At 32.6% G+C, this 144179-nt stretch overlaps 4 protein-coding genes, 1 long non-coding RNA gene and 1 pseudogene across 5 annotated transcripts in view; 3 read left to right on the forward strand and 3 right to left on the reverse strand.

The window, feature by feature from the left end:
- The window catches only part of LOC127708341 (1,25-dihydroxyvitamin D(3) 24-hydroxylase, mitochondrial-like), a 15832-nt gene extending 8326 nt beyond the window's left edge, over positions 1 to 7506 (reverse strand). Inside the window, exons 1-4 of the mRNA XM_052213196.1 lie at positions 7256 to 7506; positions 5783 to 6008; positions 2340 to 2518; positions 247 to 442 (exon numbers count right to left, since the gene is read on the reverse strand). Of these exons, the coding sequence (XP_052069156.1) occupies positions 247 to 442; positions 2340 to 2518; positions 5783 to 6008; positions 7256 to 7472 (818 nt within the window). The 5' untranslated portion in view covers positions 7473 to 7506. The remainder of the gene's footprint in view (positions 1 to 246; positions 443 to 2339; positions 2519 to 5782; positions 6009 to 7255) is intronic.
- Positions 7507 to 42716: 35210 nt separating this feature from the next.
- LOC127708224 (uncharacterized) lies at positions 42717 to 43496 on the reverse strand (annotated as a pseudogene).
- Positions 43497 to 51501: 8005 nt separating this feature from the next.
- On the forward strand, positions 51502 to 72171 carry LOC127708225 (uncharacterized). The gene is made up of 3 exons (XM_052213068.1): positions 51502 to 51519; positions 67727 to 70535; positions 72158 to 72171. The coding sequence occupies exons 1-3, from the start codon at positions 51502 to 51504 to the stop codon at positions 72169 to 72171; spliced, it is 2841 nt and encodes a 946-aa protein (XP_052069028.1).
- An 11834-nt stretch (positions 72172 to 84005) lies between these two features.
- On the forward strand, positions 84006 to 106730 carry LOC127708345 (uncharacterized). Its single transcript, XM_052213204.1, has 3 exons — positions 84006 to 84026; positions 103711 to 104035; positions 106159 to 106730. Exons 2-3 carry the CDS (start codon positions 103711 to 103713, stop codon positions 106653 to 106655), a joined length of 822 nt encoding a protein of 273 aa, XP_052069164.1. The 5' UTR covers positions 84006 to 84026; the 3' UTR covers positions 106656 to 106730.
- Positions 85002 to 90143, forward strand: LOC127708350 (uncharacterized). Its single transcript, XR_007985246.1, has 3 exons — positions 85002 to 85334; positions 88447 to 88532; positions 89680 to 90143. It is a non-coding gene; the product is annotated as an uncharacterized LOC127708350 (long non-coding RNA).
- Positions 106731 to 124208: 17478 nt separating the features above from the next.
- LOC127708346 (uncharacterized) lies at positions 124209 to 139614 on the reverse strand. Its single transcript, XM_052213205.1, has 3 exons — positions 139586 to 139614; positions 126900 to 127224; positions 124209 to 124776 (listed from the first exon to the last, which is right to left on the reverse strand). The coding sequence occupies exons 2-3, from the start codon at positions 127222 to 127224 to the stop codon at positions 124280 to 124282; spliced, it is 822 nt and encodes a 273-aa protein (XP_052069165.1). The 5' UTR covers positions 139586 to 139614; the 3' UTR covers positions 124209 to 124279.
- Between the last annotated feature and the right edge of the window lie 4565 nt (positions 139615 to 144179).

A 144179-nucleotide genomic window follows, 5' to 3' on the forward strand; every position in this document is an offset into this window, starting at 1 on the left:
CTTTCTGGCTTCTTGACCGCTTCAGAATGTAATAAAATATTATAAAAAGAAGATTTCTAGGTGCAAAGTCTGAATTCTGCTTCATAACAGAATACAAAATAGTCGACCAGTAGTTGTGCACTATAAGAACGCATTTGCATACTGCCTTTCTGCAAACTGCTCAATACCATCCCATCAACCTCAACAAATACGTTGTCGATAGCAGAAAAAAATATATCAACAAAGAATGTGCCTTATAAAACTTACTCCATAAATTTTCTGCCTTCCTGTTCAAATCGTTTATAAAATGGTGTTTTGAAGTACAAGTACATTTTTACCGGCATGAAAAAGGACTTTTGCAACATGTCAAATATATTTCTCATTGCCACTGCTACTTCTGCTGGACTATCTGTGCCTTCATCTAAACATCCAAGTCGTTTGTTGAAACACAACATACCAACACCTGAAAAATGATTAGACAAACTTCAATGAAGTCATCCGATATATTTTTGTTTGGTTTGAAAACCTATAAATTATACTGTTGATTCATTAGTATTCGTTGAATACCAATAGACCACTTTCGAGTTATGTCCTTCACCGGAAAAATCGTCAATTATGCGCGCCTTTATGATGTCATTTAACAGAAAAAGGGGATCGCCTGTATCTCTGCACTATTAACGTTCATCAAGCGTCTTATTGGTCTTCATTGTGCAGGATAAACTAGAAATAATGTTTGTTCCGTAGGTACTTAATCACATTTCCCTAATGACAGCAGTGCTGATTGTCAATTATAAGAATTTAATTTGCAGAATAATTTGTGCAATATAGCGTCATATTTTTCTAACCACTGGCTCAACATGGGAACGGAAGTGACGATGCCCCTAAATACACGAATGATGTTCTCTGAAACCAAAGTTTTTGACGGAAATGAATCGAACTCGAAAGTTGTCGATTTTCATGGGATTTGTGGGTATGGGTGAACCACAAACATCAAGTGTACAACGAATTACAAATGTTCTTAAGGCTTTTATACAGACATTGGCAAAACCATGAAATCAAACAACCACGAACGTGGAAGTTTTCCTAATTCCACGAAAATTGGTATCCACGAAAATAAATGAATCCACAGTACACGATATAGAATTAATCCTTTCAAATATTCAAACGAGTACAAAGTTCAGTGAAATGCATTTGTGTGTAGATATTTCAACATTTGTGCGCATCTCTTTTTTAGATTTCTTAGTGGAGGTCATTTGACTGGCAAACGCATCTTAATTCTATAAGTAAAACTAAGACTTAGTATAATTAAGTGTAATTATATCAAAATATTTTCATGTTTTATAGTACACAATAGCGCCTTAAACCATTATTAGATATTTACGTATCCAATAGGTTATCAATAACCATGTCGATTTTAAGAGCTCTTGTATGATCTGGACAAAGGGACATGTTTGTGCACTGATTAAATTATTATAAACGTCAATGTGCGAAAATAAACCAAAAACACATGTAGGTCTTAACGAAATATCATTGATCATGACGTTGAATAATTAAATATTGAATATTTTTGTTTGTTTTTAAAGTGACAAATTGCTGGACAATGAGACATCATCATCAAATTTTGCTGATAAATAAATATTTTAATCATTTAAGTAGGTGATTCGCTGACCCCGATCATTTGTCTAATTGGAGAGTTTTTATTGGGGTAGTGTTGTTCAATCTTAATCTTGTATGTAATGATTTGTTGATTTATTTTGCTTTATGACTTCGAGTTTGGAACTATTCATTGGTATCTACTGGTACTTTTTGTAATAAATGCTATTAAACATTACTGTACAGCCTACTGCTTTGTATAGAATTTGCACATCGTGTCGAGCGATAGAGTGTTATTATAATTTAAATATTGGTAATTATTCATTCCCTGAGACAGTTTTAAACATTTGTAAAAATAAGCTGATGTGTTACGCGGCGGTTTTATTGCTATAAATGTGTACTGTAAATTTGTACTTTTTCTGCTTTTCTTTTAATTTTTTATTGGAACAACACTGATGAGAATTGTGAAGGTGAAACGAGCGTCTTATGTATAAAGTTATAAGTCTGGTATCTTTGATTATTTTTTTTTTTTAGTGGAAGCCTTTGCTTTTTTCATCATGAAATTCTCAGTTTATTAATAATCAAGATAGTTTTCTTATTGCTTGCAGAGTTGACATTTACTGCTGTTGATAACCAAAAGACTGATGAAATATCCGTTTCATATCTTATTTTACAGTGGAGTTAGTCGCTAGTTTTTCATCAGATTTTTTTCAAATTTATATATAGTCATTGGTTTTTTTTCTTTTTAGTTTATTTAAATTGCTTACTTTCAGTTGTGTAATTATTCAATTCCCATAACAGGTCATCTACTTGTTTTTTCTTCTTTAAGTTGTCAACAAAGTCATTTGTAACTTTTTCAATCAAAGGGACATAACTTGCTACAACAGCTGGTCGTAACATTTTCTCCTGTGTCGGTTTTCTCAGATCCGCCCATTCTTTTCCATTTCTGTGTATCATATTCGAATTGTGTGATTGCTGATTAAACGCGTTAATGCAATAGGCTACACATAATACATTTTAGAATTAATTTGTTTTGCTCTGCATGAAAAAAAAATCTATTTTATAGACGTTGGTACAATAAAAATATCATAAACAAAATTTTAAGCAATATAATCAAAATATATAAGAATCAATTTCATAACAGTGTGGACGAGACCATTCGTTGGCGCGCTCAATTCTCTAATTGACTGGATAAGATTAGGTAACCGTTTGTCTGTTACGCCTACTTAAAACGTTGTTTTTACAAGGGACATTTAAACGTACGGGGTCACCAAAGGTTTCTCAACGCCCGAAAACAAGAAAATCGAAAATTCTACAGGGGTATTGATTAGCATTGAATATTTTGACATTCTTCATCGACGATCGATAGTCAAATTATTTATCATACCGCACGTTCTTCAAGCATTAAACAAAAATTTCACTAGTTTCAAAAGTAGAAATGAATGTGTAAGCAATAACCTTTTTCGGACTTAAAAGCGATTTAACAATTGTCGCTTTCTAAAATTTGTACTGGTTCTTCGTATCTTTTAACTTTTATCTTGTCTAAATGTTTTCATTTTTAAACCAACAATGCATGATAACTTTAAATCGTGGTGTAACAAAAAAAAAAATGAAAAAAACTCTATTTTCGTACGGTCTTTTTCGTACTTGCAAAAATATAGGACTGTTAAAAGCTATATGTATTTGGACCTAGCTTAAAACAATTTTCATTTACTTTATGAAATAGTTATCTTTAAAATTAGTTCGTTTCTTATGAACATACAGGAACAATATTTTTTAATCTCAGTGTCGTATTTCTTTTTATCCCTAATTCTTAATTGATTTGAATTAGTTTTTTTTCGTCTTTTTTCCTGAATGATTAAGGACCTCTTAAAAAGTATGCATCTCTCCGAAACATAAATGCATTTACCCAGGACGGGTACAAGTATCATTCATTGGCATGCTAACGTTCCCGCTAATATAATTGTTGGCTTGCATTATAAGAAATATTTATTGACTGAGAGAATTGACCAATCCATTGAATGGGTTGCAATGCATGATGGACTACTACGTATTTTACCGAGAACACGCGTGTTTTTCACTGACCTACAACTCACTTTTTCTTCTTTTGTATCTACGTTCAATAAAGCAGAAGTTGTATGCTCAGATTAGAGTAACAAACTGGGCAATTGACCGACCAGTCCACTGAATGAGTTGCAATGCATGACGGACTACTGTGTGTTTACAATTTTTTATAACTGCATGACATACAACATATATTTTAACACACTGCCGAAAAAAGAATTCATCTTTATACCTGTTCTTCATTTGTGTTCACATAGATATAAGAAGATGTGGTATGAGTGCCAATGAGACAACTCTCCATCCAAGTCAAAATTTATAAAAGTAAACCATTATAGGTCACAGTACGGTCTTCAACACGGAGCCTTGGCTCACACCGAACAGTAAGCTATAAAGGGCACCAAAAAATTACTAGTGTAAAACCATTCAAACGGGAAAACCAACGGTCTAATCTATATAACACTTATGAACCACATCAACAAACGACAACTACTGAACATCAGATTCCTGACTTAGGACAGGTGCAAACAAATGCAGCGGGTTTAAACGTTTTAATGGTACCAAACCTCCACCCTTTTTCTGAAACAATAGTGTAACATCACAACATAGAAAGAAACACTATAAAATATCAACTGAAATAGCTTAACTCAATCAAAGGACATATTAACACCATTGAACATACACTGAACAAATAAATTTGACCTATGACACAATGTAAATACAAAATAAATAAACTCAGGGAAGAATAATAAAAGTAACATGTTATATCGGTAAGAAATGTTAAACAATTAAAGAAAAACAATATGCTCGAACAAAAATATCAGCCATTTGCAATAACTTTAAACACAGGTAAATGAAAATAATTTTGTTGTTAGGTATACGTGTACAGTACCAATAGAGAAAGGAAATATTTTTACAAAATAAATAATTTTGATGTTCATAGTACGAAGTGAAATTTTTTTAGTTATACCAAACACGTATCAAAGCTGGTATATAGACCAGATATAACCCTGAATAACATTAAATAACAAAAAAGCAATACAATTAGTATCAACAGGTCAAATAAACAAGAAAGTACGATTTGAGAGTACTCGCAGTTACTGACAGCTAGTTAAAAGCCAGAACAATTAATAATAAAAAATCATGCATCAGAGACTAAAATCAACTAAAACACATCCCAGGGATTTAGTATTTTAACGTCATGGACAGTCAAAGAAGACATGACTAGTGCAATGCCAAAAATAAATGTATCGACAGACAGTAGGATAGTTAGGAGTTTAACCTCTTTATAGATCTAAACGAACGTGGGTGTGTCTTTATACATCCCGCTTGAAAAAAATACAAATTTAGTTATGTTTTAATTTGCTGATGACAAAATCGATATTAGTGCCAATGTAAACTATATTCAAAGATCTAATTACAACATTGGTAAGATAACCTTTACTAATAAGTTTGTTTAAAGGTTCGATGAGTTTACACGGATCACATAATAATTTCCGCGCTTTAAGTACAATATTACCGTAAAATTTAGGATGGCTCAAAATAAAAATGTGTTACATTTGATATATTTTTCTATAATTTAATGATATTTATAGCTCTGCACATTTATTGTTATTTCAAGTGAAACTGTTGGGTGTGACGATAAAAAAAAATTCCTTTTAAATTTTGCAGAAAGAATGTTTAATTTTATGTATCGAAATGTGAAACAAGCGATGACTTAAATCCCCACTGGAAGGCCTCTGACGGACCGAGTGGGCGTAAAATCATTGTTATCGATAGCCGATGACAAACAAGTTAAAGGTAAATGATTCGGTATTAATCATTACGGTTGTCCCACACTGTTATGGGACTACCTCTATATGTGTTTTGTATGTAACAGTACACTGTATTTTGTATCGTTGGTTAGTCTTGTTAGTTTGCTTTTTGTTTGTCCATATCTTCTTTCTTCGTGTTCTTATTGTGTAGAGAAACCATTTTGTTAAATTTTCAAAATAACTAATTAAAAATGCCTGTACCAAGTCAGGAATATAACTGTTGGTATCCATTCGTTTGGTGTGTTTGAGTTTTTGATTTTGCCATTTGATTAGGGACTTTCCGATTTGAATTTTCCTCGGAGTTCGGTATTTTTGTCATTTTACTTTTTACTCACAATAAAATTAGTCCTTTGTTGACTTTTTCTCTTTCAGCCAAGGTTTCACTCAGATCAAATGATATTCTCTTGTGTAATTCATAGTGTGCTTGTAATATTGTTTTTGCATCATCCGGGTGGTTTATGTAGACCATATAATCTTTTCCAAACTTCATTTTGAATATGTCTCCATATTTTTTCCTCAAATCAGTTAAAAGGTCGTTGATTTCATTTGCTGAATACTTTGCTGAACATATGAAATACAAACAGTATAAAACTAAATACAGCAGCAACAGTAATGAAATCAAATCTAACAAAAATCAGATACACTTGCCTTCCACTGAATAAAATTCTGACAAAGGTAAAGCAACCCATTGCAAATAAAACTAGATATTAGCAATATGAGCCTCGAGCAACACTAAGTTACTAAAATATATTATAATATGAGCCTCGAGCAACACCAAGTTACTAAAATATTAGCAATATGAGCCTCGAGCAACACCGAGTTACTAAACTATTAGCAATATGAGCCTCAAGCAACACCGAGTTACTAATATATTAGCAATATGAGCCTCGAGCAACACCGAGTTTCTAAAATATTAGCAATATTAGCCTCGAGCAACACCGAGTTACTAAACTATTAGCAATATGAGCCTCGAGCAACACCGAGTTACTAAACTATTAGCAATATGAGCCTCGAGCAACACCGAGTTACTAAAATATTAGCAATATGAGCCTCGAGCAACACTGAGTTACTAAAATATTAGCAATATGAGCCTCGAGCAACACTGAGTTACTAAAATATTAGCAATATGAGCCTCGAGCAACACTGAGTTACTAATATATTAGCAATATGGAGCCTCGAGCAACACTGAGTTACTTAAATATTAGCAATATGAGCCTCGAGCAACACTTAAGAGGGCATTTGTTATCGATATGTGCATCTGGTGTAGAAAAATTGGTACCGTGAATTAATAACTTTTAGTCTACATGGTTGCTGTTTTGTATAAGTAAAGATTTGACTATAGTCGTTTGAAATGATAAAATTGCTTTAAATTGTTGAACAATCATAATTCAAATTAAATGAACTTTTAAGTAAACTTCAATTTTATACCTTTCTTTTTTTTTAGTGTTCTTTTGGGTGCATTTTGTCATCCACTGATCGAGACTTATTCAAGAAAATGGTTGTGAGAAAACTAACAACTATTTTTCCCTCCATATAGTCGTGTGTTTAGGACCTCACCAATGCCTTGCTTGTGCCATCTTGAAAAGGTTTGCTATTTTCAAGGTTTGTTTTTGAGTTTTGTTTTTCCAATATTTTTTTTTATTATTATTCTTAACTGATTTAGATTTTATACGATTTAGAGTTTGGCATATTCAAAATATTGACGAAAAACTTATTTTTTACTATACATGCTTGAATATATTTTCAAAACATTTCATTATACCCTCTTATTACCTTCCAAATATACATGTACAAAGATATTAACTTACTGAAAGGTTTAAAATGTAGAGCAGCTCCAATGTATGGAACACTATACAGTCCTTTTGGTCCAGGTACTGCGCTGAACGGTTTGATCTCGCTTGGTAATGACGGGTCATTTCTAACAACAGTTGATGTTGAAGCTGTGTGACTTGACCAGGTATTAATAACCTTTACTTCTTTGTTTATCAAACCCGGATATGGTCTGCACAACCGAACCAAATGCATTGCTGTAAAATAATTTCACGTATATATTAGGGTAGATAAGAAAGTATATAACAAAATACCCAACTCAAATGATTTTGTCATTTTTTTTATGGACTTCCCCTTTTTGAATTTACCTTGGAGATCGGTCTTTTTGTTATACTAAGGAATTATTTCATTCAAGCCATAGATTTTTTGGAAATTTTTACATTGCCATAATTAAGTATGCCGTTTAATTCGAATTTTATCTCCTGCGTTATTGATGGATGAAGTTAACAAAAGTAACGGTCCAGGCCTTGTGAAAATGATCACATATCTTTGGCTTGAATGAGTTATTTCGATTCTAATAGGACAAATACGGTATTTTGAAAAATTGAAGCAAAGGTAAGATTGCCGTTTGTATGGCTGTTCGATTTTACCTCCTGTAAGATAAAAGCTACAAATTTCAAATAAATATAAGGCTCGCATGAATTATTTCGTAAGTAACCGCTAGAAAAAAAGGTGTTTAATCAATAAAATTCTTAACCCAAATATTATTTTTCGTTAGCTTCTACATGTATTTACTGGCAAATCCACAGTTGACATGTCGTAACTATGTAGTGAGCCGCAATAGGTTCACTTGCTGAAATCCATGAATGTGTGAATGATTCAATAAAATAGAAAATAAACACCTCCCTCAATACTGAATTTTAATGCGATATTATTCGTATTTTAGAGCGTACACGTACCGGAATAATCTTCAACTTGAGAGTTATCATTCGAATGACGTCATGTTTTGACATGACGTTCATGCGCCAAGATCATTCTTTTTTTTTTATTTTATTTTATTTTTATTTTATACATTTTTTAAGATCTTATGCATTAATTCTTTTTGTTATGCATTAGAATAGGAATAATGGTTCTGTAGTTTCTTTTTCAATTTCAATTTGAGCACAATGAAATTTACATAGTGTTTGTGTTATGAAAGGATTTATGACGCTATTAGAAATAATTAGAAATTGAAATAAAATAGATCTTAGTAAAACAAAATAAATATATTTCTAGTTTATTAAGATAAGTAAAAGTAAAAAGAGAATATAAATGCCAGATAATTCGTTGATACAGGAAAATACAATAAATTGAAAAAATACATGGTTTGTAAGACTAACAAGCATTCTCTGGGGGTACAGGATAACCATAAAATAGTAATAAATTCAAGAACCTTATTAAACAAGTTATTTAGCACACGTACAGAGGGTTATTAGGTTGCCTGCTGGACAGTTGATTTTGAGAATTGCTATAAAATCCAAGGTTAAAACCATATTCACAGAATTGTAGATAAGCTTCAGCATCATGAATATTCAGTAATACATTAAGGCACACAATAATGTTATTAATAACCAATCAAAAAGCTGAGATAAGAAGATTGATGTATACAAGATAATAATTAAAATTTAACAAAATCTTAATTATCCTTTATTATAAAGATCAGAAATTGAAATTATTTCCGAATATTATTCTATTTAATTTTAGAAACAATAATCCTGATGCTTTTCAAAAACAAATAAATGCATTTTGCATATTTTGAAGCAACAAATATTTTGGCAACAAATTACATTATTTGCAGAAAGGCTCAGTTTGACCGGGAGGAAAATGATGTCAGGTATTCAACGGGACCTATAAAAGAAAAATAATTAGGTTCCCGTTAACATAATTTTCCTACCAGCAGAATTGAGTTCTCTCCTTTTATTCTATTAAAAAGGTCGGAAGGCGCGTCCCACTCTCGCTGCCAAGCCAGTCCATAACAAAGACATGTAGTCCCCAGAAAGCCAGACATTTCTCTATCTACAAGAACCGTAGGAGAACTTGGCAAGCGAGTGAAGGAAAATTACCATCATGTTTATCAATATAGAAGTCCTCAAGTACAATCATAGTCCCATCTTAACAAGTGATCCCCATGAGAAGTAACCACCAACAACGAAGATAAAATCCTTCACAACAACTGGTAGAGGACTCGAACCTTCTTTATAACAACAAAGGAAGAAACGATGCAAACGACCTTGAAGAAATTTTCAATACCACAGGTGGAGACAGAAATTTATCAACCTTGAGGAGTATAATGAATGCTGCTACAAGTTTAAACTATCACAAAAATATTTCAATAGATATAAAAAGATGTGGTATGAGTGCCAATGAGACAACTCTCCATGCAAGTCAAAATTTATAAAAGTAAACCATTATAGGTCTCAGTACGGTCTGTAATACACGGATAATACACAAATAGAAGACAAACAGTACCCTAAACCAATTCATAAGACTTTACCTATGTGATGTTAGGAACAATATCATACCAGCCAATCGCCACTAGAAAGATAGGAACTACAGAATCTCAATTCAGTGAGCCCGAATCTCAAAACGAAACTATTTTTACCATGACGATTCGTCCAATTCTTATGGCGACAGATACCATCAGTTACAAATACACAACTGTGTGACAACCCGAAGGAAAAAACCAGAAGAGACTATTAAACCACACATGAACAATATTAAATTTTTCTAGCAATAGTTGCAATATTATCTATGGACAGTAATTGTATTGCCAACTTGTATAATTTTGTATTCACATGTACGGTAAGACTGTTGTTTTTACTATATTTTTCTCTACTAAAACACTAGTTTAAAAAAAAATAAATAAAAAAAAATTAATAAATAAATTATTTGTATAAAAAAAAAGAATCAAATTTGAATATTTCTGAACGAAATTTAAAAAATGAGACATGTCATGCAAGTCAAAAACACTGTATTATACAACTTTACTGTTATATACATGTATCCTTTGTGATTATTGCTTTTTCATCATTGCAAATTGCAATAGTATAAGATGAAAGTTTAACTGAATCTTTATTTTTCTATTTGAAATCATCACGTTGACACCAATAACCGAATTCAACATTCAAGCGAAAAACTATATTTATCCAAAATTTCTTTATAGGTTATAAGTTGATGATCAGTTTTTGGCCATTTTTGTCAATAAATTTGCATTACTGCATAACACACATAAGTATAATTTGTCGTGTAATATTAATTAAATTCGAGTAACTGACCACCTGATTGCTCTTGTGATTTATATCTGATATAAAAATTATATTGAATAGTTTCTGACAAAAAGGGCTGAACGTAATTATTCTGTTACAGAATTAGAACTTCAAGCACTGGTCAAAGGTATTTCATACTTTTATGTCTATTTGGCAAACAGTAAATTTATTGTATATACTGATCATAAAGCATTATGTTGGTTGAAAACTATCAAAAATAATTCCCGAAGGAAAATGAGATGGGCTTTACAAGTACAAGAATACAATTTTGAAGTATATCACAAAAGTGGAAGCAAAAATATCCATGCTGATGCATTATCTAGGAGAAAATATGAATCGAACAATCAGGAAGATTGTACAAATGAAATAACCATGAAATCTAAAATAGAGAGTATTGATCTTTCAAACGATGCACCCATTCCTCCAGGACAAATTTTTAAGATAACTCTAATTCATTCAGAAAATGATTTCCAAGTCTCTGAATTACCAACTATTAATAACATCGCATACATAGATACCGTTGCAAAAATATATAGGGATAAAAAAGAGACAATGCCCATATTTCAAATACATCTATGAGTATCTAGTGGAAGGTATATTACCAGATAATATAGATAAAAAGAAAAATATTCCTTATGAAAGCATGCAGTATGAAATGCTTAATGAAGTTTTATATCACGTTTTTCAACCCCGCGCTAAACAAAAAACAAACAGGGGAGAAGTTTTATTGCAAATTTCAGTACCAGAAGAATTACGAAATAGCATATTAATTGCATTTCACGATAGTTCTTGCCACCGAGGTGTTATTAAGAGTTATGAAGCTATAAAAGCTAAATATTATTGGCCTGGCATGTATCAACAAGTTTACAATTACGTGACATCGTGTAAAACATGTCAGGAAGTAAAATCAAGTCCACAAATGCGAGCGCCCTGACATCCTATGCCAGTGGTAAACGTTTTCGAACGTATTCATGTCGATATCCTTGAAGGATTATGCAAATCCCGTTCTGGGAATTCAGTTATCCTCTTGGTCACAGACAGTCTGAGTCACTGGTCGGAGTGCTTCCCCCTGAAAAATCAGGAGGCAAAACATATAGCAGACGTGCTATATAAAGAGATCTTCACACGATATGGTTGCCCGTCATACTTAACGAGTGACCGTTGAGCAAGTTTCTTATCGCGTATAGTGAGTTCACTTTGTGAAGTATTCAAGGTAGCTAGAAGTTATACTAGCTCCTATCACCCACAAACCAACTCATTATGCGAAAGAGTAAATGCTACTATAGCCCAGTCCTTGAGAGCGTTATGCTCCAATAAACAGGACATGTGGGATGAAGTGTTGCCTAGTGTAATGATGGCATTCCGAATGACGCCAGTCACCCAATCTATAGGATATTCGCCTTATTATGTCCTATTTGGGAAAGAAATGACTTTACCTATCGAAACTCAATTGATCCCCACACAAAAAATGGAAAAAGCACCCAAACAGTTCATTGATGAACTGATTAAAAAGGTCAAAATTATCCATGATACGGCTAAAGAGAATATGGAAGAGGCGCAATTAAAGAGTAAAATATATTATGATAAAAAGTCAAAGATTCCAAAATTTGTAGTTCGACATCATGTTTATTTAAAAATAATAAAGATTCGGTCCGGTAAGAAAAAGAAACTGGAACCGAAATGAATGGGCCCTTATTACATAGTACGGTGCGGATCAAATGATACGTACAAATTATGTGAACTGCAGTCACACAAATTAATGAAACCATTAGTTCATGCTAATAGGTTAAAACCGTAAAAACATCCACGAGATTACAGCCTCAGGCTGATAATCATTCGGATCTGCGTATTGATGATAAAATTGACGACAAAAATGAATAAGACACATATGAATCTATTCAAAAGTTACGTCAGATCAATCAGTACAGCAATCACAGACACGTGATACTAGTATATATAAACAAAGAGATAACAGTAATTCTGATAAGAAATCAGACAATACACCTGATGGTACTAAAAATAGTAACAACGATAAATCAACAAAGAACACGTGGTTTGAAGTGACTAAATTATTAAAATCCAAATTAATATCAAGTAAAAGATATTACTTGGTACAATGGGCAGACGGATCTACCCCCACTTGGGAACCAAATGGTAATGTTTCAGACGCACTTAAACAATTGTATAATTCGTCCGTAATTCAAAATCGTTTTAAGAAAAAAACGACGATATTAAACATTTTATTCTATTTAATCTCATTCATTGGTAGAACTATCTAAGAGGAAGACTTTCAGCGTAGTGACAAAATTACTTTCTGCCGAAAACGTTATGTTGCCTATAATTTTGAAATTACGGTACCTAACTTCGATCCTTTTATATTGTAGGCATGGCGAGGGTAATATTTAATAGCTTATAGTCGACGAAGATATTGTAAAAAAAAAGTAATAGATAAATACATAATAAAAATTAGAGGGTGAAGTGCAAAATATATAAATGTATAACAGATATTATAATAGTAAATAATATGTCAGACATTTAAACATGCGTTGGTACTTTGTTGATAGGTACATGTAGGTAATGTAAGATGTCAGAGATATAAACATATGTTTTCATAAATAGTCATGAGTGCAATACATTTTTTTTTGGCACGCGAGAGAAATCAAGACATTCTATTCTAAACAGTTTGCCTTCAGAAACGGGTTGAGATTTCTGAACAAACAGTTTGTCTTCAGAAACAGGTTGAGATTTCTGAACAAACAGTTTGCCTTCAGAAACAGGTTGAGATTTCTGAACACATAATTAGATTAACTTGAATAACAGATCAAATAATAATAACCTATATATACTTTACACAGATTTTATTGCAATTCTAACAAAAACAAAAAGGAGAGTAAAAATATAAATAAATTAAAGGTTACAAAAAAAAAAGAATAAAATAAAAAGAAAGACAAAATATAGGTAAAAAATTATATTAAACTGGTGGAATTCAAACAATCAAGTCCGATCTTCATAAATATAATAAACAAAATTAGTAAAAACATGATTGATATAAACTTTATAACATACATGTTAAATTTCATTCACTATGGTTTAAATCACTGTAAGAGAGAGAGAGTGAAAATGTTCAGTTGCTTGCATATGGGGTACATAAGACACAGATCTCCATATGACATATTGTCGCGTGTTGGAGTACATCCAGAGACAGATCTCCAATATTTCGCAGGTGGACTTCACAGAAGAGGATCGGCACCGATGAATTGTTAAAATTTATTATTATTGTGCATGCATTATATATTTTTTTTTATGTGTATGTGTTTATATTTTTGTTTCATTTATTGCTAGTAAATTCAAAAAAAAAGTGAAATCAGGAGATTTCAAACTTAACAAGGGGGTAATGTTATGAAAGGATTTAGGACGCTATTACAAATAATTAGAAATTGAAATAAAATAGATCTTAAGTTAGTAAAACAAAATAAATATATTTCTAGTTTATTAAGATAAGTAAAAGTAAAAAGAGAATATAAATGCCAGATAATTCGTTGTTACAGGAAAATACAATAAATTGAAATAGTACATGGTTTGTAAGAATAACAAGCATTCGCTTGGGTAGAGGATAATCATAAAACAGTAATGAAGTCAAGAACCTCATTAAACAAGTTATTTAGCACACGTACAGAGGGTTATTAGGTTGCCGGACAGTTGATTTTGAGAATTGCTATTACATCCAAGGTTATAACCATATTCACAGTATTGTAGATAAGCTTCAGCATCATGAATATTCAGTAATACATTAAGGCACACAAGAAGGTTATTAATAACCAATCAAAAAGCTGAGATATGACGATTGATGTATACAAGATAATAATTAAAATTTAACAAAATCTTAATTATCCTTTATTAAAAAGTTCAGTTATTGAAATTATTTCAAAATATTCTTCTATTTAATTCTAGAAACAATAATCCTTATGCTTTTTAAAAAAAATAAATGCATTTTGCATATTTTGAAGCAACAAATATTTTGGCAACAAATTACATTATTTGCAGAGAGGCTCAGTTTGACCGGGAGGAAAATGATGTCAGATATTCAACTGGACCTATAAAAGAAAAATAATTAGGTTCCCGTTAACATCATTTTCCTACCAGCAGAACTGAGTTCTCTCCTTTTATTCTATTAAAAAGGTCGGAAGGCGCTAGTCCCACTCTCGCTGCCAAGCCAGTCCATAACAACGACATGTAGTCCCCAGATAGCCAGACATCTCTCTATCTTCAAGAACCGTAGGAGAACTTGGCAAACGAGTGAAGGAAAATTACCATCATGTTTATCAATATAGAAGTCCTCGAGTACAATCATAGTCCCACCTTAACAAGTGATCCCAACAAAGAAGACAAAATCCTTCACAACATTTGCACAGAAGTTACGATACATGTGGATTTACGTGGGAGGGAAAAAGTAGCTGTCGTTATACATCTCTGAATCTGCGCTAACCCAGCAAACACAAAAACATCTTTAAAATGTTTTTAAAATGTTGTGTCTAATGTCATGAAAATATCACAAAAAAACGTGAGAAAAACATTAAATGTATGGTAGAATATATATCGCTAAAACGTTTTCTAATATATTTTCTAAAATATTTGCATAATATAATTAAAATGTTGTAAAGAAATATCATGATAATGTGAAAAACAATGGCGTATAAAACATTTTGATAATCTTTTAAAAAATATGTTCTAGAAATATTTTCTGAACGTTTGAAAAACATCATGAACATCAAATAATGTTATAAAAATGTTTTTTGGATGTTTTCTTGCAAGTGAGACTGTGCCTAAAAAATGTTTTCAAAATGTTTTAAGAAGATGTTTTTGGTTGATATCTAGATCATATCAATATAAAAATTTCTGTACTTTTGATTGAGTTTCCTGCTTTTTTAAATAACAAATCATTAGTTAAATTAATTTATACACAGTGATTAATTCTATATACAAACAAGAATAAATCAGTTGTTTTGCTAAGCATATGAAATTCACAATTCAAAGTCTCTAAAAACAAGAAGTATCTACAAATTTTGACACATCCAAAATGGCAGACACAACTCATCATGGTCAAGCCACTTACCAAATATGAAGTCATTCTGTTCATCAGCATTACTAATTAAAGTAATGAAAAATTTGAGAACATTCAACATTTTGAAATACAATGTATAAGTAAACTGGAAACAGGTGCCAGATACAAAAATTTTCACACATCACAGTTGATCACTATCAAGCAGCTCATTAAATATGAACTCATCTTTATCAGCAGTTTTGGGAAAAACAGTGATGAAAATATTTGTTGGACAAAATCCGACAAATATAGGTGGACAGACGACAAACAGTGCAAGAAAGCCCACATTCCAACAACAATGGTATAATGTTTAGTTTTTCACTCTAAACTTTTATTACCTATCTTATACACATCATGCATATGTCAACCTGAACATGCATGACATATATGCCATTGGACATTATGCAAACATTATACACATTTTTAAGTTCAAGTTACATTGACTAAAACTTGTGTCCCAAATTCAGATTTTTCAATACAACTTCTCTTTCTAAACTAAAACGCTACACTTCTAATAGGGTTACATCTTAAGTCAATTATCATTGATAATTGGCTGACGAGATGAGAACAAAACACCATTTTACATCAACTATTTGATTTATTTAAGAATACATTGAAAAAGTCAATCAATTGTCTTATTCAGAATCACTTGGAATGTCTTGTAGTGTCTTATATCTTTTTCTTGCTGTGCCATGCTTCTGAAAAAAAAATTAATCTTACATTCATATATAAACTTCTTGCACATTCCTTTATTATAGAACGATTCACGTTGCCTGAAGGATATACATCCCCTCCCCTTTAAAGTTTTGAAACAAATTACGATGATAGTCTGTCGGAAGGGGACGATAAATGGCTGACCGTGTTAAGAGAGAGCAATATGCCACGCTGAACTTCATTTAGTTATTAAAAAAAAAAAACACATAAAAAACTTTAGACTAGATATGTGTCCAGTAAAGAGTCTTATTTTATTATACTCGTTGATTGTTGTCTATCATATTTTTTTTCTTTAATTGTTTTGTATAAATCAGGCTGTTGTTATTCTTGTTTTTTTTTAGTTTTCAATAAATGCATTGTATCATGTAGGGGCCTTTAAAAGCCCTGCTACATAATGTCATTAAACATCTTATTGTCCTTTTTAAGTGTTAAACTCTGTAGAGTGACATAGATTATAACTTGTCATTTGTATCTAAGGGCATATGATACAGTCCTAGAAGTATACTATAGGCACATAATAACTTATCGAAGTGTTATGCATTGTTTTCGCAATGATGATAATAATATAACTTAACTTCCGAGAAACACACAGATGTCATTAAATGAGTTGTTTATATGTATTTGAAATACTTCAAAGGAAAGCAAATATGTTGTTTATGAAAGCACACTGTTGGACTAAAAGATTGATTTAAATAAACAACTTGTTTCTATTTTGTCACAAAAAAAAATAATTTATTCAAATATCCAGATATCTTTTCTGTATTGTATGCCCTAAATCTTAAATGTAATGCATTGTTTATGCTAAATATTTGAATTAAATATGGAATAACAGTAATTCTGTATGAAAATCTTACTTTAAAAAAAAATTCTCCTGAAAGGTTGCAGACATTCCAAAGAACCTGCGCCACTTCCAAATTGTAAACCTGCATATTGAACTTGACCTTTGTGGCTTTTCTTTTAGCTCCTGTTAAAAAATAAAAGATGCATTGTATGTTCATTGTGTGTATGAAGCAATAAATATAATTTTAAGCAACAGTTTATATTATCTTGCTTGTACTGAAGTCTTACATAGTCTTTGTAATGTTCATTAAGCTGTTAAGGGAAATTTAATTTACTGTTTTGCAAATACATACATACACTGATTTTACTAGAAAAAAAAATATCTCCATATTCAAATGGTGCTTATATTAGTGTTATTGTAACTTGTTTGTGTGCCTCGGAAACAAGGTATTGAGTCATGCTTATTGCAATAGTTGTTGTTGGTTTAAGTCTGTCAAATTTTTTTTTCATAATGTGTATTTAATGTAGGCAGTTAGTTGTTTTGTTTCAATTGTGTCGAGAAAAATTTAACATTTGTTTGTCAAGGCTTCAAAGTGGACTATATGGCATTGGTTTTCTCAGTTTTGAAAGCCGTACAGTGACCTATAATTTCTTTTATCCAAGTCATTTAAATTCTGGTGGATAGCTGTCTCATACACCTTATCTCTATTTCAGTATTTGGAAATCTGTCCTGCTTGAACTTTTTACGTCAGCATACGTCATACAATAATACACCTTATCGCTATTCCCGCTTGATCCGAGAATCTATCCTGCTAGAAATTTTGACGTCAAACAACAATCAATTTTCCATTGTGGCATCAGATATTTTTTATGATGATGTCAAAATTTTAAGGGAACTTGTGACAGTTGTGTGATGTCCAGTAATGGCGGACAAATAGCGATAAGGTGTATTACTTCAATTGTGGTGTCAAATATTTTCTAAAATGACGTCAATATTTTATGGGAACTTTTGTGATGTCCATGGCCAGTAAGGGCGGACAAATAGCGATAAGGTGTATTGGCAATCAAACACACAAGCCACATATCCTTATAATTTTTTTATATCAATGAACAAATTCATAATTGGTGTACGTAGATGCTTGAACAGTGGCGGATTTAGGGCCCCGACCCCCTTATGGAGCTACTTATAAGATAAATGTATAAGACTATTTACAAGTATCACTCCAAACGTTTGCTAGCCTTGGGCAGGGGCCCCCTTTTTTCAAAACCTTGATCCGCACCTCCAGAAACAGATGTAATTTGGTTCCGATTATGATTGAACACACACAACGAATGCACAAGTTTCATCTTAACAGATTACTCATTCTTACCAAGTGAGTATATATCGCGTAGCAAACAATTTTCTTGGCTCTCTTTGTTGATATCCTGTCTTCGTTTCGAAATTCAAATTTCAAAATCATTTCCGGTGATAAAACAAAAGTCGATTCCGGAAATGGTCGGTTTTCCGTAAGGTATATAAACGATACGAAAATTGAACTTAGTACAGTTACAGTTTTCATTTCTTAATTTCTAAAATATACACGAACGAAATGAATAAACATTAAAGAAAGGTGATTGTTTATTAATACATTATTGCTTAATTTAATGTTGACTCTTTTGAATTTTAATATAAGAAGGAATAAAATCTGACTTCAAGGATCTTCAAGATATCAATTAAGGATTTCAACAATAGTATCTTGCTTGTCATGATATTGATGAAATGTAGTACTATATCTTATCCTAAAAAAAACGAGCTAATTCCACAAAACTTTGTTTGTGGGGTTTTGAATAAAGTTTAAATAAAATGTTATTTTTATATCCGTAAAATGTTGAATAAAATATCAGTAAGACTATTAAGTAATGTGTATGTCAGAATATTTTATAGAAAACATTTAGCTGATATTTTTCAGATGTTTTATGTAAAACATTCTAATTTTACGTTATAAAATATTTTATGCAAATAGCAAAACTACATTTTCTGTAAAACATTTTTTTGCAGAATGTTTTTTGGATATTTGGAAAATATTTACTTTAAATGTTGTTAAAATATAAAATACCAATTGAAGAAAATATTATTTTTTTATATTATAAAATATCTACGGGATATTTTAGAACAATGTTTGAGAACATGAATAAAAGATATTAGAAAATAATATTTAGTTAATGTTGTAAAACATTTTACTTAAATGTTAGAAATAAAACATTTCAAAAACAATAAAATAAACATTTTTTTTATGTTTAAATGATATCTTATTGAAATATTTTGTGAGAGACGTCCATATGACATTTAAAAAATGTTTTTAAAATGTTGTGTGTTTGCTGGGAAGTATAGATATATCGAGAATTTTATCACGCTGTTGTTTACAAAGCGAAAGAAGCACGTCATATTAGAATCTTTTATATACTATCCCTCAGAAATCCTCTATTGACCGAATACATACATAGTCATCTTGTGTTGGTTAAGAAGGAAGTGAAATATGAGTGCACAATATTCACTAAATTGCGAATGTATAATTTGTTTTTTTTTATACTTTTTATTTGTTTGAATAATTTTCTATTGCAAACCTGTATGCAAACCAATCTAGATAAATAGTAGTCATAACAGTTTTTCGATATTTGTTTCATTGAAATAAATTTCATGTATGACATTCCATGATCTTCCATGATATCTCAAAGTCGATTTATTATATGGCTAAATATAATTATATATAAAAATGTCAATTGTATGTATTTGTAAAAGGTATGCTTTTAAAATAAACACTCACCACACAGATTATGTCTTTAATATCCAGGTTTTATTCACTTGGATCTATTTATATTTATAAACACAGTTGTTATGTGCTGTTATCATTCTATTTATATCGATGTATTGCATTATTGAAATGATGAAATAAATTTGTAAATTGACATCACTAAATTGTAATCATATTCTTTTTTTACTGTAAACAAGGTCACAAAGTCACAAGGTCATACACCTGTATATGTGTACATACTCGAGTGAAGATATCGACTTATTTACAGGATATTAATGTAAAAACTGTAAAATATCAGTGCTTTTGTTCACCTTTGAATAAACATTATGAAAATTAATGTTCTCTTCATATTCGTCTTTATTTATAATCAAAAGCAGAGTTTATACTTGTAAGTTTTGTATATGTTATCAATGATTGCACAACATTCACCAGATGTAACTGTGAAATAGATTTTAAAATCTTCATTTTTATCACATGATCTTTCCTATCTGGTATATAATTATGAACTTCTACATCTTCATATAATTAAGTTTCAGGTTGTCGTTCATATATTATTCCCAATGCATATGTAATTGATTGATTGATTGATAGATTGATTTTGTTTGTTTTACGCTGCATCAACGGAAAAGGGATGCATCGCTGCGGGAGAAATTGGAAAATTTTAACAAAAGGCAGTTTAAAAAAAAACATAAGGTCTTTCAATATATTAAATCTTCAGGTTTAAGAAAAAAATTACTTATATATAAATGAAATTGACTAATAACGTGATATATATACAAACTTAGATATCTTATACAACATCTTTATATCTTGAAATGTATTCAAATTTATTTATAATTGAAGTGATTGTTAGAACTAGGATTTACCATTCATATTATTTGCATTAAAATGTACGTTTTTTATCCAAATATCGAATTTCGGGGAAAAAAACCAAATATACTCATACTTTTGAAGTGTCAAAAATTTTGTTGGAAGAACTTGATAAATTGAATGCTTATATTGGTGATTTCGAATCTGTTCAATGTTTTATTTTTTCTACCCTTTATACCATTTTGCCTTACAATCTCATTAAGAAAAAAATGCACATCAAATTAAATAGACATCTAAAAAGACGGAATGCGAATATATATGTGTTCAAATTCTTTAAGGTCATTGTTTAGTAACAATAAACAAATAACTATGTCAATTTGACCTGCTTTGATACGAGCACTGCACTTAAATTTTTACTAGATAACATTTGTGTTCGCTAAGGAGATTCCGTATATCGTCAAGTTATCGGAATTCCAATTTGAACTAACTGTGCACCACTTATTCCGGACCTGTGTCTGTATTGTTACGAATTTAAAATTTATGAATGAATTCAGCAAAGACCCATCGAAACAAAATCTGATACAAAAAAGGAGAGATGATTTTTCATTTCTTATAATAATTGTTAATTATCCATTTTAGATGGTGACGTTCCCTTGGCACAATCTTATGGTGTTTATATATCTCAACTTGTTCGATTTGCTCGTGTATGTAACTAAATTTTTGCGAAAGAATTCGCTATATTACTGAAAAATTATTACACCAGGGTTTTCGATATCACAAACTTCTCAAATCATTTACTAAATTTTATCATCTGTACAAGGACATCATTCGTAAATATAAATCAACGCGCAGAAATCTTATACGTTCAGGCATTTCACATCCAATCTCTTATGGTAATATTCTATACATAGCACAAAAATGTGAAAAGCTTATCAAACCTTTAAACAGACTTGTTCAGAAGGATTATAGAAACAATACTGCTGTCAGGTAATTTAGAGATTATGTCATTTTTTAGATAAAATATTTATTCACTTATAGGGTCTTTGCAACGGAAATAAACCCGTCCACGTCCGTCTGTGTTTTTGTTAGATGTATTTTCTATTTGTATCCATCTGATGAGTTTCTTCTTATGTTGTACTGTTACACCACTGTCATAGGGGAGGGTTGGCGCCTTCAAACTAAGTTATCCTGGATGATCAGAAAGACAAAACGATTTAAGGGTTATTGGCAGTAATTGGCCACAGTTTAATAGATTAATTACATCACAACTATATTAAAACTTCAAACAATATATTTTTTCTGAAAAAATTGTCAACTTTAATGTCCATTATAATTATATATTCTAGCATTTTGAGACATAATATATGCTGGTCGCCGACTGTTCTTAAATAACAGACCATATCTACTCAATTGAATAGGACGAAAATCCATTAACCCTGGAAATCAGAGGCTAATGATTTGAACTGACTAAATTGAAATCAACCCTGGAAATCAGAGGCTAATATTTGAATTGATTTTGTGAATAATATATAACAATGCTATCCGAACGCAGCGAAATGTGCCAAAATGACCAGACTGTCTAAAAACCCTTTTTTGGACAGAATGGCCATCCGCCACAAGGTGGGGGTAAGCTGCGCCTAACTGTGACAATAACTGCAGTATTGACCAATAAACGTATGACGATAATCTGATGACACTACTGATATACTTCTAAAATTCAAATAATATATGATATTCCTATACTTCTATAATATTCAAATAATATATAATATTCCTATACTTCTATAATATTCAAATAGTATATAATATTCCTTAAGTCCATGAGAAAAACAAAATCCCTAAGGAAACGTTTTCCCAGCATGTCCGCTTGTCAAAAAGGTTTCAAGTGCACCCTGAATAATATTCAAGAACACCTCATTTCCAAGAGATGTAAGGTGAACTCCATCTTCTACTAAAAATTTCTCGTTATTTTTTATGTCTGGATAATGTATATAACACCCACCATTTTTCAGAACAAAAGTAGCAATGGTGCTATTTAATCGGAGCCTAATCCTCTCCATAGCAGCATTATTTTCAGAATAACGCCATGTTTTCCTCGGTAAAATTTGTGACCAAACCACCATGGATTTAGGGAACTTTTCCCAAATCCAAAGCAGAAACTGCTTTAACTGATATTGCAAATAACCTAACCGAATCTTTCCTATGTCATTACCCCCAATGTGAATTATTATAACATCTGGCTGTTCTTCATATCCAATCATTGTGTTAATTTGACCTTTCATTTTAGACAATATTAACCCGCTCCTTCCTTGCCACCACACCGTTGCTCCCAATCGGCTCAAACCTAAATTCACCCCTCCAGGTCTATTCCTTGCAGTGCAAAAAGCATGTTTGACTATGGAAGATCCAACGATCCATATCCTTGTTGACAGACCTGCAAATCTTAAACAGCAGTTAGTACTTGCTGTCATGTGTTCACAGGTTAGCCTATACATAATAACATTTAACAAGTAATATTACAGAAAAATAACCTTGTGTGGAAATTCATGACAAAGTAACCCCTCCCACTTTTTGCAGCCTACACTGGAATCCTTATATATTTTAAATAGGATGAATCAGATTTCCAACGACCAAGTACCTTTATATAATCATCTGTATACCCTTCGATCGAAAGAGTAGTGGCCATACCTTCTCTAAAGGAATGTGCCTTGTAATTAGACCCTTTATATCGTAAAACAGCCATTGATTTTTTAAAGACGGCGGAAAACTGATATCTTGTCAACGGTTTAGTATCATAGTGACAAAACAACGGTCTTTGAACAGACGGACGAACCATGAAATAAGAACTCAATGCTATCACTGGACAGATTTGAACATTGTATTGGCTTGAAATGGTGGTCAGTTTTTGAAGTTGCCAAATAAACCTGAATCAATTTATCACACACCTTAACATTATTAAACAAGACTGTATGAACAGCGATACCTTTACTGCCTACCGTTAACTCTCCTACCCTGAATAACCCATGAAATGCTAATGAAAATGCAGCAGTGAACAATTTTGTTTCAAACTGTGACGAGCACACACTTAGAAGTACACCTTAAATCTTTTCCAAAAGTTCTCTTGTAAGTGGTAATCTCGAGTCCAATTGAGATTTCGCGCGCCTTACACCTTCAACCATTTTTTCGAACAACAAAACACTGTGTATTGTCCAACAAATTATTCAATTTATGAAAGAAACTGATGCCTGATAAATAACAATTTACCGTAGAATGTGATAGTCCAGTTTTGAACGAGTGTGTTATAAAAAATATAACATTCTGAAGAGGTGCAGGCCATTTTTGATTCAATCCAAAGTTACCTCTAAAATTACAAAATGATTCTAATCCACCTAGATAGGTTTTGAATGTGCTGGGGGCAACCGAATTTTGCAACAAATAATTTATGTCAGTCTCGAAATGATTTCCAAGAATTTCATAAGTATCTTGGTAGGATTCTTTTCTGCATCTGGTGCCACTACTCTGAATCGGCACATCTGAAACCGAGATAAAGAATCGGCGATCACATTGAATGACCCTTCTATATGTTTTGTTTTAAACTGAGTATTGTTACATAATGTGAACAAAACCAAGGGACGAATTAATCTCATAACTGATTTCGACTTCGATGTCCTTTTGTTGATCACAGATACTAGGGCCTGATTATCTATCATAAACAAGATCTTTTTATTTCTGAATTGTAAACCCCATGAAATTCGCCTATTTGCGGACACTTTTTCAAATCCAGAAGTTTGGATACCGTAGAGGCCAATTGCGGACATACTGGTGGTTGCACTTGACAGGAGAAGATAGAAGGGTATCAAATGAACTATTTCCCGCGTTTTCAGGTCTCCTCTCTTGATTGGTAGATTGGAAACACTTAAAACCCGCGGAAATGTCCAGTCGTGTAAGTTCGGACAGAGGGAGTTCAAATACGGACACTTTATCGTCAAATTGCGGACACTTATTTTCAATCTGTTCTTGCTATTCAAAACATAGTTAGGGCCTACTATGTATATATATACATGTATAGTATTACCTTTCATTAATACCATTTCAGTGCATCTTAGAGCATGTCTGGGAATCGTTTTTGCACATGAACCGGTAATACACGTGGAAAGGTGAGAAAAATGAGATAAAAAAAGTTCAATAAATATCTCATATCACGCTAATTATTAAATGATATAAGAACCAGAAACTTTTTTGTACTGACAAATTCCATTGTGATATTGTTTTTCAAGATGCATGCACGCAAATATATACGTGATATATTTGTGATAATTGTCAATTTCAAATCGCTTGGCATTCGTTGCAATTCCCAATCACTTAAAAATCAGGTGGTCCTATAGCATAAAACGCCTTTGTGTTAGATTTTTATATTTGAAATTTTAGGGAATTATGAAAAAAAAGACAGTATTATGAACACTGACCCGTGTCACTCCTCAATGAAGGGCCCGGCTGGCTTAAGTCCAATATATTCAAAATGAAAATTAAAATACAATGAAAGGGAGCATCCCCTTATGGTACTAAATGTTGTGTTAAAATTCTTTTACAATTTACCAAAGCAAACTTGAGTTTAGTCGTACGGCATAGAAAGTATAGAAAGTATAGACGGACGGATTGATAGACAGACAAAGTGATAACTATAGGGCACCCGCCTAAAGACGGCGGGTCATAATAAAGACGTAGTGCTGGAAATTATGGTCACTTATGATGATACGTTATTGGTGTTCGTTCTCTGACCAAAAATGGCATCGGATTTTAATCGACTGGCGACAGGATACCAACGTATGCAGAACATGCATACCAAGTTCGGTGCCTTAAATAAAATGTCTAAAACACAACAGGTTAACGATAGGTGCATAGTATGATTAACTAGACATCATTGAGATGGGAGCCATCTCTGTGGGCTCCGCTGTGAATAAGTGTGGTAAAAAAATTGTATCTTTACCAAGGACATGGGGTTGTAATCTGAAACCAAGGTTTTTGACCTTGACCTTTGACCAAGGAAGTTGTACATACATTATCACACACCATCTGATGTTGGTCAATATACATGTCAAGTATAAAGTTTGAAATCATAACGGTTCTATAGATATAGAGCGGACACGATCTTTACCATATGACATGGGGTTGTCAACTGAAACCAAGTTTTTAACCTTGACCTTTGACCTAGGAAGTTGTACAAACATTATGACACACCCTCTGGTGTTGGTTAATATACATGTCAAGTATAAAGTATGAAATCATAGCGGTTCTCCAGATATAGAGCGGACACAATCTGTTACGGACGGACAGACTGGTCACTATATAGGGCGGCCCGCTATTCGGCGGGGCCTTAATTACCAATATTCATCTGTCCAAGCAGGGAAGAAAACGTGAGGTATATGTCGATTACATGAGAAAATTACAGAACCAAATATGGAAGAATGTACTCAAGTGCTGCAGAAGGGAGGGATATATCGTTCATAAAGACATGTACTGCGAGTACAATGGATTGTGGATTGAAAGTTGTAGAGCTATTCCTCATTGCTCATTATTTCAAATATGTGGGGTTTTTTTTCAGATTACTGTGATTGTTGTATCTTTATTTCTAATTTTTTTGGTTTTTGTTTTTTATTTTCACTTTCTTTGATTTTTTTCACTTGCCGTTTTTAGATAAAAAATATTCAAATGGTGTATTAAGAACATGTGTCGTAACTCAGGCTGTTCCTCATACTATGATGTCTTTTCTCTTTCATGTTTTACGTAGAATTAGACACGGACTTCGGATAAATTATGGGACGATGACTTTAAGATTGTTGTGCAATGGTTTGCCAATATATGTATATAATTCGTCGTAGAGTTGTCACTGGTTCAGACGTACTTTTATATATATATATATAAAGATCGATGCATTATTTATCTTTGAAAATGTCTGTACCAAGTCAGAGACAATGATATATTATACAGTGCTGTCTTTTATTGTCCATAGAGAAACCCAAAATTGATATGACCAAAAAAGTATCAAACAGTCAACACAAGGAGAATTTATTTTGTCCATACAACAATAATCTGATTGATTTCGCTTTTATGTCCACAAAAATAATTTAAAATAGTATTAATAGACCTCACTTAATTTTCTGTTTTCACTTTTTTGTCCTTTCTACTTTAACATCTGTACTTCGGTGTTCCAACTCTCAGACAATTCCATCGTACCATCATCATCATCCGCGGTACCGACTAAATGTATCTTGTTATCCAAGATTAGTTGAAGCAATCTAATTAAAATATAGAACTCGGATTTTGTTATACTACATACGAGATCTAACGAAGTCCCGTAAAAGGTTTCACTTCTGTGACCTTTTGTGATGTAACATTTGACCCCAGAAAGAATTTATATCGACCAATCAGAATCGTCCTTATGAACGCGCCCTCGGTATATTTTGAAGATGGCGACTCAGAAATGGAAATACGACTTAGAAAATGAGTTAACTAAAATTTGAGCAGAGACAAATTTTGGAACAAAAGGATTGCATGGTCTCGCTTATGCAGCTACCTGTTGCAAGAAAAAATTATGAAGAACTCGGAACAGACACTGCTCACTAGGACAGATGGTAAAATCGTAGTTTGCCGTCCATTAGTATCTTTTTTTGAAGACCAAGTTTCCAAACTTCAGTTTGTACCTATAACATGTATAATCAAGTCAGCATGCAAAGGTTAATTAACTAACATAGAGTACGATTGACAATTTTACAATTTTGGGCAACTTTTCCAGTGTTTATTAATTTTAAAAAATTTTTGTGGAGGATTCCATTGTGTACCTGAACATTGAGACAATATCTCAGAAAATACATCACAATTTCCACTCATAAAAAACATACAAAAAATCTAATTTGCAACAGTAATGAATGTTTATTGCCTTTAGTTTAGACATGGGATCAGATAATTATAAATTCACCAGTTTTTCTAATAAGTAATATACCATATTCTACTGTGTACAAATGTACAAATGTACATATGTACTTGTAAAGATATATGCCTATACAGGTGCACATACAGAAGAAGTTTTAAAATAAGCACACTTTTACTTCTGTTTCATACTGAAACATGTACACAGATACCATGTGGTGCTCCAGATAAGATGTGGTATGAGTGCCAATGAGACAATTCTCCCTCTAAGTCACAATGTGTAAAAAGTAAACCATTAAAGGTCAAAGTACAGCCTTGGCTCACACTAAACAGCAAGCTATAAAGGACCCCCAAAAAATTACTAGTATAAAACAATTCAAACTGGAAAACCAATGGTCTAATCTATAAAAAAAAAAAAACAAGAAACACTTAAGAACCACATCAACAAACGACAACCACTGAACAACAGGTTCCTGACATGGGACAGTTGCAAAAAAATGCAGCTAGTTTAAACATTTTATCATGTACCAACCTTAAACCTAACCTGAAACAGTAGTATAAAAATAATGCTTTGTGTGAAAAATAACTTCATGTACATGTATGTTAACCAGATGTCTGATCTGAAATTACAGAAAAGAGTCTGTCATGCTCAAATGTATAACTTTAATAACATGAGTAACTTTGTTTTCATTCATAACATTACTAGTATAAATAATTTTGTTGAAGACTTGTTTTTAAAAGTACAAAATATGTGTAATGTAATAGGGAGCAACCATTTAACTTCCCTTGAAGTTAAATGGTCGTTCCCTTATCATGCTTATATAGTAGTAGTATGTGTGATAACTATATTAGTCCATATTCACAGACCATCAGATCTAGATTCTAGAGTAATCTATATAGGCATACCTAAAACTATACTTTGAAATACATATGTATGTATTTAAAAAAATATACATGTATATATTGATTTAAATGGTGAATTATCTGGTAATTTAAATCAAAGGAGTAGGTTCAGTAAGACCCCTTTTTGGCCCCAAAATAAAGCAGTCTTACAAAATTGTTAAAATGTAAACTTTTAGCTATTTATTAAAAAGTAGAATACTTCTGTTACATAAATATGGGCTGTTTTTGACAATACAATGCACATGTATCGGGTACTAGCATCATTAAGTCATGCGAAATTACTGAAATCTTCACAATTTTAGCATTTGAGTTAATTTTTAGACGGTTTTCGTCTTAAATGGATGTGGCCGCAATTGTGTTCATTCTTAATATTTAAATGTAAGTTGTATTTGATGATAATACATAACATATATAAAGGTTGAGGATGAACACGGATGCGGCCACTTTCATTTTTGACAAAGAACATCTAAAAAGTGACATATTTTGGCATATTTGATGGATTTTTAATATTTAAGCTTAAATATGAGCGTTTTTAATGACTAAATCAGTTCAAATCTTTCACATAAATTAATTGAATCTACTAAAGTAGACCCTTAAGTGTTTAAAAAGTGTCCAAAATCTTTCATCAGATGAACCTGAAATTTGGGGCCAAAATCGGCCCTTACCGGACCTACTCCTTTCCAGTTTAGAAACATTAGCTGTATACACACTAAGAAAAATCCAATTCCAGGTTGACATGGTCATGATGGTTGATACAAACTTATTTTTATGGAACAAATCAATTATGTGAATAATAGCTTTGTAAACACATATATGAAATAAAGAAATCTATTTATAGACAGAAGCGAATTATGGAGGATATCCCCATTGCAGCTAAATATACATGTATTCTATGGTCAATGCATAGACTTTTTAGTAGATTTTTTTACACTGATTGATTGATTGGTGTTTAACTCCACTTTAAGCACAATTGTGCTATTTCCTTGCAATCATTTATTCTTGGTTGAGGAAGTTAGTACTACTTAAGAAGTGATGTATTAAAAGAATAAGAAGATGTGGTATGATTGCCAATGAGACAACTCTTCACAAGAGACCAAATGACACAGAAATTAACAACTATACATTGTAGGTCACCGTATGGCCTTCAACCTTGAGTAAAAGCCATACTGCATAGTCAGCTATAGAAGGCCCCTTAATGACAAATGTTAAACAATTCTAACGAGAAAACTATTACTGCCTGATTTATGTACAAAATAATGAACGAAAAACAAATATGATATACAGCAACAAACGACAACCACTGAATTACAGGCTCCTGACTTGGGACAGGCACATACAGAATATGGTGTGGTTAAACTAATTTGAAGGCTCGCCAATCCTCCCCTTACATGGGACAGTGGTGTAACAGTACAACATACTCTGTACTCAGAGTTAAATTTGTGGTGTAATATTAATCATGAACATAGTTGATTCCTTCTGATGAACCTTCAGGAAAATATGCTGGGAAAATGAGGATTTTTTAACAAAATTTCTTTAGAGTCATAGATCTTAGACAATACTCTGTGAGTTGTACAATTGCCTCACAGTAAAGTAAATCTATAGCATTTCAACATGTTCAAGACTTCATAATTATTTGGACTATGGTAATTTACTATAAAAGTATAATATGTTAATGAATAATTATAAAAAAATAATAAAATGACTTTGGATCCTTCTGAAATGGAAGTCACATAATCCAAAATAGGCTTTTGAATGGAGTTAACATTGTTTTGAACATTGTTTGAGTACATTGTATATTTAGATTGATATTTCAGGAGCTGATCCAGTAGACATTCTTCTCTTGTCTATATACAGCTTGGAAAGGAATCAGACACAGAATGTTGGGAAAATGAAAATTGAGTGTCACTGTGAGTAATTCAAAGAAATGGCCAGACACAGGCTCAGCTTTAGAATCTGTATCAACTGAAAGCAACAGCAATTTCATGGGAAAATTTAAAGAAGAAGGATGTGAAATATGCATTTTGAAATGTTTGCCAGGATATGTTAATTGTTTGCTGACAAAGTTTATGATGTCTGTATAAAAGCAAAGATATAAAAGCCTTTTTCATTTATGTACTGTTACAGTCCTATACAGATTTAAAACCAACAGACATTCTGAATATCTTTGGTTCCAGTGGAGCATAGCTATATATAGTCCAAGGCATTCCATATGTTTAGCTCTTTATGAAGACGTATTTGACAAATCTTGTTTCCAATTGAAGTTTAAAAATAGGTTCTATATATATATACATGACATATTGATCACCAGCAATGAAGGTGATATGACTTAAACTTTCAAAGTAATGTTGAGGAGTATAAAGTGAAATTTTAAGTCAGGCTCCCACCATAATAGCATTCTGCACATTTTGGATCAAATATGGGCCAAGCTGTTGTACTTATGAACAAAAAGATTGTTACTCGTCAGGTACAATGTACATGTTGACAGTGCTATATGTTCATTTAATAAAATGCAGTTCAGAATACAAATGTAGTTAGTAATAGATAGATTTCCTCTGTCTTTTTTGAACAGATAAACCAGATATATATATATACCAATATATTAATGTATATATATAAAGATATTTTTTTTTCTGACAACTTTTCAGAAACCACTGATTTCTGAAAGATAAGGTGCATAAATATAAATCAATAAAGTGTAATTTTTTTTTGTCAAATTACTATTAGCATGATTAGTATTTTACATGTATGTTCTGGAACTGAAACTACTACTCTGACTACATGCACTTTTATCTTTCCTGTTTATTTTTCTCAGGTTAAATGTACCTTTTATTTACTGACTATCACTATGAAGCTCATAAGGAAGCTTAATTCTTCCAATGTGTCCAGTTTTCTCTTCTCAGAATACAAGACCTGAATGCTAATCAGATACAACATTTACAATTTATATTAAGTTTTATATTCCAGAGGGTAGAAGTCCTGGATGTTTCATACTTAAAATGTAAAAAGAAACCCGATGTTAAGCCTGGACGTTTCATACTTTAAATGTATAAAGAAACCTGATGTTTCATACTTTAAATGTATAAAGAAACCTGATGTTTAGAAGTTTCTGTCTAGTCTTGTGGATATTGTCCTTATCCTCATTTTCATGGTTCAGCGGCTCCTAAACAAACTACTTGTGTAGTGATATTATCAAGTGAATTTCTGGCATATTATGATTAATAGGATAACTTTATTTGGTATACACATGTACATGTATATATGGGATCCAAGGTTTACATATGTCGTCAGACAGGGTTCAACTTGTTTCTGATTTTTTTAAACATATAAGTCCGATCTATATACATGTATCTAAATGTGACATTTAGGTATATATACTAGGTTGAAAAAAAAAATCTAAACAAGTGCTGGTGTTCATGTGAACCCAACCTCATTTCACCTATAAGCACATAAGTGAATAAGGTCATTTTTTGTGGTCAATTGTATCAACTGCATTTCTCAGATTCTACAAAATGTATATATAGTAGTAGGTAATTAAAGTTTATATATGAAAAATAAGAGATATTTTACATATATATGTGTCAATGATTTTTTTTAAACCTATAAGTCCGATCTATATACATGTATCTAAATGTGACATTTAGGTATATATACTAGGTTGAAAAAAAAATCCAAACAAGTGATGGTGTTCATGTGAACCCAACCTCATTTCACCTATAAGCAGATAAGTGAATAAGGTTATTGTTTTGTGGTCAATTGTCTCAATTCCATTTCTCAGATTCTACAAAATGTATTTATAGTAGTAGGTAATTAAAGTTTATATATGAAAAATAAGAGATATTTTACATATATTTGTGTCAATGGTGGTGGTGATGATGATGATGATGATGATGATGATGATGATTAATGTGATATGAATATTAACCCTGCTTTTTAGTATACCAACAGCATGAACAGCAACTGAATTAGCAAACATTAATTGTCTATGCAATTTGTCAAGCTCTTAAATGTCCTGTGTCTACAAAAGTAGTAAATGAAGTTAGCAGAAATATCGTGTTCATTGCGTCTGTGACAATCATACATGTACATGTACCACATCTATTTTTATATGCCCATTTACGGGACGTATTATGGTATACAGTTGTCCGTCTGTCCGGCCGTCGTCCACATGTCGAACAATAACTCAAAAACTCTTTAACCAATTTGCATGAAACCTTAGTGAATTGTTTATATCTATTGACGTGAGCTCCCTTTTGTTTTTTATAAATTTTTGATTCATTAAAAAAGGGGGATTTTCCTGTTTTCGGACAATAACTCATAAGTGCTTTGAGCAGTTTTCATGAAGCTTTGTGACTGCTTTATTTCTATTGCCGTGAGCTCCCTTAAGTTATAAATTTCTGATATGACATTTAGGAGTTATGGAATGTTATTCTTTGAAAAAGCGACGGGCGTATCATGCGCTCAGGCGCAGCTGTTTATTATATAGATCTGTCATATGCATTTAATACACAATTCTAAAAATTTCCAAAAACAAAATGTTATGATATACAACATATACATTGTACTACAACAGGGTTCGTGGCTTGGGACAGGGACAGGCACATGCAATGTAATTGGATTAAAAATTTTTTTGTCGCCTGAGACGTTCGTTGCAAAATGCGACACATAGGGATTACAATCAGCATAATAGGGCAGCAGCATAAACTATTTGAATAAAGTTTGATATTTCAGAAGGTAGATGACCTGGATGTTTTATACCTTGTAAAAGATACATTGTATCTTATGTTTAGTTACTGAGTTTCTGTCCGTCAATTCAAATGTCCATTGTCCTTGACCTAATTTTTATGGTTCATTGACTACTTAAAGAAAAATTATGCGTTTTTTATCATGTGAAATACTTACTTATATTATTATGGTCCAGTCTGTATCTCAGGTTCTATAAGTAATATATAGGTCAACTATATTTGGTGTATGGAATGATTGTTAGATGTAAATGTGCATGTCTGACTGGCAGTTTTCATCTGACCTTGACCTCTTTTTCATGGTTCAATGGACAATGTTTAGTTTTTGTGGTTTTGTCTTTTTCTCAGATTCTATAGCAATAAGGCCTTTACATTTGGTGTATGGAATGATTTTAAGGTGAAACTGTCCGACACTGGCAGTTTTTATCTGACTCTTACCTTTTGTTCATCAATGTTCATGGTTCAATATATATCGACAACATTTATTTAATGGTTTTGGTCTATTTTTCAGATACTTGAAGCAATAGGGCCACTATATGTTGCATATGGAATGTTAATAAGGTGTTCATGTCTGTCTGGCAAGTTTCATTTGGCCTAGCCCTCATTTTCATGCCAGGTTCATTTGTCAATGCTAATTTTTTTTCATTTTTGTTTTTTTGTTTATCGGATTAAGAAATAGAAATGATTGGTACATGTATGTATTGTACATGTTTGTTTGGCATATTTAATATGACCTCATTTTTATGGTTCATTTGTCAATGGTTAGTTTTGATTTGGTTCGTTTTCCAGTAATAAGAATAATAGGACCACAGTATATTTGATGTATGGAATACATGTAAGTCTGATTGAGTATTTTGTCTGGCATGCACTACAAATTGCTCATAGTCTGAAAAGACCATTTTTTTACTCAACCAGTATCAAGCACAGATTTTACTTGACATGACTCGACAGTACTTAACTGTACTTAACCTTTGTCTAGACTTTACTTAATAATTAAAATGAGAATGGAAATGGTGAATGTGTCAAAACGTCAACAACCCGAACCAAAGAGCAGAAAACAGCCGAAGGCCACCAATGGGTCTTCAACACAGCGTGAAAATCCTGCACCCGGAGTCTAGTATAGTCTGAATATGGTCTTGACAAATGCTCGACCAGTCTCTACTCAGTCTTGTCCTTTAAATTTAGTCTGGACTAAGTCTGAATCAGCCCATCTATGTCAATTATATATTAATCATATAGAATGCCAGGTTATTTGATATTTTAGTTTATTGCTTTCAAATTCAATGATTTGATAAAAAGGTAAAAAAAGCTAGAATTTTCAGTTCGGACTAAATTCAGATAGTCACTTTTAAAAATTTCTTTAACTTTTTCAAATTAAGTTGGATTTTAATAAAACTCTACAGCTATCTTAATCATATATCAATCTTACAAAATGTCAGGTTAATTAATAAATTGATAATTAAACTACATAGTGGGGGGTCATTCGGGGTACTCCCACTCATCAGGAGCACTCAAAGGGTATCCTGTCCATAAATGCCTGTGGACTGACTAGAGACTGGTCAACTATTTGTAAAGACCACATTCAGACTATATCAAGTACTCAATTAGACTGATTAAGTAAAGTCTAGACCAAAGTTTAGTACAAAATGTACAATTGAATACTGTCATGATAATGCTGAATTATGTCAAGTAGAATCTATGCTTCACCTTACTGGTTGTGCACAAAATATGGTCTTTTCAGACTTAGCAGTTTATATGGATGGTTCATTTGACCTTGACCTCATAATCATGAATAATGTTAGGTTTATATGATGCTTGTAGTTAAACCGTCATATAAAAGACTTTCAATATACATTCAATCATATATGTAAAGCAGGCGAGACATTTTAGCTTGTATACTCTTGTTAAAATATAGATCTTAACCTCCCCACATTTTTTATCTAGATTGTAGGATTAATAAAAGATGCATATAAGAAAAAATAAAAATTTAGTTCTATACATGAATTTTTGCTTGGATGTCTTTTTTTTTTAAGAAAGGTGTCTTGCAAACGAGCAGTAAAAAACATCAATTATTATGACTATGGTAGACTAAGATTGTTTTTTTGGTACATATGTATCCCCTACAGCAGGGATACGGCATGGGAATAGGTAAGGCAATATACGTGAACTATATCGCAGCCTACACCTAGATTTTTTTATTAGATACAAATTAAAAGAGTTCCCCCTTGACAGTTCACAAAAATTGGAAAGTAAGGCACCCCTCTACCAACTGAGCTACAGAAGTACTTCACCAGACAGAGCAGCTAATATAGGACACTTATTTATCTTATAGGTAAGCCTAGGTTGATTAAAAGGGGGTGCTTGTAAAGCTACATACATGTATGGTTAATTTTTCATTTTTTTACATATCCCATTCCAAACGATGCCTAGTTTGCACCCCCTTTTTTCAAAATCCTTGATCCACGTCTGGCAGCCAAGGGGAAGCATCGTAACAGTGTGTACAGTATAAATGTGTTTACTGTACTCTTAATTTTCACAATTACGATCCGACCTCAAGTCATAAAAGCGTACGGGGCCAATCTGAAAACAATGATAAACGTCACATATTTCAAATATTCATGGTTAAAGTTTACTATTTACTATCCTAATGTATGGTATTGTATGATGTAATTACGACGAAGACATTTAAAAACTATTTCCAACCAATGTAATAATCGAAGCAATAAACTTGTTAGTCCAATTGTTTTTATTTTTGGAAACCCTCGGGACCTTTGAATGAACCTCATTCAAGTATATGATCCGCGTGTGCTGTTCAGATTCGATAACTAGAATTCTGATTGGTTGAAAAAGTCACATGCAAAGTCCTTCAGAAGTGAAAATATATACGGGACATTGTTAGATATCGTATGTAGTATAACGAAATCCGAGTTATATATTTTAATTAGATTGTAGTTGAAGTTAAGCTTCGGGGTCATCAATTTCTGGTTGTACGAAATCACCCGCTTCTGACATGGTTGACGCTTGCCCTTCATTTTCAATTGATACCATTTCATCGCCAGATGCCGTTGGAATTGCTGTTGCGCTATACACTTGTGCTGTAGTACTACAGTGGGCGTTGGATTTGTCAGATGATTGGTCAGATGTAGGGGCTTTATCTTTGTTTTCCGATGCTTCACTAGGGAGATAGGCCTCCAATGGTATGGCACGAGTTTTAAAGAGATATATACCACATGCTCTGAATCCACTTTTGATGTTTGTTTTGCTTAGAGCCTCATTCCATGCAGTTTTAAACAAACTTGGGAATGTCCATTTGTCAATTTCGTGGAGCATATTCTCCTGCAAGACCTCCGAGCAGGCTCTATTATATTGTTTATTGAATGGGCCAAATACTGATCGATCCAGTGGTTGTAAATAATGAGTGGTATGTGGTGGCAAAGACAAAATTACTATGTCTTCCTTGATTTCCTCTTCAATCAAAGCCAGTGATTCATGTGACGAGTGTCCGTCGAGGATCAACAGCTGGGGTCGATCCCCTCCACATTGTTTCAGGAAAATGTCCTTAAACAATTTCTCACCGATTCTGTCGTTCATCCAACCACTGTCTTGATAATCCCACATAGTGCCACTCGGGGCCTCTGTGGTATTAAATCCAAATACAGACCTCTCTGTTTTGCCCTGTACAATTAACAGTGAACTCATTTTCTGCCCCTCCGCGTTCACACAAGCTACGATTGTTACGTGCGTGCTCATAGCACTAGTGCGACCTGGGACATTTCTAGCACCCTTCTCTGCCAATACTTTGACTGGATCATGCTCAAATGATTTACCCGTCTCGTCCATGTTCCAAATAATTTTAGGTTTATTTGTAATATTTTTTTCAATCAGAATTTTCTCCAATTCCTGAAAATACTCTTCTACTTTCTGCCTGTTCATCATCCTGCATCTAAGGGATGCCTTTTTTTTCAGGCCTTCTAATAACTAGGTCATTGTGGCGTTCTTTCAAATTCTGCCACCAATCTTTTCCTGGTATAGAGTTTTTGAAAGGCGTTTTGATCTTTAGCCTTTTAACTAATGTCCCAGTTCTCACAAGAAGTTGCCGGCGTGATATGCCAACTCCTAACTGTGATGCCCGTTTTACAGATTTAACTATTGAATTTTCCAATTCTAGGGGCAGGGCTGGTTTGCGGCTCCTGCCAACTTCTATATTTCTTTTCCCGGTAACTCTATCCCCAACGGTTGACTTAGGCACGTTGAAATGCTCCGCTGCCTTTCTCACGGACATTTGGCCAGTCTTAACGGTCTCAACAGCATTCTCGAGCGATTTCAGGTTATATTTCAATATATGTGATTTATTTTTTGCTCTTAACATTCTGAAAAAAATATCAGAAGATTTATTAATATTTTGCTCAATGTTTTAGGAACCGACTATTTACTATACGGTATGGGTTTTTCTCATTGTTGAAGACTGTACGGTTGCCTATAATTATTTACATTCACTTTATTTTAACTTTGGTGGACAGTTGTCTCATTGGCAATCATACCTCATCTCCTTATTTTTATATAGAAGATAGGTATAAACAGATATAGATAGCAATTTACATTGTTTGAAATGGCAATTTACATTGTTTAAAATGGCAGCAAGTACGATAGATTTCTTTTCGTCTGTCGTACTGATAGTCGGTAACAGATTTAATTTCAAGACAAGAGACAAAAATCTTAGATTCATTCACCAATTTATCTTAAATGTGCCTAGATGGATACACATGACATTTAATACCAATGGAGGAAGCTCCATTCCGATTTTCATGTGGAGCATTTCCGATTTTTCGTTTTTTTAAAATGACCGGTGGTGCTTTTCATGACGTTGTCAGTTTTCTAGTTTACGTTTGTTTTCCGATTTGTCGTATTTTTTTATTTCATTAGACAGACGGACAGACTGACAGACGACTGGATGTACAAGGTCAATACTGTTGGACGCTCGCAAAAATGCGGCGGGGTTAAACATGTTTATGTGATCTCAACCCTCCCCCTATACCTCTAGCCAATGTAGAAAAGTAAACGCATAACAATACGCACATTAAAATTCAGTTCAAGAGAAGTTCGAGTCTGATGTCAGAAGATGTAACCAAAGAAAATAAACAAAATGACAATTAAAAACCAATTGTTCAGAGAACAATTGAAGGTCTTTCCACATCAATGTTCTAAATTATTGATGAGAAGCTACATCCATTTTACTCAAAATTACTATTGGCGTCCAAGCTTTGGTTTCTTCATACTGATTCAATTAATATATGGTTTCTATATACTTTTGCCTGAAATAAGGGAGATAATTGCCAACTTCCGGTTTAGAAAATGTCAATTCCGGTCTCATATGATAGCTTTATTTATACTGATTCCAATGATATATGGTTTATATATACTTTTGCATGTAAAAAGGGAGATAATTAGCTACTTCCGGTTTAGAAAATGTCACTTCCGGTCTCATATGATAGCTTTATACACACTGATTCCAAAAATATATAGTTTTTATATACTTATACCTGTAATAAGGAAGATAATATGCTACTTCCGGTTTATAAAATGTTACTTCCGGTCTCAAAAATAGGTTAACCTATGGTCATTCAAAAAATATATGGTTTCTAGGTACTTTTCCATGAAATAAGTGCAAAAAATACTACTTCCGGTTCACTCAAGGTCACTTCCGGTTGACATTTTTCAAGGTCATAGGTCAACCAACAGTTTGCAAAAGACCCTATGGCTTTATCATGTAACAAGTTGGAGTAATAATCAATTAACCTTAAATTGAATCATTTCAGGGACAATAACTCCTATAAGATGTCATTGGATTGTTTCAGACCAAATGTATCATATCTTAATCACAATTAGGCAAACATTTTGCACTTGTTCTTTAATTTGTATCTTTAAAAGTGACAGAGGAGATCAAATAACAAGGAAAAGTCAAAATTTAGAATATGACCTTGACCTTTGACCTTGGCCTCAATTTCATTTAAATGAACCAAGGAACTCAAATCAATATACCTTAAAGTAAGGTCTCTATAACTTACCATTCATGCTATACATTTATATATCCCTTATGTCAAATACAGAAGGGGAAATAACTCTCATATGGAGTTTACGTACTGCCTCAGTCAAAATTGGACAAAACATCCTGAGGATATAACGAGCAATTTGGTAAAATAAATTTGTCGCTTTCTTTTACGGTTACGGAGGAGATGCAATAACAAGGAAAACAGTGTTCGGGGAGATAACTCCTACAAAGAAAATTGTTCGACTTAGAATGGGTGAAAATAAAAAGCGCATAAACTGTATGATATTATATAAGAAATATCTAAGCGACATCTTGCGAAACAAAAATTTTACGTGAGAACAAAATTAGGCGGAAGAAAAAAAAAATAATAATAACAATAATAATAATAATCAGAACAAATACAATAGGTCTTCCACAGAAAAGTGGAAAGACCTAATAATACATAAATAACAACAGACTGCTAGCAGTTAACTGACATGCCAGCTCCAGACTTCAATTAAACTGATTGAAAGATTATGTCTTCATCATATGAATATCAGGCACAATCCTTCCCGTTAAAGGTTTAGTATCATACCATCATAACATATATGAGAAGAACATTGACCCGTGTCATGCCAACAACTGGTTTTTAAATAAATGTGTTTAGTGCCGATGCAAAGACCCTATAAGTGAATCAATATTAACGCCAAAATATGCAATCTTTAATGACCTGGCAACAGTATCGTAACTATATCCCTTCTTAATAAGTCTATTTAAAGGTTTTGTTAGCTTCAGAGGTGAATACTGACATTTTTTTGCTTTATAAAGAATATTTCCATAAAAAATTGGATGTGAAATACCTGAACGTATAAGAAGTCTGCATGCTGAGCTATATTTACGAATGATGTCCTTATACCGATGATAAAATTTAGTAAATGTTTTGACTAGTTTGTGATATCGAAAACCCTGGTGTAATAATTTTTCAGTAATACATAAATTTCTCTCGTTAAAATCTAAAACATTGTTACATACACGAGCGAATCGTACAAGTTGAGATATATAAACACCGTAAGATGGTGACAAGGGAACGTCACCATCTAAAAATGGATAATTAACGATAGGAAATGAAAAATCATCTCTTTTATCATATATTTTAGTATTAAGCTTTCCATTAATGATATAGATATCAAGATCGAGGAAAGGGCAGTGGTCATTGTTAGTATAATCTTTATTTAAAGTAAGTTCAACAGGATAAATTTCTTTAGTATACATACTGAAGTCGTCATTATTGAGAGCCAAAATATCATCCAAATATCTAAAAGTATTATTAAATTTGTGTATTAGATGTTGTTTCGATGGGTCTTTGCTGATTTTTGTCATAAATTGTAACTCATAGCAATACAAAAAAAGGTCCGCAATAAGTGGTGCACAGTTAGTCCCCATTGGAATTCCGATAACCTGACGATATACGGAATCTCCAAAGCGAACAAAAATGTTATCTAGTAAAAATTCAAGGGCATATATAGTATCAAAGCATGTCCAATTGACAGTTTTTTTGTTTATTGCTACTAAAAAATGATGTACATGTTTTGATAAACATAATAATTTCATAAGTAAACAGTAAACAGCATCATTGTCAAATAGCCACTCGTCTACGAGACATTGTTGCAATTTCATTTTGGCGACGGTTTTATGTACATTTGATTTCATTCCATTTGCTCTTGCAAAAAGTCCTAAACATGTAGACATTCTGTAAAGAGAGAGAAATAGATTGACTTCAAAACCCGGCTTTGAGAAAGATGTTTTTCAGTTTTTGACCTAGTGGAGATGGGTGCAACTGGAGTGAAAATCAGACTGGTAAACGCATTATATTCGTAATATGCAAAATGAAAGGAAAACAAATAAACCCAAATCAACACTTTATTGATATAAATGTATAGGATTCGCATTAATACTAGGAGATTCTAAGAGAATTTTACTTATTTTCAACATCATGGTATTGACATTGCACCACTACACGTGTTCAAAATATTTTGTGTCCGCATTTCGGCTATCATATTATTTTCGGTAGTGTAAATGCGGACACTTGCTTTTTCCTATTTTGTAATCAAAATTTAGACAAATCAGTAAAAATAATTAAAAGAAATGTTTCCTTGCATATAATACACAATGCCTATTGCTTTTCAACACATAAATTACCATACTTACATGAACAACTGTGTATAGACTGACACGATGACTTTAGATCTTTTTCAAAATTTCCCAGGTTTCAAACTTGTTGACATAAGCTATTTATAGCATGCACTTTCAATCACATGACATAAAAGTAAATCGAAAGTAATAAACGTGATATCCTTATTGCAACAAAATAGAGTGTCAATAGAAAACAAAACACCTTATTTCTTAATATCTATTTTATTTAAATTTTTCATAATTTTATTGAAAAGTGAGATATTCGTTTTCCGTCCGCATATCGGCGCTGTCCGCAATTAAAAAGCGACAAAAATTCTAACCACACCATTACATCGTGTTTGACCTCAATAGTGACTCGAATTAAATAAAATGGTTTCTTTTCCTTAAAAGACGCAATTAAATCATAAATTCTTCTTAAAAATGCTCTTGCGGATGGGATAGCCCTTGGACGACTCTAACACATTTACTCGAACCTTTTTCATAGTAAGTTAGTTCTCTAAGTGAGATTTTAATATTTTAATTTTTGCTGTCAGGAATCCTGACCAACATTTGATCAGTATCTATTTCTAAACCCCCCTTAGTACTAGTACTAGTACAGTAGTTGGTCCAACTGTTTTATTCTTAGCAATTGGGACACCAATTTTTGCAGTAAGAGCCGATCTACCTAATTTGAAATCATTTCTAATACAGAGTCAAAAGATGTATATTTAACTTTACATCTATAAAGTCATTGACACTATACAGATTTGGGTAAGAAAGGTGGGTAATTAAACGCCATCCAATATCTGGCTTTTGAACCAAACCAATAGGTAAAATTCTCAAGGTAGAAATAGGTTTTTTCTGTAAATGGTCCCAACATTCTGCCCAATTCAACTTCTTTTGCCAGCTTTATTTTAGTTTCATTTTTATGCATTTCAGCTGAAATGAGTTTTTTTTACCACACGGACAGCCTAGGTCCAACATAATATAAACGAACGCCATTCCTAAATCCAGTAAACAATTATTCTGCATCATGACGATTGTAATAATTAGTCAAATACATGAACTTTAACTGGCGTATGACCTTTGACCCATAACTGGTCCTTGATATCTTGGTCTTGAATACAACTGTGGGGTCCTGAAAGAATAATTATCCTGAGGTCTCAACTGTAAACGAGGCCGTGCAATAAAAGTTGGACGAGTTCCACACAACATTCTACCTTGATATTTATTTACCATCCCCCGAGGACAAGATACCAAAGGAAGCAGCCAAACATCTAATGCATGAATGACTATACGTACAATTAAATCTAGTGCAAGAACCATTATAATTGAAAGCATAGCACTTGTATATGCTTCGAACTGATGACTCTGTGGCATTATTGTTTTGATTGATATACATTAACCACAACTCCAAATCTATGTCTGTCCATGAAGGCATGATGCAGTTGGGTTCTGAGATACTTTCAATCTGAACTGTTCATCATATTGTTTCCACCCTATACTATATGAACCACATCGTTTAGCAGCTATTCTGTTGTTGTTAGTGTATTTCAACAACTCTTGAAACTTTTCAGGATGAGCTAGACAGTATACACTTATAAAAACTAGAAATGCATCAGTCCACTGATCAATATTTGTAATTTTTTGCTGCTGTTGTTTTTGTTGCAACACCAATTCACCTTGCACAAAGCATATGGTTTGTTTAATGGAATTGTTTGGAATATTTGTACATTGTATTTTGCAATAAACATGCCAATTCAATAAATTCCCCATTAGCTATTTTCTCTTTATTGGCAATTGATATATGCATGCCCAATTCATCACTTGCTTTGGTAGATTGTAAAATAAAGTTTTGATGGGTCGTCAACTGAGTATTACCTGTAGTGTCAGGAGTAGGAGTACTGAATACTGGAGGAGCCGTTGTTGTGGGCACCGACACCGCTGTATGGGTCCATGTCATATGTGTTGTGTCAACTCCAGGCATTGAAAAACCACTGACAGGCATGTTTATCAAGCATGAACTATTCCTATCGTCACCATTAACAATGGATTCTGACAAATGCTGAAGGCTACCAACAGATGATCTAGGCGCTGTCACCTTTTTTGCTGCTGACGCTGCTTTGTTGTATCTCGGAGGTGGGGCAGCTCTCTTTCTATTACAGTTATCTTCGAAACATCTTGTAAACTGTAATAAAACCTGTACGTTAGTAAATTAAATTTAATCGAGTAATTGTTATACCGCATGTAAAATTTGTAAACTATACTTGTGATAAATTGCATTAACAAATATATCAAAATTATAAAACCAAATACTTGATGTTGGTGTGTGCAAAGTTTAAACAAAAACATTGTACTATACAAATAATTGACATAAATTGTACGTAAAGGATGGTAATCATGCAATAATCAATTATTTATCCTATGCTTAGAATAAATTTATGAATTAAGTAATCACATATGAATCAAGTAATCACATATGAATCAAGCAATCACCTATGAATCACGTTATCACTTATGAATCACATAATTACTTATGAATTACGTAATCACTTATGAATCGCGTAATCACTTGTGAATCAAATAATCTTTTATATTCAAGTAATCACCTATGAATAACGTAATCGCATATGAATCAAGTAATCACTTATGGATCAAGTAATCACTTACGAATCACTTATGAATCACATAATCACTTATGAATAATCTCTTATCATTCAAGTAATCACTGATGAAACATGTAATTAAAACCTGACAACAGTGACAAACGATTACCATATTCATAAACAAACGTGTAATCACAACAATCAGACTTGCATACAAACGGGCAAACATCTAAAATTTAACGTTTCTACAATGCACACAAGCTTAAAATATCAGACTTGATGTTTCTGGCAATTCAAAATAACTTAAGACTATGAACATATTTCATCGATTTGAAGTTCATGCATACGCCAAATACTATACAATATCGGGAAACAAAATATCACATGTGCGCAATAAAATTGCGAACTACAAAGTTTTCTCTATATAAATAAATCAATTATAAAAAAATCTTTCTTGCAAAACAAGACAATTCTACGGAACTGTGGCCGTTGTGCGAAATAATATTACGCACGTCTCATGGCTATGATATGATTCTAATTTTGCGCTTAAATAGTACAAATAACGATGCCTTAAAGTTAATTCGAAAAATTAAAGCTCTTTTCTTGTTTATTTCACTATGTTAAGTTATTTCTTTAACAAATTAAACATCGATGGACACAATCAGTTTAATTGAGGTCTGGAGCTGGCATGTCAGTAACTGCTAGTAGTCTGTTGTTATTTATGTACTATTGTCATTTTGTTTATTTTCTTTTGTTTCCTATTCTGACATCGGACTCGGACTTCTCTTAAACTGAGTTTTACTGTGCGTACTGTTGTACGTTTGTTTTTTTCTACATTGGCTAGAGGTATAGAGGGAGGGTTGAGATCCCAAAAAACATGTTCAACCCCGCCGCATTTTTGCGCCTGTCCCAAGTCAGGAGCCTCTGGCCTTTGTTAGTCTTGTATCATTTTTAATTTTAGTTTCTTGTGTATAATTTGGAGTTTAGTATGACGTTCATTATCACTGAACTAGTATACATATTTGTTTAGGGGCCAGCTGAAGGACGCCTCCGGGTGCGGGAGTTTCTCGCTGCATTGAAGACCCATTGGTGGCCTTCGGCTGTTGTCTGCTCTATGGTCGGGTTGTTGTCTCTTTGACACATTCCCCATTTCCATTCTCAATTTAACAGATTAAATTAAATTAATTCTTAGCCTTTCAACCACGTCTTTTCTCTTCCAATGTTGTTGAAAAAAGGAAGTACGTCACTGTGAGTTTGATGATGTATGCTGCAGCTAAATACCGCAAATATTTTAAGATAACACAAAGACAACTATTAACCAGACTACTGCGGATAAGAGATTTAAAATCTAGTTTTAAATCCTATTAAACCCGCCACACTCTGTATGCGCCTGTCCAAAGTCAGTTTGTTGCTGTGTTACATATTTGTTTTTCGTTCATTATTTTGTACATAAATTAGGCCGTTATAGTTTGTATTGTTATACATTTGTCATTTCGGGGCCTTTTATAGCTGAATATGCGGTATGGGCTCTGCTCATTAATGAAGGCCGTACGGTGACCTATAGTTGTTGTGTCATTTGGTCTGTTGTGGGAATATGTCTCATTGGCAATCATGCCACATCTTCTTTTCAAAATTTATTCTAAAACTAATTGTTTGCATGATACGGGTTAAGTTTTCTCGTAGAATTTATGATGCATGATAATAAAACCCTTAACGGGAGGGATTGTGCTTGGTTTTCATATGATGAAGACATAATCTTTCAATGGTTTGATTGAAGTTTGGAGCTGGCATGTCAGCAAATGCTCGTAGTCCTTTGTTAATTTATGTTACCATTGTCATTTTGATTTGTTTCTTCTGTTACCTATTCTAACATCGGGCTCGGAATTCTTTTAAACTGAGTTTTACTGTGTGTTTTGCTGTGAGGTATAGGAGGATTGTTGAGATCTCACAAAACATGTTTGACCCCGACGCATTTTTTGCGCCTGTCCCAAGTCATCAACATCTGGCCATAGTAAGTTTTGTATGTATGTTTGTTTGTTGTTTTTTTTTATAATTTTGGTTCATTTATGTTTTTCGAAGTTTAGTGTGACGTCCAATTTCTATGAACTAGTATACATTTTTGTTTAAAGCCAGCTAAAGTCCGACTCCAGGTGTTGGATTTCTCGCTGTGTTGAAGACCCATTGGTGGCCTTGAGATGTTTCTGCTCTATATGGCCGGGTTGTTGTCTCTTTGAGACATTCCTCGTTTCCAATCTCAATTTTAATCGCAAGATGTAAATTTTTTTTTGAAAGATGCATTTACCAACATGCTATTCTAGTATTACTGATATAATAGTATGTAATATAGTCAGACTTGGTGAGTCTTTTGTAAATGAGGCGCCGTCTGGCGTACAGGATATTAAGTCTAGTATCTATGACGAGTTTTGCAAAATATTGTCAATACCACATACAAAAAATACACAGAAACCACAAAAAAATATATAACAGTAGTACATTTACCACTAGCAACCGACTCCCCGAACATGATCCAGATAGATTGACTAGCTACAGCCATAAATGTGGTTTTAGTTTAAGCATTTTTTACATGCACAGAAACATCCTATATCGTAAACTGTCCATATATGGTGCCATTTACTCCATTCAAATGGTCGTACTTATTGTTAAACATTTCACTATATGGACTGCAAAAATTTATCATTCTGTGATAAACGATAAAAAAAAAAGTTAAAAACTCAAGTTATATGGAAAAATAATTATTTAAAGTTTAAAATTGAAAATAAGTTTTTCTTTATTGAATAAACAATAATAGTAAAACTTTGAACATTCCATAAAGCTTCCGTTTAAGTTAGGTTTATCAATTTCGATGTTTCGGGGAATATTAAGACGGACGTTAAGGATGTACTGAGGTCAGGTTTTTGATTTTTTTGTCAGATGTTCGGACTCCTTGTGTCTTTTCTTAAAATACAGGGTAAAATATTTTGCCCCATATCACCCACTTTTCTTTTCATAGAAGACTTCAATAGCTCATAAACAGTCCATTATCAAAATTTAAACAGATTCTAGATTTTTTTTTCTTATGACTTTAGATCCAAATAATGAAATAATGCAAATTCTAAGTATAAGGTAAAAATCCGAGTCAGCCTTTTCCCGCAATTTTATTAAAATCAAATATCTCTAAAATGAGTTCCATAACCTATCAATATTTTAGCTTATTTCGTTCTTTAACTAATGCTCTTCTGACTCGTAGTATCAATTTTAAATTCTAGATTTTTTTAATTTCAGCTAAGTACATCAATATTTACGGAATTAAAGTTCAAGCAATTCAAATATGTATATAATTGTATATTTGTATCTATGTAAATAACAATCAATACATTTCCTAATTTTAGTCTGCAACCAATTATTATAGATAAATTCGTGAAATAGAGTAAAGCAATCTATATAAATCTAATATGTGTATACTCTTGATAAAACATTAAAATTCTTGTTTAAAAAGAATGAGAACAACACGTTAAATAATGTCTGGATTTATCTTCATCAGGAACGCTCAAAGCTGAGGATGTATAAGAACCGAAACAGTTGAATAGCTATATATATGACCGAAAGATGTATTACTTTTACAAATTACTTTTACTGAGTGTGTAATAGGCATACAGCCACGAGTTCATGATAAGATACAGGAAAAGTATGCATAATCACGAATCATTAATTAATGAGGAACTGGCTTTAACATTTTATCATGAATCGTAAATTATGAAGAAAATGGTATTGTCAGACGAAAGAGAGAGAAAGTCATGATGAATAATTTAATTAATACTGTTGAAAAATGTATTTGCTTTTAAGCGGGAGACTGTCATGAAACCAGAGAAATACAAACATTACACCAAATACATTGGATGTGCACTGATTGATATTTTAGTCTTAGAAACATGATTTTTTTTTCATTAGTTGTTATTGGCTTTGAACTAGCTGTCAGTAACTGTGAGTACTCTGAGATCTGTACTTAGTGTCTTTTTGATTTTGGGATGTATAAGTACCCGTCCACGTCCACTCTGTGTTTTTGTTATTTGCATCCATCTGATGAGTTAAGCCTTTTTTTATAGTTTGTAATTATGTTGTATTGTTACACCGCTGTCCCAGGTTAGGGGAGGGTTGAGCGCTCACAAACATGTTTAACGCCGCCACATTCTGTATGTGCCTGTAGTTAAGTGGTTGTCTTTGGTTCGTTTCTGTCATATTTGTTTTTCGTAAATAGTTTTGTTATAAATTAGGCCGTTAGTTTTCTCAATTGAATAGTTTCATATTTTTCATGTCCGGGCCTTTTATAGCCGACCATACGGTATGAGGTTTTCTCAATATTGAAGGCCGTACGGTTACCTATAATTGCTTACATCAACTTCATTTGAACTTTGGTGGATAGTTGTCTCATTGGAACCATACCACATCTCCTTATTTTCATATTTATAAAGTTAGTATGATAAAGTACTTACACACGTTACTTTCATACACCGTAACGGTTCATTTGTTTCTTGATTCCGGATATGCAGTTGCAAATTAGTACAGTAACATGTGTTTATATCTAGATTAGTGATTTTTTTGTCCATCTTATAATTGAGCCAGTGAGCGTGGTTATACCTAAACGTATTAAAGAAATGTCCCACTTTAATGTGGTCGGTATATATATGGAATAAAATATCCTTTAAGTCTTTGCACACAATAATATGTTTGACGGTATATGTGTCAGATAATGCATGTGTTACGGTTTTTCTTGTCGTATAACACACCTTGCGTTTACAGGATTTCCCTCACAGTTGGCTTGATCTGGACGCAATATGGACTCCATCGGCAAGAAACGGTAATGAAAAATTTCTCCAGATCATTTCCGTTCCACTGAACACCGTCCACACAACACAGGACAATGCAACGATTTTGATCCGATATAACAGAATATATTACGACATAGTTTTTAAATCCAACTAGCAAAAACTGCGTTCAGACAATGATTTCAGAACATTGAGGATAGTAATCCAACCTTTCATTTTTCGTGTTGTAGCACTGTCTGAAACTCAAACGGGAGTCGTAATCGGCACTACGTGAAAGTCGCGTTATACAATAAAGGTTGTAAATGAAGAGCAATTCGAGTTTACATCCAATTGTTATGAAAGGTAGAGCAGTTGTTAGTTTCTCATATCCCTTTCACAAAAGTAAGTATCACTCCGGACAGTCACATCAAAACTGATAATTTTTTTTATTCAAAAATTAGATGTCATGTGACAAATATTTATCGAAGACCGGAGGACAAAGATAACATTGTGCTTTTTAAGTTTTGTGGAACAATTGACTGCTTGTATATATATTACACATTCATACTGTACATAATCAGTTTAACTCATAACATAATAGTGTCACATGTTGAGCAAAATCTACCACCCCTTCCGGAGCACCCGAGATCAGCCCCAGTTTTAGAGGATTTCGGGTTGATCAGTCTTAAAAATTTCTATTTTGTGTTTATAAAACTGTTGTTTGTCTATTAATCGTTTTTAGTTTTTTGCCATGTCATTGTCAGTTTGTGTTCGACTAATGGGTTTGAAATCCCTTTAGTATCTTTCGCCTCTCTTTTTTCCATTATTTGTCTGGTATATGTGTAAGTATTTGAATTCAATACTGTTCTGATGATTATTTGTCTTTGATTAAATGAGAAAAAAAACTTGTATTGGTAGCATTCTAACATCAAATAGAAACGTTCTTCAGTTCAAACTCCTTCTTGGTGAATTGAGATACTTTAAAACTTGGTGATTTTTTTTTGTTTAACATCATTTACAGATTATCTGAGAGTACGAGTGAACCTATTGTCGATTAAGCATGTACCTGGGAAGGTGACTTGCCTTAGTGTAAACAATATTTTATTGTCAAAATATTTACATAAACATTACAATATGAGAGTTTTATTAGGATTGGAAAACAAGTGAATTTTCACTTTTACAAAATCCTCTCCTTGATTTTCCTTCTTGTAGAATAATACCTTGTGATGTATAAGGTTGAAAGTCCAACTCTAGCATAAAGCAGTATATTATCGTATTTGACATTGATTTGACATATAATCGTATTAATATACGTATAAAAAAGGTCATCAAAAAAGATACCATTCTTTAAAGTTTGTACACCAGACGCGCGTATGTCGTTGGGATTTGAGCAACCATTTGCAATACAAAAACATTAAGCGTTTTGATTAATTATTAAAATACAGCATGCCTTTTGTATACAAATCAGTTTCCTAACTGTTTATACATGTTTTATAATTTAATCAACAATCCAATAGTTACTGTCTAATCATGAAATACAGTCAAGGAAAAGAAGTCCGCAACAAAACATGCGGTATATGAACTTTAATCATTTAGAGTGATTTGTTTAATTGGTAAAAACAACTTATATTTCAATATTTGTTAAGGACTTGTGATTTTGTACATTTATTCCAGAAAAACAATCATCCACAGAGCAATCAAATTAACAAATATTTCTTCAAATATCAACGGAGCTTTATTTGGTTGTAAAATAAAGAGTATGCCTTTAAATTCCAATATTTTCACTTAGTCAAGAACTGCCGTGTATAAACAAATGTATAAAAAGAACCAGTTGTATAGTATCTAATTTGTTGTCTATACAAATGTACCAAACAATAGATCAATTATTCAAAACTTTTATCTCATAATCAGTAGATAGAAGCACCTATTTTACAGATATTGTCAATGAGTAATCATATTTGGTTAAAACATTGTTATAATATATATTCGGACGTAAAGATGAGAGGATCTAGTTGTTGAACATTTATTTCGTCTTGTTTACAGAATGCAGCAGGAAAATATAATCATTTTCATCATATTGTTTGGAATTTTTAAAAGTGAGTATGTCAATAGATGTAAGAAGATGTGGTATGAGTGCCAATGAGACAACTCTCCATCCACTTTGTTTAATATTTTTATGAATATAGGTTGATATTATGTAAACGTCATGAGACAGCAACCCAACAACATAATTAAAAAACCAAAATGACACTCAGAAGTCAGTAATAGACCTGCCATGTTATGTACATACAAGAGATGCGGGATATATTAAAGGAATAGTCAAGCTCATAAGTCGAAAACGAACTGACTATGCCATGGCAAAAACGAAAAACGAGCAAAAGACAATCATTTTTCTACAAAACACAACATAGAAAACTAAAGACTGAGCAACATGAACTCACACACAGAACTTTGGGTGATCTCATGTGCCCTAGAAGGTTAGCAGATCCTGCTCCATATGGCATCTATCTCTCTATGTAACCTCTGATCCGTTTCATACAAAAACAAAATAAAGGGAACTTATCTAACTTTAAATTCTAAAAACCATTCCAGATTTTTTTCGGAGATGGAAGAAGGGAAAGTTGTAAGTCTACAAAAAGGTTAATTACCTATTGTATTTTTTAGAGAGCTTATCCGTATGCTTGAAAAAAGAAATATTGCAATGTTGAATAAAGTATACAATTTCGAATTCAGTTTCACTAAAAGTATTCTAACATTAACAGATTTTGATAATCTATTTTAACGAAATGCATGATTTAAAAAAAAAGATCCGAACAGAGAGTAGATAAGGTAGTGCCCTATGGCATGGTATTGGTTGCAAAATTTGATATTTTTCATTTAAATGCAAGATTTCTTATTTAATTGGTATATTTCTTCATTTAAATGCAATATTTTTTTATTTGAATGGTATATTTTTTCATTTAAATGCAATATTTTTTATTCAAATGGTATTATTATTCATTCAAATGGTATAATTTTCGTTCAAATGCAATAGTTTTCATTCAATTGGTATAAAATATCATTTGAATGCAATATTTTTTATTCAATTGGTATAGTAGTTTTTTTATTTATATGCAATAATTGCATTATGGGAAATCCTTTGACGTCATAAGGTCAAATTTGCAACAACGTTTGTGATTGGTCGGAAATTGTTTGGATTTCTCCCCTTTCTTTCTAAACATGGGTGACCAAGAATTAAAAAAACGTCAGAATATCGCCCCTCTAACTAAATCTAACGTTCGTGCGAGTCCTGCACTGGCTGTTAAAATCTTGTGGTCATAACTAGTATTTCTGTTGCAAAATTTCGATGATCAAAACGTTCGGTCCACTTTTCAAAAACCGTTTCATTGTATATGGATTTATATGCAAGTATATCGTTTTTTTTTAAATAGATTAGACACCGTTGGTTTTCCCCGTTTGAATGGTTTTACACTACTATTTTTTTGGGGCCCTTTATAGCTTGCTGTTCGGTTTGAGCCAAGGCTCCGTGTTGAAGACCGTACGTTGACCTTTAATGGTTTACATTTACAAATTATGACTTGGATGGAGAGTTGTCCCATCGGCACTCATACCACATCTTCTTATATCTATATACAACGTAAACCAGACGTTTCTCAGACTGTTTTCTTTTTTTAATAAATCCTTTGCCGCGCGTTGTGTACTGATTGATAACTCAGTCTGGGAGAACAAGATTTATTTCAGTACCAGTTGTAATTAGGTTTGAGCAAACTTCCAGTAATTGCAAATACTCTTATGTCGATGCTTTGTGTCTATTGTCTTAATGTTAGTTTTTTTGTGTGTCTCGTACCGATCTTTTGAGTTAATTTGCTGATTTGTGCAGGTTGTTATTTTATTGTACTGTTACACCACTGTCCCAGCTTCGGGATGGTTTGCTCACAGACATGTTATTGTACTGTTACACCGCTGTCCCAGATTAGGGGGAGGATTGGGATCCCGCTAACATGTTTAACCCCGCCACATTCTGTCTGTATGTATTTGTCCCAAGTCAGGAGCCTGTAATTCAGTGGTTGCCGTTTGTTGCTTTGTTATACATATTTGTGTTTCGTTCTTTTTTTTTGTACATTAATTCGGCCGTTAGTTTTCTCGATTGAATTGTTTACATTTTTGATTTCGGGGCCTTTAAAAGCTGACTATGCGATGTAGGCTTTGCTTATTGTCGAAGGCCGTACGGTGACTTATAGCTGTTGATTTCTGTGTCATTTGAGCTCTTATGGAGAGTTGTCTCATTTGCAATCATACCACATCTTCGTTTTTATATCCACCCTGCCATATTCTTTATTTGCATGTCCCAGGGATGGAGCCTGTAGTTTAGTGGTTGTCGTTGGTTCCTGTCTCGACTCATATTTGATATTTTGTAAATTGTTTTGTTATGTATAATTAGGCTGTTAGTTTTTTCGTTTGAATTGTTCACACTTTTCATGTCGGGCCTTTTATAGACGACTTTACAGTATCAAGTTTTTGTCATTGTTGAAGGCCTTACGATTGTCTACAAAAAGCATTTGTCTACATGACGGCAAAAAGCTCTACAGAGCCGTTTATGTTTGTAGTATTTCGTGTAACCCGACTTAAAATAAATTTTTCTTATCTTATCTATAATTGCTTACATCCACTTCATATTTGAACTCCGGTGGATAGTTGCCTTATTAGCAATCATATTCCATCTCTTCATTTTTAGCTCACCGGGGCCCGAAGGGCCCCATGTGAGCTTATTCCATCACTTGGCGTCCGTCGTCGTCCGTCGTCGTAAGCTATTTCAAAAATCTTCTCCTCTGAAACTACTGGACCAAATACCTTTAAACTTTAACTAAATGTTCCTTAGGGTATCTTGTTTATAATAAATTGTATCCGAAGTTTGTATCCATCGACAAACATGGCCGCCATGGCTAAAAATAGAACATAAGGGTCAAATGCAGTTTTTGGCTTATATCTCAAAAACTAAATCTTTTAGAGCAAATGTGACATGGGTAAAATTGTTTAATTGGTCAAGATCTATCGGCCCTGAAATTGTCAGACGAATCGAACAACCCATTGTTGGGTTGCTGCCACCGAATTGGTAGTTTTAACAAAACTTTGCAGTTTTTTGTTATTATTTTGAATATTATTATAGATATATATAAATTGTAAGCAGCAATAATGTTCAGCAAAGTAAGATCTACAAAAAAGTTAATATGACCAAAATTGTCAATTGACCCCTTTAGGAGTTATTGCCCTTTAAAGACAATTTTACACAATTTGTTCATCAAGTTTGCTAACATTTAAAAATCTTCTCCTCTGAAATGCAGGTGAGCGATTCAGGCTCTTGAGAGCCTCTTATTATATTATATACGTGACTTCTAAACTCGTGTTTTCCTGAACAAGCATGAACTAATTTTCACTGGGCGTTAAAATTAGCAACAATCAATCAATCAATTTAAACTTGTGTTAAATAAGAGGAAAACCATTTGATATTTATTCATTTGTTGGGGTGGGGGACAGAAGGATTTCATATATGAATATGGTTGCCTGGTAAGAGCTTAAAAATAGGCATGATTAGCGACAGATTGAAATGAATAATAATGCCCTCTCTTCCCTTCCCCATCCTTCATCTATAAATTTAAACTGACCACAACGGAATAGCCCAATAGTGTTGAAAGTAGCGTTAAACACCAATCAATCAAAATCCCTTCCCTAGAATATCAAATAATCGTCCCTTTACTGTTATTGTCCGTGTAGTTCTTATATTTATCCAGCTTATCGTCCTACAGGGATGTCCTTCTAAGGCTGTCATACCATAAAAACGTTTATAAAACAGCTCACATTCTAATATATCTGCATTCATAAATTTATTAATTTCATTTAGACTAAACGACGCCATGTTTGTTATGTGCCTCTGCCGTCAACCTATCAAAAAAGAAGAGGTGGAAGAGAGCCAGAAGATCTTCCCAATGCAAAAAAAACCCCACAGAAATGGACTTCTTCTGGCTCACTTCCGAAGAACAAAAAAAAAAAAACGCGCCCCATTGATATGTTTTAAAAACGCCTTGCCCCTACCCTTTTTCCCAAAAAATGGCATTATTAAATATATAAACATATATATAATCATCAATATTAAAATGCTATTGTATTTTCATAAGACCTTCTTTATTACATGACCTGGGACTAATGACATCTATCTGTAAGTCCTAGCATACATTAATTATTATAATATGAATATGTTTCTTGTTTTAATAACCACATATGATGCTATGCATGAGTCACCATTTATCAGGACATGAATTGGGTTTACATAGAGAGGATAAGGGACGACATCAGAAAATCAATGAAGGATAAAAAACTTAATTCAAATAGTTTGGGGGGGGGGGCGGGGGGGGGGGGGGGGGGGTAGGGGACCAGTGAAAAAAACTATAAGAATTAAGTATTAATCCTACATTGAACTTTTGATGTCGTCCCTAATGTGCAAAAAAAGTAGATAAGGGGCGGGACCAAACCTATAGATAACATAATAAAGAAATGATGAACTATACAGAATACGTTGATTGACTTTTGGTTGCCTTATGTCCAGTGGCAAATATGTCACGCATGTTTAGGACAAATATAATAGAGATCAAAGGATAAAGAATAGAGTGAAATGGTAAAAACTAAAAGATATAGAATTATAGAAACGATCTTTGATCTTAAACCCCCTCACACACACACCATAACCATTACTGCCAATACTCGCATATATACATCTCTATACAAATATCTAAATTTGAACCTACTCCCCCACTCCCCCCCCCCCCCCCCCCCCCCCCCCCCCCCCCCCCCCCCCCTTCTAGACACCGAGGTTTTGGATCCGCCCCTGTAAATGTGTCTAATTATATACATTTTGTACGGGTCTAGATAATAGCTAAACGTACAATCATATAATTTGTTGGATACCTAATTATATTATATAATGTGTCACAAAATAAACTTGTATACCCCCCTGCCCAATGCAGTATTGAAAAGTAAATCATTTAAAAGTCCTGAAGATAAAATATGTTTTGAAATATGCCCTGCATACTTATTTATGCAAAGACATATAGTAATTATTGAACTACTGTGGGGCTTGAAAAAAAATCTATGTAAGGGATTCGGAGACGAGAACAGTAAGAAAAAAGCAAAACGAATCCTAGATGTAAAATGATTTGCAGCATAAGACATGAGAGCTCATATTATAGATAGTATTAAATATGAAGTTCACGCCTCATATAGTGAAGTCCTATGTCATAGGACTATTGTTGTAACATGGGTTAGTAACTGGTTCCAATTTATCCTGAATTGTCTTTATTAAAGAATTAGTTCCGGAGTATAACAGCTTCTGTCTCTACTTGTGGGTTTCTGGTTCTGCTGTCGTAGTTAAGTGATTTTTTTTTCTACATGTATTAAAAAAGAGGGGGCTTAGTCCAAATAATTGTAACGTCCTGGATACTTTTTATTCTTTTTTCATGTGTGCCTTCCTGCAACGTCTCTGCGGATCAAGAAAAGTAAAAAATGATATAGCACTAAAGAACGTCATGATTACATGTATCAGGACTTAGAAGGGGGAGGGGGCTAGCTATGTATTTTTTTTTATTTCAATGTGTAAACTGTAGGAGAGTTTCTTAGAAAAGGTTTTCATTGGAGGTATTCTGTTTCTATCCATGAACAAGTTGTGTGTCAAATTAATTATTATTACTTGTCACTCGCATTTTTTGCTCGTCCTGGCCATTATTGGCATTAACAGCCAGTGCACGAACTCGCACGAACGCCAAATTTAGTTAGAGGGCGATATTCTGACGCGTTTTTTAATTCTTGGTCACTCAAGTTTAGAAAGAAAGGGGAAATCCAAACAATTACCGACCAATCACAAACGTTGTTGCAAATTTGACCTTATGACGTCAAAGAATTTCCCATAATACAATTATTGCATATAAATAAAAAAACTACTATACCAATTGAATAAAAAATATTGCATTCAAATGACATTTTATATACCAATTGAATAAAAAATATTGCATTTGAACGAAAATTATACCATTTAAATGAAAAATTATACCATTTGAATGAAAAATTATACCACTTGAATGAAAAATTATACCATTTGAATGAAAAATTATACCATCTAAATAAAAAATATTGCATTTAAATGAACAAATATACAATTCAAATAAAAAAATATTGCATTTAAATGAAGAAATATACCAATTAAATACGAAATATTGCATTTAAATGAAAAAAATCAAATTTTTGCAACCAATACCATGCCATAGTGCCCGTGATTTTCTTTTCTTTTTTTCTTTCCACTATTTTTTTTCATATATATTCAATAATATAATATTTGTTTAATTATTTTACATTTACACATAAATACTTATAAGAAAAATGAAACATCAATATTGTACTGTTTTCCATTGCAGATAGAACGATTGGCCAAAATTTTACTGTGTGCACTTGGCCCGATAATGGTTATAAAATAATAAATACTATACCAATAACACAAACCAACTATACGTCCTTCACTTTTTCTGTCAGATCATGTGACGAAGTCAGACTAATTTTCTCAGCCAATACTACTACATTCCGACCAAGTTATCATATTGTCATCGGACGCTTATTGTGGGATGGTTCCATAGTGTCTCGTATAACAAGATGCTACACTCTAGCCTGGCCAGAATGTGACAAAATCGAAATCATTTCTACTGATATCGTAAGTTGTAACGAAGATAGAAGTTTTTGGATTTCATGGAATAATATTGTAACGGTCGGAACAGGAGAGATAGTAGGGAATGGGGTTTTGATGACAGCAGAGTTAAAAAGCGACATACCTATAGATTTGATAGGATTAGAATCCGAGTCTGTGAACAACATAACGTGGAGTATAAAATTAGGTAAGTATAAAGCTCTGATCATTTCTAATCGTCTGATCTGTAATTTCCCTATTATGTTCTATTGAGGATTTTATCCTTTTCACAATTGTATCCTTTTCACGATTATATCCTTTTCACGATTGTATCCTATTCACGATTGCATCCTTTTCACGATTGTATCCTATTCACGATTATATCCTTTTCACGATTGGATCCTTTTCACGATTGTATTCTATTCCCGATTGTATCCTATTCACGATTGTATCCTTTTCACGATTTTATCTTATTCACGATTGTATCCTTTTCACGATTGTATCCTATTCACGATTGTATCGTTTTCACGATTATATCCTTTTAACGATCATATCCTTTTCACGATTGTATCCTAAAACGATTGCATCCTTTTCACACCTTTTGGGGTTCATGCGATTTCTTCAGTTTTTCTTTGTTACCTTAAGCTTGGTTTGCCTATTCTAAATCGATTTACAAGATTTCAACATCGCTAAACTACTGGCTCCTAAGTTTCCAACCTCTTTTCAGAACTATCAGAAAGATATGTCTCATCTGTTCTCGACCAGTTCGCAGCTTGAACTGTCCGGTTAAATTCTAGGGTAAGATTGCCCTAATCAGTTATAGGGTAAAACTGTTCACAGTATTTCTAGGTATCTGTAGAACTGTCAAAATCTGTTAAAGTAAAGACCTGTTAGAGATTGTTCCATAACGAAACAGTTCTATATGACGTAAATTAGAACAGCCATTTGTGAGACACTCCTCTGAACATAAAGGGGAGAACTGTTCTAAAGAGAGTTTCTGGCAGAGTGTATGAGAGGTTCTAACTGGTCCGAATTGTGCATGTACATGTATAATATGAGAAACGAAAGATTATGCTTTAGAGAAGTTTAAAGAAGTTTAACTGTAAAACGAAACCAAAGTATACAAGCAATAACATATGCTGAAATATCTATCCTTTAAAGAATTTAGAATAAAATATATCCTTTATTGGCTTTAACCTCACGTTCCGCTATATCGATGGTGTTCTCTGACTAAATAATTTAAATTGGATAAATATGTTTCATATAGAAATTAACACTGCGGATCGGTTAAGAAATAAAATATACGACAAAAAAAAAGCTTACATCAGTTTTCCTATTGCGAACTTTCTATTTCTTAGTAGCAACAGTATTTGCATTCAAAGTGTATATCTCCCTGTTGTTACGATACTCATTATCATGATTTCTCTGAGAGGGTTGCTGCTTACAAAAATGATATTGAACTAAATTTCAAGTGGTCTCTTCGAAATTATTTTCGAATCTCATCCTGATTTGGTTCATCGTTATTGAATATTTGTGTCGCAGATGACCACGGATATATTCCAATCTTGTTCTACATGTGGCACCCGTCCTGCTGATCATGCTAATTTTAGTACAAATTCGATGATAAGTCTTATTCAGTAATGTCAACATTAAAGGAAAGAGGTTGACATGTATTGTTGACATGAAGAATGACCTTTAGTTACTGTACATGTACTCTAGACTTTTTAAAGTTATATTGTGTCGTTTTATTTGGATCCTTGTTCGTCAATGCATTTAATTGGGTAGCTTCAGTTTCATAATATCCATGTTGAAATAACACAATGAAAACAAAGAACAACACAATGTCTTGAATAAATTTCACGATGTAATCTGTAATAAAGTGTACATCAGTTTAATATAATAATCCTAAACAAATGTTGTTAAATGAAAATATTCCTATTATATCTCTCGATCCAAGTTTCTCAACTCTCTATCTAAAACTAGGTTCACACTGCCGACCAAATCAACTCGATGGTCCTGATTGTCAATATTTCCACGACCACGCGTAACAAATTCTAGATCGGGCCTGTTTACGGAGCGGAGGGGGCATTAAGTGATACCCTTGTCTGTCCGTACGTACGTACGTCCCAACAATTAGTTTCCGTTCCCTTATTTTATTTTGCCTCAACCAAATGTTATGAAACGTATACACAATGCTTATTACCATAAAACACAGATCAAGTGCGAATTTGGGTGGCGTCACTTATACCGTTCTTGAGAAATGACCCTTTATAACGTTATATGCAAACGGGAGCATTATCTGTGTCCCATGGACACATTTTCCATTTATTTGGTTATATTCAGTAGTTCACAGAAGGTCTGAGTAAAATCATACATTTAAAATATATACATGAAAATAAAGCAGTTGGATTTGTGGCAGGGTGGTAAGAGCTCCGGAGAGACAGGTTAATAGCTGTGACGGATCTTGAAGAGAGCGTAGAAGACGAACAAGAAGGCGTAGACAGCAACGGGCGCCAAGAAATCTAGGTGAGGCAGTAGCTGACACGGCGACCACTGTATGGGTAGTATGAGAGACTTGCAGGAGCTCAACAAAGAGGACCCCAGAGGACGCTGATATGTTATGGGAGTTTAACTGCTATTTTCTTGAAAATGACACCACCAAATGAGATTTGTCACTAGAATAGTACGTATGTTAGATAGCAATACACATAAATTTTATCATCCCCCTTTCCTTGCTTTCTTACAAATTAAGCTTACTGTTTGTGTCATATATGTGCATATGTATGTAATCAGTATTTTCCATATATTTGATATCCAGTAGTTGAATGGTTAAAGATAATTTCTGTTTGGTGTATGCATGGCAACAACCTGCATGTATTTGCTAAAAAAGTATTGCTAAAAGGGGGGTAAAGATGTCACATATTTCCCCAAAATTTGGCCAAAAGTAGAATTTCAATCCCTTGGAGTGATACCTTTTCTGAAACTGTTTACATATATCTATCAAGAGATCAAATAAAAATCATTTGTCTTTCGTCTCATTGTTTTTGTAAAATTGCGTCAAAAAGTTCTTGTGAAAAAAAGTGTTTGTACAATGTAAACATTTGGCCGTACGGTGACCTATAGTTGTTACGTAATTTCTGTGTCATTTGGTGTCTTGTGGAGAGTTGTCTCATTGGCAACTATACCACATCTTCTTATTTTTATACTACAAAAATTTCTGGACATACGGGCACAGGTAAAAAATAATCTTGATGTTCTTATAAACCCACTTTGAAGGCTAAATTAGTCATCAGCTGTCTAAAAATTAATTTCATTGCACAATTACCTTCATATTTGAAAAATCCTCCGGGGCTAAAATGCAGGATCTACTTCCCTTACGGAACACCTGAGATCATTTTGAGAGGTTTTGTTGGGTTTTGTGTTGCTAAGTTTTTAGTTTTCTATGTGGTGTTATGTGGACTGCTGTTTGTCAGTTTTCGTTTTTCGCCATGGCTGTGTCGGTTTGTTTTCGACCTTTGAGTTTGATTGTTCCTTTGTTATCTTTTGACTCTCTTTTAAAACTTTAACCCTCCTTGCAAAAGTACAGACAAGTACTGTACATTGAGAATTTTTGCGGAGTTAATCTTTTGTACAGTTAAAAAAATACAGTGGCAATATATTTTTGCGGAAGCAAAGTTCTGAGAGTTAATCAAATCTTTACACCCTTTTAGATAATCGTGTAGCAGTCATGTGTACTCGTGTATGACCTATTAGAGATCGAAGAGTGGTCGAATGTGGTCGCGTAGAAATCGGGTATTGGTCGAATTGGTTTTGGTTAAAAAATTACAGAAGTCGCAGTGATCTGGAAGCGATCGGGCATTAGTCAAGTTAATCTGGACCACAGATCAAATAGATTGGCGTTGATCGGGAAATGACCAGATATTAGTCGAGAAAAGGTCGAGATGATCGAGTACTGATCGGTAAAATATTTGTATTCCGACCAAACTCGATCTCTACACGATCCTTTTCCGATCGAATCGACCGCTACTCGACGAATTCCGGATGTCTTTGCGAGTGACTCGCTTCTCGATCCTTACTCGAATTTTTTTGACATGTCAAAAATTCTCGGGTAAAAAGTCAGATCGATGACGAGCAAGGTAGACAACCCCGAACATTTTGTCGATTGAGTCAGACCAGTCTCTCGATCACTTAATCTGTCTTGATCGGGCTTAATCGAGTTGATCTGATCGGCAGTGTGATCCTAGCTTAACTGATAAATATCTCACTTACTCTCTAACTACCTAACTCGACTTCCCTAGATCTCTCTCGCATCCCTTGTTATACCAAATTACAAGCAATACCAGACCGTGACGGTTCCAAAAATCGGGTACCTGGCGATTCCAAAGAGATATCGAACGGTGGAATAATGTAACCAAGACACCGTTCGGTTGTAAAAGATACCGGTCGGTACACTATTGAATTGTAATTTAAACTGAAAATACAATTAGAATACAAATACATGTTACACAATGTAAAAATTAAACTACTAAAACTAAAATCGTTACAATATTTAAATTGTCCTGATATAAAGAATAACCAATTAGAGAAGCAGACTGAATAATCTGTAATTTCCTCATGGCAATACTTTACTGTTTCAGTGTATCGTCACTCATTACCTCAGGGCAATACTTTACTGTTTCGGTGTATCGTCACTCATTACCTCATGGCAATACTTTACTGTGTCAGTGTATCGTCACTCATTACCTCAGGGCAATACTTCACTGTGTCAGTGTATCGTCACTCATTACCTCAGGGCAATACTTTACTGTTTCAGTGTATCGTGACTCTTTACCTCAAGGCAATACTTCACTGTGTCAGTGTATCGTCACTCATTACCTCAGGGCAATACTTTACTGTTTCAGTGTATCGTCACTCATTACCTCAGGGCAATACTTTACTGTTTCAGTGTATCGTCATTCATTACCTCAGGGCAATACTTTACTGTTTCAGTGTATCGTCATTCATTACCTAAGGGCAATACTTTACTGTTTCAGTGTATCGTCATTCATTACCTCGGGGCAATACTTTACTGTTTCAGTGTATCGTCATTCATTACCTCAGGGCAATACTTTACTGTTTCAGTGTATCGTCATTCATTACCTCAGGGCAATACTTTACTGTTTCAGTGTATCGTCACTCATTACCTCAGGGCAATACTTTACTGTTTCAGTGTATCGTCACTCGTTACCTCAGGGCAATACTTTACTGTTTCAGTGTATCGTCACTCATTACCTCAGGGCAATGCTTTACTGTTTCAGTGTATCGTCACTCATTACCTCAGGGCAATACTTTACTGTTTCAGTGTATCGTCACTCATTACCTCATGGCAATACTTTACTGTTTCAGTGTATCGTCACTCATTACCTCAGGGCAATACTTTACTGTGTCAGTGTATCGTCACTCATTACCTCAGGGCAATACTTCACTGTGTCAGTGTATCGTCACTCATTACCTCAGGGCAATACTTTACTGTGTCAGTGTATCGTCACTCATTACCTCAGGGCAATACTTCACTGTGTCAGTGTATCGTCACTCATTACCTAATGACATTGCATTACTGTGGCAATGTATCGTTACTCATAACCTCATGGCAATACTTCACTGTGTCAGTGTATCGTCGTTCATTCCCTCATGACAATGCTTTACTTTTTCATTGCATCTTCATCTATTACCTCATGGCATTACTTCACTGTGTCAGTGTATCGTCACTCATTACCTCATGGCATTACTTCACTGTGTCAGTGTATCGTCACTCATTACCTCATGGCATTACTTTACTGTGTCAGTGTATCCTCACTCATTACCTCGTTGCATTATTTCACTGTGTCAATGTATCGTTACTTATTACCTAATGGCAATAAATCGCTACTCATGACATTACATTACCATTACTGTGACAGTGTATCGTCACTCATTACCTCGTGGCATTACTTTACTGTGTCAGTGTATCGTTTCTCACCTGATTTATTTCTATGTATGATGTATTATACATTTTTACTGTCGCAGTCAGTAATAATTCCGCTTTGTGACCTATTTTTAAAGGACGCTTAACTATGGTAACGGCATGCATGATGTCATAAATCTTTACTCTGATTGGACGAATATACGGATATATACAGCAATACAAGGAAAAAGATTACATTTTTTACAATATTTGTGGTATTTTTATTGTCTTTTTTTTATCATATTGCTCATTATGTATTTAAAAAAGCAAATTTTTTTTACTAGAGCGCTATAAGTTAAAAAAAAAAGAGAGCTTTAAACTCTTCTTAACAGTTTTTGAACAAACAAATCGGTATATGTTAGTTAACTTATCCTGGAAATGTAAGGTGATCCTAATTGACGTTTATAACGTGTTGTTTTAATTCTTTACAGCACTTGGTCGATACCTCTGCTGGTGAACTACAGTCCTCGAGGGTAACATTAGCTCAGTAGTCAGTTCCGAATTTATAACAATCCTTTGTAAAATTGTTCGTTGATAAATTTTGAAATTATAAAGAATTTAAGGTTTCAAATCCTCCTGCAAAGTTGACCTTAAATGGATTCGGCTATTTTTTGTAATTTTTGGTTATATAGCTCTTCAACTGTTTCAGTTCTTATACATCCTTGGCAATCAAATATTTGGCTTTCAGCGTTCCTGATGAACATGACGAAGGTAAATCCAGACAAGCGCTTTGGACGCATGAAACTTATAACGTGCTGTTTTTATTTTTTATAGAACGATCAAATCGGTATCTGTTAGTTAACTTATACTGGAAATGAAAGGTGACGCTACTTGACCCAAACGGCGTCAGGAGTTCAAGTCAACGGGTTACTGAACTGTGCAGTATACACATGTAACTTACATTTAAGCGCCACTGATGAGTTCCATGCATTACTAGACAAAAGGCGATTTTGGCAAACCAAATATAAGCCTTGCGTGCTTGGTTGGTCAATGATTGAATAACTGTTTCACATATGACGTCAATGATATATCTATATATATATTTGTTCAGTCTACGTGGCCGAGTGGTCTAGAGCGCTGGACACAGTGCAGGCGGTGTTGTCTCGATATACCAATAGCATGAGTTCGAATCCCGGCGAGGGCAGAACAAAAATTTCCTTCCGCAAATTTGCAGATTTAACATTGCTGTGCTGTTATTTAGAGTAATTATTAATATAAAATGTGTTTTCAGTCGTGTATCACCTTCACTGGTGATCTAATAAATGGATCTATCGTAGAGTTGTCACTTGTTTAGACGTACTCATTATATATATATATATATATATAGGGTTTAAGAACATCAGTTGTTCGACCTGTAAGTCAAATGCGATTTGTTAAAATATACTTTTCGTTTTTTTCGGTCTTTTGAAAAATGTTGCTTGTGCTGTATTTAGACCCCTCTACCAAGAAATTTGTTTTACATGCACACGTATAAAAATTGCGGTTTTTATCCAACGCAATCATAGGTTTGAACGTTGTTTTCAATTTAGACTTGTTTATATGTTTTCGTTTCAGCTTGTATTATATTTTCCTTGGGGTTTATATGATCCGTTCATCCTATTTTGACTCTTTAAAATTCAAGAGTCTATCCTAAATTGAGGTAAATTATATGGCCTTCCATATACCGTTTCGATCCATAACATCACTGAAGAGACATTAATTGTCGAAATCCAGATATTGTGTACAAATTTTTGCACCTGATGTTTGCGGTATACCATCTTTTTCGCAAGTTTATTGTTTTCTGTTTGGTATTTAATTAATAATTAAGATCCATGTTACATCTCGTGATCAATTTATGTGGCAATCGTCAATGGCAGTCATCAGGGTTTAAGAACATCAGTTGTTCGACCTGTAAGCCAAATGCGATTTGTTAGAATATACCTTTCACTTTTTTGGTCTTTTGGAAAATGTTGTTTGTGCTGTATTTAGACCCCTCTACCAAGAAATTTGTTTTACATGCACACGTATAAAAATTGCGGTTTTTAGCCAACGCAATCATAGGTTTGAACGTTGTTTTCAATTTAGACTTGAATATACATATATATATAGAGAGAGTTGTCACTTGTTTAGACGTACTTATTATAATATATATATAGAGTTGTCACTTATTTAGACGTTCTTATTATATATATATATATATATACAATGTATATACATGGGGATGTATCACATCTTGAAAGTCTACGAATTGAGTTATTGCTTTCTTTATTTACGTACATTCTATACAGTTATACAAGTACATATATGTCTATTTCATAATGATTAATTGTGTTCTGTTGATTTTATCTTTGAAAGTTGATATGCTACATATACCATATACGATATTCAGATGCAGTTAAGCCAGTTCTAAAAATTTTATACAAATCCGAAATAACGAACTACCTATATTTCGCCTTTCTCATAATAATGACCATAGGTTTCTACCTGTACTTACTATTGATTTACCTCCTGTGATTTTTTAGACCCCCCCCCCCCCCCCACTCTCTCTCTCTCTCTCTCTCTCTCTCTCTCTCTCTCTCTCTCTCTCTCTCTCTGACAATGATGCATGTCGTCAACATATTTATCATGTTCTGCTGTCTCTCGTCAATATATGATGCCTTTCGTCACTATTTCTTCCACATATATCTATGGTAAAACATTGGTCTCAAAAAAGATCTTGATTACTTTCATTTAATGAACATAATTATAGTAACTATTAATAAATGAGGAGGGAATTATCGTTATAGAGAGATTGCTCTTGGACGGACAGAAGTCTGATTGACAACATTAATAATTCCATCGCCTGTGCCTATGTGAATATGATTTTAATTGAAGAATTCATCATACATTAAGTTTGCTATTCAAACATCTGCACTCAGTCTGTGAAAAGTTATTAAAGAAAACAAAACATTCAAAATTCAAGTAAGCCGAAACTGTACCATTCCCAAGCGAAGGTTGTCGTCCGTTAACTTTTGACCCTACACTACTCAATTAAACTTAGTAGATATTTCTCCTAGAAAGTTTGCCTAAATATTTGATGGGATAAACGATATGTCACTAGAACCATTCTCTCCCATATGGTAAACTAAAACTTCGTTCAAACAAATAGTACATAACTGATCCTTGTTTCACACTAAGGATAGTTTTCTTTTATCAAGGACAGCCTCTGTGAAAAATATACAAGATCATGCAATACATTAAAAAACCTTCAATAAATGGATCTATGTATATTATAAATCATACTGAAAGTTTTGAAGGAGATTTCTTATACTTGAAAAAAAAACGTAAATATAAAAACTATTACCGATATTTAAATCATTTTGATGTAATTTATATTTTCTAGATCAATGTCAAGTCGGTGTGTCGGAAGAGGTGTTGTGTCATCCTAGAGATAATTATGCATCAACTTGTAGTCAAACAACAATTGACTCCTCAACAACAAAGCAAGGCACAACTGAAGCCTCCACAACTGACACAAGCTTCAATACTCAATCATCTCCAATTCAAACAACAACAAAACGAGGCACAACTGAAGCCTCCACAACGGACACAAGCTTGAATACTCAATCAACTCCTATTCAAACAACAACAAAACAAAGCACAACTGAACTCTCCACAACGGACACCAGCTTGAATACTCAATCAACTCCTAATCAAACAACAATAAAACAAAGCACAACTGAAGCCTCCACAACGGACACAGGCTTGAATACTCAATCAACTCCTATTCAAACAACAACAAAACAAAGCAAAACTGAACTCTCCACAACGGACACAAGCTTGCATACTCAATCAACTCCTATTCAAACAACAACAAAACAAGGCACAACTGAAATCTCCACAACGGACACAAGCTTGAATACTCAATCAACTCCTATTCAAACAACAACAAAACAAAGCAAAACTAAACTCTCCACAACGGACACCAGCTTAAAAACTCAATCAACTCCTATTCAAACAACAATAAAACAAAGTACAACTGAAGCCTCCACAACGGACACCAGCTTCAATTCTCGATCAACTCCTATTCAAACAACAACAAAAGAAACCACGACTGAAGCCTCCACACCGGACACCAGCTTGAATACTCAATCAACTCCTATTCAGACAATCACAAAACAAGGCACAACTGAAGCCTCAACAACAGACACCAGCTTCAATTCTCGATCAACTATTCAAACAACAACAAAAGAAACCACGACTGAAGCCTCCACACCGGACACAAGTTTGAATACTCAATCAAGTCCTATTCAGACAATAACAAAACAAGGCACAACTGAACCCTCCACAACGGACACCAGCTTCAATACTCAATCAAATCCTGTTCAGACAACAACAAAACAAGGCACAACTGAACTCTCCACAACGGACACCAGCTTCAATACTCAATCAAGTCCTATTCAGACAACAACAAAACAAGGCACAACTGAACTCTCCACAACGGACACCAGCTTCAATACTCAATCAAGTCCTATTCAAACAACTACTATTGATTCTAAAACAACAAAACAAAGCACAACTGAACCCTCCACAACGGACACCAGCTTCAATACTCAATCAAGTCCTATTCAAACAACTACTATTGATTCTGAAACAACAAAACAAAGCACAACTGAACCCTCCACAACGGACACCAGCTTCAATACTCAAGCAAGTCTTATTCAAACAACTACAATTGATTCTAAAACAACAAATCAAGGAACAACTGAACTCTCCACAACGGACACCAGCTTCAATACTCAATCAAGTCCTATTCAGACAACAACAAACCAAGGCACATCTGAACTCTCCACGACGGTCACCAGCTTCAATACTCAATCATATCCTATTCAAACAACAACAAAACAAAGCACAACTGAACCCTCCACAACGGACACCAGCTTCAATACTCAATCAAGTCCTATTCAAACAACAACAATTGATTCTAAAACAACAAAACAAGGCACAACTGAACACTCCACAACGGACACCAGCTTCAATACTCAATCAAGTCCTATTCAAACAACTACTATTTATTCTAAAACAACAATTCAAGGCACAACTGAACTCTCCACAACGGACACCAGCTTCAATACTCAATCAAATCCTGTTCAGACAACAACAAAACAAGGCACAACTGAACTCTCCACAACGGACACCAGCTTCAATACTCAATCAAGTCCTATTCAGACAACAACAAACCAAGGCACATCTGAACTCTCCACGACGGTCACCAGCTTCAATACTCAATCATCTCCTATTCAAATAACAACAAAACAAAGCACAACTGAACCCTCCACAACGGACACCAGCTTCAATACTCAATCAAGTCCTATTCAAACAACAACAATTGATTCTAAAACAACAAAACAAGGCACAACTGAACACTCCACAACGGACACCAGCTTCAATACTCAATCAAGTCCTATTCAAACAACTACTATTTATTCTAAAACAACAAATCAAGGCACAACTGAACTCTCCACAACGGACACCAGCTTCAATACTCAATCAAATCCTGTTCAGACAACAACAAAACAAGGCACAACTGAACTCTCCACAACGGACACCAGCTTCAATACTCAATCAAGTCCTATTCAGACAACAACAAACCAAGGCACATCTGAACTCTCCACGACGGTTACCAGCTTCAATACTCAATCATCTCCTATTCAAACAACAACAAAACAAAGCACAACTGAACCCTCCACAACGGACACCAGCTTCAATACTCAATCAAGTCCTATTCAAACAACAACAATTGATTCTAAAACAACAAAACAAGGCACAACTGAACACTCCACAACGGACACCAGCTTCAATACTCAATCAAGTCCTATTCAAACAACTACTATTTATTCTAAAACAACAAATCAAGGCACAACTGAACTCTCCACAACGGACACCAGCTTCAATACTCAATCAAGTCCTATTCAAACAACAACAAAACAAGGCACAACTGAAATCTCCACAACGGACACCAGCTTCAATACTCAATCAAGTCATATTCAAACAACTACAATTGATTCTAAAACAACAAAACAAAGCACAACTAAACCATCCCGAACGTACACCAGCTTCAATACCCAATCAAGTCCTATTCAGACAACAACAAAACAAGGCACAACTGAACTCTCCACAACGGACACCAGCTTCAATACTCAATCAAGTCCTATTGAAACAACTACAATTGATTATAAAACAACTAAACAAGGCACAACTGAAGCCTCTACAACGGACACCAGTTTCAATTCTCAAACAACTATTCAGACAACAACAAAACAAGGCACAACTGAACTCTCCACAACGGACACCAGCTTTAATACTCAATCAAGTCCTATTGAAACAACTACAATTGATTATAAAACAACTAAACAAGGCTCAACTGAAGCCTCTACAACGGACACCAGTTTCAATTCTCAAACAACTATTCAGACAACAACAAAACAAGGCACAACTGAACTCTCCACAACGGACACCAGCTTCAATACTCAATCAAGTCCTATTCAGACAACAACAAAACAAGGCACAACTGAACTCTCTACAACGGACACCAGCTTCAATACTCAATCATCTCCTATTCAAACAACAACAAAACAAAGCACAACTGAACCAAAAGAAACCACGACTGAAGCCTCCACAACGGACACCAGCTTGAAAACACAATCATCACATATGCAAACAACAACAATTGATTCCTCATCAACAAACGAAGGCACAACTGGAGCGTCAACAACATACACAAGCTTTATTAGTCAATCTACGTCAGATGTGATATCAACTATTCATTATAACGAAGGTAGTAGTAATATAACGACAGGATCTAGCTGTTTGTGTCCTTGTATTCCATATAACACAACACAGGCAAATCTCGATTCTATGCAAGAATATTTGAACATTTTGAAGAACTCAATTGCTATCGATCCAAAAGAGACCAGTATGTTTAAGGCCGGGAAAGTATCAGCAAAGGATGATAGACAATCTTCAAAGTACATTGGTTTTGTTGGAGTTTTAGTTATGTGTTTAGTTCTTGGATGTCTTTTACTTTCGGATATCTCAGGCCATCTTATTCGAACAAAGGCATCACATTAAATATGTTGAAATTGGCTTTTTTTTATATATATAAACATCGAATTTATTTTTAAACTAGATGGTTGATATTGAGACTTCGAATAAAAGAAAATGTTATTAAAAGTTTAAATTTCAACAAAATGCAGTTGGCAATGCAATGTTGTATTTTGAAAGTTCGAATATTCCAAGCAAACATAAGACAGTATATATAATTCTGTGCATGTCCAAATTCACCTCCAGAAGGCACTTGTGGATTGGTTGTTACTGGACATTTCCCTTTATACCGTTGAGTCTTTTTAGACGAAACACACGTCTAACGTGCAAAATGTTGATCCTGGTATCTATGATGGGGTAAATTATTAGTTTTCTAAATCTATTTGTAATTATCTTAGTCATCGATGACTTGTTGATTTTACATACTATTTCAAACAATTTAGTATATGTATTCCAAAATGAAAAAAAGGAACAATTACTTTGTTCAGAATTGTTAACAAGCATTGAAGGTTGTAAATGCTGTATTAAAGTAAAAGGTAGAATAACCGCAAAAAACAAACGAACTTCGAGGAAAATTCAAAACAGAAAGTCCCTAATCTAATGGCAAAATTGTACACGAACCTACATAAATCATGTTTTGAATTAAATGCCTCCAATGTCTTTCGTTATATATTCATAAGGAGATGTAGTATGACTGCAAATGAGACAACTACCCAACAGATTCCAATGGCTTTGATGTAAGCAATTATAGGTATAATTAAGTACATGTATATCCTCCTGTCTTGGCTTTGACAATTGTGATGGGCTTAAGTAAAGGCAGTAGTAGTAAAACGCTGTTCAAACGTGTTTAAACCTCCCCTAGCCCGGGACAGTGGTTAAACTGCACAACATAAGAAAGAAATGTACATAACTGTTAGAAGTGACTTTACACATCAGATTTGCACAAAAGACTTAACAACTTACATAAAGACTAATCAGTATGCATATAGGCTCTCCTGGAGAACGCGTGTATTTTATACTATTTAATTTATTCTGTATACTCTTATTTATGATATATGCCTCTGTCTTGCTTTCGTATAGTTTTTGTATGTCTGTGCATATGCATGATGTATTATTTATTGTGTATATCTCTATACCTAATAGATGTAATTTCGTTTGTTGAGAAATAAAAATGTATGTATATCATACATGTATATATAGTTTGGTTATAAAACATACTGATATTGTAAATGGATTTGTGTAACAAGGGCGGCAGTAAAAAGGTAAATTACCTTTACGAGAATACTAGTCTTCGAGAGGCAAAGGATACCGAAGGGACATTAGTCGAAAATAAACTGACAACGCTATGGCTATAAAGACAAAGACAAACAGGCAAACGGAAAAACAACAATACACAAAACAGAACATAGAAAAGGTTCCATATAACATTACATTCTAATACATAGAATCTAGAGAATTAAATAAATATGTACATATTGAACTATAATATTTCAGTTTTGATAAATTGATCTAGGTTGATCAGTTTCATTTGAATATAACCTTCAGTGCCTTGTGTGCCTCGCTGGTCAAACAAAGTAAAGGAGCGACCATTTGATATTCTGGTAGGGCAAGGAGGATTTTTTTCCAGATTCATAACTATTTTCATTTGTTGCTTTGCATGCTAAGTTTTCTTGTCGAAGATAGCGGACACTCGTATATAAACACTGGCCGATATGATAAAACCAAAGTCCTTGAAAATTGGGGTTAATACCAACAGATGTCATGAATAGAATGTGAACAACAGCAATCAACGTAAGGAGTTTGATAATGAGCAAAAATAATACTGTTATTTGTGAAAGGCCCCATGCTATAAAATTACGAAACTAGTATTTACGTTATTGATTCTATGTAAGATGCTGAACCTATGCATGTCCATATTGGAGATGTTCAGTGATACTCAACTTATCAGGTAGAAAAGTGGTATAATAGAACAGATAGAACAGATATATTGGACCTTACTAACATGTTGGATACAACAGACCAAATGAGGAACTAGTGCCCAGATGAGTAGCAATCCCTCATTCGAGTAATCATTTGATAGCGCTTAAAACGAATTTAACTTATGGATAATTATGTTTACTTAAAAATTGCCCATTTGGCGGGTTGTACCAAACTTTAGGCGGAATCAAAATTATTCGAAAATCAATAAGGATCGTTCATCTAGTAAAAGATTTTAAACTGTCATGAAGGCATGATGAAATGTATTGCAAACCTTATAATTCGTCTAATTTAGAATGAATATTCTATGATGCGACTTCGATATTGGTATACACTAGTTTTCATGTAACTCAGGATGTCAGTACATTTGTACGATGCATTTTCGCCTTCAGCCTTATTTACCTTGGTAGTGTTATGTTATTAATTACTAGATTTTCTTTATTGAATTAATAATTACCATGCAAACTTACGGGTGTCATAAGTGAATCAGGGTCTCCTTTCATTTCCTGGTCACATGATATCACCCAGTTTTATTGAAATTTGTGTTGCTCAGCCTTGTGGTTGGGTATTGTTTCAAATGTGCTATGTCTTGAGACTTTAAATTTGGTAAATAAGTTGCAGTTTCAATTAAAAAAACCTGATATTTAGGAGTAGTGTAAAAGCAATAATGTGTCAAAATGGGATTGCATATCTTCTTGTAGACTTTTTTTGGGTTGATATAGGAACCCTACAACGAAGACCATCTTTTATTTCGTTTTTGAATGTTCAAAAATCAATCAAAATCTTATACATATACACGTATACATGTACGTGTTCTTACACCAGGGCGATTTTTATCCGACGCAGCTCATTTTTATACAATCTTCATTTCTACAAATATTGAATGAATCAGAAATAGCAGAAATAGCAGTTACAGAGTCAACTTTTAAAATCCAATATTATTGTTCTAATTTGTATGTTTATACATAACTGGTTATAGAGTAACTATAATGCGTTATTGATATACAATGTCAATTATACTGATTGCCAGTTCAGTTGCATAATCAGGGGCGTTTCTATGATATTTGAAAGAGGGGGCGTATAATCAAATCTGTCATTTTTTTGGACCTTTTTTTTTGCTAAAAAACATAGTAATTGTGAAATGCACTAATGTAACGGTTCCTGACTTGGAGCATGTATATTTTATAGTTAAAGTGTCAGGGTTTGACATTTTTTATGCCGAATTCTCTCCATTAATTGTCTATGGTATATTAAATTGATTGGATGGATCTTAACAGCAGTAAACCAATAACGAGAAATTCCAAATTCTAGGGTATAAGGCGTTACTTAACATTTCAACAGTCCTAGGCCAGGATTTTATAAACGGGAGGCGAAATTACGGTTGCCCTGGTAGAGTGTCCATGGGGAAGCTCAGAAGCTCCTGGATTTCAACAATTTAGCATCAAATTGTGAAGTAGCCAGACTGATAAATATCTCTCTTTTTTAGATTAAGTTCTGGTTTCGTTGAACGACACACATGATACAAGACAAACAAACACTGACGTATAAAGTTCTTTCGTTCTAAATATTGTAGGCTTTGATGTGGAATACATGATTGAATATAAAAAAATGACGTCATTGTACTACAGTACTAAATTAAAGCAATCATGTCACTGTCTAGTTCCGATAGGTGGTATATGGTACATAAATAAATATGGTGCTTGAACTTCATGGCAAAATGTAGGTCAAAATTACTTATAGTTACTCACTTATGGATAGTGAAACAATATGATACTACCAAAGGCTATCCAGATGGGAATTAAAAAGGCAATACCAAATATACATGTTATAAGTATAAATGTAGCTTAACGCAAAACCTAAAATGAACACAGAAATACTGACGGACTCTCATTTTCAATGAATGGTAAGACTAGAGCGGATTCATTAGAACCATTTTCAGAGTATGTGTTTTATTAATGAATATGATAAATTGCCATATTCAACACAATATAAGCAGATTACGATAGTTGTGTTTGTTTTTTTTTTTAAAGGGGGGGGGGGGGGGGGGTACGCCCATTACGCCCTCACCTGGACCCGCCCCTGATAATGTACATTTGTAACTAATGGACAGAAGAGATTATTAAATGCATATTTTTCATTGGTCAATCAATTTAGTTTAAGTCATGATTATATAAACAGTCATACTAATGTACCCAAAGAAACAGGGTAGAAGTGATCAGTAGTTGTTACTTTTTTTCAAAAGCAATACTTATTGCTATCTTAAAATTCCTTAGAAACGTTCATGGTGAGGTTTGACGAGTGTCAACTTCCACATGTTTCAGATGGATGTATGAGTGTTAGAAGAAATGGTGGGATTGCCTACATGACATGTTTCCACCAGAGAACTTTGACATGGCTCTTGGTGTCGTTACTTCTGGTTATCGTTTTATTCTCCGCATCGTCATCTGTTGATACAAATATAAGAAGGTGTGGTATGATGCAAACGAGAAAACTCTCCACCAGAGACCAAATGACACAGAAATTAACAACTATGGGTCACCTTATGGGTTTCAACAATGAGCAAAGCTCATACCGAATATTCAGCTTTAATGGTTTTACACTAGTATTTTTTGGGGGTCCTTTATAGCTTGCTGTTCGGTGTGAGCCAAGGCTCCGTGTTGAAGACCGTACCTTGACCTATAATGGTTCACTTTATAAGTTTTGACTTGGATGGAGAGTTATCTCATTGGCACTCATACCACATCTTCCTATATCTATATATATGTAGGACTCTAAAGACCGATGGTACTCTAAAGTGCGATGGTCTACGCTAAAGTACGATGGTGTTCACGCTAAAGTGCGATGGTTGTTTGTTTGCTAAAGTACGATGGTATATCACGCTAAAGTGCAATGGACCAATAGGGTAAGGTTCGAGGGATTAAAACGTTAAAGTACATGGATGTTAAAAAATAGTCTTTTAGCAAAAGCTAGTATGCTAAGGTATAACACATAATTTACATGTAGGTTTAAGTGATTGTTTCTAAATTTAGAAGACCGACCACGTAATAATTGCTAAAAAGATAATTTAGGTGTCACAAAATACTTTATTTTCTGTAAAATGAATTTTTAAAAGATCGGGCGTATTAGATATTTGGATAATTGGTGTAGCTTGCCGTTCACACAGTCTATCACTAATGTGAACACCTCCCTTACAGTCGTCATTGTAAATTACAAATACAAAATTCGTTCATTGTCGGAATATGTAACATCTATTTGTGTAAGCTTAAATTTTAATGCGAGAGAAAGGCGATGTTCCCCGAGCTTTCTCCTTTTTCGTAACGAGTACAAATACATGTTATAATTTCCCACACTGTACAAACTATATTTTAGCCGACAATTTATAATTTACGCTTAAAACATGTACCTTTATTTTACCGACGTTACTTTTCAATAAAATCGACAATATTTTAAAGGGGACCGCAAAGTAACTGCAACGTAAACAATGATTTAAAATTAATGTATCCGTTCGCTTCCAATAGGATACCTATGCGTATACTATTTTGTATCTATATAGTAAAAAGGTCAGTTTAAAATTTGTCAATCAAATATTCTCAATTTTTCTTCCGGCATGTTCATTTTTGGTTTGTATAAACGACTGTTAACGTCATAATCCAACTACGTTTCTTTCGTCTATACTTTCGCGGACCATCGTACTTTAGCGTATGGAGGCATCGCACTTTTAAATTAGCGCATACCATCGCACTTTAGCGTGACCATCGTACTTTAGCGTCTCCATCGCACTTAAGAGTCCTACATATATATAGATGGCCCCGAAATGACAAGTAAAACAATTCAAACGAGAAAACTAACGGCCTTATTTATGTACAAAATAATGAACAAAAAAATTTAAATAGTACACAGCAACAAACTACAACCACTGAATTACAGGCGCCTGCCTTGGTACAGGAACACACGAATGTTGCAGGATTAAACTCGTTTGAAGGTGCCTACACCGCCCCCCCCCTCTAAACCAGAGACAGTGGTGTAACAGTAAAACATAAGAACTCACCAGATGGTTACAAATAGAAATACATCTAACAAAAACACAGGGTGGACGTGGCCGTGTACTGGTGCATCCCAACAACAAAAATATTGTATATTAAAAATGAGCAATCAGGTGTATACCCCTGAACTACAATCATGTTGTTCGTCCAACCGTAATATTCGCAAAAACTTTTTAATAGAAGAATTTCATATTTAATCATCAGGTTGACTTTCATGGGTTGTAGCGAGTGACCATTTTTCGGCTCAGTCATATACCTTATCCTTATTTTCCGATGCCGGATTAATCTTCAAAATCTTTCATCTCATATTTTATCTCTATTCTAGCTTCTACTAAACAGAATTAAACCATTGTGGTGACGTCAGCCTATTCATTTACCGTGGATTCTTTTTCTAGAATCAACGCTTCCTAAATCTGCCGCTGAAATTGACTCACCAAATTATATTCAATTGTTTCCTTTGTGTGCCTAATTTCATTAAGTTTAAATTGGCTAATTTACTGATTTCTGTTTACTAATGGAATTAATTTAAAAACTTACCTTATTTTTTGTAATTTTTATATGCCTTCACTGGGAATCGAACCCTTCCTTGGAATCTGTTATGTGTGACTGACATCAACACATCGACGAAACCTCTCGGCTACCAATGGGTTACACCATAGATGTCTATTTTATGTATTTAAATGAACATCTGATATACATCGGTTCATCGGACACACATGGCTTGTACCTTTATATAGACAAAATAGGCTGTCGTATAGTATGAGTTGGTAGCCGCGAGGTTAGCATGGTTAAAATCAATGAGTTAAAGATAGGGATTAGTCGGTTTAGGTTCGAATCCCTGTATTCTCTCTGTTGTTCCAATTCTTAAGTTATCCTGGTTTTTTTTGTAATAATAGCGAGTTTTACCGGTTTTGTTTTTTATTATTATTGGCTATTTCACATGTTTGAAACAAAAATGATTACATTCTATTTGTCAATTTTTGTTTTATTAATATAGTATGATTTCATCTGTTTTACTTCATAATTTTACAAAGGTTTGTTCGCAAACTCCTATGCGAGAAAATCGTGATGTGCCTAGTGTGCTCGAAAAATTTAGATAACATACTTATTATATATACTTTATATATGCTTTTTGTTCGGGTTGTTGTCTCTTTGACACGTTCCCCATTTCCATTTTCAATTTTATTAGAAATAATTTCGAATATGTCTTATTTTGTATAAACAGATAATATTCATATGCCTGGTAATATAAAGATCTTTAAAGGTAGAGGTGTTATATTTGTATTTTGTTAACCAATTATTTGTGATCTGAGATTGATCAATGCATCGTTGGACACGATAACATGGTTATTTAAACTCACTTACAATACCTTCTAATTAAGAAAAGGCTTTAATTTTGAAAAGAAATTAACACAATAGTTTAGTTTAAGTTATAGATACAATGGATAAGCGTAGATTCATGAAAAATCCACGCTTATCCATTGTATCTATATAACGTACTTCATTTTTATTCACCAACTAAACAGTAATTAGTTGTAACGAATGTGCGATTTTCAGATCTGTCAAACGACTACTTCTCATGCTTTGATGTAAACGTGAGGTTATGCTTAAACGACAACGCGCGCAGAAGGCTATCTACGAAATCCTCAGTGAGTTGTACCAGTTACAAAGGTCCCTTCACTGATGAGAGGGTGATAATCGTCTTACACGGAGTATCAAATTGTCGTAACCTATTCCGAAAGGGCAAGGATATTACGATTTTATACATCCGTATGTGTATACGTGACAGTGCACCGTTTTGTTTGGATTTTTTACAAAATTTACTACAACTATAACTATAAATCGACCTTATAATATAGGTATTTGCACCTTCTTTTGTATTTACAAAAAATTAAAGACATTTTGAGAATGTCTTAAATGAGAGAGTCAGGCAGGTAGCCGGATTTTCCTTTTAAGACATTTTTGTATATAAAAAGATTGCATAATTATAGGTCTTGGATGTTTTAAGTTCTTGTTCTGTGTTTAGATCAAGTGAGATTTTCTCATCACTTGGCGTCCGTCGTCAATCGTCTGTTAACTTTTACCAACATCTTCTCCTCTATACACTCAACTGTGTGTGTACTACTGCAAGTGCAGAAAAAAATAAGGTAACATGTTTTTTCTTACCCGCCCGTTTATGGGACGAGTTATGTCATACCGTAGTCCGACCGTCCGTCCGTCCGTGCGTCGTCACTAACATGTCGGACAAAACTCGAAAACGATTTCGCAAATGTTCATGAAACTTTTGTGAATGTTTATATCTATTGACATAAGCTCCCTTTTGATTTTCTATAAATTTCAGATTATGCAAGTACGCAAGTGTATCTTCAAAATATATATTTATCATCAAAACAAATACGCATTATAAAAGAAAGGAGATGTGGTATGGTTGCCAAGTAGATATTTTTTTCACGAGAATTCAAAGGACGGGTGGAAATGGTTAAGGCAATTTTTGTCACCATATAGACTTCAACAAAGAGCAAATCCTCACAGTATTATAGTAAGAAAAATAAATAGCCCAACAATTGATAAATATGAAATTCCTCAAACGAGTAAAAATCATCTTTTGTATAACAGAATATTTGAAAAAAAAACATTAATTTCAAAGTAAAATTAAAAATCGTTCATATTCTCCTCTAAAACTACTGATCCAAATTAAACCAAACTTGACCATAATCATAAATAGGGCATCATATTTAATATATCCGATAATCCCGCCTGCAAACCAAGATGGCCGACATAGCTATAAATAGAACATAGGAGTAAAACGCAAGTTTTGTCTTTTATTTTGAAAACAGTTTTACTGTTTGAAATGGATAAAACGGGAAAAAGCTGACAAAAAATCTTTGGACTCTTTTTTTAAATCAGTAATGAACATAGTTGATATACGTATTCAACATTTTAAAGAACATTTTACTCTTAACAATAACCACAATAAACCTATTTCTCGTATCAAACATAAACTAAAAGAACTAGCCAAGGAATTTGTTTTTGTCCCGGCCGATAAAGCTGCTAATAATATTATTATTGTTTGACGTAAATTTTACATTGAGGTTCTGAAAAAAGAAATCACCAATTCACCAACATTCCAACTGACTCCATTTTCAGAAAACGACATCTGTAACAAACATAAACTTTTAGCTACCGCTTTACAAGCAGAACCAAATACAATGAAAGTCCCAACTATGTATTGGCTTCCGAAGCTACACAAAACACCTTACAAATATAGATTCATTTCGTCTTCAAGCCATTGTTCCACTACTAAATTGTCTATTCTTCTTACCAGTACACTTGGTACAATCAAAAACCTGATAATAAATTGTTCAAATAAGGCCTTCGAAAATAGTGGAATTAATTACTTTTGGAGTGTCAAGAACTCGTTGGAAGTACTTGATAAATTGCATGCATATATTGGTGATTTTGAATCTGTTCAAAGTTTTGATTTTTCTACCCTATATACCACATTGCCTCACATTCTCATTAAGAAAAAATTCACACACCTAATTAAATGGGCATTTAAAAAGTCAGAATGTGAATATATATGTTCAAACTCTTTTAGGTCATTTTTTAGTAGCAATAAACAAAAAAACTATGTCAATTGGACATGCTTTGATACTATATATGCCCTTGAATTTTTACTAGATAACATTTTTGTTCGCTTTGGAGATTCCGTATATCGTCAGGTTATCAGAATGGGGACTAACTATGCACCACTTATTGCGGACCTTTTTTTGTATTGCTATGAGTTACAATTTATGACAAAAATCAGCAAAGACCCATCGAAACAACATCTGATACACAAATTTAATAATACTTTTAGATATTTGGATGATATTTTGGCTCTCAATAATGACGACTTCAGTATGTATACTAAAGAAATTTATCCTGTTGAACTTACTTTAAATAAAGCTACTAACAATGACCACTGCCCTTTCCTCGATCTTGATATCTATATCATTAACGGAAAGCTTAATACTAAAATATATGATAAAAGAGATGATTTTTCATTTCCTATCGTTAATTATCCATTTTTAGATAGTGACGTTCCCTTGTCACCATCTTACGGTGTTTATATATCTCAACTTGTACGATTCGCTCGTGTATGTAACAATGTTTTAGATTTTAACGAGAGAAATTTATGTATTACTGAAAAATTATTACCCCAGGGTTTTCGATATCACAAACTAGTCAAAACATTTACTAAATTTTATCATCGGTATAAGGACATCATTCGTAAATATAGCTCAACATGCAGACTTCTTATACGTTCAGGTATTTCACATCCAATTTTTTATGGAAATATTCTTTATAAAGCACAAAAATGTCAGTATTCACCTCTGAAGCTAACAAAACCTTTAAATAGACTTATTAAGAAGGGATATAGTTACGATACTGTTGTCAGGTCATTAAAGATTGCATATTTTGGCGTTGATATTGATTCACTTATAAGGTCTTTGCATCGGCACTAAACACATTTATTTAAAAACCATTTGTTGGCATGACACGGGTTATGTTCTTCTCGTATATGTTATGATGGTATGATACTAAACCCCTAACGGGAAGGATTGTGCCTGATATTCATATGATGAAGACATAATCTTTCAATCAGTTTAATTGAAGTCTGGAGCTGGCATGTCAGTTAACTGCTAGTAGTCTGTTGTTATTTATGTATTATTGTCATTTTGTTTATTTTCTTTGGTTACATCTTCTGACATCAGACTCGGACTTCTCTTGAACTGAATTTTAATGTGCTTATTGTTATGCGTTTACTTTTCTACATTGGCTAGAGCTATAGGTTGAGATCTCATAAACATGTTTAACCCCGCCGCATTTTTGCGCCTGTCCCAAGTCAGGAGCCTCTAGCCTTTGTCAGTCTTGTATTATTTTTAATTTTAGTTTCTTGTGTACAATTTGGAGTTTAGTATGGCGTTCATTATCACTGAACTAGTATATATATTTGTTTAGGGGCCAGCTGAAGGACGCCTCCGGGTGCGGGAATTTCTCGCTGCATTGAAGACCTGTTGGTGACCTTCTGCTGTTGTCTGTTCTATGGTCGGGTTGTTGTCTCTTTGACACATTCCCCATTTCCGTTCTCGATTTTATTAAATTGAGAAATTCTGGCATAAGCAGAAATGTTCAGAATATTGAGTTCTACAAGTTGTCCATATACGTCAAAACTGTCAGACGACTTCTTCAATAAGTTATTGCCCTTAAATTACCCTTTTCCCCCTTTTTTCTCACTATCTTGAATTGAAAACTATAATTGATAGAGAAAAAATTTATGGTGCAAAAACGATCAGCAAGACAAGTTCTACAAATAAGGACAATTTGTCGAAATCGTCAGATGACTCCCTTTTAAAGTTATTGCACTTTGATGACCATTTTAACATTTTTTTTGGCGTTTTGTCTTATATGATAAAATTTATAATAGATGAATAGACACTTTAAATCACAAAAATTACCAGCAAGCCAAACAGTCGATGAAATAGAATTTCAAAATGTCCGTAGTTGCTATAAAAACAATGTTCTCTTTTGAAAGACAATTACTAGTAAACAATTTGAGGAGCATTTTAGATTTGGATTTCATGTTATTTATCAGGATTATTTACAGAGATCTATATTACACACAGTGACAATATTATTTTCTCGGGGAGTATACACTCGTTCGTTATATTAATGATACATGTACATATATTTTGTGGAACACCATTATGTAAATTTTGGAAAACTCTATTAAGAATTAAAGTTCGTAAAGTTAATAAACGATGCAAAAAAAAAAAAAGAAAAAAAAAACACATTTTGAAACATACTTTATTATCATGAACAATAAAAAATACTGATTTATTTTATTAGAAACGACTAAAAAAAAGAAAGAAAATGACACATTAAAGTTTTTAAAGTAATCAATCAATCAATCAATCAATCAATTAATCAATCAATTATCAATCAATTAATCAATCAATCAACTTATTGTCCAACAAAAAATTATTTCTCGTGACATGTTGTAACCTCTAATTCGGCAAAAATGAACCTTGATTCCATGGTAGGGCAGCAAGATATATCGACTTCTCGGAAACAGACATCAAAATTACTACCGATTTCCACGTGCGTATGGAATGGAAGAAACTTTATCGGGTATTGCTCTAGACATGTAAAAGAGTAAAATATAGGAAGGTAAAAAATAAGTAAGTTGGAGAGCAGAAAACAAAGCAATCTTCAACGAAACATTTAAAAACATTTAACGTCAGCTATTACCGAAGAAATATTCTTGAATTTTATATATTTATCAAATTAACCAAATCGAATTCAGAGAAAAAACATATTCATAGCCAGAAATTAATAGTATTTTTGCTAATTAATATTCATGATATGTAAATGAGAATTGTACCACGTGATAATAGTTTGAACTGGACTGGCTTGATATCATTAAAATCTTTAAAACACGGATATTATAAGTTGCCCGTCACAGAGTCCTTGTTTATAATCACTCTGATATTTCCGTAAAGTTGTCAGGCGGTCAAAATCAAAACAATGAACGCGAATTTAGTGAATTTTTCGTGTTTTCGTGAGTTTATTCTTCTTGAAATAGAGGCATTTTAACTTTACGTGGGAACCTAGAGTCCAACGACTACACATACAAGGTTTGGACTTGCTTATTCTTTGGACATTCAAGTTTCAAGTTTCACCCCGGCAACCTGTATTTCTAATGACCTTGTTAGCCAATTTTCAACACGAAGTTTGCAAATTTGACGTTTAAGCCATTTTAACCTGTATTTTATACTGCAATGTTTAAAGCCTCTCGCTTCGATTTTTAAAATAGCTCAGGAACCTTGATTTTTGCAACGCCAGTCATTATATTTCGTTTAAATTGTGTATATTGTTGTGTATATTTATTTTCTGCCCCGGCAACCTGTCTATCACTTAAATCAAAGTTAAAACAGACATTTTTTCTAAATTCCCTATCATTTCAATATAATTTCCGTAACCCGTATCCGATTTCTTTAGTATAATATTAAAATAAGCAAAGTGGCGTTGATTTCTGGATATGATATCATATGCCCTAGCTTGCACGAATTTGCTCTGCTATTTGGAGAACAGCGAACAACCATATTTTTCTAATTAATGCTGTTCAATTGAATTTAGTTTGTCCTTTGATTTGTATTTTGTTGCTTGTCAAATTGACATCATTTTTCAGTAATCTCATCACAATAGAAATGATCGGCACGCTTTTTTGAAAAGCCTTTGTTTGCTTGTTTACGGAAACATTTCAAATTTTACTTCCCGGTACAACAAAATTGACACAGGTGATTTTGTCCTTGAATTTTATAATTTTTATAGCATGTTTAGCTGTAGTAGTCACAGAGGAAAATCATTCTGAAAAGTGTAGTAAAAACATTTTTGTTACGGTCATATTTCATGATACAGAGGTCAACAATGCCGGAATTTCTATGGCTGTAATGAAGTAATTACTGTTGTTCACGTGGAATCTTTGGCTAAAATGGCTGCATTTTCACAGTGAAAGTACTCTTGAGTAAAGACAAACCTGAGTATCTAGAAAAATGTTAAGGCATAGCATGCTCTATATAGATAAATTTCGTATACATTTTATATTTTAGAAAATTGAAAATTTAACTGGATTTTGCAGTGAAAATTTTTTCATACCTCCAGAAGGCATAAACAAAGTTGGGAAAGAGGTTTGAGAAGTTCAGCTCAGAACTTCCCCACGGGTAATGATTGAAATGCCATGGAAAATATAGGGACAATAGATATACCTGACGATAGTTTGTGATTTAAACTGTGTACCTGAATAGGGAAAACGGTACTATTTATTCTGCCATAGGCGACAATACTAACATTTTTTAAATTTACCACTTTTTATAATAAAAACCTGGATAAAACAGTTATGTGTGGTGTTAGAACTTTATTATTCTATTTTAAAAATTGAAGCCAAATAGTATCATGAGCAATTTCCAACGGAGCTTGTTTATTTTATCCATGCCCACCGTCATTTTACACCAAATTTATGAAATTTTGGAAGCCTTTTCGAATAATTCTCTAGAAAATATTTCAATAGGTTTTAAAATTTATATTGTAAATATACACACTGCAGTTATTCATAGATAAATAAAAAAATATATTGTACCCTTACATCCAATCACAGCGCTCCTAATTTGACTTCCTTCACCTGCCTTGGGTACACAAAAGGCCAACCTAATGCTGGGAAAATGTAATAGTACCGTTTTCCCTATACTGTGACATTAAGATATAAAGAATTCTTTTTTTTTTTTTTTTTTATCTAAAATCTGATTTATTGCACTATTGCTGTTATAATGAATACCATGTCTACAGCATTTGACAGGGCACCCCTGTAGGATTAGTTTTACTGAACAAACAGGGAGATTGCTCAGTACATTAATAATAATAAATTGTTAGATTTACATTCTATGTATCAATACAACAGATTACTTCAGAAATTAATTTCCGGAAAAATTACAATCGTGGACCGCTTTGACTCTGTATATGTTAGTTGACCTGGTTATGACCTGTTGATCAACGATCATACGATGGAGGCAAGCTAACTGGCGAAGCTGCTTGTACTTATTATTAATTATGTAGGTATACATACTTGGTTGCGAATTGATGTGTTTATATCAGTTTAGTTATTTGTGAATATGTGATTTAAAAAAAAAAAAAAGTAAGGATGCTTTTAGGATAATTGGGGTTTAATGTTTTATCACTGATCATGATCATGACGAAGTCCACAACACGTGGTCTAAAGATTAAATAATGATGAGACACATGTATTGCTGAATAAATATAGCATATAACATATATGCATAAAATAATAATTATATGTACAAGCTTATTTCTTTCAAAATGTTACCATGTTTAACTCCTGTTAGTGTCGAAATATTTAAATAGTTCAAAAAATCTTTTTTGAACAGGGCATATACATCAAGATTTGTAGTTTTATAATTTGAAATGTGAGTACACTTGTGGATGGAAAATGTAATGAGTGTTACCAAAAGATTTATGTCATAATAATTGATGTCACAGATTTTATATCCTACTATGAGATTTCTGTAGTTTAGGATATGATGACCAATTTTAACTTTATTTAATAGTATTTTGATCTTTTCCCAAAAAGCTTCAAAGTATTGACATTCCAGAAAAAAATGTTTATAATCTTCTGTTTCATTACATAAGTCACATTTACTGTCTTCTTTTATCTTCCATTGAAAGAGCAGTTGTTTACAAGGAAGGATATGATGCAACAATTTCCATTTAAATAGTTTTAATCTGTTATCTTTTAAATAAGTAAATACGAAATTTAGCATTGATTTAATTGGGATTAAAGAATCTAAATTTAGTACACGTTTCCATTTTAAGAAACCTGAAGGTATGTCTTCATTTCTACTATTAATGTGTGTGTATATCTGTTTTGTTTCCATTGCTTGTAAATTTGTTATTTTTTTTTTTTCTTTTGTCTTAATACAAAGGTTAAGTTTATTTTTTACTTTTGATTTTATTGATTGATCTGATTTAAGTGTCTTGAGCCATTCATTTGGTATAGCGTATTTAATTTTTGAAATTTCAAACATTAAATTGGATTTTGAGGGTATTTTATTAGATATTATATCTTGAGAGATGTTACTATTCTGGTCAATAATATCATTAACATACATAATACCTTTTTTTATCCATTTTATAAAAATTAAACATTTTCCTTGAAACTTTATCATTTTATTTCCCCATAAGATTTGTTGTCTAATGTTTTTAAAATTCATCGTGAGTTTGGTGTTATTTAAATTTTGTACTTTGAACCAGGATTTTACAATTTCTAAGTAGAATTTTGGTAAAGTTTTATGTAGGTTTTGTATGGAGTAAATGTTATCTGGATTCATGTAAAGTAACATGAAATTAGCACCAAATTTATTTAAGTAAAATGTCGGAATCACTTTCCAGTTAGCAAAATTATCTGCAGTTAGTCTTTTAATCCATGCTATTTGTAGTGCAGTTATATAATTGTCTATATCTGTCATCTTAAGACCTCCATCAGTAGTATCTTTGCTTAATATGGTTCGTTTTACTTTTTCTTTTTTACCATCCCATATAAAATTATAAATAAGGGTTTTAAACTGTTGAATAAATTCATGTGGTAGGTTTGTGACTGAAGCCAAATATGTAAGGTTTGGTATAAGAAGAGATTTTACAATTGTTATTTTACCTATCATTGTAAGATTTCTTTTTTTCCAATTACTTATTAATTTGTCACATTTTTGTATTATTTTTTCAGTATTAAGCTTATCACATTCAGCTCGATTTGTTCCAAAATAAACTCCTAGACTTTTTATTGGTCCTTTATTCCATTTTATGTTTTCAAACTTATCTTTACAGTGTTTTAATTTTCCTAACCAAATGCCCTCTGTTTTTGATCTGTTAAGTTTTAAACCTGATAGTGTTCCAAAGATTTCAATAATATTAAGAGTGTGACATACTTCATTTTTTGATTTTAGAAAAAGTGTTGTGTCGTCAGCTAATTGTGAGATCTTTAAACTATGTGTTTTAGTATCTAGCTTAATTTGAAAACCTTTGATGTTGGTGTCTTGTCTTATTCTGCAGGACAAAATTTCTACGGCAATAACAAAAATCAGGGAACTTAACGGGCAGCCTTGCCTAATACCGCGCTTAATGTTGTATGACGATGAGACCCACCCATTGTTTAACATACAACCTTTTATATCTTTATACAGAGTTTTAACCCATTTTATAAAAAGATCTGGAAGTCCAAATTTCTTTAGTGCTTCATACATAAATGGCCATTCCAATGAGTCAAAAGCTTTGGAAAAATCTATGAAGAGCAATGCTCCTTCAATATTATAGTATTCTGCATGGTCTATTATGTCTTGAATCTGACGAATGTTGAAACCTATATACCTATTTTTTATGTAACCATTTTGGTCACTATGGATAATTTTAGTTAGTATTGGCTTAAGACGTAATGCTAAAGAATATGCCATAAGTTTTGTGTTAACATTGAGTAAAGTAATTGGTCTATAGTTGTCCAGAAGAAGAGGGTTTCCTTTTTTATATAATAAAGAAACTACCCCTATTTTTTGTAGTGTGCTCATTTCTTCTTTTTGATAGCATATGTTAAATACTTTTACAACAATTTCTTTTAAATTTGTCCAGAAGGTTCGATAAAATTCTACACTGAGCCCGTCAATACCTGGTGATTTATTTAATTTCATGGATTTAATAGCTTCTGTACATTCATTTATAGTAAGCTCCCCTTCTAGATTTTGAGTTTCCTCCTGAGAAAGAGTTTTATCTACTTTTGTTTCTTTTATATATTTTTTTATTTCATTTTCATTAGGATCTGTACTTTTATATAAGTTTTCATAAAAGTTTTTTTCTAACTTTAGAATTTCAGATGAATCTGTTATAGTTTCTCCTTTTTCATTCGAAAGGGCAGAAATATTTTTACGAGTTTGTCTGGATTTTTCAAGGCCTATAAAAAATTTTGTGTTTTTTTCTCCTTCTTCTGTCCATTTTACACGCGATCTAACCTGAGCTCCCTTTGCTTCATTTATGTAAAGGTTTTCTAGTTTTTTCTCAACATTGTTTATTTTATTTTGAACATTATTATCCTGGAAGTTTTCTACATTTTCATTCAATTTTTTAATGACAGTTCTAATTTAATTATTTCATTTTTATTTTCAGCTTGTTTTTGCCTGCAGTATTTTATGGTTATGTCCCTTACTTCAGCTTTAAAAACATCCCACTTAACTTGAGGATCTAAAGCCTTTGTAAGTATTTTTTGTTTGTAAGTTTGAATCAAATTATTAATGAGATTTTGATATTGTATGTCGTTCAGTATACTATTATTAATTTTAAAGAAACCTCTGCCTCTGCTTTGTGCTTTGTGTCGTAACTTTAACGAAATTGCTTGATGATCAGTGTAAGAAATAGCAGCTGGTCTAATATCTGCTGCTGTAATATGTGGTCTTATGTCAGAGCTGATAAGAAAATAATCTATCCTGCTTGCTATGCTAAAGTTATTTTTCCTTCTCCAGGTAAACTGTGTTTTGTTTGGGTTAACTTCTCTCCATATATCAATTAACTTATGTTTCTTTATTAACTGTTTTAAACTATTTACAGGTTTATTAAATTTTTGTGTACTCGTACTTTTTCAGTCAGACTTTCGTTTATATCCCCTCCAAGTATTAAAATACCTAATCTGTTATTCTCAATTAAGTTGCTTATTTTTTTAAAGAAAGAATTTCTATTTCTTTGTATATTTGGTGCATATACATTTACTAAAGTGAAGATGTTATTATCAAGTTCAACATTAATTAAAATAAACCTACCCTCTTCATCTTTAGTTTCATTTATTATTTTGTGATTTATATTATCTTTAATTAAAATTGAAACACCTCTAGATTGGGAATTGCCAAAGCTGTGGTATATCTTACTTTTAGTTTCACTGTTTATTGTATTTATGTTTTTATCAATGAAATGGGACTCTTGAATAAACAGGATGTCACATTTTTGATTTTCACACCAGATATGTAGTCTAACTCTTTTTTCTTTTTGTCCTAACCCTTGGCAGTTCAAGGAGCAAATATTTAAATTATTACTCATCTAAATTAGAAACTATTCATGTATTAGCAAAGATTTCTACATAGATATACATCATATCTTAACTAACTGTTCTAAGTTGTTGTATACAATACAACTAAAAGTATAATAGTAGGCATACATAAGTGTATATAATATATGTGTGTCATAAAAATATTGGTTTTTACAATAATACAGTTCTACAGTTCTCTTTGACCTTACTTTGTGCTGTAAACTTGATAGATTTAAGTATGTTTTTACTTTTTTCAAAGGTGTAGAATGTACATGTATGTGTATAGGAGATTGATTTTCAGAAATTACTTTTTCTATTTTCAGATATTTGGATTGTTCAGTAAGGATTGTTCGAGCACTCAACGACATTATAACTATGAATATTCACTTAAAGCTGTGTGTGTCATGTGTTTTAAAACAATACTGATCTGTACCTGTAGTGAATATACTACGTCAAAAGGATTAACATAGCTAGTTAAGGAGTGTTTGTGTCTGGATAATATGGTGCAAAGATATATAAATGTATTTAGTTTCGTACTTCCCGTGTGTGATGCGGTATATGGTGGTGTACTAGTTGTGTACCATATGTGCAATTTCGTAGGAATATTTAGTGGTTGATATACTTTCCATGTATCCTTGTTTAAATTGCAGAAAAAAGAAGATTCGTTTATACAATCAATGCATAAATACGCTTTGATGATGAGCTGAATGAAACTTACGCAGCATATTGAAGTGAACAGTAGAACTAATGATCGTTTGTTTACTAGTAATTAAAAAATTTCTCTTTTCATAGGTTTATTGCTTGTTTTATAATTAGCTGGTTCTTTCAGACAAATATTTTTGTTGATGTTTTGAGAATAAAATCTCTCATACCTATAAGTTAAATTAAACATTACACTATTTTCTATTTCTATATCGTCAATTGAGAACATATGATCCAAGGTTGTATCATATTCCTTTCTTTGATTGGTTAGTATACTATTCTTATCAACACAGATACAAAATATGGAAGATAAGCCATTTTCATTTTCAATATCATCATTCGAACACATATAATCTAATATTATATCATATTCTTTTTTTTGTTTTTTTACATAATGAGTAAAAGCAATGAAAAAACATAAAATGAAAACACTATTTATGTTTACCATAACATCAATCGAACACATACAATCTTTTATTGCAAAATGCTCTTTTTTTTCTTTTTTTTTTACACTGTAAATAAAAACACAGAAAAAAAGTAAATATATACAAATGTTCATGAAATTAGCTAGATAATTATACTATTTAATGTATATAAAGTGTATGTACATTTAGTTGTGATTGCTGATAGTTAGGGTCCCTTAGGTTTCTGAATATTTGATGTGCGTTCATGAATTTGGTCAGTTGGTGTTGTTGCTGGGCGTTTGTCTTTACGACCATCCGGTGTTCCAACATTGTCGTTCCCTTGGAAGTGAAAGAATAATGTTGGTTGAGTAGGATTCTCCTCGTTGTCTTTATTCAGTTGTTGTTGACCGTCTTTTTTGCCGGACTTTTTTTTAGCTTTAGCTTTTGCTTTTGCTTTTTTAATTTCATTGTTATGTTTAGCTGCTGAATTGCCTTGGTGTTCAGGCTCATTCATATCATGAGCTGCATCACTTTTATTTGAAGCATTATAGCTGAAACTTGCGCTTGTGAGATTGAAATCTTTTAAAAAAGACGGAGACTGATTAGTGGTTCCAATATTTGTAGTGTTTGTTTGTTTATGTTTAGTTATATTCTCGTCTTCACTTGTCAAATCTTCTGATTCTGGTTCATGTATGCCATTATTGTTGACATTGACTGGCTGGTCTTGGGCGTTGTCACTTGTGGTCCCGAAATTGGGACACTCAGCTTTTTTATGTCCGGGATTATTACATGATGTACATACCCATTGATTTGGACAGTCTCTGAGCCTGTGCCCAGTTTGCAGACATTTGTTACATGTGAGCTGAGAAGAATCAGTTTTCTGCTCTTTGTGTAACAAAACAGCCATATATTTACCAATTCTTTTTCCATAGGTTCACAGTATAGTATCCTGTCACCTGTTTGGCAATTGGTGAGTAAACCGTCAACTCTGAGTCGCTCTCTGTCTAATGTGTGGACTATTCCTCCTAGATTTTCTACCGCCCTCGTAATCTGTCCATCCTCAGCAGAGCAGGGGATGTTCTTAACTCTAACACGCCAGTGATAAGGTTTGTCGTGATCATATACCTTTGAATTAGGATTGTGTGTATAAATTTTCAAAAGTTTTTTCCTTACTACCAGTCCCTCTGTTATTAAAGTGTCTCTGTCAGGTTCAGAGTCGGGATAAATGCGCCACATCCCTTTTACCCTTTGCAAACCTTTTAGGTGACTAGAATTAACAACATGATTGATAGCTTTATAAAGTTCAACATGGTTTAGAAACTGATTTTTGTTTGGTTTAACATCACCAAACAGATCTTTCTCTAGCAGGAAAACGGGTTTAACAGCACCTAGAATATCATCTGGATTCATAGGGTTTTCAACCAGATTATCGGCCATCAGACCATTTTTCACTGCGTTTTTGTATGACTCGGGTAAGATTTTAATATGGCTGACATCAGCACTGTTGATATCCGAACTTGCCATCATCAATATGGGTTTTTGTCCGTATATTTGCAAAAATATTAAAACTAGCTAGCTTTAATTCAACTATCTACCTAGTAGGCAACTATTTAGTATACTTATACTCTGGATAACGTCTTTTATACTACTATTTGACATGGATTTGTAGGAGCAAAAAAATTTCCGTGGAATACCTTCGGCCCCTTACGTAATATATATAAAGAATTCTTATGACACCATTAATGTAATACTGGGTTATTGTGAAAACCTTGGCTATAATAAATACTTGTATGTCCCCATTACTTAAAGAAACATGGATCATTTTATGTCCCCACCCCTACATGCTGGTTTACTTCTTTAATAAAACAACCTGTATTCAATCATATCTTATCTTTTAAAAAAAAATATAAACAGTTCCATTTAAACAGATAAAAATGACAATTCCATTCAATTTGTATTCATTTTATCCAAAATTTACAACATAAGTACAAATTCAAGATTTTTCATACTAATCTCCATTCCATGTTTTAGTATATGCCATATTGTGGTTCAAAATTTCAGAGCTTGTTATAAAATCCATTCTTCTGTCTTGAGATGATAAAAACAAAGATATTAGACACTTAAAACATTAAATATGCAAAATACTCAGCTGTAAAGTTGTCTTTGTTGCCTGTATTAATCTATGAAAAAGTAGAATTATGTCCCTTGGGAGTATTGATTTCCAACAAAAGTCCTTTCAAACAGAATAAAATGAAAAATAATATATGCCTGATATAATAAATGATAGAAACTACAAAATGAAGCACTATTGAAATATTTGCTGCATGAATTGCCAAGAATGTGATCAATTTGTTACACAGGATAGCATAAATTCTATCTACATTTAGCCTCAAGTGGGCCTCTTTTTTCTTAAATGGACAATTCAACACTGAAAATGCTTCTAGTATGACCAAATATTGCCTAACCCCATAAACAGTAAGTACTAAACCCGACAATTTGCCATTTTAATAGATTATGTCTAGAGAAATACCCAAGTGATACATGATTTAGGGAATTACACAGCAAAAGAGGCAAATATTTCAGTTAAAAATATTTGTCGTGACTTGAATTCTGGTGTTTTCAATTGAATTAATCATTGCGAAAGGTGAAAACAACTACAAAAGAACTATAGTTTGGTGCATTTTATACAATATAGTTGATATTGAAATCCTAGAATAAAGTTTTATATCAGTACCCATCAATTTGACTTATTATTATGACTCAGCACTTTTCTCAACACAGTATTGTTCTCAGTTAAAAAATTCTATTCTTTGTGATAAAAATCAAATGTACTTATCAAATGCTTCAAAATAGTAAAATATGACTGAAGTCTGATTGATTTTGATTTCCCTTGCTATCTTGAGTATAGGGAAAACGGTACTATTTATTCTGCCATAGGCGACAATACTAACATTTTCTAAATTTACCACTTTTTATAATAAAAACCTGGATAAAACAGTTATGTGTGGTGTTAGAACTTTATTATTCTATTTTAAAAATTGAAGCCAAATAGTATCATGACCAATTTCCAACGGAGCTTGTTTATTTTATCCATGCCCACCGTCATTTTACACCAAATTTATGAAATTTTGGAAGCCTTTTCGAATAATTCTCTAGAAAATATTTCAATAGGTTTTAAAATTTATATTGTAAATATACACACTGCAGTTATTCATAGATAAATAAAAAAATATATTGTACCCTTACATCCAATCACAGCGCTCCTAATTTGACTTCCTTCACCTGCCTTGGGTACACAAAAGGCCAACCTAATGCTGGGAAAATGTAATAGTACCGTTTTCCCTATACTGTGACATTAAGATATAAAGAATTCTTATGACACCATTAATGCAATACTGGGTTATTGTGAAAACCTTGGCTATAATAAATACTTGTATGTCCCCATTACTTAAAGAAACATGGATCATTTTATGTCCCCACCCCTACATGCTGGTTTACCTCTTTCTCTACTTCTTTCATAAAGGCTTAATAAACAACCTGTATTCAATCATATCTTATCTTTAAAAAAAAAAATATAAACAGTTCCATTTAAACAGATAAAAATGACAATTCCATTCAATTTGTATTCATTTTATCCAAAATTTACAACATAAGTACAAATTCAAGATTTTTCATACTAATCTCCATTCCATGTTTTAGTATATGCCATATTGTGGTTCAAAATTTCAGAGCTTGTTATAAAATCCATTCTTCTGTCTTGAGATGATAAAAACAAAGATATTAGACACTTAAAACATTAAATATGCAAAATACTCAGCTGTAAAGTTGTCTTTGTTGCCTGTATTAATCTATGAAAAAGTAGAATTATGTCCCTTGGGAGTATTGATTTCCAACAAAAGTCCTTTCAAACAGAATAAAATGAAAAATAATATATGCCTGATATAATAAATGATAGAAACTACAAAATGAAGCACTATTGAAATATTTGCTGCATGAATTGCCAAGAATGTGATCAATTTGTTACACAGGATAGCATAAATTCTATCTACATTTAGCCTCAAGTGGGCCTCTTTTTTCTTAAATGGACAATTTCAACACTGAAAATGCTTCTAGTATGACCAAATATTGCCTAACCCCATAAACAGTAAGTACTAAACCCGACAATTTGCCATTTTAATAGATTATGTCTAGAGAAATACCCAAGTGATACATGATTTAGGGAATTACACAGCAAAAGAGGCAAATATTTCAGTTAAAAATATTTGTCGTGACTTGAATTCTGGTGTTTTCAATTGAATTAATCATTGCGAAAGGTGAAAACAACTACAAAAGAACTATAGTTTGGTGCATTTTATACAATATAGTTAATATTGAAATCCTAGAATAAAGTTTTATATCAGTACCCATCAATTTGACTTATTATTATGACTCAGCACTTTTCTCAACACAGTATTGTTCTCAGTTAAAAAATTCTATTCTTTGTGATAAAAATCAAATGTACTTATCAAATGCTTCAAAATAGTAAAATATGACTGAAGTCTGATTGATTTTGATTTCCCTTGCTATCTTGAGTATAGGGAAAACGGTACTATTTATTCTGCCATAGGCGACAATACTAACATTTTCTAAATTTACCTTTTTTTATAATAAAAACCTGGATAAAACAGTTATGTGTGGTGTTAGAACTTTATTATTCTATTTTAAAAATTGAAGCCAAATAGTATCATGACCAATTTCCAACGGAGCTTGTTTATTTTATCCATGCCCACCGTCATTTTACACCAAATTTATGAAATTTTGGAAGCCTTTTCGAATAATTCTCTAGAAAATATTTCAATAGGTTTTAAAATTTATATTGTAAATATACACACTGCAGTTATTCATAGATAAATAAAAAAATATATTGTACCCTTACATCCAATCACAGCGCTCCTAATTTGACTTCCTTCACCTGCCTTGGGTACACAAAAGGCCAACCTAATGCTGGGAAAATGTAATAGTACCGTTTTCCCTATACTGTGACAGTAAGATATAAAGAATTCTTATGACACCATTAATGCAATACTGGGTTATTGTGAAAACCTTGGCTATAATAAATACTTGTATGTCCCCATTACTTAAAGAAACATGGATCATTTTATGTCCCCACCCCTACATGCTGGTTTACCTCTTTCTCTACTTCTTTCATAAAGGCTTAATAAACAACCTGTATTCAATCATATCTTATCTTTAAAAAAAATATATAAACAGTTCCATTTAAACAGATAAAAATGACAATTCCATTCAATTTGTATTCATTTTATCCAAAATTTACAACATAAGTACAAATTCAAGATTTTTCATACTAATCTCCATTCCATGTTTTAGTATATGCCATATTGTGGTTCAAAATTTCAGAGCTTGTTATAAAATCCATTCTTCTGTCTTGAGATGATAAAAACAAAGATATTAGACACTTAAAACATTAAATATGCAAAATACTCAGCTGTAAAGTTGTCTTTGTTGCCTGTATTAATCTATGAAAAAGTAGAATTATGTCCCTTGGGAGTATTGATTTCCAACAAAAGTCCTTTCAAACAGAATAAAATGAAAAATAATATATGCCTGATATAATAAATGATAGAAACTACAAAATGAAGCACTATTGAAATATTTGCTGCATGAATTGCCAAGAATGTGATCAATTTGTTACACAGGATAGCATAAATTCTATCTACATTTAGCCTCAAGTGGGCCTCTTTTTTCTTAAATGGACAATTTCAACACTGAAAATGCTTCTAGTATGACCAAATATTGCCTAACCCCATAAACAGTAAGTACTAAACCCGACAATTTGCCATTTTAATAGATTATGTCTAGAGAAATACCCAAGTGATACATGATTAAGGGAATTACACAGCAAAAGAGGCAAATATTTCAGTTAAAAATATTTGTCGTGACTTGAATTCTGGTGTTTTCAATTGAATTAATCATTGCGAAAGGTGAAAACAACTACAAAAGAACTATAGTTTGGTGCATTTTATACAATATAGTTAATATTGAAATCCTAGAATAAAGTTTTATATCAGTACCCATCAATTTGACTTATTATTATGACTCAGCACTTTTCTCAACACAGTATTGTTCTCAGTTAAAAAATTCTATTCTTTGTGATAAAAATCAAATGTACTTATCAAATGCTTCAAAATAGTAAAATATGACTGAAGTCTGATTGATTTTAATTTCCCTTGCTATCTTGAGTATAGGGAAAACGGTACTATTTATTCTGCCATAGGCGACAATACTAACATTTTCTAAATTTACCACTTTTTATAATAAAAACCTGGATAAAACAGTTATGTGTGGTGTTAGAACTTTATTATTCTATTTTAAAAATTGAAGCCAAATAGTATCATGACCAATTTCCAACGGAGCTTGTTTATTTTATCCATGCCCACCGTCATTTTACACCAAATTTATGAAATGTTGGAAGCCTTTTCGAATAATTCTCTAGAAAATATTTCAATAGGTTTTAAAATTTATATTGTAAATATACACACTGCAGTTATTCATAGATAAATAAAAAAATATATTGTACCCTTACATCCAATCACAGCGCTCCTAATTTGACTTCCTTCACCTGCCTTGGGTACACAAAAGGCCAACCTAATGCTGGGAAAATGTAATAGTACCGTTTTCCCTATACTGTGACATTAAGATATAAAGAATTCTTATGACACCATTAATGCAATACTGGGTTATTGTGAAAACCTTGGCTATAATAAATACTTGTATGTCCCCATTACTTAAAGAAACATGGATCATTTTATGTCCCCACCCCTACATGCTGGTTTACCTCTTTCTCTACTTCTTTCATAAAGGCTTAATAAACAACCTGTATTCAATCATATCTTATCTTTAAAAAAAAAATATAAACAGTTCCATTTAAACAGATAAAAATGACAATTCCATTCAATTTGTATTCATTTTATCCAAAATTTACAACATAAGTACAAATTCAAGATTTTTCATACTAATCTCTATTCCATGTTTTAGTATATGCCATATTGTGGTTCAAAATTTCAGAGCTTGTTATAAAATCCATTCTTCTGTGTTGAGATGATAAAAACAAAGATATTAGACACTTAAAACATTAAATATGCAAAATACTCAGCTGTAAAGTTGTCTTTGTTGCCTGTATTAATCTATGAAAAAGTAGAATTATGTCCCTTGGGAGTATTGATTTCCAACAAAAGTCCTTTCAAACAGAATAAAATGAAAAATAATATATGCCTGATATAATAAATGATAGAAACTACAAAATGAAGCACTATTGAAATATTTGCTGCATGAATTGCCAAGAATGTGATCAATTTGTTACACAGGATAGCATAAATTCTATCTACATTTAGCCTCAAGTGGGCCTCTTTTTTCTTAAATGGACAATTTCAACACTGAAAATGCTTCTAGTATGACCAAATATTGCCTAACCCCATAAACAGTAAGTACTAAACCCGACAATTTGCCATTTTAATAGATTATGTCTAGAGAAATACCCAAGTGATACATGATTTAGGGAATTACACAGCAAAAGAGGCAAATATTTCAGTTAAAAATATTTGTCGTGACTTGAATTCTGGTGTTTTCAATTGAATTAATCATTGCGAAAGGTGAAAACAACTACAAAAGAACTATAGTTTGGTGCATTTTATACAATATAGTTAATATTGAAATCCTAGAATAAAGTTTTATATCAGTACCCATCAATTTGACTTATTATTATGACTCAGCACTTTTCTCAACACAGTATTGTTCTCAGTTAAAAAATTCTATTCTTTGTGATAAAAATCAAATGTACTTATCAAATGCTTCAAAATAGTAAAATATGACTGAAGTCTGATTGATTTTAATTTCCCTTGCTATCTTGAGTATAGGGAAAACGGTACTATTTATTCTGCCATAGGCGACAATACTAACATTTTCTAAATTTACCACTTTTTATAATAAAAACCTGGATAAAACAGTTATGTGTGGTGTTAGAACTTTATTATTCTATTTTAAAAATTGAAGCCAAATAGTATCATGACCAATTTCCAACGGAGCTTGTTTATTTTATCCATGCCCACCGTCATTTTACACCAAATTTATGAAATTTTGGAAGCCTTTTCGAATAATTCTCTAGAAAATATTTCAATAGGTTTTAAAATTTATATTGTAAATATACACACTGCAGTTATTCATAGATAAATAAAAAAATATATTGTACCCTTACATCCAATCACAGCGCTCCTAATTTGACTTCCTTCACCTGCCTTGGGTACACAAAAGGCCAACCTAATGCTGGGAAAATGTAATAGTACCGTTTTCCCTATACTGTGACATTAAGATATAAAGAATTCTTATGACACCATTAATGCAATACTGGGTTATTGTGAAAACCTTGGCTATAATAAATACTTGTATGTCCCCATTACTTAAAGAAACATGGATCATTTTATGTCCCCACCCCTACATGCTGGTTTACCTCTTTCTCTACTTCTTTCATAAAGGCTTAATAAACAACCTGTATTCAATCATATCTTATCTTTAAAAAAAAAATATAAACAGTTCCATTTAAACAGATAAAAATGACAATTCCATTCAATTTGTATTCATTTTATCCAAAATTTACAACATAAGTACAAATTCAAGATTTCTCATACTAATCTCTATTCCATGTTTTAGTATATGCCATATTGTGGTTCAAAATTTCAGAGCTTGTTATAAAATCCATTCTTCTGTGTTGAGATGATAAAAACAAAGATATTAGACACTTAAAACATTAAATATGCAAAATACTCAGCTGTAAAGTTGTCTTTGTTGCCTGTATTAATCTATGAAAAAGTAGAATTATGTCCCTTGGGAGTATTGATTTCCAACAAAAGTCCTTTCAAACAGAATAAAATGAAAAATAATATATGCCTGATATAATAAATGATAGAAACTACAAAATGAAGCACTATTGAAATATTTGCTGCATGAATTGCCAAGAATGTGATCAATTTGTTACACAGGATAGCATAAATTCTATCTACATTTAGCCTCAAGTGGGCCTCTTTTTTCTTAAATGGACAATTTCAACACTGAAAATGCTTCTAGTATGACCAAATATTGCCTAACCCCATAAACAGTAAGTACTAAACCCGACAATTTGCCATTTTAATAGATTATGTCTAGAGAAATACCCAAGTGATACATGATTTAGGGAATTACACAGCAAAAGAGGCAAATATTTCAGTTAAAAATATTTGTCGTGACTTGAATTCTGGTGTTTTCAATTGAATTAATCATTGCGAAAGGTGAAAACAACTACAAAAGAACTATAGTTTGGTGCATTTTATACAATATAGTTAATATTGAAATCCTAGAATAAAGTTTTATATCAGTACCCATCAATTTGACTTATTATTATGACTCAGCACTTTTCTCAACACAGTATTGTTCTCAGTTAAAAAATTCTATTCTTTGTGATAAAAATCAAATGTACTTATCAAATGCTTCAAAATAGTAAAATATGACTGAAGTCTGATTGATTTTAATTTCCCTTGCTATCTTGAGTATAGGGAAAACGGTACTATTTATTCTGCCATAGGCGACAATACTAACATTTTCTAAATTTACCACTTTTTATAATAAAAACCTGGATAAAACAGTTATGTGTGGTGTTAGAACTTTATTATTCTATTTTAAAAATTGAAGCCAAATAGTATCATGACCAATTTCCAACGGAGCTTGTTTATTTTATCCATGCCCACCGTCATTTTACACCAAATTTATGAAATTTTGGAAGCCTTTTCGAATAATTCTCTAGAAAATATTTCAATAGGTTTTAAAATTTATATTGTAAATATACACACTGCAGTTATTCATAGATAAATAAAAAAATATATTGTACCCTTACATCCAATCACAGCGCTCCTAATTTGACTTCCTTCACCTGCCTTGGGTACACAAAAGGCCAACCTAATGCTGGGAAAATGTAATAGTACCGTTTTCCCTATACTGTGACATTAAGATATAAAGAATTCTTATGACACCATTAATGCAATACTGGGTTATTGTGAAAACCTTGGCTATAATAAATACTTGTATGTCCCCATTACTTAAAGAAACATGGATCATTTTATGTCCCCACCCCTACATGCTGGTTTACCTCTTTCTCTACTTCTTTCATAAAGGCTTAATAAACAACCTGTATTCAATCATATCTTATCTTTAAAAAAAAAATATAAACAGTTCCATTTAAACAGATAAAAATGACAATTCCATTCAATTTGTATTCATTTTATCCAAAATTTACAACATAAGTACAAATTCAAGATTTTTCATACTAATCTCCATTCCATGTTTTAGTATATGCCATATTGTGGTTCAAAATTTCAGAGCTTGTTATAAAATCCATTCTTCTGTCTTGAGATGATAAAAACAAAGATATTAGACACTTAAAACATTAAATATGCAAAATACTCAGCTGTAAAGTTGTCTTTGTTGCCTGTATTAATCTATGAAAAAGTAGAATTATGTCCCTTGGGAGTATTGATTTCCAACAAAAGTCCTTTCAAACAGAATAAAATGAAAAATAATATATGCCTGATATAATAAATGATAGAAACTACAAAATGAAGCACTATTGAAATATTTGCTGCATGAATTGCCAAGAATGTGATCAATTTGTTACACAGGATAGCATAAATTCTATCTACATTTAGCCTCAAGTGGGCCTCTTTTTTCTTAAATGGACAATTTCAACACTGAAAATGCTTCTAGTATGACCAAATATTGCCTAACCCCATAAACAGTAAGTACTAAACCCGACAATTTGCCATTTTAATAGATTATGTCTAGAGAAATACCCAAGTGATACATGATTTAGGGAATTACACAGCAAAAGAGGCAAATATTTCAGTTAAAAATATTTGTCGTGACTTGAATTCTGGTGTTTTCAATTGAATTAATCATTGCGAAAGGTGAAAACAACTACAAAAGAACTATAGTTTGGTGCATTTTATACAATATAGTTAATATTGAAATCCTAGAATAAAGTTTTATATCAGTACCCATCAATTTGACTTATTATTATGACTCAGCACTTTTCTCAACACAGTATTGTTCTCAGTTAAAAAATTCTATTCTTTGTGATAAAAATCAAATGTACTTATCAAATGCTTCAAAATAGTAAAATATGACTGAAGTCTGATTGATTTTAATTTCCCTTGCTATCTTGAGTATAGGGAAAACGGTACTATTTATTCTGCCATAGGCGACAATACTAACATTTTCTAAATTTACCACTTTTTATAATAAAAACCTGGATAAAACAGTTATGTGTGGTGTTAGAACTTTATTATTCTATTTTAAAAATTGAAGCCAAATAGTATCATGACCAATTTCCAACGGAGCTTGTTTATTTTATCCATGCCCATCGTCATTTTACACCAAATTTATGAAATTTTGGAAGCCTTTTCGAATAATTCTCTAGAAAATATTTCAATAGGTTTTAAAATTTATATTGTAAATATACACACTGCAGTTATTCATAGATAAATAAAAAAAATATATTGTACCCTTACATCCAATCACAGCGCTCCTAATTTGACTTCCTTCACCTGCCTTGGGTACACAAAAGGCCAGCCTAATGCTGGGAAAATGTAATAGTACCGTTTTCCCTGAATGGACCATATCAAGTGAAACTCAACTGTATAAAACAAAACAACTATCATCTTCTGCAGGAACGAAAAAAGTGCACTGCAAAATCCAGTTGAGTTTAAATTTACTTAAACATAAAATGCATTTGAATTTAAGTTATCTAGGACATGCTATGCCTTAAAACTTTAAAAGATGGACAGTCTGTACTCGGAAGTAAATTTTGAGGTGCAAACGCAGCCTATGAACCAAATTAAGGGTCCACGTGAACCTTAATAACACCATCTGCAGTTTTATAATGTTACAGTGTAAGCCTGGGATGGACCTAGTGCCTTTTAACATAGTCACTGTATTTTGCAATTATGTAGTGAGATTAAACACAGTGGACCAGGCCCCACCTCCCCCTCCTAAATCCGCCTCGGAAACATCTATAATGGCGAAACGTAAGTTGAATAAAATGCTAGTTCTTTTCCCACGTTTAAGGGCATTGGTGGCAAAGAAGCATCAATTGTCGAACTACCGTATCACTACCCAGTCAACTCTAAGATTGTGAGTTTGAATACCGCACGTGGCGGATGCGGAGTGAACATGACTAGGATTGTCAGTTTTCCTAGTCACAAAGGTCGGTGGTTCTTTTCCGGCACGAAATAGCACAATAGTACTGAAAGTGGCGTAAACCACCAATCAATCAATCAATAAATCGATTTAATCACCGGATGTGAGAAGCTTTAAGGAATCTGTTTCAAATCCTAAATATAATATTAAATAAAGGAACACGTCGTCAAGACGTAAGACAGACTTCCCGAAGTCCATTATGAATCATTTTTTATTGAGAATTTGTTTCTAAATCGTGTTATTTACATCTATGTTGGCCATTCTTTTTTTATGAAACTAAGTTGGACTTAATCTTTCATTTTGTCCGAAAAGGGTAGAGGAATCAACTGTGTGTGTACTACTGCAAATGCAAAAAAATAAGATAATATGTTTTTTTTTTACCCGCCCGTTTATGGGACGAGTTATGTCATACCGTAGTCCGACCGTCCGTCCGTCCGTGCGTCGTCATTAACATGTCGGACAAAACTCATAAACGATTTCGCAAATGTTCATGAAACTTTTGTGAATGTTTATATCTATTGACATGAGCTCCCTTTTGATTTTCTATAAATTTCAGTTTATACAAGAACGCAAGTGTATCTTCAAAATATATATTTATCATCAAAACAAACACTCATCATAAAAGAAAGGAGAGGTGGTATGGTTGCCAAGTAGATATTTTTCACGAGAATTCAAAGGACGAGTGGAAAGGGTTAAGGCAATAAATGTCACCATATAGCCTTCAACAAAGAGCAAATCCACACAGTATTATAGTAATAAAAATAAAAAGCCCAACACTTGATAAATATGAAATTCCTCAAACGAGTAAAAATCATCTTTTGTATAACAGAGTATTTGAAAAACAAACATGAATTTCTAGGTAAAATTAAAAATCGTTCATATTCAGTATCGAAAAAACTTTTTTATCGTTCACTGTGTATGTTTTACATCTGTTTACATACTTCGTATGACAATCAATTTTTGTCTTTTCAGATGTTTGGCGCCAAACCTACGGGTTTTACGGTACCTGATGAAGCTCCCACGGCACCTGTGGATAGGCATGATCTATGTACTGATGAGAACAGCCAAAAGCGTTTGTCTCTTTTTGCCCAGCACGATTTAATAATAAAAATCGAAAATACAAAACTGCACGTGAACAAGGAACAACTTATGGCCGAGTCACCAGTATTTGAGAAAATGTTTACGTCAGACTTTAAAGAAAAGGATAAACAGGAAATAGAATTGGAAGGAAAAGACCTGAACAGTTTTGTTGACTTTCTGAGGTGCACTTTACCAGGAATTGATGAAAAATTAACAGGTAACCCTCTCTCTTTCTCTCATAGACTGTATTATGGTGTTTACCAATGCTGTGCATTATTATTTTTATTTTGCTGCTAAATATCAAAAAAAGGGGGAGGTTGGGTAGTCATTGAATGCATGAATTAATACATTATCGTAGAAATCTTTAACTACTAGTATGCTATAGTTGTTTCTTTGTCATTTGGTTTTTTGTAGAGAGATGTCTCATTGGCAATCTGACGACATCTTCTCATTTTTATAATATGTGATCTGATTGACCTACTGATTATTATGATATTATTACGTGAGTATTTCTGTATTGGCCTTGTTATTGGTCCGAGGCTTGCTGTATTGGCCTGAGGCGAAGCCGAAGGCAAATACAGCTGGCCGAGGACCAATAACAAGGCCAATACAGAAATACACGTAATAGTATCTTTATTAATTAACTACAGTGTTACAATATTTTTTTTATTTCATTTCACAAGAGATAAACATTTTTACCTTGAAGTGGAACTATCCAAATCTCAGTTTCTTTTTATAAGATGCTCTATCTAATGATCTGGTGTTGTTTCCAGGTGTCTTCAGCATTTTCTCATCTGATGAATTTTTCTACCCTTTCCAGTCACTATAAAGTGTTTCAATTTAAATTTAGACACAACACATAAATAGTAATTGGAAAGGTACTGCCATTGCATGTGTTATGCAGAAACAAACTGAAAAAATAATGTAGGAGTTGAAAATGATACAACTATCCATAAGCCAACTGACCAAACTGAAAGAACGAAGATTTGCACAATTACAGGTCACCCTTCCAGAATGCATATGCCTGGTTCGGGTTTAAAAATAAATGACAGTTTACAAAACATGAGAAGCGAAAGTAAACAGTAAATCGATTTGTACCATCGTGAAATTATGAGGTCGACAAGAAATGAACTTTGTGATAATCTATTCGTTTCCCAAACCTGAAATAATTCCATCGTCTGCTTTCAAAATGCTTTTTAAATGAATGTGACCGTCTTAAGCCTGAAATATATGCCTTACTGAACGTTTCAGCATGTTTATGGTGAGTAAATGAAAACTGCGTCTTCCAAACAACTGTTTACTTTCAGTTTGTGTTTATCGTGACTTTCGATCTAAAAACTAGAGACGTTCCGAAATCCTGTATTGGCCGGATCAGAACTCGGCCAATACAGAAAAAAATCTATATTGGCCGAGTTATTCTGTATTGGCCGAGTAGACACCTTTATATTGCATAGGCAGTTTTCATCATATTTAGTCCAATAACAGTGTAGTTAATTAATAAAAGCAATTATACAGTTTCTGTATTAGCGAAATGGACGTTAATTTAGGTTAATACTGTACTTTAGTAGCGTTTGGCCATTAACAATGACATTTTGGCAAACAATATGGTCTAATTTATATGTAGACTGGGCATATTATTAAAATATGGTATTCGTTTTCAACAATAACATATTACAACATTTGCATAATCGTAATTCTCTACCCACATCAGCTATACAGCTTCCATTTTCAATGTTCAGCTTAGTTGTACCACTATGCAATTAAGTTAACAGTATGTATTATATTAAACAGACGATGGTGGTTGACTACCCGTGAGGGTTTTAAACCTGGTTTTATAGCTAGCTAATCCTCTCACTTGTATGACAGTCGCATTAAACTCCATTTTATTAACATATGAAATGTTCAGTAATCTATCACTACTTGGTTGGCTTATTAAAAATTCAGACGAAAGTTCCAGGGACCTTCATTTATATTTTGTCTTCAGACGCGATATTGTCTAACACTGTTTTGTTGTCACCTTTCTCGTTGCAAAAAGTAAAATCACAAAAATACTGAACTCCGAGAAAAATTCAAAAAGGAAAGTCCCCAAATCAAATGGCAAAATCAAAAGAACAAACACATCAAACGAATGGATAACAGCTGTCATATTCCTGACTTGGTACAGGCATTTTCTTATGTAGAAAATCGTGGATTAAACCTGGTTTTATAGCTAGCTAAACCTCTCACTTGTATGACAGTCGCATCAAATTTCATTATAATGACAACGATGCGTGAACAAAACAAACAGACACATAATATTTACAAAAGCCTACATCAAAATTTATCTTGTTTTTTTTATAGATAAAACAGTTCACTCGGTGATTCCTCTGGCAGATGAATATCAAACGTCAAACACACTACGAAAAGCTGATGAGTTTCTTGCAGAGAAGAGCAAAGTTATTGGAGATAAAATTACTTCTGAGCAAATAATCACGAACATATTACAAGCAGAGCTCTATCAACTACCATCGTTCTTGGAGGAATCTATAACCATTGCCTCCAGGAAATCGTTTGACAAATTTGTAAAAAATCCAAAATTTGATGAAATTACTTCTGAAACTAGAATGAAAATTGCTTTAAAGCGTTGGAGCGACATCGATGCAGTTTTAAAATCTACAGGTCATCTTAATCACACATCGGAAAGTGTTGACTTTTATAAATTTTATGATCAGCCAGTGCCATCTCCATCGCAGTTACAATCAGTGTCTACTGTCCCTTCTGCCGGTGGTTTTTCGTTTGGTGGTTCACAACAAAGAGATCTATCCGTTCAACTTAAACCATTCATGCAGACAAATTAACCTAAATGGTCAAATTTGATATGATTAGTAAATAATGTATATCAGCTCATGGTGATTTTACATCAATTTTTTTTTATGCACCTCAGAAAGTCAACAAAACTGTTCAGGTCTTTTCCATCCAATTCTATTTCCTGTTTATCCTTTTCTTTAAAGTCTGACGTAAACATTTTCTCAAATACTGGTGACTCGGCCATAAGTTGTTCCTTGTTCACGTGCAGTTTTGTATTTTCGATTTTTATTATTAAATCGTGCTGGGCAAAAAGAGACAAACGCTTTTGGCTGTTCTCATCAGTACATAGATCATGCCTATCCACAGGTGCCGTGGGAGCTTCATCAGGTACCGTAAAACCCGTAGGTTTGGCGCCAAACATCTGAAAAGACAAAAAATGATTGTCATACGAAGTATGTAAACAGATGTAAAACATACACAGTGAACGATAAAAAAGTTTTTTCGATACTGAATATGAACGATTTTTTACTTTGAAATTCATGTTTGTTTTTCAAATACTCTGTTATACAAAAGATGATTTTTACTCGTTTGAGGAATTTCATATTTATCAAGTGTTGGGCTTTTTATTTTTATTACTATAATACTGTGTGGATTTGCTCTTTGTTGAAGGCTATATGGTGACATTTATTGCCTTAACCCTTTCCACTCGTCCTTTGAATTCTCGTGAAAAAATATCTACTTGGCAACCATACCACCTCTCCTTTCTTTTATGATGAGTGTTTGTTTTGATGATAAATATATATTTTGAAGATACACTTGCGTTCTTGTATAAACTGAAATTTATAGAAAATCAAAAGGGAGCTCATGTCAATAGATATAAACATTCACAAAAGTTTCATGAACATTTGCGAAATCGTTTTCGAGTTTTGTCCGACATGTTAATGACGACGCACGGACGGACGGACGGTCGGACTACGGTATGACATAACTCGTCCCATAAACGGGCGGGTAAAAAAAAACATGTTATCTTATTTTTTTGCATTTGCAGTAGTACACACACAGTTGATTCCTCTACCCTTTTCGGACAAAAATGAAAGATTAAGTCCAACTTAGTTTCATAAAAAAAGAATGGCCAACATAGATGTAAATAACACGATTTAGAAACAAATTCTCAATAAAAAATGATTCAGAATGGACTTCGGGAAGTCTGTCTTACGTCTTGACGACGTGTTCCTTTATTTAATATTATATTTAGGATTTGAAACAGATTCCCTAAAGCTTCTCACATACGGTGATTAGATCGATTTATTGATTGATTGATTGGTGGTTTACGCCACTTTCAGTACTATTGTGCTATTTCGTGCCGGAAAAGAACCACCGACCTTTGTGACTAGGAAAACTGACAATCCTAGTCATGTTCACTCCGCATCCGCCACGTGCGGTATTCAAACTCACAATCTTAGAGTTGACTGGGTAGTGATACGGTAGTTCGACAATTGATGCTTCTTTGCCACCAATGCCCTTAAACGTGGGAAAAGAACTAGCATTTTATTCAACTTACGTTTAGCCATTATAGATGTTTCCGAGGCGGATTTCAGAGGGGGAGGTGTGGCCTGGTCCACTGTGTTTAATCTCACTACATAATTGCAAAATACAGTGACTATGTTAAAAGGCACTAGGTCCATCCCAGGCTTACACTGTAACATTATAAAACTGCAGATGGTGTTATTAAGGTTCACGTGGACCCTTAATTTGGTTCATAGGCTGCGTTTGCACCTCAAAATTTACTTCCGAGTACAGACTGTCCATCTTTTAAAGTTTTAAGGCATAGCATGTCCTAGATAACTTAAATTCAAATGCATTTTATGTTTAAGTAAATTTAAACTCAACTGGATTTTGCAGTGCACTTTTTTCGTTCCTGCAGAAGATGATAATTGTTTTGTTTTATACAGTTGAGTTTCACTTGATATGGTCCATTCAGGGAAAACGGTACTATTACATTTTCCCAGCATTAGGTTGGCCTTTTGTGTACCCAAGGCAGGTGAAGGAAGTCAAATTAGGAGCGCTGTGATTGGATGTAAGGGTACAATATATATTTTTTTATTTATCTATGAATAACTGCAGTGTGTATATTTACAATATAAATTTTAAAACCTATTGAAATATTTTCTAGAGAATTATTCGAAAAGGCTTCCAAAATTTCATAAATTTGGTGTAAAATGACGGTGGGCATGGATAAAAAAAACAAGCTCCGTTGGAAATTGGTCATGATACTATTTGGCTTCAATTTTTAAAATAGAATAATAAAGTTCTAACACCACACATAACTGTTTTATCCAGGTTTTTATTATAAAAAGTGGTAAATTTAGAAAATGTTAGTATTGTCGCCTATGGCAGAATAAATAGTACCGTTTTCCCTATACTCAAGATAGCAAGGGAAATCAAAATCAATCAGACTTCAGTCATATTTTACTATTTTGAAGCATTTGATAAGTACATTTGATTTTTATCACAAAGAATAGAATTTTTTAACTGAGAACAATACTGTGTTGAGAAAAGTGCTGAGTCATAATAATAAGTCAAATTGATGGGTACTGATATAAAACTTTATTCTAGGATTTCAATATTAACTATATTGTATAAAATGCACCAAACTATAGTTCTTTTGTAGTTGTTTTCACCTTTCGCAATGATTAATTCAATTGAAAACACCAGAATTCAAGTCACGACAAATATTTTTAACTGAAATATTTGCCTCTTTTGCTGTGTAATTCCCTAAATCATGTATCACTTGGGTATTTCTCTAGACATAATCTATTAAAATGGCAAATTGTCGGGTTTAGTACTTACTGTTTATGGGGTTAGGCAATATTTGGTCATACTAGAAGCATTTTCAGAGTTGAAATTGTCCATTTAAGAAAAAAGAGGCCCACTTGAGGCTAAATGTAGATAGAATTTATGCTATCCTTTGTAACAAATTGATCACATTCTTGGCAATTCATGCAGCAAATATTTCAACAGTGCTTCATTTTGTAGTTTCTATCTTTTATTATATCAGGCATATATTATTTTTCATTTTATTCTGTTTGAAAGGACTTTTGTTGGAAATCAATACTCCCAAGGGACATAATTCTACTTTTTCATAGATTAATACAGGCAACAAAGACAACTTTACAGCTGAGTATTTTGCATACTTAATGTTTTAAGTGTCTAATATCTTTGTTTTTATCATCTCAAGACAGAAGAATGGATTTTATAACAAGCTCTGAAATTTTGAACCACAATATGGCATATACTAAAACATGGAATGGAGATTAGTATGAAAAATCTTGAATTTGTACTTATGTTGTAAATTTTGGATAAAATGAATACAAATTGAATGGAATTGTCATTTTTATCTGTTTAAATGGAACTGTTTATATTTTTTTTTCAAAAGATAAGATATGATTGAATACAGGTTGTTTATTAAGCCTTTATGAAAGAAGTAGAGAAAGAGGTAAACCAGCATGTAGGGGTGGGGACATAAAATGATCCATGTTTCTTTAAGTAATGGGGACATACAAGTATTTATTATAGCCAAGGTTTTCACAATAACCCAGTATTGCATTAATGGTGTCATAAGAATTCTTTATATCTTAATGTCACAGTATAGGGAAAACGGTACTATTACATTTTCCCAGCATTAGGTTGGCCTTTTGTGTACCCAAGGCAGGTGAAGGAAGTCAAATTAGGAGCGCTGTGATTGGATGTAAGGGTACAATATATTTTTTTATTTATCTATGAATAACTGCAGTGTGTATATTTACAATATAAATTTTAAAACCTATTGAAATATTTTCTAGAGAATTATTCGAAAAGGCTTCCAAAATTTCATAAATTTGGTGTAAAATGACGGTGGGCATGGATAAAATAAACAAGCTCCGTTGGAAATTGGTCATGATACTATTTGGCTTCAATTTTTAAAATAGAATAATAAAGTTCTAACACCACACATAACTGTTTTATCCAGGTTTTTATTATAAAAAGTGGTAAATTTAGAAAATGTTAGTATTGTCGCCTATGGCAGAATAAATAGTACCGTTTTCCCTATACTCAAGATAGCAAGGGAAATCAAAATCAATCAGACTTCAGTCATATTTTACTATTTTGAAGCATTTGATAAGTACATTTGATTTTTATCACAAAGAATAGAATTTTTTAACTGAGAACAATACTGTGTTGAGAAAAGTGCTGAGTCATAATAATAAGTCAAATTGATGGGTACTGATATAAAACTTTATTCTAGGATTTAAATATTAACTATATTGTATAAAATGCACCAAACTATAGTTCTTTTGTAGTTGTTTTCACCTTTCGCAATGATTAATTCAATTGAAAACACCAGAATTCAAGTCACGACAAATATTTTTAACTGAAATATTTGCCTCTTTTGCTGTGTAATTCCCTAAATCATGTATCACTTGGGTATTTCTCTAGACATAATCTATTAAAATGGCAAATTGTCGGGTTTAGTACTTACTGTTTATGGGGTTAGGCAATATTTGGTCATACTAGAAGCATTTTCAGAGTTGAAATTGTCCATTTAAGAAAAAAGAGGCCCACTTGAGGCTAAATGTAGATAGAATTTATGCTATCCTTTGTAACAAATTGATCACATTCTTGGCAATTCATGCAGCAAATATTTCAACAGTGCTTCATTTTGTAGTTTCTATCTTTTATTATATCAGGCATATATTATTTTTCATTTTATTCTGTTTGAAAGGACTTTTGTTGGAAATCAATACTCCCAAGGGACATAATTCTACTTTTTCATAGATTAATACAGGCAACAAAGACAACTTTACAGCTGAGTATTTTGCATACTTAATGTTTTAAGTGTCTAATATCTTTGTTTTTATCATCTCAAGACAGAAGAATGGATTTTATAACAAGCTCTGAAATTTTGAACCACAATATGGCATATACTAAAACATGGAATGGAGATTAGTATGAAAAATCTTGAATTTGTACTTATGTTGTAAATTTTGGATAAAATGAATACAAATTGAATGGAATTGTCATTTTTATCTGTTTAAATGGAACTGTTTATATTTTTTTTTCAAAAGATAAGATATGATTGAATACAGGTTGTTTATTAAGCCTTTATGAAAGAAGTAGAGAAAGAGGTAAACCAGCATGTAGGGGTGGGGACATAAAATGATCCATGTTTCTTTAAGTAATGGGGACATACAAGTATTTATTATAGCCAAGGTTTTCACAATAACCCAGTATTGCATTAATGGTGTCATAAGAATTCTTTATATCTTAATGTCACAGTATAGGGAAAACGGTACTATTACATTTTCCCAGCATTAGGTTGGCCTTTTGTGTACCCAAGGCAGGTGAAGGAAGTCAAATTAGGAGCGCTGTGATTGGATGTAAGGGTACAATATATTTTTTTATTTATCTATGAATAACTGCAGTGTGTATATTTACAATATAAATTTTAAAACCTATTGAAATATTTTCTAGAGAATTATTCGAAAAGGCTTCCAAAATTTCATAAATTTGGTGTAAAATGACGGTGGGCATGGATAAAATAAACAAGCTCCGTTGGAAATTGGTCATGATACTATTTGGCTTCAATTTTTAAAATAGAATAATAAAGTTCTAACACCACACATAACTGTTTTATCCAGGTTTTTATTATAAAAAGTGGTAAATTTAGAAAATGTTAGTATTGTCGCCTATGGCAGAATAAATAGTACCGTTTTCCCTATACTCAAGATAGCAAGGGAAATTAAAATCAATCAGACTTCAGTCATATTTTACTATTTTGAAGCATTTGATAAGTACATTTGATTTTTATCACAAAGAATAGAATTTTTTAACTGAGAACAATACTGTGTTGAGAAAAGTGCTGAGTCATAATAATAAGTCAAATTGATGGGTACTGATATAAAACTTTATTCTAGGATTTCAATATTAACTATATTGTATAAAATGCACCAAACTATAGTTCTTTTGTAGTTGTTTTCACCTTTCGCAATGATTAATTCAATTGAAAACACCAGAATTCAAGTCACGACAAATATTTTTAACTGAAATATTTGCCTCTTTTGCTGTGTAATTCCCTAAATCATGTATCACTTGGGTATTTCTCTAGACATAATCTATTAAAATGGCAAATTGTCGGGTTTAGTACTTACTGTTTATGGGGTTAGGCAATATTTGGTCATACTAGAAGCATTTTCAGTGTTGAAATTGTCCATTTAAGAAAAAAGAGGCCCACTTGAGGCTAAATGTAGATAGAATTTATGCTATCCTGTGTAACAAATTGATCACATTCTTGGCAATTCATGCAGCAAATATTTCAATAGTGCTTCATTTTGTAGTTTCTATCATTTATTATATCAGGCATATATTATTTTTCATTTTATTCTGTTTGAAAGGACTTTTGTTGGAAATCAATACTCCCAAGGGACATAATTCTACTTTTTCATAGATTAATACAGGCAACAAAGACAACTTTACAGCTGAGTATTTTGCATATTTAATGTTTTAAGTGTCTAATATCTTTGTTTTTATCATCTCAAGACAGAAGAATGGATTTTATAACAAGCTCTGAAATTTTGAACCACAATATGGCATATACTAAAACATGGAATAGAGATTAGTATGAGAAATCTTGAATTTGTACTTATGTTGTAAATTTTGGATAAAATGAATACAAATTGAATGGAATTGTCATTTTTATCTGTTTAAATGGAACTGTTTATATTTTTTTTTTAAAGATAAGATATGATTGAATACAGGTTGTTTATTAAGCCTTTATGAAAGAAGTAGAGAAAGAGGTAAACCAGCATGTAGGGGTGGGGACATAAAATGATCCATGTTTCTTTAAGTAATGGGGACATACAAGTATTTATTATAGCCAAGGTTTTCACAATAACCCAGTATTGCATTAATGGTGTCATAAGAATTCTTTATATCTTAATGTCACAGTATAGGGAAAACGGTACTATTACATTTTCCCAGCATTAGGTTGGCCTTTTGTGTACCCAAGGCAGGTGAAGGAAGTCAAATTAGGAGCGCTGTGATTGGATGTAAGGGTACAATATATTTTTTTATTTATCTATGAATAACTGCAGTGTGTATATTTACAATATAAATTTTAAAACCTATTGAAATATTTTCTGGAGAATTATTCGAAAAGGCTTCCAAAATTTCATAAATTTGGTGTAAAATGACGGTGGGCATGGATAAAATAAACAAGCTCCGTTGGAAATTGGTCATGATACTATTTGGCTTCAATTTTTAAAATAGAATAATAAAGTTCTAACACCACACATAACTGTTTTATCCAGGTTTTTATTATAAAAAGTGGTAAATTTAGAAAATGTTAGTATTGTCGCCTATGGCAGAATAAATAGTACCGTTTTCCCTATACTCAAGATAGCAAGGGAAATTAAAATCAATCAGACTTCAGTCATATTTTACTATTTTGAAGCATTTGATAAGTACATTTGATTTTTATCACAAAGAATAGAATTTTTTAACTGAGAACAATACTGTGTTGAGAAAAGTGCTGAGTCATAATAATAAGTCAAATTGATGGGTACTGATATAAAACTTTATTCTAGGATTTCAATATTAACTATATTGTATAAAATGCACCAAACTATAGTTCTTTTGTAGTTGTTTTCACCTTTCGCAATGATTAATTCAATTGAAAACACCAGAATTCAAGTCACGACAAATATTTTTAACTGAAATATTTGCCTCTTTTGCTGTGTAATTCCCTAAATCATGTATCACTTGGGTATTTCTCTAGACATAATCTATTAAAATGGCAAATTGTCGGGTTTAGTACTTACTGTTTATGGGGTTAGGCAATATTTGGTCATACTAGAAGCATTTTCAGTGTTGAAATTGTCCATTTAAGAAAAAAGAGGCCCACTTGAGGCTAAATGTAGATAGTATTTATGCTATCCTGTGTAACAAATTGATCACATTCTTGGCAATTCATGCAGCAAATATTTCAATAGTGCTTCATTTTGTAGTTTCTATCATTTATTATATCAGGCATATATTATTTTTCATTTTATTCTGTTTGAAAGGACTTTTGTTGGAAATCAATACTCCCAAGGGACATAATTCTACTTTTTCATAGATTAATACAGGCAACAAAGACAACTTTACAGCTGAGTATTTTGCATATTTAATGTTTTAAGTGTCTAATATCTTTGTTTTTATCATCTCAAGACAGAAGAATGGATTTTATAACAAGCTCTGAAATTTTGAACCACAATATGGCATATACTAAAACATGGAATAGAGATTAGTATGAAAAATCTTGAATTTGTACTTATGTTGTAAATTTTGGATAAAATGAATACAAATTGAATGGAATTGTCATTTTTATCTGTTTAAATGGAACTGTTTATATTTTTTTTTTAAAGATAAGATATGATTGAATACAGGTTGTTTATTAAGCCTTTATGAAAGAAGTAGAGAAAGAGGTAAACCAGCATGTAGGGGTGGGGACATAAAATGATCCATGTTTCTTTAAGTAATGGGGACATACAAGTATTTATTATAGCCAAGGTTTTCACAATAACCCAGTATTGCATTAATGGTGTCATAAGAATTCTTTATATCTTAATGTCACAGTATAGGGAAAACGGTACTATTACATTTTCCCAGCATTAGGTTGGCCTTTTGTGTACCCAAGGCAGGTGAAGGAAGTCAAATTAGGAGCGCTGTGATTGGATGTAAGGGTACAATATATTTTTTTATTTATCTATGAATAACTGCAGTGTGTATATTTACAATATAAATTTTAAAACCTATTGAAATATTTTCTAGAGAATTATTCGAAAAGGCTTCCAAAATTTCATAAATTTGGTGTAAAATGACGGTGGGCATGGATAAAATAAACAAGCTCCGTTGGAAATTGGTCATGATACTATTTGGCTTCAATTTTTAAAATAGAATAATAAAGTTCTAACACCACACATAACTGTTTTATCCAGGTTTTTATTATAAAAAGTGGTAAATTTAGAAAATGTTAGTATTGTCGCCTATGGCAGAATAAATAGTACCGTTTTCCCTATACTCAAGATAGCAAGGGAAATTAAAATCAATCAGACTTCAGTCATATTTTACTATTTTGAAGCATTTGATAAGTACATTTGATTTTTATCACAAAGAATAGAATTTTTTAACTGAGAACAATACTGTGTTGAGAAAAGTGCTGAGTCATAATAATAAGTCAAATTGATGGGTACTGATATAAAACTTTATTCTAGGATTTCAATATTAACTATATTGTATAAAATGCACCAAACTATAGTTCTTTTGTAGTTGTTTTCACCTTTCGCAATGATTAATTCAATTGAAAACACCAGAATTCAAGTCACGACAAATATTTTTAACTGAAATATTTGCCTCTTTTGCTGTGTAATTCCCTAAATCATGTATCACTTGGGTATTTCTCTAGACATAATCTATTAAAATGGCAAATTGTCGGGTTTAGTACTTACTGTTTATGGGGTTAGGCAATATTTGGTCATACTAGAAGCATTTTCAGTGTTGAAATTGTCCATTTAAGAAAAAAGAGGCCCACTTGAGGCTAAATGTAGATAGAATTTATGCTATCCTGTGTAACAAATTGATCACATTCTTGGCAATTCATGCAGCAAATATTTCAATAGTGCTTCATTTTGTAGTTTCTATCATTTATTATATCAGGCATATATTATTTTTCATTTTATTCTGTTTGAAAGGACTTTTGTTGGAAATCAATACTCCCAAGGGACATAATTCTACTTTTTCATAGATTAATACAGGCAACAAAGACAACTTTACAGCTGAGTATTTTGCATATTTAATGTTTTAAGTGTCTAATATCTTTGTTTTTATCATCTCAAGACAGAAGAATGGATTTTATAACAAGCTCTGAAATTTTGAACCACAATATGGCATATACTAAAACATGGAATAGAGATTAGTATGAAAAATCTTGAATTTGTACTTATGTTGTAAATTTTGGATAAAATGAATACAAATTGAATGGAATTGTCATTTTTATCTGTTTAAATGGAACTGTTTATATTTTTTTTTTAAAGATAAGATATGATTGAATACAGGTTGTTTATTAAGCCTTTATGAAAGAAGTAGAGAAAGAGGTAAACCAGCATGTAGGGGTGGGGACATAAAATGATCCATGTTTCTTTAAGTAATGGGGACATACAAGTATTTATTATAGCCAAGGTTTTCACAATAACCCAGTATTGCATTAATGGTGTCATAAGAATTCTTTATATCTTAATGTCACAGTATAGGGAAAACGGTACTATTACATTTTCCCAGCATTAGGTTGGCCTTTTGTGTACCCAAGGCAGGTGAAGGAAGTCAAATTAGGAGCGCTGTGATTGGATGTAAGGGTACAATATATTTTTTTATTTATCTATGAATAACTGCAGTGTGTATATTTACAATATAAATTTTAAAACCTATTGAAATATTTTCTAGAGAATTATTCGAAAAGGCTTCCAAAATTTCATAAATTTGGTGTAAAATGACGGTGGGCATGGATAAAAAAAACAAGCTCCGTTGGAAATTGGTCATGATACTATTTGGCTTCAATTTTTAAAATAGAATAATAAAGTTCTAACACCACACATAACTGTTTTATCCAGGTTTTTATTATAAAAAGTGGTAAATTTAGAAAATGTTAGTATTGTCGCCTATGGCAGAATAAATAGTACCGTTTTCCCTATACTCAAGATAGCAAGGGAAATCAAAATCAATCAGACTTCAGTCATATTTTACTATTTTGAAGCATTTGATAAGTACATTTGATTTTTATCACAAAGAATAGAATTTTTTAACTGAGAACAATACTGTGTTGAGAAAAGTGCTGAGTCATAATAATAAGTCAAATTGATGGGTACTGATATAAAACTTTATTCTAGGATTTCAATATTAACTATATTGTATAAAATGCACCAAACTATAGTTCTTTTGTAGTTGTTTTCACCTTTCGCAATGATTAATTCAATTGAAAACACCAGAATTCAAGTCACGACAAATATTTTTAACTGAAATATTTGCCTCTTTTGCTGTGTAATTCCCTAAATCATGTATCACTTGGGTATTTCTCTAGACATAATCTATTAAAATGGCAAATTGTCGGGTTTAGTACTTACTGTTTATGGGGTTAGGCAATATTTGGTCATACTAGAAGCATTTTCAGAGTTGAAATTGTCCATTTAAGAAAAAAGAGGCCCACTTGAGGCTAAATGTAGATAGAATTTATGCTATCCTTTGTAACAAATTGATCACATTCTTGGCAATTCATGCAGCAAATATTTCAACAGTGCTTCATTTTGTAGTTTCTATCTTTTATTATATCAGGCATATATTATTTTTCATTTTATTCTGTTTGAAAGGACTTTTGTTGGAAATCAATACTCCCAAGGGACATAATTCTACTTTTTCATAGATTAATACAGGCAACAAAGACAACTTTACAGCTGAGTATTTTGCATACTTAATGTTTTAAGTGTCTAATATCTTTGTTTTTATCATCTCAAGACAGAAGAATGGATTTTATAACAAGCTCTGAAATTTTGAACCACAATATGGCATATACTAAAACATGGAATGGAGATTAGTATGAAAAATCTTGAATTTGTACTTATGTTGTAAATTTTGGATAAAATGAATACAAATTGAATGGAATTGTCATTTTTATCTGTTTAAATGGAACTGTTTATATTTTTTTTTCAAAAGATAAGATATGATTGAATACAGGTTGTTTATTAAGCCTTTATGAAAGAAGTAGAGAAAGAGGTAAACCAGCATGTAGGGGTGGGGACATAAAATGATCCATGTTTCTTTAAGTAATGGGGACATACAAGTATTTATTATAGCCAAGGTTTTCACAATAACCCAGTATTGCATTAATGGTGTCATAAGAATTCTTTATATCTTAATGTCACAGTATAGGGAAAACGGTACTATTACATTTTCCCAGCATTAGGTTGGCCTTTTGTGTACCCAAGGCAGGTGAAGGAAGTCAAATTAGGAGCGCTGTGATTGGATGTAAGGGTACAATATATTTTTTTATTTATCTATGAATAACTGCAGTGTGTATATTTACAATATAAATTTTAAAACCTATTGAAATATTTTCTAGAGAATTATTCGAAAAGGCTTCCAAAATTTCATAAATTTGGTGTAAAATGACGGTGGGCATGGATAAAATAAACAAGCTCCGTTGGAAATTGGTCATGATACTATTTGGCTTCAATTTTTAAAATAGAATAATAAAGTTCTAACACCACACATAACTGTTTTATCCAGGTTTTTATTATAAAAAGTGGTAAATTTAGAAAATGTTAGTATTGTCGCCTATGGCAGAATAAATAGTACCGTTTTCCCTATACTCAAGATAGCAAGGGAAATCAAAATCAATCAGACTTCAGTCATATTTTACTATTTTGAAGCATTTGATAAGTACATTTGATTTTTAATTGATTGAATTTGAATCGAAAATCTGTGGTATAACCCATGTAAGGTAATAAGGTAAATATTTAAGCATAATTCAGAATAGCTAATTGTTTGATTGGGCAACTGTTTTGTAACATTACATCTGATGCACAGTCCGGATTTCGGAATGGTCATAATATAGATAACGGTGATTGTGTTTATACTAAGTTATTCATAACATATTCTGTAAAAGAAATCACACTGTTGCTTTGTAAACATCTTGGAAAGTATTTGACGCGATTGATCATGATGATCTAGAAGGTAGCAGGAATATTTCAATGTTTTAAAATCAGAAACAGAAAACATTCATTGATAGAATTTCTTTCATATATTTTCTTTTCTTCGTGTGAATATTATTTGGGAAAGTACACAATAAATGCTGTGGATGATGCATGTTAATTGTGAACTAACCATTTCTTTGTAATAACATTCCAGCAGCACCTGCATATGAAGTATATATCCCCCATTGGATACGATATTCAAGAGCTTGCATTTCCTATCGCCATTTTCATGGTAGGGGGTTGCTGCTTACAAGGAAGCTATTGAACCAAGAATTTCAAGTGGTAAAGTTTTACTGACGCCATCATAGTTGGTTGACCGTTATGGAATATCTTTCTTCACTGATGACGAATGATATGTTTCAATTGTTGTGACCACAATTCCGTCTTTTACTCGAATGTGACAAACTAACAGGAGCAGCAAGACGGGTGCCAAGTGTCAAACAAGCTCTGCTTAGCCTTCCAAAGAACATCAGATCGACCAAGGTTTCTGGTGGGGTTCGTGTTGCTCAATCTTTAGTTTTCTATGTTTTGCTTTGTGTTTTTTGTGTTGGTTTTCGTTTTGAGCCATGGCATTGTCAGTTTGTTTTCGATTTATGAGTTTGAATATCTCTTTGGTATCTTTTGCCTCTCTTTATGATATACCAATATTTATATAATTGGATGATACATTTTGATTTTCAAAATTATATTTATTTTAGAGGTTTTTTAGAAAGTGTAGAATACTTTGTCCCTTTACACACACACATACATACATAGAGATAAGAAGATGTGGTACGAGTGCCAATGAGACAACTTGGCTCTCCATCCAAGTCACAATTGGCTCCAACCGAACAGCAAGCTATAAAGGGCCTCAAAAATTACTAGCGTAAAACTAGTGTATACATATGATTTGTCAGATTATATGAAACAAACAGCAAAATCGTATTTCATTGCATTACTAGGTTCAACCATAAAGCGTAAGGAAACACTGGTCTACAATGTATGATATAAACTGACTGGGAATAGTTGTCACCAGTTTTGTATATGAGGAGTATATATGTTACATGTATTACCAACAAATCTAAATTGATGTTACATGTATTACCATGTAACTGTATTTTTTACCACACATAAATAATGTACATAACTAGTTAGAACAGATATATAAAAATAAGGAGATGTGGTATGATTTCTAATGAGACAAATATCCACAAAAGTTTAAATGAAGTGGATTTAAGCAATTTTAGGCAGCCGTTCGACCTTTAACGATGAGAAAAACCTATACCGTATAGTCGTCTATAAAGGGCCCCGACAGGAAAAATATGAAACAATTCAATTGAGAAAACTAACTGCCTAATTTATAATAAAACAATTTACGAAAAACAAATATGGCAGACGTGAACCAAAGACAACCACTGAACTACAGGCTCCTGACAGGCACATAACGAATGTGGCGGGGTTAAACATGTTTGTGAGCGCTCAACCCTCTCCTCACTATGACAGTGGTGGGATATATGTTTTAATACTTTTCAAGAATTTGAAAACTTTAAAAGAAGTTTCTTTGAAGTTAACATAAAACACAAATTACTAAATAGGTTTTGCAATTTTTACTTATAAAAGTGTATTCACCGACATGTACTTGATCATTACCACGAAACACTACAAGTTAGCAGTTTTAAAAAATGTAATCAATGTTTTTCATTTTCATGGTATTTCCTGTCTACTTGTATTACATTATTAGTGTATTTAATGTTAGCATCAATATTTCTTTATCATCTAACAATGTACAGTTAACTATTCATACCCGTATACTACAAAATCCTAAAAGGATCTTAGTCGCCATTTTGAAAAGACTACCCTTCCTTTAAATACATGTGTGACTATATACCTTACAAAGGAAATCATTTCCTACCTAAATGATTCTCATACCATGGATTGATTTTCCAATCAACGACAGACACCCTAATAGCTTTCATTCAGGTAAAAATATCAAATATCTCGGCGAAAGCAACGTTACTAAGGTAAACAAACGTGTCGTTTTTCAACAACATAGACAAAATGGGAGCTATATCTGTTATTCGCAAACTGTTATTTGATACGCTAATTACAACAGTAATCCCTCTTCAAATTTCTTCAAAACAAGGATTATGTGTACGTTGCATTGTCAGATTATCCTCCAACTCCTCCCCTAAAAACAAAGTTTAATCTGCTAACCGAGTCCTTTCACAAAACACTTCAGAATCAAACAAAACAAACCAAAATTGATACAGGATGTGAATATTTTGAAATAGAAATGCATTACCGTAAACTTTACTATTGCAAAAATGAGTTATGTTGCATGCACCCTCAATTATCCACCGCCTACAAGCCATTACCGAATTACTTATTGGTTCTTCTGCTATAATTATATTAAATAAATCAAAATCGATATTACTTGCACAATTCTTTATTATACCCCTACTATAGGATGAGGCACCTTGTCTGTGCAACAAAACAATTCCGCCACACTACATGCATTTCTCAGTTACTAGTAACTACTAGACAGAATGACTTACAGTTGATATTAGTAACATGTGAGGACTGACACCTTGTTACTCTTTTGCCGATACCTTGATTTTTTTTATTTGATAAATGGAATTTAATTTTATCGTCTTTCATTTCCCTGTAATATTGAAAAATGACTTCATATTTTTTTATAGTCAGCGGCTTGCAAGTGGTGAGTTGTAACGTTTAAATGCTTCCAGGATCTGTCAAACATCTACTCCCTATTTTCAAATGCTTTAAATTGCTATTGAAGGTATGCTAAGAACAGCAACGCATGCAACTAATTATTAATGTTTCCTTCTGTCTAAATGAAAATAACAATTTAAAAATTCGTGCGTCCAAAAAGCTTTTCTGGAATTTGGTGTATACCCGTGTCATTAGGAGCAACAGGGTGTTCATTCGTTTCTAAAAAAAAAAAAAAATGGAATATACCAGAATGCACCGTTTTTAATTTGACCGACGATTCAATTCCAAAATGGCGGAAACATTGTACGTGTGGTTAAATTTGACTCACAAAACACGAATAAATCGGAATAATTTGTATATCATATATTTTCAATGTATCTGGAGTCAAATTTATTGAATTACAAATAAAACCAAAGACCGAAATTGTGTAAATTGCACCTAAAATCACAGTGGGTGCGTTTTGAATTCACTCACACTAGCGCGGATTTGAAGCCTAGAAGGGTGGGCGTGGATATGGAATGATTGTACGGTGTACATGCCTGTCTGACAGAGTTCATATGAACCAATTTTGTGATCAAAAATCAAACCAAACTAAATATTTTACTTCATTGCATAAATACAATGTATATGTACGTTCACGGTCTTACAATCTGACTGTTAAGTTAGAAGTGTACTGATTGAGGAATAGACTTAGATACATGATTTTCTTATTACTAGTAGTTGTTATTGTCTGTGGACAAACTTTAAAAAACTGCTTGTGTTCTGATATCTTCTTTTGTGTTTTTGTTTTGTCCAAAGTGATGAGCCTGTAATTCGGTGTTGGTCGAATGTTGCTGCATACTACATTTTTTTTCGTTTAATGTTTTGAACATTAATTAGGCCGTTAGTTTCCTAGTTTGAATTGTTTTACATTTATTATTTAGGGGGCCTTTTATAGCTTGCTATTAAGTAGGGGTTTTGCTCGTTGTAAAAGGTCATACGATGACCAATGGTTGCTAACCTTCTACGTCATTTAGTCTCTGGTGCCGTGGAGAGTTGTCTCATTGGCAATCATATCACATCTCCTTGTTTTATAATGACCACTATTTATGGTTCATTGGTCAATGTTAAGGTTTTGTGAATTGGTCTGTTGCTCAGATCAGTGGCGGTTCCGGGGGCGGGGGGTCCGGGGGTTGGAACCCCCCTTTTTTTTGGCCGATCAATGCATTTGAATGGGGACATATGGTTGGAACCCCCCCCCCCCCCTTTTCTCCTGGGTTGGGACCCCCTCCCTTTTTTTAAAATGGCTGGATCCGCCCCTGCAGATACATTTACTACATGTAAAATCAATTGGACCACTATATCTGGTGCATGGAATGATTGTAAAGTGTGAATTTCTGGCATTGTTCATCTGACCATGACCTCATTTTCACGCATTGTTGATAATGTTAAGTGTGTGCATTACTGTAGTAAAACCTTCATTTTACAGACTTTCAATATAAATTCAATCATGCTAAGACGGGGTCATAAAAAAGAATATGTTTGTTTGTCCTAACCCTACCTACCCAGAAAATAGCTGCCTAATCAAAATCGTTTATGGTCCAGATGTGAAATTTTTTTGGCATGAAGAATAAAATACATCTAATGCTTCAATTTCTCTTTGTCGACAAAAAAAAAAGAGAAAATGCCTACCTACTTACCCCCTGTTTCGACCTTTGGGAAGGGTTTGGGTAAACCAAAATATTTTGTAAGTAAGGTCCGGTCCATTTTAGCGTGTGCACGCTTGTGTAGTTACATGTTGCAAGCTCAATCAGAGCCAATATTGTTACTTAAATATCACGATTAAGTTTATTTCTACCAAGTATAATCACAATCATTAAGTTTCTGTTTTTTGTTAACCTAATTAGAAAAGGTTATCTTCTGAACTTATTTTGATACAGTTGAAGACATTCACATTCATCATGCGTTTGGGTATGTTGTACATGAGATATATATATATATATTTTTTATTTGTATCATAAAGGTTAGCTAAAGGCAATTTATTTAAAAGAAATACAAAAAAAAAAAAATAAAAAAAAAAAAAATAAAAAAAAAAAAAAAAATTGATGTAAAATCACCATGAGCTGATATACATTATTTACTAATCATATCAAATTTGACCATTTAGGTTAATTTGTCTGCATGAATGGTTTAAGTTGAACGGATAGATCTCTTTGTTGTGAACCACCAAACGAAAAACCGACGGCAGAAGGGACAGTAGACACTGATTGTAACTGCGATGGAGATGGCACTGGCTGATCATAAAATTTATAAAAGTCAACACTTTCCGATGTGTGATTAAGATGACCTGTAGATTTTAAAACTGCATCGATGTCGCTCCAACGCTTTAAAGCAATTTTCATTCTAGTTTCAGAAGTAATTTCATCAAATTTTGGATTTTTTACAAATTTGTCAAACGATTTCCTGGAGGCAATGGTTATAGATTCCTCCAAGAACGATGGTAGTTGATAGAGCTCTGCTTGTAATATGTTCGTGATTATTTGCTCAGAAGTAATTTTATCTCCAATAACTTTGCTCTTCTCTGCAAGAAACTCATCAGCTTTTCGTAGTGTGTTTGACGTTTGATATTCATCTGCCAGAGGAATCACCGAGTGAACTGTTTTATCTATAAAAAAAACAAGATAAATTTTGATGTAGGCTTTTGTAAATATTATGTGTCTGTTTGTTTTGTTCACGCATCGTTGTCATTATAATGAAATTTGATGCGACTGTCATACAAGTGAGAGGTTTAGCTAGCTATAAAACCAGGTTAAATCCACGATTTTCTACATAAGAAAATGCCTGTACCAAGTCAGGAATATGACAGCTGTTATCCATTCGTTTGATGTGTTTGTTCTTTTGATTTTGCCATTTGATTTGGGGACTTTCCTTTTTGAATTTTTCTCGGAGTTCAGTATTTTTGTGATTTTACTTTTTGCAACGAGAAAGGTGACAACAAAACAGTGTTAGACAATATCGCGTCTGAAGACAAAATATAAATGAAGGTCCCTGGAACTTTCGTCTGAATTTTTAATAAGCCAACCAAGTAGTGATAGATTACTGAACATTTCATATGTTAATAAAATGGAGTTTAATGCGACTGTCATACAAGTGAGAGGATTAGCTAGCTATAAAACCAGGTTTAAAACCCTCACGGGTAGTCAACCACCATCGTCTGTTTAATATAATACATACTGTTAACTTAATTGCATAGTGGTACAACTAAGCTGAACATTGAAAATGGAAGCTGTATAGCTGATGTGGGTAGAGAATTACGATTATGCAAATGTTGTAATATGTAATTGTTGAAAACGAATACCATATTTTAATAATATGCCCAGTCTACATATAAATTAGACCATATTGTTTGCCAAAATGTCATTGTTAATGGCCAAACGCTACTAAAGTACAGTATTAACCTAAATTAACGTCCATTTCGCTAATACAGAAATTGTATAATTGCTTTTATTAATTAACTACACTGTTATTGGACTAAATATGATGAAAACTGCCTATGCAATATAAAGGTGTCTACTCGGCCAATACAGAATAACTCGGCCAATATAGATTTTTTTCTGTATTGGCCGAGTTCTGATCCGGCCAATACAGGATTTCGGAACGTCTCTAGTTTTTAGATCGAAAGTCACGATAAACACAAACTGAAAGTAAACAGTTGTTTGGAAGACGCAGTTTTCATTTACTCACCATAAACATGCTGAAACGTTCAGTAAGGCATATATTTCAGGCTTAAGACGGTCACATTCATTTAAAAAGCATTTTGAAAGCAGACGATGGAATTATTTCAGGTTTGGGAAACGAATAGATTATCACAAAGTTCATTTCTTGTCGACCTCATAATTTCACGATGGTACAAGTCGATTTACTGTTTACTTTCGCTTCTCATGTTTTGTAAACTGTCATTTATTTTTAAACCCGAACCAGGCGTATGCATTCTGGAAGGGTGACCTGTAATTGTGCAAATCTTCGTTCTTTCAGTTTGGTCAGTTGGCTTATGGATAGTTGTATCATTTTCAACTCCTACATTATTTTTTCAGTTTGTTTCTGCAAAACACATGCAATGGCAGTACCTTTCCAATTACTATTTATGTGTTGTGTCTAAATTTAAATTGTAACACTTTATAGTGACTGGAAAGGGTAGAAAAATTCATCAGATGAGAAAATGCTGAAGACACCTGGAAACAACACCAGATCATTAGATAGAGCATCTTATAAAAAGAAACTGAGATTTGGATAGTTCCACGTCAAGGTAAAAATGTTTATCTCTTGTGAAATGAAATAAAAAAAATATTGTAACACTGTAGTTAATTAATAAAGATACTATTACGTGTATTTCTGTATTGGCCTTGTTATTGGTCCTCGGCCAGCTGTATTGGCCTTCGGCTTCGCCTCAGGCCAATACAGCAAGCCTCGGACCAATAACAAGGCCAATACAGAAATACTCACGTAATAATATCATAATAATCAGTAGGTCAATCAGATCACATATTATAAAACTGAGAAGATGTCGTCAGATTGCCAATGAGACATCTCTCCACAAAAAACCAAATGACAAAGAAACAACTATAGCATACTAGTAGTTAATGATTTCTACGATAATGTATTAATTCATGCATTCAATGACTACCCAACCTCCCCCTTTTTTTGATATTTAGCAGCAAAATAAAAATAATAATGCACAGCATTGGTAAACACCATAATACAGTCTATGAGAGAAAGAGAGAGGGTTACCTGCTAATTTTTCATCAATTCCTGGTAAAGTGCACCTCAGAAAGTCAACAAAACTGTTCAGGTCTTTTCCATCCAATTCTATTTCCTGTTTATCCTTTTCTTTAAAGTCTGACGTAAACATTTTCTCAAATACTGGTGACTCGGCCATAAGTTGTTCCTTGTTCACGTGCAGTTTTGTATTTTCGATTTTTATTATTAAATCGTGCTGGGCAAAAAGAGACAAACGCTTTTGGCTGTTCTCATCAGTACATAGATCATGCCTATCCACAGGTGCCGTGGGAGCTTCATCAGGTACCGTAAAACCCGTAGGTTTGGCGCCAAACATCTGAAAAGACAAAAAATGATTGTCATACGAAGTATGTAAACAGATGTAAAACATACACAGTGAACGATAAAAAAGTTTTTTCGATACTGAATATGAACGATTTTTTACTTTGAAATTCATGTTTGTTTTTCAAATACTCTGTTATACAAAAGATGATTTTTACTCGTTTGAGGAATTTCATATTTATCAAGTGTTGGGCTTTTTATTTTTATTACTATAATACTGTGTGGATTTGCTCTTTGTTGAAGGCTATATGGTGACATTTATTGCCTTAACCCTTTCCACTCGTCCTTTGAATTCTCGTGAAAAAATATCTACTTGGCAACCATACCACCTCTCCTTTCTTTTATGATGAGTGTTTGTTTTGATGATAAATATATATTTTGAAGATACACTTGCGTTCTTGTATAAACTGAAATTTATAGAAAATCAAAAGGGAGCTCATGTCAATAGATATAAACATTCACAAAAGTTTCATGAACATTTGCGAAATCGTTTTCGAGTTTTGTCCGACATGTTAATGACGACGCACGGACGGACGGACGGTCGGACTACGGTATGACATAACTCGTCCCATAAACGGGCGGGTAAAAAAAAACATGTTATCTTATTTTTTTGCATTTGCAGTAGTACACACACAGTTGATTCCTCTACCCTTTTCGGACAAAAATGAAAGATTAAGTCCAACTTAGTTTCATAAAAAAAGAATGGCCAACATAGATGTAAATAACACGATTTAGAAACAAATTCTCAATAAAAAATGATTCAGAATGGACTTCGGGAAGTCTGTCTTACGTCTTGACGACGTGTTCCTTTATTTAATATTATATTTAGGATTTGAAACAGATTCCCTAAAGCTTCTCACATACGGTGATTAGATCGATTTATTGATTGATTGATTGGTGGTTTACGCCACTTTCAGTACTATTGTGCTATTTCGTGCCGGAAAAGAACCACCGACCTTTGTGACTAGGAAAACTGACAATCCTAGTCATGTTCACTCCGCATCCGCCACGTGCGGTATTCAAACTCACAATCTTAGAGTTGACTGGGTAGTGATACGGTAGTTCGACAATTGATGCTTCTTTGCCACCAATGCCCTTAAACGTGGGAAAAGAACTAGCATTTTATTCAACTTACGTTTAGCCATTATAGATGTTTCCGAGGCGGATTTCGGAGGGGGAGGTGTGGCCTGGTCCACTGTGTTTAATCTCACTACATAATTGCAAAATACAGTGACTATGTTAAAAGGCACTAGGTCCATCCCAGGCTTACACTGTAACATTATAAAACTGCAGATGGTGTTATTAAGGTTCACGTGGACCCTTAATTTGGTTCATAGGCTGCGTTTGCACCTCAAAATTTACTTCCGAGTACAGACTGTCCATCTTTTAAAGTTTTAAGGCATAGCATGTCCTAGATAACTTAAATTCAAATGCATTTTATGTTTAAGTAAATTTAAACTCAACTGGATTTTGCAGTGCACTTTTTTCGTTCCTGCAGAAGATGATAGTTGTTTTGTTTTATACAGTTGAGTGTAACTGCAGTGTGTATATTTACAATATAAATTTTAAAACCTATTGAAATATTTTCTAGAGAATTATTCGAAAAGGCTTCCAAAATTTCATAAATTTGGTGTAAAATGACGATGGGCATGGATAAAATAAACAAGCTCCGTTGGAAATTGGTCATGATACTATTTGGCTTCAATTTTTAAAATAGAATAATAAAGTTCTAACACCACACATAACTGTTTTATCCAGGTTTTTATTATAAAAAGTGGTAAATTTAGAAAATGTTAGTATTGTCGCCTATGGCAGAATAAATAGTACCGTTTTCCCTATACTCAAGATAGCAAGGGAAATCAAAATCAATCAGACTTCAGTCATATTTTACTATTTTGAAGCATTTGATAAGTACATTTGATTTTTATCACAAAGAATAGAATTTTTTAACTGAGAACAATACTGTGTTGAGAAAAGTGCTGAGTCATAATAATAAGTCAAATTGATGGGTACTGATATAAAACTTTATTCTAGGATTTCAATATTAACTATATTGTATAAAATGCACCAAACTATAGTTCTTTTGTAGTTGTTTTCACCTTTCGCAATGATTAATTCAATTGAAAACACCAGAATTCAAGTCACGACAAATATTTTTAACTGAAATATTTGCCTCTTTTGCTGTGTAATTCCCTAAATCATGTATCACTTGGGTATTTCTCTAGACATAATCTATTAAAATGGCAAATTGTCGGGTTTAGTACTTACTGTTTATGGGGTTAGGCAATATTTGGTCATACTAGAAGCATTTTCAGAGTTGAAATTGTCCATTTAAGAAAAAAGAGGCCCACTTGAGGCTAAATGTAGATAGAATTTATGCTATCCTTTGTAACAAATTGATCACATTCTTGGCAATTCATGCAGCAAATATTTCAACAGTGCTTCATTTTGTAGTTTCTATCTTTTATTATATCAGGCATATATTATTTTTCATTTTATTCTGTTTGAAAGGACTTTTGTTGGAAATCAATACTCCCAAGGGACATAATTCTACTTTTTCATAGATTAATACAGGCAACAAAGACAACTTTACAGCTGAGTATTTTGCATACTTAATGTTTTAAGTGTCTAATATCTTTGTTTTTATCATCTCAAGACAGAAGAATGGATTTTATAACAAGCTCTGAAATTTTGAACCACAATATGGCATATACTAAAACATGGAATGGAGATTAGTATGAAAAATCTTGAATTTGTACTTATGTTGTAAATTTTGGATAAAATGAATACAAATTGAATGGAATTGTCATTTTTATCTGTTTAAATGGAACTGTTTATATTTTTTTTTCAAAAGATAAGATATGATTGAATACAGGTTGTTTATTAAGCCTTTATGAAAGAAGTAGAGAAAGAGGTAAACCAGCATGTAGGGGTGGGGACATAAAATGATCCATGTTTCTTTAAGTAATGGGGACATACAAGTATTTATTATAGCCAAGGTTTTCACAATAACCCAGTATTGCATTAATGGTGTCATAAAAATTCTTTATATCTTAATGTCACAGTATAGGGAAAACGGTACTATTACATTTTCCCAGCATTAGGTTGGCCTTTTGTGTACCCAAGGCAGGTGAAGGAAGTCAAATTAGGAGCGCTGTGATTGGATGTAAGGGTACAATATATTTTTTTATTTATCTATGAATAACTGCAGTGTGTATATTTACAATATAAATTTTAAAACCTATTGAAATATTTTCTAGAGAATTATTCGAAAAGGCTTCCAAAATTTCATAAATTTGGTGTAAAATGACGGTGGGCATGGATAAAATAAACAAGCTCCGTTGGAAATTGGTCATGATACTATTTGGCTTCAATTTTTAAAATAGAATAATAAAGTTCTAACACCACACATAACTGTTTTATCCAGGTTTTTATTATAAAAAGTGGTAAATTTAGAAAATGTTAGTATTGTCGCCTATGGCAGAATAAATAGTACCGTTTTCCCTATACTCAAGATAGCAAGGGAAATCAAAATCAATCAGACTTCAGTCATATTTTACTATTTTGAAGCATTTGATAAGTACATTTGATTTTTATCACAAAGAATAGAATTTTTTAACTGAGAACAATACTGTGTTGAGAAAAGTGCTGAGTCATAATAATAAGTCAAATTGATGGGTACTGATATAAAACTTTATTCTAGGATTTCAATATTAACTATATTGTATAAAATGCACCAAACTATAGTTCTTTTGTAGTTGTTTTCACCTTTCGCAATGATTAATTCAATTGAAAACACCAGAATTCAAGTCACGACAAATATTTTTAACTGAAATATTTGCCTCTTTTGCTGTGTAATTCCCTAAATCATGTATCACTTGGGTATTTCTCTAGACATAATCTATTAAAATGGCAAATTGTCGGGTTTAGTACTTACTGTTTATGGGGTTAGGCAATATTTGGTCATACTAGAAGCATTTTCAGTGTTGAAATTGTCCATTTAAGAAAAAAGAGGCCCACTTGAGGCTAAATGTAGATAGAATTTATGCTATCCTGTGTAACAAATTGATCACATTCTTGGCAATTCATGCAGCAAATATTTCAATAGTGCTTCATTTTGTAGTTTCTATCTTTTATTATATCAGGCATATATTATTTTTCATTTTATTCTGTTTGAAAGGACTTTTGTTGGAAATCAATACTCCCAAGGGACATAATTCTACTTTTTCATAGATTAATACAGGCAACAAAGACAACTTTACAGCTGAGTATTTTGCATATTTAATGTTTTAAGTGTCTAATATCTTTGTTTTTATCATCTCAAGACAGAAGAATGGATTTTATAACAAGCTCTGAAATTTTGAACCACAATATGGCATATACTAAAACATGGAATGGAGATTAGTATGAAAAATCTTGAATTTGTACTTATGTTGTAAATTTTGGATAAAATGAATACAAATTGAATGGAATTGTCATTTTTATCTGTTTAAATGGAACTGTTTATATTTTTTTTTCAAAAGATAAGATATGATTGAATACAGGTTGTTTATTAAGCCTTTATGAAAGAAGTAGAGAAAGAGGTAAACCAGCATGTAGGGGTGGGGACATAAAATGATCCATGTTTCTTTAAGTAATGGGGACATACAAGTATTTATTATAGCCAAGGTTTTCACAAAAACCCAGTATTGCATTAATGGTGTCATAAGAATTCTTTATATCTTAATGTCACAGTATAGGGAAAACGGTACTATTACATTTTCCCAGCATTAGGTTGGCCTTTTGTGTACCCAAGGCAGGTGAAGGAAGTCAAATTAGGAGCGCTGTGATTGGATGTAAGGGTACAATATATTTTTTTATTTATCTATGAATAACTGCAGTGTGTATATTTACAATATAAATTTTAAAACCTATTGAAATATTTTCTAGAGAATTATTCGAAAAGGCTTCCAAAATTTCATAAATTTGGTGTAAAATGACGGTGGGCATGGATAAAATAAACAAGCTCCGTTGGAAATTGGTCATGATACTATTTGGCTTCAATTTTTAAAATAGAATAATAAAGTTCTAACACCACACATAACTGTTTTATCCAGGTTTTTATTATAAAAAGTGGTAAATTTAGAAAATGTTAGTATTGTCGCCTATGGCAGAATAAATAGTACCGTTTTCCCTATACTCAAGATAGCAAGGGAAATCAAAATCAATCAGACTTCAGTCATATTTTACTATTTTGAAGCATTTGATAAGTACATTTGATTTTTATCACAAAGAATAGAATTTTTTAACTGAGAACAATACTGTGTTGAGAAAAGTGCTGAGTCATAATAATAAGTCAAATTGATGGGTACTGATATAAAACTTTATTCTAGGATTTCAATATTAACTATATTGTATAAAATGCACCAAACTATAGTTCTTTTGTAGTTGTTTTCACCTTTCGCAATGATTAATTCAATTGAAAACACCAGAATTCAAGTCACGACAAATATTTTTAACTGAAATATTTGCCTCTTTTGCTGTGTAATTCCCTAAATCATGTATCACTTGGGTATTTCTCTAGACATAATCTATTAAAATGGCAAATTGTCGGGTTTAGTACTTACTGTTTATGGGGTTAGGCAATATTTGGTCATACTAGAAGCATTTTCAGTGTTGAAATTGTCCATTTAAGAAAAAAGAGGCCCACTTGAGGCTAAATGTAGATAGAATTTATGCTATCCTGTGTAACAAATTGATCACATTCTTGGCAATTCATGCAGCAAATATTTCAATAGTGCTTCATTTTGTAGTTTCTATCTTTTATTATATCAGGCATATATTATTTTTCATTTTATTCTGTTTGAAAGGACTTTTGTTGGAAATCAATACTCCCAAGGGACATAATTCTACTTTTTCATAGATTAATACAGGCAACAAAGACAACTTTACAGCTGAGTATTTTGCATATTTAATGTTTTAAGTGTCTAATATCTTTGTTTTTATCATCTCAAGACAGAAGAATGGATTTTATAACAAGCTCTGAAATTTTGAACCACAATATGGCATATACTAAAACATGGAATGGAGATTAGTATGAAAAATCTTGAATTTGTACTTATGTTGTAAATTTTGGATAAAATGAATACAAATTGAATGGAATTGTCATTTTTATCTGTTTAAATGGAACTGTTTATATTTTTTTTTTAAAAGATAAGATATGATTGAATACAGGTTGTTTATTAAGCCTTTATGAAAGAAGTAGAGAAAGAGGTAAACCAGCATGTAGGGGTGGGGACATAAAATGATCCATGTTTCTTTAAGTAATGGGGACATACAAGTATTTATTATAGCCAAGGTTTTCACAATAACCCAGTATTGCATTAATGGTGTCATAAGAATTCTTTATATCTTAATGTCACAGTATAGGGAAAACGGTACTATTACATTTTCCCAGCATTAGGTTGGCCTTTTGTGTACCCAAGGCAGGTGAAGGAAGTCAAATTAGGAGCGCTGTGATTGGATGTAAGGGTACAATATATTTTTATTATTTATCTATGAATAACTGCAGTGTGTATATTTACAATATAAATTTTAAAACCTATTGAAATATTTTCTAGAGAATTATTCGAAAAGGCTTCCAAAATTTCATAAATTTGGTGTAAAATGACGGTGGGCATGGATAAAATAAACAAGCTCCGTTGGAAATTGGTCATGATACTATTTGGCTTCAATTTTTAAAATAGAATAATAAAGTTCTAACACCACACATAACTGTTTTATCCAGGTTTTTATTATAAAAAGTGGTAAATTTAGAAAATGTTAGTATTGTCGCCTATGGCAGAATAAATAGTACCGTTTTCCCTATACTCAAGATAGCAAGGGAAATCAAAATCAATCAGACTTCAGTCATATTTTACTATTTTGAAGCATTTGATAAGTACATTTGATTTTTATCACAAAGAATAGAATTTTTTAACTGAGAACAATACTGTGTTGAGAAAAGTGCTGAGTCATAATAATAAGTCAAATTGATGGGTACTGATATAAAACTTTATTCTAGGATTTCAATATTAACTATATTGTATAAAATGCACCAAACTATAGTTCTTTTGTAGTTGTTTTCACCTTTCGCAATGATTAATTCAATTGAAAACACCAGAATTCAAGTCACGACAAATATTTTTAACTGAAATATTTGCCTCTTTTGCTGTGTAATTCCCTAAATCATGTATCACTTGGGTATTTCTCTAGACATAATCTATTAAAATGGCAAATTGTCGGGTTTAGTACTTACTGTTTATGGGGTTAGGCAATATTTGGTCATACTAGAAGCATTTTCAGTGTTGAAATTGTCCATTTAAGAAAAAAGAGGCCCACTTGAGGCTAAATGTAGATAGAATTTATGCTATCCTGTGTAACAAATTGATCACATTCTTGGCAATTCATGCAGCAAATATTTCAATAGTGCTTCATTTTGTAGTTTCTATCTTTTATTATATCAGGCATATATTATTTTTCATTTTATTCTGTTTGAAAGGACTTTTGTTGGAAATCAATACTCCCAAGGGACATAATTCTACTTTTTCATAGATTAATACAGGCAACAAAGACAACTTTACAGCTGAGTATTTTGCATATTTAATGTTTTAAGTGTCTAATATCTTTGTTTTTATCATCTCAAGACAGAAGAATGGATTTTATAACAAGCTCTGAAATTTTGAACCACAATATGGCATATACTAAAACATGGAATGGCGATTAGTATGAAAAATCTTGAATTTGTACTTATGTTGTAAATTTTGGATAAAATGAATACAAATTGAATGGAATTGTCATTTTTATCTGTTTAAATGGAACTGTTTATATTTTTTTTTCAAAAGATAAGATATGATTGAATACAGGTTGTTTATTAAGCCTTTATGAAAGAAGTAGAGAAAGAGGTAAACCAGCATGTAGGGGTGGGGACATAAAATGATCCATGTTTCTTTAAGTAATGGGGACATACAAGTATTTATTATAGCCAAGGTTTTCACAATAACCCAGTATTGCATTAATGGTGTCATAAGAATTCTTTATATCTTAATGTCACAGTATAGGGAAAACGGTACTATTACATTTTCCCAGCATTAGGTTGGCCTTTTGTGTACCCAAGGCAGGTGAAGGAAGTCAAATTAGGAGCGCTGTGATTGGATGTAAGGGTACAATATATTTTTTTATTTATCTATGAATAACTGCAGTGTGTATATTTACAATATAAATTTTAAAACCTATTGAAATATTTTCTAGAGAATTATTCGAAAAGGCTTCCAAAATTTCATAAATTTGGTGTAAAATGACGGTGGGCATGGATAAAATAAACAAGCTCCGTTGGAAATTGGTCATGATACTATTTGGCTTCAATTTTTAAAATAGAATAATAAAGTTCTAACACCACACATAACTGTTTTATCCAGGTTTTTATTATAAAAAGTGGTAAATTTAGAAAATGTTAGTATTGTCGCCTATGGCAGAATAAATAGTACCGTTTTCCCTATACTCAAGATAGCAAGGGAAATCAAAATCAATCAGACTTCAGTCATATTTTACTATTTTGAAGCATTTGATAAGTACATTTGATTTTTATCACAAAGAATAGAATTTTTTAACTGAGAACAATACTGTGTTGAGAAAAGTGCTGAGTCATAATAATAAGTCAAATTGATGGGTACTGATATAAAACTTTATTCTAGGATTTCAATATTAACTATATTGTATAAAATGCACCAAACTATAGTTCTTTTGTAGTTGTTTTCACCTTTCGCAATGATTAATTCAATTGAAAACACCAGAATTCAAGTCACGACAAATATTTTTAACTGAAATATTTGCCTCTTTTGCTGTGTAATTCCCTAAATCATGTATCACTTGGGTATTTCTCTAGACATAATCTATTAAAATGGCAAATTGTCGGGTTTAGTACTTACTGTTTATGGGGTTAGGCAATATTTGGTCATACTAGAAGCATTTTCAGTGTTGAAATTGTCCATTTAAGAAAAAAGAGGCCCACTTGAGGCTAAATGTAGATAGAATTTATGCTATCCTGTGTAACAAATTGATCACATTCTTGGCAATTCATGCAGCAAATATTTCAATAGTGCTTCATTTTGTAGTTTCTATCTTTTATTATATCAGGCATATATTATTTTTCATTTTATTCTGTTTGAAAGGACTTTTGTTGGAAATCAATACTCCCAAGGGACATAATTCTACTTTTTCATAGATTAATACAGGCAACAAAGACAACTTTACAGCTGAGTATTTTGCATATTTAATGTTTTAAGTGTCTAATATCTTTGTTTTTATCATTTCAAGACAGAAGAATGGATTTTATAACAAGCTCTGAAATTTTGAACCACAATATGGCATATACTAAAACATGGAATGGAGATTAGTATGAAAAATCTTGAATTTGTACTTATGTTGTAAATTTTGGATAAAATGAATACAAATTGAATGGAATTGTCATTTTTATCTGTTTAATTGGAACTGTTTATATTTTTTTTTTAAAAGATAAGATATGATTGAATACAGGTTGTTTATTAAGCCTTTATGAAAGAAGTAGAGAAAGAGGTAAACCAGCATGTAGGGGTGGGGACATAAAATGATCCATATTTCTTTAAGTAATGGGGACATACAAGTATTTATTATAGCCAAGGTTTTCACAATAACCCAGTATTGCATTAATGGTGTCATAAGAATTCTTTATATCTTAATGTCACAGTATAGGGAAAACGGTACTATTACATTTTCCCAGCATTAGGTTGGCCTTTTGTGTACCCAAGGCAGGTGAAGGAAGTCAAATTAGGAGCGCTGTGATTGGATGTAAGGGTACAATATATTTTTTTATTTATCTATGAATAACTGCAGTGTGTATATTTACAATATAAATTTTAAAACCTATTGAAATATTTTCTAGAGAATTATTCGAAAAGGCTTTCAAAATTTCATAAATTTGGTGTAAAATGACGGTGGGCATGGATAAAATAAACAAGCTCCGTTGGAAATTGGTCATGATACTATTTGGCTTCAATTTTTAAAATAGAATAATAAAGTTCTAACACCACACATAACTGTTTTATCCAGGTTTTTATTATAAAAAGTGGTAAATTTAGAAAATGTTAGTATTGTCGCCTATGGCAGAATAAATAGTACCGTTTTCCCTATACTCAAGATAGCAAGGGAAATCAAAATCAATCAGACTTCAGTCATATTTTACTATTTTGAAGCATTTGATAAGTACATTTGATTTTTATCACAAAGAATAGAATTTTTTAACTGAGAACAATACTGTGTTGAGAAAAGTGCTGAGTCATAATAATAAGTCAAATTGATGGGTACTGATATAAAACTTTATTCTAGGATTTCAATATTAACTATATTGTATAAAATGCACCAAACTATAGTTCTTTTGTAGTTGTTTTCACCTTTCGCAATGATTAATTCAATTGAAAACACCAGAATTCAAGTCACGACAAATATTTTTAACTGAAATATTTGCCTCTTTTGCTGTGTAATTCCCTAAATCATGTATCACTTGGGTATTTCTCTAGACATAATCTATTAAAATGGCAAATTGTCGGGTTTAGTACTTACTGTTTATGGGGTTAGGCAATATTTGGTCATACTAGAAGCATTTTCAGTGTTGAAATTGTCCATTTAAGAAAAAAGAGGCCCACTTGAGGCTAAATGTAGATAGAATTTATGCTATCCTGTGTAACAAATTGATCACATTCTTGGCAATTCATGCAGCAAATATTTCAATAGTGCTTCATTTTGTAGTTTCTATCATTTATTATATCAGGCATATATTATTTTTCATTTTATTCTGTTTGAAAGGACTTTTGTTGGAAATCAATACTCCCAAGGGACATAATTCTACTTTTTCATAGATTAATACAGGCAACAAAGACAACTTTACAGCTGAGTATTTTGCATATTTAATGTTTTAAGTGTCTAATATCTTTGTTTTTATCATTTCAAGACAGAAGAATGGATTTTATAACAAGCTCTGAAATTTTGAACCACAATATGGCATATACTAAAACATGGAATGGAGATTAGTATGAAAAATCTTGAATTTGTACTTATGTTGTAAATTTTGGATAAAATGAATACAAATTGAATGGAATTGTCATTTTTATCTGTTTAATTGGAACTGTTTATATTTTTTTTTTAAAAGATAAGATATGATTGAATACAGGTTGTTTATTAAGCCTTTATGAAAGAAGTAGAGAAAGAGGTAAAACAGCATGTAGGGGTGGGGACATAAAATGATCCATGTTTCTTTAAGTAATGGGGACATACAAGTATTTATTATAGCCAAGGTTTTCACAATAACCCAGTATTGCATTAATGGTGTCATAAAAATTCTTTATATCTTAATGTCACAGTATAGGGAAAACGGTACTATTACATTTTCCCAGCATTAGGTTGGCCTTTTGTGTACCCAAGGCAGGTGAAGGAAGTCAAATTAGGAGCGCTGTGATTGGATGTAAGGGTACAATATATTTTTTTATTTATCTATGAATAACTGCAGTGTGTATATTTACAATATAAATTTTAAAACCTATTGAAATATTTTCTAGAGAATTATTCGAAAAGGCTTCCAAAATTTCATAAATTTGGTATAAAATGACGGTGGGCATGGATAAAATAAACAAGCTCCGTTGGAAATTGGTCATGATACTATTTGGCTTCAATTTTTAAAATAGAATAATAAAGTTCTAACACCACACATAACTGTTTTATCCAGGTTTTTATTATAAAAAGTGGTAAATTTAAAAAATGTTAGTATTGTCGCCTATGGCAGAATAAATAGTACCGTTTTCCCTATTCAGGTACACAGTTTAAATCACAAACTATCGTCAGGTATATCTATTGTCCCTATATTTTCCATGGCATTTCAATCATTACCCGTGGGGAAGTTCTGAGCTGAACTTCTCAAACCTCTTTCCCAACTTTGTTTATGCCTTCTGGAGGTATGAAAAAATGTTCACTGCAAAATCCAGTTAAATTTTCAATTTTCTAAAATATAAAATGTATACGAAATTTATTTATATAGAGCATGCTATGCCTTAACATTTTTCTAGATACTCAGGTTTGTCTTTACTCAAGAGTACTTTCACGGTGAAAATGCAGCCATTTTAGCCAAAGATTCCACGTGAACAACAGTAATTACTTCATTACAGCCATAGAAATCCGGCATTGTTGACCTCTGTATCATGAAATATGACCGTAACAAAAATGTTTTTACTACACTTTTCAGAATGATTTTCCTCTGTGACTACTACAGCTAAACATGCTATAAAAGTTATAAAATTCAAGGACAAAATCACCTGTGTCAATTTTGTTGTACCGGGAAGTAAAAATTGAAATGTTTCCGTAAACAAGCAAACAAAGGCTTTTCAAAAAAGCGTGCCGATCATTTCTATTGTGATGAGATTACTGAAAAATGATGTCAATTTGACAAGCAACAAAATACAAATCAAAGGACAAACTAAATTCAATTGAACAGCATTAATTAGAAAAATATGGTTGTTCGCTGTTCTCCAAATAGCAGAGCAAATTCGTGCAAGCTAGGGCATATGATATCATATCCAGAAATCAACGCCACTTTGCTTATTTTAATATTATACTAAAGAAATCGGATACGGGTTACGGAAATTATATTGAAATGATAGGGAATTTAGAAAAAATGTCTGTTTTAACTTTGATTTAAGTGATAGACAGGTTGCCGGGGCAGAAAATAAATATACACAACAATATACACAATTTAAACGAAATATAATGACTGGCGTTGCAAAAATCAAGGTTCCTGAGCTATTTAAAAAATCGAAGCGAGAGGCTTTTAACATTGCAGTATAAAATACAGGTTAAAATGGCTGAAACGTCAAATTTACAAACTTCGTGTTGAAAATTGGCTAACAAGGTCATTAGAAATACAGGTTGCCGGGGTGAAACTTGAAACTTGAATGTCCAAAGAATAAGCAAGTCCAAACCTTGTATGTGTAGTCGTTGGACTCTAGGTTCCCACGTAAAGTTAAAATGCCTCTATTTCAAGAAGAATAAACTCACGAAAACACGAAAAATTCACTAAATTCGCGTTCATTGTTTTGATTTTGACCGCCTGACAACTTTACGGAAATATCAGAGTGATTATAAACAAGGACTCTGTGACGGGCAACTTATAATATCCGTGTTTTAAAGATTTTAATGATATCAAGCCAGTCCAGTTCAAACTATTATCACGTGGTACAATTCTCATTTACATATCATGAATATTAATTAGCAAAAATACTACTAATTTCTGGCTATGAATATGTTTTTTCTCTGAATTCGATTTGGTTAATTTGATAAATATATAAAATTCAAGAATATTTCTTCGGTAATAGCTGACGTTAAATGTTTTTAAATGTTTCGTTGAAGATTGCTTTGTTTTCTGCTCTCCAACTTACTTATTTTTTACCTTCCTATATTTTACTCTTTTACATGTCTAGAGCAATACCCGATAAAGTTTCTTCCATTCCATACGCACGTGGAAATCGGTAGTAATTTTGATGTCTGTTTCCGAGAAGTCGATATATCTTGCTGCCCTACCATGGAATCAAGGTTCATTTTTGCCGAATTAGAGGTTACAACATGTCACGAGAAATAATTTTTTGTTGGACAATAAGTTGATTGATTGATTAATTGATTGATAATTGATTGATTAATTGATTGATTGATTGATTGATTACTTTAAAAACTTTAATGTGTCATTTTCTTTCTTTTTTTTTAGTCGTTTCTAACAAAATAAATCAGTATTTTTTATTGTTCATGATAATAAAGTATGTTTCAAAATGTGTTTTTCTTTTCTTTATTTTTTTTTGGCATCGTTTATTAACTTTACGAACTATAATTCTTAATAGAGTTTTCCAAAATTTACATAGTGGTGTTCCACAAAATATATGTACATGTATCATTAATATAACGAACGAGTGTATACTCCACGAGAAAATAATACTGTCACTGTGTGTAATATAGATCTCTGTAAATAATCCTGATAAATAACATGGAATCCAAATCTAAAATGCTCCTCAAATTGTTTACTAGTAATTGTCTTTCAAAAGAGAACATTGTTTTTATAGCAACTACGGACATTTTGAAATTCTATTTCATCGACTGTTTGGCTTGCTGGTAATTTTTGTGATTTAAAGTGTCTATTCATCTATTATAAATTTTATCATATAAGACAAAACGCCAAAAAAAATGTTAAAATGGTCATCAAAGTGCAATAACTTTAAAAGGGAGTCATCTGACGATTTCGCAAATTGTCCTTATTTGTAGAACTTGTCTTGCTGATCGTTTTTGCACCATAAATTTTTTCTCTATCAATTATAGTTTTCAATTCAAGATAGTGAGAAAAAAGGGGGAAAAGGGTAATTTAAGGGCAATAACTTATTGAAGAAGTCGTCTGACAGTTTTGACGTATATGGACAACTTGTAGAACTCAATATTCTGAACATTTCTGCTTATGCCAGAATTTCTCAATTTAATAAAATTGAGAATGGAAATGAGGAATGTGTCAAAGAGACAACAACCCGACCATAGAACAGACAACAGCAGAAGGTCACCAACAGGTCTTCAATGCAGCGAGAAATTCCCGCACCCGGAGGCGTCCTTCAGCTGGCCCTTAAACAAATATATATACTAGTTCAGTGATAATGAACGCCATACTAAACTCCAAATTGTACACAAGAAACTAAAATTAAAAATTATACAAGACTGACAAAGGCTAGAGGCTCCTGACTTGGGACAGGCGCAAAAATGCGGCGGGGTTAAACATGTTTATGAGATCTCAACCTATAGCTCTAGCCAATGTAGAAAAGTAAACGCATAACAATACGCACATTAAAATTCAGTTCAAGAGAAGTCCGAGTCTGATGTCAGAAGATGTAACCAAAGAAAATAAACAAAATGACAATAATACATAAATAACAACAGACTACTAGCAGTTAACTGACATGCCAGCTCCAGACTTCAATTAAACTGATTGAAAGAATATGTCTTCATCATATGAATATCAGGCACAATCCTTCCCGTTAGGGGTTTAGTATCATACCATCATAACATATATGAGAAGAACATAACCCGTGTCATGCCAACAACTGGTTTTTAAATAAATGTGTTTAGTGCCGATGCAAAGACCTTATAAGTGAATCAATATTAACGCCAAAATATGCAATCTTTAATGACCTGACAACAGTATCGTAACTATATCCCTTCTTAATAAGTCTATTTAAAGGTTTTGTTAGCTTCAGAGGTGAATACTGACATTTTTGTGCTTTATAAAGAATATTTCCATAAAAAATTGGATGTGAAATACCTGAACGTATAAGAAGTCTGCATGTTGAGCTATATTTACGAATGATGTCCTTATACCGATGATAAAATTTAGTAAATGATTTGACTAGTTTGTGATATCGAAAACCCTGGTGTAATAATTTTTCAGTAATACATAAATTTCTCTCGTTAAAATCTAAAACATTGTTACATACACGAGCGAATCGTACAAGTTGAGATATATAAACACCGTAAGATGGTGACAAGGGAACGTCACTATCTAAAAATGGATAATTAACGATAGGAAATGAAAAATCATCTCTTTTATCATATATTTTAGTATTAAGCTTTCCGTTAATGATATAGATATCAAGATCGAGGAAAGGGCAGTGGTCATTGTTAGTAGCTTTATTTAAAGTAAGTTCAACAGGATAAATTTCTTTAGTATACATACTGAAGTCGTCATTATTGAGAGCCAAAATATCATCCAAATATCTAAAAGTATTATTAAATTTGTGTATCAGATGTTGTTTCGATTGGTCTTTGCTGATTTTTGTCATAAATTGTAACTCATAGCAATACAAAAAAAGGTCCGCAATAAGTGGTGCATAGTTAGTCCCCATTGGAATTCTGATAACCTGACGATATACGGAATCTCCAAAGCGAACAAAAATGTTATCTAGTAAAAAATCAAGGGCATATATAGTATCAAAGCATGTCCAATTGACATAGTTTTTTTTGTTTATTGCTACTAAAAAATGACCTAAAAGAGTTTGAACATATATATTCACATTCTGACTTTTTAAATGCCCATTTAATTAGGTGTGTGAATTTTTTCTTAATGAGAATGTGAGGCAATGTGGTATATAGGGTAGAAAAATCAAAACTTTGAACAGATTCAAAATCACCAATATATGCATGCAATTTATCAAGTACTTCCAACGAGTTCTTGACACTCCAAAAGTAATTAATTCCACTATTTTCGAAGGCCTTATTTGAACAATTTATTATCAGGTTTTTGATTGTACCAAGTGTACTGGTAAGAAGAATAGACAATTTAGTAGTGGAACAATGGCTTGAAGACGAAATGAATCTATATTTGTAAGGTGTTTTGTGTAGCTTCGGAAGCCAATACATAGTTGGGACTTTCATTGTATTTGGTTCTGCTTGTAAAGCGGTAGCTAAAAGTTTATGTTTGTTACAGATGTCGTTTTCTGAAAATGGAGTCAGTTGGAATGTTGGTGAATTGGTGATTTCTTTTTTCAGAACCTCAATGTAAAATTTACGTCAAACAATAATAATATTATTAGCAGCTTTATCGGCCGGGACAAAAACAAATTCCTTGGCTAGTTCTTTTAGTTTATGTTTGATACGAGAAATAGGTTTATTGTGGTTATTGTTAAGAGTAAAATGTTCTTTAAAATGTTGAATACGTATATCAACTATGTTCATTACTGATTTAAAAAAAGAGTCCAAAGATTTTTTGTCAGCTTTTTCCCGTTTTATCCATTTCAAACAGTAAAACTGTTTTCAAAATAAAAGACAAAACTTGCGTTTTACTCCTATGTTCTATTTATAGCTATGTCGGCCATCTTGGTTTGCAGGCGG

The sequence above is a fragment of the Mytilus californianus genome, unplaced genomic scaffold (assembly GCF_021869535.1).
Source record: "Mytilus californianus isolate M0D057914Y unplaced genomic scaffold, xbMytCali1.0.p SCAF_7, whole genome shotgun sequence".
Classification (NCBI taxonomy): Eukaryota; Metazoa; Mollusca; class Bivalvia; order Mytilida; family Mytilidae; genus Mytilus; species Mytilus californianus.

What these genes read in the sequence shown, in the direction of transcription:
- LOC127708345 (XM_052213204.1), top strand. Translation starts at nt 103,711, where the DNA reads ATGTTTGGCGCCAAACCTACGGGTTTTACGGTACCTGATGAAGCTCCC. An exon ending in AATTGATGAAAAATTAACAG is followed by an intron (nt 104,036 to 106,158) that starts GTAACCCTCTCT and finishes TTTTTTTTATAG; the next exon opens with ATAAAACAGTTCACTCGGTG.
- LOC127708346 (XM_052213205.1), bottom strand. Translation starts at nt 127,224, where the DNA reads ATGTTTGGCGCCAAACCTACGGGTTTTACGGTACCTGATGAAGCTCCC. An exon ending in AATTGATGAAAAATTAGCAG is followed by an intron (nt 124,777 to 126,899) that starts GTAACCCTCTCT and finishes TTTTTTTTATAG; the next exon opens with ATAAAACAGTTCACTCGGTG.